At 36.9% G+C, this 127,742-nt stretch overlaps 3 protein-coding genes, 1 long non-coding RNA gene and 2 pseudogenes across 5 annotated transcripts; 2 read left to right on the top strand and 4 right to left on the bottom strand.

The window, feature by feature from the left end:
* Positions 1-6,595: 6,595 nt before the first annotated feature.
* LACTB2 (lactamase beta 2) lies at positions 6,596-41,127 on the bottom strand. Of its 2 annotated transcripts, none has more exons than XM_044245470.1 (7): positions 40,954-41,127; positions 35,208-35,371; positions 29,479-29,605; positions 22,250-22,428; positions 19,526-19,674; positions 16,722-16,803; positions 6,596-6,635 (listed from the first exon to the last, which is right to left on the bottom strand). In XM_044245470.1, coding segments are annotated over exons 1-7 (825 nt in total). In that variant the 5' UTR covers positions 41,076-41,127; the 3' UTR covers positions 6,596-6,633. The 2 variants fall into 2 exon arrangements, with proteins under 2 accessions (XP_044101405.1, XP_044101404.1); XM_044245469.1 differs by lacking the exon at positions 6,596-6,635 and adding an exon at positions 15,433-16,046.
* A 143-nt stretch (positions 41,128-41,270) lies between these two features.
* LOC122904527 lies at positions 41,271-48,974 on the top strand. The gene is made up of 3 exons (XR_006384219.1): positions 41,271-41,524; positions 43,843-43,923; positions 48,790-48,974. It is a non-coding gene; the product is annotated as an uncharacterized LOC122904527 (long non-coding RNA).
* Positions 47,068-47,395, bottom strand: LOC122904526 (annotated as a pseudogene).
* A 79-nt stretch (positions 48,975-49,053) lies between the features above and the next one.
* Positions 49,054-94,381, top strand: XKR9 (XK related 9). The gene is made up of 3 exons (XM_044245468.1): positions 49,054-49,325; positions 84,788-85,008; positions 93,685-94,381. The coding sequence occupies exons 1-3, from the start codon at positions 49,054-49,056 to the stop codon at positions 94,311-94,313; spliced, it is 1,122 nt and encodes a 373-aa protein (XP_044101403.1). The 3' UTR covers positions 94,314-94,381.
* LOC122904525 lies at positions 86,918-87,254 on the bottom strand (annotated as a pseudogene).
* Positions 94,382-102,847: 8,466 nt separating the features above from the next.
* Positions 102,848-103,332, bottom strand: LOC122905332 (peroxiredoxin-1-like). Its single transcript, XM_044246977.1, has one exon. The coding sequence runs from the start codon at positions 103,295-103,297 to the stop codon at positions 102,848-102,850; it is 450 nt and encodes a 149-aa protein (XP_044102912.1). The 5' UTR covers positions 103,298-103,332.
* Positions 103,333-127,742: the final 24,410 nt, after the last annotated feature.

The following is a 127,742-nucleotide window of genomic DNA, read 5'->3' as shown; positions in this document are numbered from 1 at the left end:
TCTGGAGGTTTGCTTCTGGAGGGTACCAAGGTGGAGAGTGTTTCAGTATATGGTGGAATTATTCTCATGGTCTTTTAGGGGAAAGCAGGGAATCTGTTCTAATTTCAACTTTCTTTTTAGAATTGGCCTCTTAAGCAGTTTGTAAGGAGCAGTGACCACCATTGAATCCTCTCAGAGTGGGTCATGGTAGTGGGGAACTTTGTCTTACCAAGGTCCTTGGGTTTCTGAAGGCTTGTTTCAAGCAGATTGGTTGCTCAGGTATGTTCCACTCTGGGACCGATAGAAGCGAGGATGAAGTGGGACTGTTGCATTTCCACCTCTCCTAGATGCCAGAAGGATGAAGGATGAGGAACTATTTGTTGCATGCCTACTACGTTACAGGTATTTTGCTTTCACATGGGTTAAAGCATTTAGTCTTCATGAAAACCCTATGAAATAGGTGTTATTATTTTAATTTTAATAGGGAAACTGAGGCTCAGAGAGGTTAAATAATTTGCCCCAAGTCACGGGGCTGGTAATCTGTTTGCCAAACCCTTTCTTGTTTCATGTAAGTGCTCCTCTAGAAGCTTCACTTAGCAGGAAAAGGTTGAACTTGTAGGGAGAAATGACTGTCAACCTTAATCATTCCAGAGGATAGTCCTGCCCTGATGGAAACACAGCACCTTTTTTTTTTTTTTTTAAAAGCAGGTCATTGAGGGGCGCCTGGGTGGCTCAGTGGGTTAAAGCCTCTGCCTTCGGCTCAGGTCATGATCCCAGAATCCTGGGATTGAGCCCCACATCGGGCTCTCTGCTTGGCGGGGAGCCTGCTTCCCCCTCTCTCTCTGCCTCCTTGTGATCTCCGTCTGTCAAATAAATAAATAAAATCTTTTAAAAAAAAAAAGCAGGTCATTGATCTGTTTACATGCCATTGTTATATGATTTACAGTAAATATTTAAAATATAAAGTTGCATTCAGATGTAAGGAAGAAATTATATTTCTATGAGGAAGCAAATGCACTCCATTAATAGTTGGAAATTATATATTTTCCTTGAGTATAATTTTTACTGCTGTGGAAATAATAAACAAAATGCATAATGCTGTGTTGTTATTAGTAGGAAAGATTGGCAGGAGATGACACATCATACTTGCAGGGGGTTGAGGGAGAGCTGGCTGGTAATGGTTATGAAAGTCTGTGAGCCATCTAAAGCACCCTGTGTCCCACTAGGGTTAAGACTGTAATCTTCTGCCTCTAGAAGCTTAAGGGGCCCAAGGTAGACTTTCTGACCTTTAACCTATAACTTATTTCACTTTATTTAATTTTGCCTTATTTAACACATCAGGGGCCTGAGTCAAAGCTTCTCTGGGAGAAGGCAGATCAGTTTCATAGAGTGGTGCAAAGTGAAGAAAGGGAAACAAGGGTGTACGTGCTTCCAAAAAGTTTAGCTTTGAAGAGGAAGAGAGAGCAAGGTATGTAACTCAAGAGGAATAAAGGATCCAGGTAGGTTTTGTGTTTGCTTTTTTTTTTTTTTTTAAGATTTTATTTATTTATTTGACAGAGAGAAATCACAAGTAGTCACAAGTAGGCAGAGAGGCAGAGAGAGAGAGAGAGAGGAGGAAGCAGGCTCCCTGCTGAGCAGAGAGCCCGATGTGGGACTCGATCCCAGGATCCCGAGATCATGACCTGAGCCGAAGGCAGCGGCTTAACCCACTAGGCCACCCAGGTGCCCCTTGTGTTTGCTTTTGAATGGTGTGGGAGTTACGCATGTTTAGATGACAAAAGGAGGGATGAAAGGGAGAGGTTGAAGACACTGGGGCAATGGGAAGAGGTGGGAAGGGACTGAGGTCTCTGTGGTTTGGGATCCACCAGAACATAGGTAGAGAATTACATTTATGTAGGAGGGAACAGCAGTTTTCACACTGAAAGGAAGGAGTAAAGGTCAGTAGAGACAAGGCAGTCATGGATCTGAGAGTGGAGGTTCTCCCACATGGGTGATGAGATCAGGAGAAGCAGTGCAAAGAAAACTGGGAGCCAGATTCCTTTTCTGAATGAATGAATGAATGAATGGGGAGACTAAAGGCAGTAAGTGTGGAGGGAAAGATAGCTGAAGAAGCAGGGTTTTTTTAGGAGTAGGGTGGCTCTGTAATTGAAGAGGAAGGTCCTAAGAGAGCTGAAGGAGATTGGTGGTTTGAGGAGAGGGCTATGATACAGTCAAAGCAACTGCTGAAGGGAATGTTTGGTCTAACAGGTGAAGATGAGGGGAGTTTATTTATAATGAGATGGTTTATATTAGTTATAATTCTTTTAGTTGTAAGTGACTGAAAATTAGATATATTGGGCTAAAAGTTAACAGACTGGAAAAAAATCTTCAGGAATTGGAGTGCATTGTGGATCTTAGAAACTAGAACCAGGAATTTGACTTCATCAGGACTCTCAACACATCTTCTTCTTTCTATCTTTTTTTCAGCTTGCTTCGTTCTTTCCCTGCTATAATTGGAATTTACTTACATGGCAGAGAACATGGTCACTTGGAAGTTCTGTCAAAATAATCCCAAGGAGATACCCAGACTAGTCTGGCTTAGTAGCATGATCATTTCTGGGTCAATTTTTGGTCACCCTGTGGCTAGGATGGGTGCGCTTATTACCGGAAGGTGTGGAGAAAGGGGTGTTGGGCAAAGAAGAACATGAACCACCACAGGTGCTCCAGAGAACATGATTCTGGAGGTCAAGGAACAGGAGGAAGTGGTTGGATCAGGGTGGAAAAATCCAGTAGCAGCATGAACATGAGTGAATGAAAGTAATAGAAGGGAGTGACTTGTACTTGAGGCAATGGCCAAGGACTATGGAGATGCACAGCAAGAAGATTTCTGAAATAATCTCAGCAGACACAGATAGAAGAGGGGGCCTGTAGTTGGAATTTGTTGTGCTTTCGAGAGGGTCCTAGTTCTCAGGAACAGACAGGAAGATGGTAGTAAGTGGTTCCTGGGGAGGGTAACACATGCAGAACACAGGAGTGGATGTGAGGGCCGCTTCATGAGATAATTGGGCCATTACATCTGCCAGAGAGGCTGCCCAGTAGATCACTTTCACCTGAGGAGAAGGAACTAAGGAAAGCATCTGTCTGTGCAAAGTGCTTTCCTAAATGGCTTCTAACATTAGAAGGCCTGATGCCTCAGGGAATTTGTGACTAGTTGAACTGAGTCGATATTTTGGAGTCATCAAAAACATATATGGCTCAGTGCCTAGTAGAATCAAGGTCCTAGGGTGGTGGCCAAGGATTCTTTGGCCCTGTTTCCTTGTTTTCATCAGCCTGTGTGCCCTAAGGCAAAGCCTATAGCACAGATGAAAACAACTAAAATGTATACAGACCGTTACAGCCTCCCAGGAGTTGTTGATGTACATTAGTTTTTTTTTTTTTTTAATTTTATTTATTTATTTGACAGACAAAGATCACAAGTAGGCAGAGAGGCAGGCAGAGAGAGAGAGGAGGAAGCAAGCTCCCCACCGAGCAGAGAGCCCGATGTGGGGCTCGATTCCAGGACCCTGGGATCATGACCTGAGCCGAAGGCAGAGGCTTTAACCCACTGAGCCACTCAGGTGCCCTGGTATGCATTGGTTTTAACCTCATATCAACCTGGAACCTAATGTTATTCCTATTTAAAGTAAGGAAACGGAGGCTCAGCAAAATAACTTAATAACCATCAGATTTTAATTCCCAAGATGAACAATGTGCATTTTATCTTATAAAAATCTCCCAATCTTCTGCAAGATTTTACCAAAGAGTAAATTAGGTGTTTTGTGGAGCTTAATTGGTATAAATCAAAGTGAAATAATCAATAATAGGTGAATATATTCTGTTAACAATAACAGGAAAAGTAATAGCAACTAATACTTATTGGGTACCAAGGACTCTGCTAAACACTATGGATATTTAACAATCATAATGACTCCTTGAGTTAGGTACTGTTATTCCCCTGTTACTCTCTGCAGAGGAGGAATTGACTGGAAAATACTACTACTAAACCATGATCAGTACCGCTACTACTGCAATGAATGGAAACAGGAGTAGGTCATATATGGGGAAATCCGTTAGTAGTTTATTTTGATTTGGGGCATGAGCACTAGGCTGGGGAAAAGAGAAAGGGCTCTGTCCCTGAGACTGTCTATGATGAATGTTTAGTTTTGTCCCTGTGAAACGAGGCACATTTATCCCTATTATTTATTGCTTCTCCTGAGCATCACTCATAACCACTGACATCTTCTTTGGTTTTCAGATTGCATCTACATCCTCAAATTAGGACACAAATACTGCTCTGCTAAGTGGAGTGGGGATTAAAAGAAATGAGTGACCAAGGACTAATTCAGCCTGGGTGTGGAGGAACAGTGATGGTGATGCTATTTACCCAAAGGGTGAGTTGGGAGAGGACGGTAATCAGGAATGTGAAATTGTGGATGGTAGTGAGTTTCTTCGCATTGATGCGTGGTCTTTGGGAGACAGCCAGGTGAAGAGTTTATGCAGTTAGCCAAGGATTTAGGCCTGGGGCTTTGGTGAATGACTCAAGCTCAAGCATACATCTGGAAATTGTTCAACATTATGGCAATGGTTAACACCACTAAAATGGATTAGATCCTTGAGGTGGTGAATGAAAAGAAAGAACAATGTTATATAGTCTTGGGAGTACCCATAGCAAAGGGGCTGAAAGGGGATCAGAAGCTTAATTATGTATATGGCTTTTAATAGCAATGATTTTCAGAGCATTTCTCAAACAATAATTTCCTGTGACGTCTCCATAAAATCTGAATGATGAAACTTTTCAGCCCACCAGATTTTTTCACTCTGTAATCCTAATAATTAATTTATTCTAGGCTTAAATGCTCTTGCAAGGAATGTGCTGGTCCAAAGGATAGTATTATTATAAATTATTTCCCCTGAAATTGAAATTCATTAAAAAATACTGAAACAGACAAATAATAAAATGGGGAAAGAAAAGGAGAATAATTATATTAAAGAACTGAATTCTGGGGTGCCTGGGTGGCTCAGTCAATGAAGCCTCTAGCTCCTGATTTCAGCTCAGATCATGATCTCAGGGTAATGGGATTAACCCCCCCCCCCAAGTTGGGCTCCACGCTCAGCAGGGAGCCTGCATGGGATTCTTGCTCTTCCTCTGCCCCTTCGCTCTCTCAAATAAATAAATAAATCTTAAAAAACAACAACAACAACTGAATTCCAAGAAAAAATTGTTTTAAGACTAGCTTCCAGGAAGTCAAAGCAAAAAGTGATCATTGTGAATTATCTACATACCATCCCATGTACAGTTTTTGAAACATGGTTAATTATTAGCATCACATGAATGGGTTTTACAAGGGGTCTGGGAAGCTGTGTATTTTTAAAAATTTCCCTGGGTGATTTTGATGATTAGCCAAATTTGACAAATACTAGTCTAATAAAAGAAACATATCAGTTCACAGGAGAGAAAACCTTTTATCTAGCTCTGGAATCAGAAAGGGATTTCATTCCATGGATACCAAAGAACATTGAATAATAAAATAGGCAATGTCCTCAATAGCTCTAAAACAAACAAAAAAACCAAAACAAAACAAAAAACCCCAAACAAACCCAGAGATTTTGTATGTATCTCACACTAACCTTTAACAAATAAAAACCAACAACACAATACTAAATTAGAATTCTCTTGATCTGGGAAAACAATCATCAGGGTTGATAGAAAAATTGTGTTCCTTAGTCCTCTTCAGAAATTCTGGTTCAGTAAATCTGCTTAGGGCCCAGAAATATGCATTTGAAATATTCAAGTGGGGGTGCCTGGGTGGCTCAGTGGGTTAAGCCGCTGCCTTTGGCTCAGGTCATGATCTCAGGGTCCTGGGATCGAGTCCCGCATCGGGCTCTCTGCTCAGCAGGGAGCCTGCTTCCCTCTCTCTCTCTATCTCTGCCTGCTTCTCTGCCTACTTGTGATTTCTCTCTGTCAAATAAATAAATAAAATCTTGAAATATTCAAGTGTCCCAGCTAATAGGGACACAAGTGGTCCAAGAGTACATTTTGTGCTGGGAGAATGGACTGCTGATAGTATTCCTGGAGGTTTCAGGTTTAGATGCAGAATTTTGAGATCTATCATTTGTGACAGACATTTTTACCATTTTTGAAAACTGATTTAGAGGAAGGAGGCTGGATTGGCTACTTCCACAAAGTATGCTGGGAAGACTTCCATGGTGCAAAACCAGAGAACTTCTGTTAGTGAAAATTTGTCTTCAACCCTGGGGAAAACATGAAAAAGCATAGGCTTTTCACGTTTCATGCTTCATTTGGCTCTAGTGTATCTTTCAGGCTCAACCTAAAGGGAGGAAGTAGATACTCAGTGGGTTAAAATCTTAGAGAATCACAGCAACAAACATGGGAAAAACGAATTGGCTGGTCTTTTGGTTGAGATGCACTTTCCTCCAAACACTTCAGTGCCAAAGATAGCATAGTATTAATATACTCACACACAGGGGTGGCCGGGTGGCTCTGTCGTTAAGCATTTGTCTTTGGCTCGGGTTATGATCCTGAAGTCTTGGGATCAAGCCCTGAGTCGGGCCACATACTCAGTGGGAAGCCTGCTTCTCCCGTTCCCACTCCCCGTTTCTGTTCCTTCTCTTGCTCTCTGTCAAGTAATAAATAAAATTGTTAAAAAAATATACTCATGCACAAAGTAAGGTCATATACATGTATATAGTATATACCTTACATAAATAAGGTCATATACATGTCCAGCTTGCTGCAGCCTAACTTATATTTGAAAGCCTATGGTTTGAAAAAAATACTGTTTTCTTCAGGAGAGTACTTTTTCGGGGTCATTAGCCACCCCGAGAGCATAAGTGAGGGAGTCTGTCATATCAGTATTAGCTTTCCTGCAAATTTTGTCATAAGAAACTTAACGGACAATATAGAGTGTTAGCTGAAGTCTCTGAGAGATAGAGGCAGAGTCTTTTCTTCTTTACATGGGCTAGTTACCGAATCCTAAATTCAGTTTAGATCTCAATAGGAGAAACTCGAACTATGATAGATCTTGAATACTGTACTATATTAGGGCTGGAATACAACGCTGGGATCTACCACACAGTTATAAATAGCACTCTGCTGGATTCCGGGTGACTTCAGGTCTAGTTATCTTTAGATGATTTTCATACTGCAGTGAAACTTTAAAGGTCACGGACGTCTATGATTCCAGTTCAACCTTAATTCTCCAGGTTCTCCAGGATACTAGGGGCAGGATCTCCTCTTAGGGAAAACTTTATGCTTGACATTTATATCCATTAAGGAATATGAACTTCAAGATTCTTATCCTTAGGGCTATGAGAACACTAAGTAAGCACGAATCTCTCATTATTTCCAACTGCTGATAATTTTTGCAGGAGAAAATTCTATGACAAAAGTGCTTGTTCCACTGGACTAAAAGAGTTGGAACTCACCCATTGCATAGTATCAGGATTTTGACATTAAAATGTTTAGTTTATATCAAACCATTTACTTAATTTAAAAATTAAATAGCACTAACAGGAAAACTATTTCCCAATCTCTTTCTGTTAGTAAAATGCTTATACTTCTATTTCCTGATTTGTTAATTTTAGACTTTATTGACTTTCTGTTATCTGAGCTGATGATTTAGCATTCTCAATCTCCCATTTCCTTTTTTCTATTACCCTAGACCATAATTTTTAGTCAGTGCTTACCTTATTATTGCCTTTGTAAAATTGCAGTGACAGATACTATTTCATAATTATTCCTTCCTTGCGTAGCTTTTGTTTTTTGGAATCCAATGATTGCCTCATGTTTTCCTCACCAGTGTAGTTTTCTATTAACTGGTCATTGTTTCAGTTGGTCAACTAGGGCTGTTGTATGACCACCCAAAGGCTCAAACATACCAGAGAACCTGTCAGTTTCATTTTCCCCTCTGGAAATCTCTTTCTGGAGCCCCCACTTCCTCCTGCTCCAATTTAGAGCAGGTTGTAGGCACACCTTTGTCTTAGAACTTATTTTTGATGTTTTCCTACGTTGGATTTACTATTTCAATTGTATACCTTTCTGTTTTTGTTCTTCTGGAGAACATTATCCAGTAGTTCCCTAAAGGGGCATACAGATAATACATTTTGAGTCCTTGCACTCACAACATAAATTGGTTGGTTATACACTTATCGGGCAAATAATTTCCTCCCTCAGATTTTTGAAGGCATTATGCCTTAATACACACTGTAAAAGGCAGTGCTGTTTTCATCAGGCTCTAAGTGATTCCACACCCCCAATCCTACCACCATACCCACAACCCAGAATCTCTTAAGATCTCCTCTTTATCCCCATGGTCTGACATTTTATAATGTTATGACTTAGTGTGGATTGTTTTAATAGACTCTCTCAGCTGAGACTCAGGTCCTTCAGTTCTAAGAAATTTTCGTATTTCTTTTTTGATAGTTTCTGACTATTTTGAGTTTTTTTCCGGAACCCCTAATACTTTAATATTATACCTCCTGGTTTCCTCCCAAAGTCTTCTATCTTTTCCCTTCTGTTTCCCATGTTTGTTTTGTTTTCTGTTTATTTCGGTTATATATATATTTATTTTATTTTTTTTTTAAAAGATTTTATTTATTTATTTATTTGACAGAGAGAGAGATCACAAGTAGGCAGAGGCAGGCAGAGAGAGAGAGAGGAGGAAGCAGGCTCCCTGCTGAGCAGAGAGCCCGATGCGGGACTCGATCCCAGGACCCCGAGATCATGACCTGAGCCGAAGGCAGCGGCTCAACCCACTGAGCCACCCAGGCGCCCTATTTAGGTTATATTTTTTTACTTTCCGAAGTTTTTTCATAGAACTGTTTTTCATAGTATCCTGTTGTTTCTTGTTTTACAAATTATAATACTTTTCCTCATCTAAGAATATTAATAATTAAATATATTTTCTTACACTGTCTTTTTCTCCCTATACTTGCTTATTTTGTTCTTTCATTTCTGATGTACTTTGGATTTCTGTTTATATTGAGAGATACTGACTGGAAACTGTATGTATGTGTGGGTAGGTAAATGGAAGCGTTTGTCAGACGGTAGGCTTCACTGTAGGGAGATGGGCCATTCTGTTGTAGAACCTATATATAAATGTATGTTAAGAATTTTTAGTCTGTACCATTCACTTTCCCTAGAGAGGAAATTCTCAATCTTCCACCTCGCAGCCATCTGCTTGGAAGCCACTGTTCTGAGGACAGGTAGGGAAAGGGGGATAGACGTTTACTGTTTTTTTCACTTTTTTTTTTTTCCTGCCTTTCACTTCCAAGAATAAATTTTGGTTTCTTTCCTGGGGTAGCAGTTGCCTGGCTGTGTAGCACTCAGGTATGTTGCACATAGAAGCTTTCAGCAATCCCACTTTTAGAACAGAGAACTGCCCCCATCTTCTGCAGCACCTGGTGCCTCTAGGCCCTAACCTTTCAAGGGGTTGTTACGGTGAACTGGCTTTCTTCCTTCCTACAGTAATTTTAGACTATCGTTGTATCACTGCCCTTGCTCTGTTTGCAGTCTTTCAAAATTTGGCTATATTCTGTGCAATCCCCTCTTGCACTCCATCTTCTCCGGTTTGTACCTTTTAGTGTGTGTTTTTTAAAAATCTATAACTCTGTACACTTAATATGTATTTTTTTATTGGCTCTTGGAAAGGAGTAGCAATAAACATGTGGTAAGTCTGCCATAAATAGTACTAAGTAGAATTACATTTTCAAAGAATAATGCTTAATGTTTTTTGAAACTGCCTATAATGTTAATGGATTTTAATGTGGATTTGTGGAGGAATCAGAATATTAACATTTATGAGCAATCTTTCAGGGTAAAATTGGTAATATGCAGTAACAATATAATAATATTTTTGAGAATTTAGTGTCATAAAATCCAATAACGAGTAAAATAAGCATAAACAGCACATAAAAAAAGTATTCCTTTAATACTATTGACCTTTTTTTTTTGGCTGCTAAAACACCTCTGTCCTAGTGATTATCCTATCCTTGATCAAGCTTTCTTATAGTTTTGGTATCTTTCCAGAGATACTTTCTGCATACACAAGTGAATACACTTATACCTATCCCTCCTCCATTTTCCATTTTAATTCCAAATGTCTCAGAAGGCCCAGCACCAAGGCAGCTGGAGCTAAGACTTTCACAATCAATATTTCAAATATTGAACTTTTATTTTTCAAAATAAAGTGTCCATTCAACACCCCCCCCCCCCCAGTGGACTGGGGGAAAAGCCTGATTATGGTACATTTTCCTGCTCCAACAATTCCTGGAAATTGGTAGGAAGTTTCATGCTGATCCATGCTCTGGTAAGCAAGGAGGGACTTACAAGGGAGGGGACACCAATGTATAGTACTGGCAGAATTAAGAAACATCTGCATTTGAATCTTTTCTCATTTTCTCTAGGATTTTAGCTTCCCTGCTACTAGCCAATTTTTGTGACTTTTTCTTGAAGTGACAATCTGGAGATATGAAAACACTCCCAGATAACTTAAAAACACACACAAAAAATCTCACAGAAACACACAGAAAAGATTCGGTTTGCATGGAGTTGGTCCAGTCATTCTGTGAGCTACTGCAGAGAACTGTTTTATATACATTGGAAGGAAAGGAAAGCTATTCAGTAAGGAATCAATATTGCTCCAGAATCTTCCTGTGACTCTTCTTTATCTGAGAACAGTTCTCACTCACTCTGGCCACAGGGGTAGACATGTCACCAAAGCTGGGCCAAATGTAGTATGGTCATGTTCTGTAGATCACAGAGACTGACCCAAGGACTGGATAATGAGCCAGTGTAAATCATTGAGTCCTTCCCCTAGGGTTTTCCAAACTGAAGCTGAAAGAACCAGTTTTGCCTACTGCTTATGGAGTGGTTAGGCTCTGAGTCCAGAGCTGCCTGTAGCCATGTTCTTTGCCATGTGATGAAGCCAATCTGTTCTGGGGTCTCTGACATGTGAAAAAGGAAATAGGAATGAGAGGTTTGGGTTGTATTGATGGGATCCAAATCTTCGTCCTTGTTCACAAGCCTGGCTCTACCCTTATCCTTCTTAGGTTGGTTACATGTGTCAGTGAACTTTGCTTAAGCTAGTTGAAAATAAGTTTCTGTCAGCTGCAGCAAAATATATTGTACCTATTAGCCCCAGCTCCATAGATCAAAGTGCCTTCTAGGTATCTACCTTTGGATGTTCATTGGTACTTCAAATTCATCTGCAGTAGAATGCAGCTTTCCTTCCTTACCCATTCTACCTACTCCATTTCCTTTATTATTATTATTTTTTATCTTTTTTTTTTTAAAAGATTTTATTTATTTATTTGACAGAGAGAGATCACAAGTAGGCAGAGAGGCAGGTAGAGAGAGAAGGAGGAGGAAGCAGGCTCCCCGCTGAGCAGAGAGCCCGATGCGGGACTCGATCCCAGGACCCCGAGATCATGACCTGAGCCGAAGGCAGTGGCTTAACCCACTGAGCCACCCAGGCGCCCCTATTATTTTTTATCTTGATCATCAGGTCAGCATCTACTCAGCTGTCCAAGCCAGAAACCAAAGCTCTACTAGACTTCTCCCTTTCTACTTGATCCCCATCCTTCAAGATCTCGTAGTTTCTAAGTGCTGTTCCTTTACATAAAATTTTTAAGATTTTTATTTATTTATTTGACAGAGAAATCACAAGTAGGCAGAAGTAGGCAGAGAGGCAGGCTGAGAGAGATGGAGAAGCAGGCTCCCTCCTGAGCAGAGAGCCTGATGTGGGGCTCCATCCCAGGACCCTGGGATCATGACCTGAGCCAAAGGCAGAGGCTTAACCCACTGAGCCACCCAGGCGCCCCCCCCTTTTCATAAATATTTCTCATATCTGTTACCCTGTTTTCTATTACTTTTGAGACTCCTTCTGCTGCTTTTTGGCTTCTCCCACTGACTGAAAAGGCCCAATCTCAGAATCCTTACCCCATCCACTGTTGAATGGGTTCCCTTTTAGTCCCAGATGATTGGTCTAGCATAGTTACCATAAAGGCTGGTCAATAATATAAGACACAATGTCAGGAAAGCTCTTTTAAACAGGGACAGTGAAGATTAATTACATCAAGCAGGTCCTTTTCTATGAGTCTGAGTCTGAGACCCATGGAGGGCTATTGAGTTGTTGCAAAACAGAAGTTGAAGATACACAGAGAGAAGGCAGAGGTGATGACAAGGAGAACGTAACTCTTGAGTAAACAGAAAATGTGCAAGCAGAAGCTGTGAGTAATCCAAAACTACAGGGTATACTGAATGGAGGATAAAGTAATTGGCTGATATGAGAGAAACAAAGAGATGAAATTATCATATTGGTTGGGGACAAACTCTTGCTTTTTTATTTATTTATTTATTTTTTTAAAAATTTTTTTAAAGATTTTATTTATTTATTTGACAGAGAGAAATCACAAGTAGGCAGAGAGGCAGGCAGAGAGAGAGAGAGGGAAGCAGGCTCCCTGCTGAGCAGAGAGCCCGATGCGGGGCTCGATCCCAAGACTCTGAGATCATGACCTGAGCCGAAGGCAGCGGCTTAACCCACTGAGCCACCCAGGCGCCCCCAAACTCTTGCTTTTGAGGAGGGAACAAAGTAAGACTAGAACTGCTCTGGACTGTGCTTAGCCTCTTAATTCCTTAATTATGCATGCTCCAGCCTTTGTGAAGCATGGCTGGATGACAGTACATTGATTCCTGTGAAATTTCTGTGTTCCTGAGCTGCTGCCTATTTCTAAGACCTCAAGCCACAAAAATGATCTACTCTAGCTATAGAACTTAGTTCCCCAACTGTGTGACACTGTGCCATCTCTCTGTTTATGTGCATATACTATTTCTTCTAACTGGAATAATTCTCATCTCCTAAATATCTCTAACTTCTTTACCTGGATCTGAATACCACTTTACTCATCTTTGAAGACTGAGCTCAGGCTTCTCTAAGCTTTCTATAACTCAACCAAATTTAATGGTATTCCATATTGTGACTGTGCATCTCCATGACTGCTTTTGAGGGTAAAGAATCTCTTTTGTTCCCCAATGTGTCCCCAGTGCCTGATCCAGTACCCAGCACAAAGCAGATACTCAGTGGATGCCATTGTTTTTGTTAAAGGTCAGTTGCCTAGACTCTTTCAAAAACCAGGAAATTTAAGGGCCTTCCATTATCATCCCTCATCCAGTAGCTCCAATTGCAGTTGTGCCATGGTTCCTTAAAAAGACAATGATTACATGGCTTTGTGCAGACTTCTTCAGTTCAGAATGTCCTTCTCTTCCCTGTCCCCTAACTCCTTGCAAGAACAGAAGTAGGGAGACCAGAGTTATGGAATTTTGCAGTTGTCAGTGAAAGAGAGGATGACTGACTGGGCTAAGAAGCATTGGTGGAATAAGAGGTAGAGACAAAATATTCTAGAGCTGGAACAGTCAAGAAGTACTTGAAGAATTGGATGAGATGAGGAATGGGGGGGGGCATGTCAAAAATAACTACTGGGTTTTTCTGGTTTGATCAACTGGTGTAGTCAGAGATAGGAAAGAATGGAGGAGATGCAGATTAAGAGGTATCTCAACATTTACATACATAATCAGATTTCTTATCTAAATTTTGCTGATATATACTATACTTAGGAAACGGGAATACTGATCTGTTTTTTTGGGTGGTATTGGGGAAAATACTTAGGTTTTTTTTTTATTTTTTAGATTTTATTTATTTATTTGACAGACAGAGACCACAAGTAGGCAGAGAGGCAGAGAGAGAGGGGGAAGCAGGCTTCCTGCTGAGCAGAGAGCCCAATGCGGGACTAGATCCCAGGACCCTGAGACCATGACATGACCTGAGCCGAAGGCAGAGGCTTAACCCATTGAACCACCCAGGCGCCCCTACTTAGTTATTTTTTAATTTATCGTTTTAACTATTTTAAAGTATACTTTTCAGTGGCATTAAGTACATTCACATTGTTTTTGTGGGTAATCATGAGTAGCATCCATTTCTAGAACTTTTTCATCTTCTCAAATTGCAGTTCCTTGTCCACTAAACACTAACTGCCCGTTTCTCCCTCTCTCCTAGTCCCTGGCATCCACCATTTTACTTTTTGTCTCTATGAATCTGACTACTCTAGGTACCTCAAATGAGAATATAGTATTTGTCTTTTTGTACTGGCTTATATCACTTAGAATAATGTCTTCAAGTTTCATCCATATTGCAGCACATGTCAGAATCTCCTTCCTTTTTAAGGCTGAATAATATTCCATTGTCTGTACAGACACCATTTTATTTATCCATTCATCCTTCAATGGACACTTGGGTTTCTTCCACCTTTGGCTATTGTGATTAACACTGCCATGAACCTGGGTGTGCAAATGTCTGTTCCAGTCCTTGTTTTCAATTCTTTTGGGTATATACCAGAAGTGGAATTGCTGGATCATATGTTTAATTTATGAGGAAGCACCATAATGTTTTCATTCAGCTATACGATTTTATATTCCCACCAGTAGTGCACAGGCATTCCATTTTCTCCAGATTGTCCCCAACACTTTTATTATTTTTTATTATAATAGCCAACCTAATAAGTGAGTGAAGTGGTATCTCATTGTGGTCTTAATTTGCATTTCCCTAATGATTCGTGACATTGAACATATTTTCATGTGCTTACTGGCCATCTGTATATATTATTTGGAGAAATGTCTATTTAAGTCCTTTGCCCATTTCAGAATGGAATTATTTTTGTTGTTGTTGTTGTGGAGTTCACAGTTATTTTGTAACATGAAATGGGTTTTAGGAATAAAACAGGTCTCTAAGGCATGAAAACAAGTGTTACATATAGTATGACAAAGCTAGGGATCTTGGGAAAAGGGGCAGAAAAAGGTGAGGATGTCAAAGAAAGTTTAAAAAAAATGTTAAAGTTTTAGCTTTAGTAAAGAATTAAAATAAAGGACATTCTCAGGATTCTGAGCTCACTTTAGTATAGTAGTTTGGCAACCTTATGGGTTAAATAAGCATTGCTGGCTACCCTGAGAACATAACCACTATATTTAAGAACACTACTTGTATAAAAAAAGCCCTTTCTTACAAATCTTCTAGTTAAAAAAAAACAACAACAAACTTTCGGTATATAATTCATATATATGATGACTGTCTATATACTAAAATCTAAACTTTTTTTTTTTTAAACTCTTTTTTTTTTTTAAAGATTTTATTTATTTATTTGACAGAGAGAAATCACAAGTAGGCAGAGAGGCAGAGAGAGAGAGAGGAGGAAGCAGGCTCCCTGCTGAGCAGAGAGCCGGATGCGGGACTCGATCCCAGGACCCCGAGATCATGACCTGAGCCGAAGGCAGCGGCTTAAACCACTGAGCCACCCAGGCGCCCTAAAATCTAAACTTGAGAACTAAGTTAGTTATACTAATGGGTTATAGAAATAACTATCATATAATGCTTTTAATTAGGAATTTAATATTTTTTAATTACCATAAGTTGATGTTTATGAATCATTTGTGAGATACATTATAAAATATACACAGGATACAGAGCTATAGAACTAAAGCCAAATCATAATACAATTGATAGAAACATGAAAACAAGGCTATTATCTACAGATAGAAATAAAGAAGGATTATATAGAAATCTGTTCTGTTAACTGAAGCAGCTGGATTAAACACTATTATTAGCCATTTGTAATAGATAACGAATCTCCAAGAATAATGCCCAGTTTAACCTAAATAAATTTTATGATTTTTAAAGCAACCATAAATCTGCTGAACTTGGATAAACTGTTGGATTCTGAGTTTTTGGTAAAATGTTATAAAACTTGGATTAGATAAATAACCTATATTATAAACGTAAAATGTAATATATATTTCAGAAGAAGTAACATATTATTATAAAGTATATCTAGGGTTATTTTCAATGTTCTATACTCTATATTCATTGTAAATAACTGTAGTTGAGAAAACACACCATTCTCTAAAAATAAAAACAAAAAGCTTTCATTAATCTGAAACTAAAGATTAGCTTTCCATTTCTTGTCAGGATCCGTGTTGCTAGCTGTGGAAAGAAAATTAGAGAGTAAAAATTTAACAAAAGATAAGCAATGGATTTTAAGTTATTTTGTGGCTAGAAATTCCTAAAATAATTTTGTTGCTTAATATAAAGGTGGTTTTTTTTGTACATATAAAAGCACTGCTGAAGCTTCTACAGAAAATTCAAGTTTCAAGCTTCTTGATTTTAAGGATTAAACTTCTATAAAGATTGTTAATTTGCTGAATTAATCTAACACTAGTAAACACTTATAGAATTACTGCTTTAATATTTTTGAGTTTATTACCTTTACTACTGCTAAAATGTTTGGCTGTTCCCAAATCTTCTGCATGTTAAATTCTTTGTGGTCTTGTGGTAGGGAGAAGAGAGGCTATCTTCCCGTTACATGCCTTTGATTGTAGTTGTGGTGGGTAAGAACTGCAACCCCTAAGCAAAATTCTAATTCCTGTGGGAGCTTTCGCTTCCAATTTGTGGTCCACTGGCCTTTCACTACTAACCCTTCATAGTGCTTTTTTCTCCTTACAGTGACATTCAAGGAAGGACTCTGGTGGGCGTTATTTTTCCTAAAAGCAAACTAGTTTGTAAAAAAAAAAAAATATATATATATATATATATATACATATACATATATATATTTTAAAAGCTGGTAATAAAATAATTGAAATTTGGAAGTATACTTACATATTTTTCCTTCTTTTTCTAATTTTTTCAAATGAAGTGAGACATTATGTTCAGCCATTTTATGTAAATGCTCAGGAATATTCTAAAAGAAAAAATAAGGGTGAAAGAAGACATTTCTTTTTTTAAAAAAGAATGAGTTAATCTTGTTGAAATTATTAAAACATGGAAGAAAAGGAAAACTTTAACTTAAATACATTTTTATATAGGAATAATCCAAGTGATTTCACTTTGTATATGTCTTCCTTTAGGCCACTCTATTTTTATCTATATACCTATACATAAAATAGACTGTAAGATCTATGAGGACAGTAACAGCATTGGTTTTGTTCATTACTATATACCCAGTGCTTAGCAATGCTTAGCACATAGTGGGAACTCCGTATTTTATGAATGAATAAATAAATAGCTGTAAAAATTATTCTAGAGTTTTGATGGTACTATGGACAACTGGCCCTATGGTTTACTTATTATGTTACATGATAATATCCTTGTACATTTCCCTTGGTTATCCTATCTCTGTCATCCTTTAGTTTTCATCTGGAAACTTCCTTAGACTTCTCTTAAACTTCATGTTTACAATATCCTTGTACATTTCCCTTGGTTATCCTATCTCTGTCATCCTTTAGTTTTCATCTGGAAACTTCCTTAGACTTCTCTTAAACTTCATGTTTCCTTACAGAGTTGTATTGTTGACTCACCTCTTACTCAACCAACTTAACACAGCAACATCACACATTATTGTTCCCCAAATATAAACTTCCAAAACCAAGCCCTCTCTTAAGCTCCATTACCATATACTATATCCATCACTGTGATCTTCTAGATCTAATTATGTGACTCCTCTGCCTAAGATCCTTCAGTGGTCAAGCCCAGGTTATTGGCTAATGCCCATATTTTTTAGGATGGCAGTCAAGGCTACCATGATCTGATCATGTCTGTCTGTCTTGCTTCATTTCCTGAGACTCCTTTCCTCCCCATCCACATGTGCATTCTGTGCTCCAGTCATATGCAATCTCTTTGTGGGTTTTCAAACATATAAAATATACATATATAATTCTCTTTTATTACTTGAAAGCATGTTTTTCCTTCTGTCTACAATGACTTCCTCCTGTACTCTGGCTTGGAAAATGCTTGGAAATGGCTTCTTCAAAACTGGTTAAATAACTAAGCATTTAAAGCTTTTCCAGACAAGCCTTGATACCCTGCATCTTCTATCAGATGAAATTTATTCCTCTTTTTTTTATGCTCTGATATACTGTGTAAAAGTCTTATAGGAAGCCTGGTATGATAGAAAAAACAAGACTTGAGTATCTGACATCTCACTTTTGAGTATGTGGTATCTGCTAGTTGTGTGCCTTTGGAAGTTACTTAGCTCACACTTTTTTAAAGTCTATTACATTGGAATAATTGTATCTTTATGTATTAAAAATTTGAGGCATATGAATTAAGGGCCTCAAATTACATTTGTAAGTGTAAACCAATGAGTACAGAGTCTACCACATAATAAGGTGCTCAAAAATGATTAAGTCGGTATTATAAGCATCTGTTGAACATATCTGTTTTCATTAAACTATGAGTCCTTTGGGGTAGGGATGTACGTCATCTTTGTGTCTCAGTACCTAGTCTACTGTGTGGCATACAAAAGGCATCCAGTAAATATTGAATGAATAAATCTCTCTAGAATACCTATGCCATTCTATACATAACAGGTATGTGACACATTTTTACAGTGAATACAGTGACTACACCTTTAAATGCAGAATCATCATTTTGAAGGGATGGACAATTGCTTGATGACTCATCTGGGAGGGTGATTCCAGAGTTCTGTTGTCTGTACTTAAGTTAGGAATAAAAATCCCAATGTACCAATGTATAGTCTAGTGTGGCTATATTCTATTATTATGAGGAAATGAGCTCTTTCACATAATTTAAATATTTATATTACCCTTTTGCCAATGGCATTTTTTTTATCTTTAGCCGTTTTAACCTAAGCACACTGAGCATATGATTGTTTTTTGATCACTCTCATGTATCTTATGGCTATACAGTTTGTAGTAGTGGGAGGTGTCGTTGTTGTTGTTGTTGTTTTTTTTTTAGTTTATTTATTTATTTTTTAGTAATCTCTGAAGCCAACATGGGGCTTGAACTCATGATCCTGAGATCAAGAGTCAGCACACTCTTCTTCCTGAGCCAGCCAGGTCCCCAGTAGTGGCAGTTTTTAAATCCAGGTAATCTTTGCTGAAAATGGAATTATACTAATCGATTGCCTCACAGTGCTGTTATATATGTAGTCAGAGGCCACTGAAGTGAGAGCACTTTTTTCTCTACATTGTAACTTATTCTAATCATGTTCTTTTATATGTACTTTCTCCTCCTTCTCTCTCGTTAGGCATTGCTACTACTTTCTACTGCTATTAACCTAGTATGTCACGAGCAGATCACCCTTCTCACTTGCTATGGGCTAGGACACCAATTATCAAGATGGCTACAATAATACATAAATCATTACAAAACTTAATCATTAGGGTGTTGGTAATAGTCTCTCCTACAAGATGAAGTATGTAAGGTTTAATGATAGCTTGGAATGTTTCTTTTGGGTTCTCCAGGTCCGTTTCTATTTGTTTAACTTCTGTGTTCTAGAAAGTTGAGATTGCTGATCTCGAATTTATACAAGCAGCACTACTTATAAAATTAATAGACTTATTCTGTTCTGGATTGTGTTAAGTTTACCATATCTATAGTTTATTATAAAGATTATTCTAATAAAACCATTGCTATGTACAAATAAGATAAATGAAAATTACCTTGTAAATGTTTTTTACAAGCTCCATTACTGTAAATGATTTTTCAAAATTGTCACGAAACAATGTAAGAATTTGCTGTTCTCGGATATTTCTGTGAGAAATGTATTCTAGAATTTTAGCTTCAGCATTACGGATTACTGGGCCATGTCCTGAATTAGAATTATAAAAATTATTTCAACCCAGATAAAAAATATCAAGTACAAATGAAGTTAATTTGTTCTATTTAACCATAATTCATATGATGTACTGAAAAAGCACACTAAGTATATTAACAAATAGGAATTACCTGGAAAACCATACAGATAGAAGATTTAAAAATTATACTCAATGCCAAAAAAACCCAGATAATTATATCAAAATCTGTATGGAATATTATTATATATATAAAAAATAAAAAATAAACATTTGACAATAAAAACAGCATCCACAAGAGTAATGATAGGTAACATTTATAGAGTGCTCATTATTTGCCAGGCACTTTTCGAAAGCTTTAATATATATTATTCTTAGAAGAGTCCGATGAGGTAGCAACTATTATTATCCCTTCTTTATATTTATAGCAGAAGCTGAGATATAGGGGGGGTGGCAGATAACTTGCACACAGTTACACATTGAAGAAGAGATGGAGCTGAAGGGCTGACTTGAGAGCTCTTAATCAATCACTCTATGCTCTTAACCACTGTGTCACACTTAATGTAAGAGATTGAAAAGGGGAATGTAAAAAGTAGCTTTATGTGACTAAGATCTATTAAAAATTCACAAGAACCGCAGTAGAACTTTAAGAATCTTACGTATAAGCTAGTAATTCAGAAATGTCGACAACCCATATTAAGTTATATTAAAATCTAGTTGCTCTTTAAGACAGTACAAATGAATTTATGACACGAGTTTGCAAGAGGGGTATTTAAAATTTTTGAGAACAAAATATTCAGAGGCGGACTCACCTGTTATCATGTAAAGAGCATGGGCTTTGGTTAGAATACTGACAATCATTTACTTGTATGGGGCCATGAGGGTCTGAATCCCTGAGCTTGTTTCTTCAGCTGGGCAGTAAAGTGAAGTAAAGCTACCTGCTTCACTGGGTTTTTGTTTTTTGTTTTGTTTTTAAAGATTTTTATGTATATATTTGATAGAGAGAGACACAGCGAGAGAGGGAACACAAGCAAGGGGAGCCGGAGAGGGAGAAGCAGCCTTCCCGCCAAGCAGGGAGCCCAGTGTGGGGTTTGATTCCAGGACCCTGGGGTCATGACCTGAGCCGAAGGCAGACACTAAATCAGCTGAGCCACCCAGGCACCCCGTCACTGGGTTTTTTGAAGACAACACAGTATAGGTCCCTGCACAGCACTGGCCAGGCTCTCATATATGGTGGCTATGGCTGCAGAACACAATTTACATATAAGCTCCTGCTGTGTCAGGAAGCTGGTTTAAGGATTCATTAAAGCAAACACTCTAAGAGCCATTACTAGGCAGCCTTCTCATTAGCTTTGCTTCATTCAGTGTGAGTGAAACACATACTCTCTTCTCTTTAAAAACAGCTGTCAGCTTCCATTCCTCTTGTGTCATAATACGAATTCAAATGCCCAGCTCCACTATGTTTCCGATTCTCTCGGCAAGAGAAACTCATGAGAGAATATAAGGGTACTGACGATACTCTATTTACAGATCTTTCTGTGACTCTGGTTAGGAACAAGTTAGAAGGACTTAAAAAATTAGGTAACCTAGTTTCTTCTTCCTTCTGGGCCCTCTTGTTGAGTCTTATTATCTTTCTCCACGTTTAGGATGGAAGGGAGATTCATGCTGCAGAGCAGTGCGCGACAGCTGAGACACTAAAACAGGTTTCTTTTTCTGGAGAAGTGAAATTAATATAGTTTTAGAGTTGACACAGAAGCTACAGATATTTCAGTAATGTGAGTTAAAGAAACTGAAGCTCAGAGTTCATGGCTAAAATGTGGCCTGCAACAGAAATCTAATAATTAACAAAAGGGAAGATACCAAAAGATAAATTTATTTCTTTTGTTTAACAGTTCTATTAATAGCTTTAAGGGTATTAAAAAATAAACCTTGTATCTTTATAAAGTAATTAATGGAACTCTCAGCCTTTTTAAAAAAGATTTTAGTTACTTAATTTACATAGAGAGGGAGCATGTGAGTGCAGGGGCTGGGGGAGGGATGGAGGTGGAAGGAGAGAATCTCAAGCCCATTCCCCACTGAGCCCAGAGCCCGATGGATGGCGGGATGCGGGGCTGGACTGCATGACCCTAAGATTATGACCTGAGCCATGAGCCGAAGACAAGAGTCAGTCACCCAATCGACTGAGCCACCCAGGTACCCCAACTCTCCAGCTTTTTTAATTGCATGGCTAGTTAAGACTTAGGGGCATACGCCTGGGTGGCTCAGTGGGTTAAGCCGCTGCCTTCGGCTCAGGTCATGATCTCAGGGTCCTGGGATCGAGTCCCGCATCGGGCTCTCTGCTCAGCAGGGAGCCTGCTTCCTCCTCTCTCTCTGCCTGCCTCTCTGCCTACTTGTGATCTGTCTCTGTCAAATAAATAAATAAAATCTTTAAAAAAAAAAAAAAAGACTTAGGGGCATAATAAAGCATAAAAAGAATTGCTTTATGGGTATCTCTTCTAACTCTGAAAACATATAAAACACACACACAGACAAATCAAAATGAACCTTCATCATTTCACACAAATGGTTTGCTAGATTTAAGCAACTACCCACCTGGATATATAATATTAGCTTTGATCTTTAATAGCTCTTTTAGGGAGTTCATATAATCATAGAGGTCTTCAAATACAGTTGTTCCTTCCCCTAGGATGCAATCTCCAGAAAAGATAGCATTCTCCTCTTCTAAAAGTAGAGCCATATGATCATCAGTGTGGCCAGGTGTGTGTATAACCCTGGTTAAAAAAAAACGAAGAAACAGCAGCAATTAGAAACTCTTAGGCTTACAAGAAATTATTCTCCAGCCTTATCTCTGGATAAGACACAAGTGGTGTCAAACTGGGTAAAAAGCTCCCTTTTCTCTTGTGGCCCACTGAAAATTATCATCAGAAAATTCTCTGCTTTAAATCAGATTTCCCACTCTGAAGTATAAATTTAATACTTTTCCCTTTTTAAAAAATTTTATAAATAATAAGCATGCACCAATTACAGCAAATGTCGAAAATAGAAAGGAAACTACTTAAAGGAGATAAGAAGTCACAATCATTCCACTACTCAGAGACAGTGCTTTTATTATTAAAAAACATTTTGTTTTTTTTTCAATTTCCTTTGCATAGATGTTTATTTTACAATATACTTTGTGGTGAGACTTTGAGAAAAAAGCACTTTTCTAAGTTGCTGTTGGGAGAGCAAAATGTATAGTATAACACATATGGAGGGGAATTTGGCATTTCTAGCAAAATTACATAACCCTTTGACCCACTGCTCCCACGGCTAGAAATTTACCCTGAGATTACACGTTCACAAATACAAAAAATATATACAAGTTATTCATTACATTATTTATAAAAACAAAATATTAGGAACAACCTAGATACCCAACCATTGGACAGACACTATGGACACATTGTGGTACAACCACATCATGGAATACAATGCAACAGTCATCAAAAAAAAAAAAAAAGGATGAAGATCTCTGTGAACTGATATGGAGTAATTTGCAGGATATATTGTCAAGAGTTAAAAAAAACTGTGCTTCTTTTCATGCCTCTGTTTTACTGCTGGAGCAAGCTGCAAGCTGTACCTATGTTGCAACCCAACTACCTACCCACTGACCTTAGTCCAGTGTTCCAGGCCACACAAGGCAGGCCTCAGGGCAGGGAGGTTGCTGTGGGTCCTGGAGCCTGGGGCTGTGTTTGGCCTGGGGTTCAGATCTCAGGTCCACAGGCCCCTGTGCTCTGCAGCCACCCTGAGGAGGCTGCATGGCCCTGGGCCAGTCCCTGACATCAGTTTTGCTTAATGTGCCACAAAGCAGATCCTTGATTCTGCCAGGGCTATAGACCCTTTGCAGTCAGGCAAGTTCTCCCGGTACCCCGCCTCTTTTTGGCCTTATCACCAACCACCTTTTAGCCACACAGCCATCCAGACTGAGAAGATCCGGAAACTTGGGGGCCACGTGAGCCACGGCTGCAGCCCCACTGGCCAGCATCTGTGGGGGTAATGCTGGTGGCATGTGTCACCACAGCATCAGTTTCAACACCCATCATCCAGGTTACTTTGGAAAAGCTGGTCTGAGACAGGACCACTTAAAGAGGAACCAGAGCCCAACCAGAGCCCAGCTGTCAACTTTGATAAACCGGGAACCTTGCCGGGTGAGGAGACTCAGGTAAATGCTACCAAAGACAAGATAGAAGCTGCTCCTGTCACTGATGTAGTGTGGTTCTGGAAAAGGGAAAGCTCCCCAACCAGCCTGTCACCCTGAAGACAGGAAAGCTGAGCTGAGCAGAAAATCCATGGGTGTGTGTAGAAGCTGGGTCCTCAAGCCATGGGGGAGGAGGTTCATAAATGCTAACCAGAGGGGTGCCTGGGTGGCCTCTGCCTTTGGCTCGGGTCATGGTCTCAGGGTCCTGGGATCGGGCCCCGCATAGGGCTCTCTGCTCGGTGGGGAGCCTACTTCCCCCCTCTCTCTGCCTGCCCCTCTGCCTTCTTGTGATCTCTCTCTCTCTGTCAAATAAATAAATAAATAAATAAAATCTTAAAAAAAAAAAAAATGCTAACCAGGGCTTTTCTCTTAAAAAATAAAGCATGAAAGAATGTTTACAGTTGCTCTTTTGTCCAAGAAAGGTTGGGGAAATAAAAAGGTATACGTATATATTTCCCTATTTTTGTAAAAAGAAACAGAAGATAGATAAAAAACTAATGAATTACAGCTGCCTATAGGGGCAGGCAGGTGGGTTGTAGGGAACAGATATGCAAGCAAGACTTATCTGACAGTAACTTTTTTTTATTAGTTTTAAATTCTGAGCTATGTAAATATATATTCTAAACATAAAATAAAACTATAAATATGAAAGAAATCAATCTTACCATATACTGGAAAGATAGCACAGTCATGCTACTATTAATTCAAATAATTCTGAAATACTAAGATTAATACATCTTAAATAGAATGTATCTTAAGGTTAAAAGAAATGGAAAGATATTTTGAATTTTACTTAATAGGTTTATTGTTGGCAGTGTTACTGGTTACTGTGTTTCTGAAACTGTTTTGTGTTTATGACAAAATAAACACATGACTGTATGACAATATAAATAATAAACTGATGTTGAAAAGCAAGGTTTTTACTGTGGGATAAAGAAAAAAAATACATAAATGAGGAAATTAAGGTTTTGGGGGTTGTTTCTCATCTGAATTGAGGAATCATTATGAATTCATCATTTCATTTTTTTCCTTAACTCTATAAAAAGCCCCGAAGTAATGACACTCCACTAGTCTTGAGCATGCCTGACACTTAGTTCTGGATGGAACTGAAATACCATTTCTCACTCAAAGAAACCAGGGCTTCTTGCAGACGTGGTTGGCTCCAGGTCTGGGACAGGGAAAGTAAACTGTGATATGGAGACTTTTTTTTTTTTTTTTTTGATTAAACCTATTGCAACCTATTGATGAAGGTATTCAATATTACATGAAAATAATTCCAAGAGGCATATTTCCACGACTATAAGAATATGTAAGCGTGGGTGTGCTTGTATCTTATGGACAATCTTATGAACAGACAATGCATTTACATACAATACAATACGTACAATGCGTTTACAAACAGACCCCAAATCTTTTTTAATCTACAGAAACTCACTTGGAGAACCACCCTTTTTCAGAGTCTGCAGACTGTCTTATTCTTTGGTGGGTTTGGAGTGCACCCTCTATTTGTCCCTCTACCCCCTACTCCAGAACTCAGTAATGGTTTTCTTTGATAACCAAGGCAACAGATTTCTTAAATTAGGGGATCAGAAATTCTAATTCTCCAGTCACCTGGGTAGCTAATGCTTTAATCTGCATAAAAACGGTGTTAAAATTCACTTCACATAGGCAGGAGGAAAAAAGGAGATGACATCAGAGGTGCTTTGCTAAAGATCAGAGGAACTGCAGCTGTGGCCTTCCCATTCATCAGGTGGCAATTGATCTAGTTCTGCCACTTCTGTGATAGAGAAGACTTGATAAAGATGGCTCTCTTAGGAGATTTACAACAGTCAACAAAAGCTGTCAGACTGGCTTTTCTTTGAGAAATGGAACTCAGGTCACTAGAAAATTCTTGAAGGTTATATTCAGAATCAAATCCTACTGAAAAACCTGCTTCCTACTTTTTAACCAAAGGGTGCTTAGTGGGTATTGTCCCCATCTCTAATGTATTTCCCCCCCCAAATTGGCAAGCAGACCAGATCAACTGGACATCAAATACTTGAAAACTTACGTAGATTTTACCTTCTGTTTATGGAACTTTTGCTTAATGATGAATCTTCTTGTTAATATTTAAAACAATTGGGTTTTACTTACTTGATAAAAATGGAAATAGGAAGCATCGTCGTCAGCAAACGAAATGTTTTATTCAGATTCTAGCATAATTATAATTTATTTTTGTGAAAACGTTATTTACTAAGTTATTTCTTAAAAGATTTATTTTAGAAAGACACACACACAGAAACAGAGACAGGGTGGGGAGGGGCAGAGGGAAGAGGAGAGCGAGCCTTAAGCAGACCCCACACTGAGTGCAGATCCTGAGGTAGGGCTCAAGCTCATGGCTCTGAGATCGTGACCTGAGCTGAAACTAAGAGTTGGATGCTTAACCAACTGAGACACCCAGGCACCCTTGTTGTTTCTTGATCTGAAAGCTGCTCATATGATTTGTTCAGTTTATAACAATATACCATGTTGCACATGGATGATATATACACTTTTCTTTTTGTATATGTTAATAAAAAGCTTAAAATAGGGGGCACCTAGATGGCTCAGTCGTTAAGCATCTGCCTTCAGCTCAGGTCATGATCCCAGAGTCCTGGGATCGAGCCCCACACTGGGTTCTCTACCCAGCGGGTAGCATGCTACTCCCTCTCCCACTCTCTCTGCTTATGTTCCCTCTCTCACCATCTCTCTCTCTGTCAAATAAATGAATGAAATCTTAAAAAAAAAAAAAAAAAAAAAGCTTAAAATAGGGGAGTTTGGGTGACTCAGTCAGTTAAGCATCTGTCTTTGGCTCAGGTCATGATCCCGGGATCCTGGGATCGAGCCTCACATTGGGATTCCTGCTTAGTGGGGAGACTACTTGTCCTTCTCCCTCTCTCTCTGCCTCTTTTCCCTGCTGTGTCTCTCTCTTAGAACCTTACAGTATATGGTCTGTTTATGGCAGATGGGTGGTAATTAACTACCAAGGGTCAAATGTTCTTAATCTGCAAATTAGGTATAGATCTAATATCCATGATTCTGTGATAATTAATAAACCAGTACTGTGATTCCCAAGCCTTTGAGATAGGTCTTTAATGTGTGGTGGGGGAAAATCAGTATTGTCAAGAATACTCTCTTGTAATGTAATGTTTATTATCTTTTGGTTATCATGAACAAATTACAGGAGACACTATCATATTTCCAACAAGAACATTTTAAGAAAATTGCCCCAAAATTAGTTGGGTTTATAAATTAAATTTACAAATCAAAGGCATATTAGAAAAAAGGGAACACTGGCTTGAAAGGGGGCATGGATACCCAGTTATTTTCTCTTTCTCATTCACTTACTTATACTTATCCACTGCCCTCTTTGTAGATATTTATTACCTGTTGGATAAATATTCAGTGTTTCCATATGCCAGGGACTGAGGATCTGAAGATGAATCTGGCTGCTGCTGTGTATCAGAGAATAGCTAGTTTATCATCAAACCTCCTTCCTCTTTCTCCTGGGCTTGAAGTTAAACCTTATTTCCCAGCTTCCCTACAGTCAGGAGTGGCTTATGACTGAATTTATAGCCAATGTAACAGAAGGTCTGGTCTGTGAAAGCCTCCCATGAAAGATCCCTTCCATGCTCCTTCTCTGCCACCCACTGGACTGACTGAGGTGAACAAAGCAACCTTGAAACCAACTCTTGAGGATGGTGGAATCACAAGATGGAAGGTGTCTGAAATATTCCTGCAGGGGGGTGTCGGGGACTGCCTCCGGCCGGGAAAGTCCCGGCCATTACAAGATGGTGCTTGGCTCACTGCCAGCAAAATACGCTGCAAGTAAACAACGAACGTTCTGGTGAAGCCCACCTAAAGGAAGACATAGTCATTGGCTGTTTCAAATTTAATCAGCATAGTAACAGGACACTCATTGGCTCTCCCCATTGCTTGGCCCCTTATTGGTCACCCTGCTCGCTGATTGGTCATGTAAACATATATAAGTGTGTAGACTTGCGGAAATAAAGAGAGAGAAGATACATCTGAACCGGGGCTTCTTGTCGTCCTTGTGGGTCGAGGGCGACAGGGGGGCCACTTGATAATCAGGAATCCTTCCTGGACGTTATATGACTGTGAAGAAAACTTATTTCATGTATGAACCATTATATATTTGGGGGTCGGTTTGCTACAGCGACTGGCATTAACTAATACTGTGAACCTAAGGGGTTGATGAACTTTTATGGAGATACCTACTTATACAAAAATTACAATAAAATTTAATAAGTGCTATGATAAAATAATGTAAGTTATATGAAAGTAAGAGGAGGAAAGGGGCGCCTGGGTGGCTCAGTTGGTTAAGCATCTGCCTTTGGCTCAGGTCATGATCCTGGGATCCTGGGATCAAGCCCTGCATCAGGCTCCCTGCTCACCAGGGAGTCTGCTTCTCCCTCCCCCTCTGCCTCTCCCCATGGCTTGTCCTCTCTCTCGCTCACTCGCTCTGTCTCTCAAAAAAAAAAAAAAAAAAAAGTCAGAGGAGGGAGCAGTTAATTCTGCCCTGAAATAAGTAACTTGTGAACTGAAGAATGAATAGTAAGTATTTATGAGGGAGACAAGTAGGGGGAAAGCCATGATGCATACCTGGTAAAGGGGAAGGCATGAGCAAAGGCATGAACATACATAATGTGTTCAGGTATCTGGATATGGTTAATTGTATTTGCAATGGCAGTGGTAGGAACTTAGACCAGAAAAGTGGTTTGGGGCTAGATAGTGACATGGTAAGGAGAATAAACATGATCTCATATGCACTAAGAATTACTCAAGGTTTCAAGTGACATTGGGTATGAAGGGTAGTTTGGAAAGGGGAGCCTGGAGACAGGAATACTAAGTAAGAAGTAGTGGCAGTGGACATGAAGAAAAAGGGACAGCATGGGCAAATATTTTTAAGGTAAAATCTAACACGATAAGATGTGGTGGGTGGGGAAAGGGGGAGTGATAAAGAGGAACTGGAGCCAGCTTCTGTCTTAGAAGAAAAAATAAAATCTTAAGTGCTGAGAGCAGTAGGTGTTCTGAAGTCAGAAAGCAAGTAGACTGTGGGGGACAGAGGAGAACCCTAAGTAGTTCAGTTTTAAAATTACTGAGTATGAAACAACTTTTTGACCTGATTTAGGTCATGGGGGATTATGGGGCTGACCTAAAATGTATTTACTTTAGGTATGGGTCATCTTTTGAAATCGAGAGCATGAGAAAGTCCTGAATTTAATTGATGAGTAGAGCCCTAAACCATTCCCAGCAGGAAATACTAATCTATTTCTTAATTTAAATTTTATTAAAAAACTGGTAATCATGTAACTGAAACAAATAACTTAAAAAGGGTGGATAGAATGAAAAGTCTTTTCTCCTATTTCTCAAGGAACCTGGTGTTTCTTCCCAGAGTAACCTAACAATGTTATCAGATCTTCTATATCCTTCCCGGGATATTCCTCACTCATATAAGCAAAAATTCAGAAATCTTCCTTTATTCCCTTTTTATAAGACACATACATAACCCTCCCCCTTCCCTGATTAAAGGACATTTACTGACCTGAGAGTGGCACCTTCAGTTTTTATCACATCTCCATCTCTCAGATAAACATACTGTTGCTTTCCATCTCCTATAATTTCTTCTCTCGGAGGATTCCGTGGGAGTTTTTTAATGCAATATGCATTGTCTAGCAACAAAACATATGAAATATATTAAGTCATACTCTAAATGATAATTTAGCCTTTTAAGAGATGAACTTTCTTTCCTAATGTTTTTCCTGTATTTGGTTTTTGCAGTAATTTCTTAAGCTCTTTCTCTACCCCATTAATTTATTTCAGCCATTTTTATTCTTTCTTGTTTCAAACTCCTTCCTTTTGTAACACTGTTGCTTAATTCATGATTTTGTTCTTCTCTAAGTCTGCAGTCTTCCTATTCGTTCAATTTTGCACTTTTGTCATTTCATGTTACATATCTGATTTCATTAAAAGTATGCTCTTTAAATTCTTCAATGAAAACAAAAAAAATAAGAGATCAACTTTTCATAGAGCTTACTGTGAATGATTGCAAAAAATATTAACATTAAGAGACAAGAGAAAATGGGATGGATTATAGCAGCCTATCTCTGGGATTTGAACAATTTTTTTCTACCTCAACAAAAGAGCTTTTTATTCTCTCATGCACTTCTAGGTCTACATAAAAGCCTTTGTGATTTTCTAATCACTCTTATTTTATATGAAAGTCTGAAAGTAGTTCTTCATAATCCTGGCTAGCTTTGATATCAAGATGGGTGTTGAAGAGGCAGCAATACAGAACCGAGGAATGTTTTTCTGTCTAGTCTTAGCATATAGCAAAAGAAGTCATGGCATCATGGCAGTACTTAGTAACAAAATGATGATAACATGGTGTTCTTTCTGTAATTGCTGAAAGAAAGCCCCAAACCCAGGACTGAGATATTATATCATTAAAATAAATTTAACCCATACTACCTCTCACTGACACAAAGAAAATCAATTAACCAATCAACAGCTGGGTGCCAAGTATACTATATATAGTGATTACAAGCACTGTGACATTGAAGTGCTTAAAAACTATCACAGTTGGGGAAATAAAACTTACAGATAAGAAATAATTAGAGAACTATACTCAGTACCATTTAATGAATGCTAAATGGGCAATTCAGCTAATAAAAGCAGTAGTTTAGAGAAAGGAAAACAATTAGGAAAAAATTCACAAATATGACAGAACTTGAAATGTGGCTTACAAGATCAATGATTTGGGAAAAGGTACAGAGAATGATTTATAGCAAGGGAAAAGTATTAGGAAAAGCATAGAAATGACAATGAGCATGGCAGATGTGCAACAATGTATGCTACCAACTTGTCTAATGCAAAACACTGGCTAAGACATGGAGATAAAGACATGGAGATTAGATGAGCTCAGATCATGGAAGGCCTTAAATTGCCTTTCACAGAAAAGAGGAATTTAAACTCTACCATATGTGTGCCACTGTACTCTCTTTAGAAAGAAAACCAAATAGTGTTAATTGTTCAATATGGCAGCTCTAGGTGGGACACTGGAGGGTGAGAGATCAGAAAGACTGGGGGGGATAACTTGTTAATAACCCAGCTGGAAGAATGTGAGTATTAGAACTAAGGTGACAGCAATGAAACTTGGGAGAAAAAGATATTCAGAGAAAAACTGGTAAGGCACAGAAGTCAGGCTAGTATAGGAGATAAAGAGATAGAAATATTGCAAATATAATAAAAACAAAACACACTGGGACTAGACCTACTCTCTCCAGCCCAAACTCTATTATTTTATATCTTAGAGGCTGAAGCAAAAAATAATATACTATTCTGGGAAATGGCATTACATAATAAGGCTGTCTTCATTCTGGAGTGAGATGGGGAGGTTTTTCGGTATGTGTTTATTTTTAATCCGTATAATTTTGTCTTTCAGGAAAGAAGGAGAGGTATTATGTTTCTAGTTATGTGAGATCTCTGGCACACAATCCTTCCAAAAAACTCACCATTATCTCTAAATTACAAAACAAATGTCATACTATGAAATAACTTTGTGTCAGTTTTTAAAGTTATGTACAAACATAAAAACACACACATCCTACTCACAACAATCTGTCTAGGCAGGATGGAGAAGGGCATGCTGAAAGCAATCATATAATAATTGTTATATTTAAGAAAAGCTTATGGAGATATAACTCAATATTATAAAATTCATCCTTTCAAAGAGTACAATTCAGTGTTTTTAAAATATATCCAAAGAGCTGTATAACTATCATCACTATCTAATTTTATAACATTTTCAAAATCCCTCAAAAAACCCCTTTACCCGACTGTAGTCACTCCCTATTCACTCCTCCTACCAGCCCCTGGCAATCACTTATCTACTTTCTGTCTCTATAATATGATTATTTTAACAGTAGAAAATCTTTCTTGTTAAAGGTTTGAATAATGGGTTATAACATCATTGTTAATGCTAATTATGGAAGCTGATGCAAACATGTGATATTGTAATACTTTCTAATGAAAACACAATCTAACTGAGAGGCATAGAAGCAAACATTTGACTCTTAAGGGATGGGAAATATATGGCAAAGACCCAACTTCAGCTGCAAAATAAATCACATATTTATCAGGTCACAAAATATATTTTATAAGATTTACTCAAAAAGAAGCCAAAACACTGGGGCAGCCTGGGGCTATATAGTTCTCATGTCTAGTAAAATTGTGGCTTCCTGCCAGCCACTGGGAGTTCTAGAATTATCCACTGATTGTATCTTAAATGTCTGAAAGCAAGGTTGCTGTATCTTTTCAAAGGAATCTTAGAAATGACATTTGTAATTTTGGTGTTGCCAGTAAAACCACAGGTTGTTAGCATCATAAAGCAGCTGACAAATTTCTGCCATACTAATAATTAACTGAAGTAGTAAAATGATATGGAGCAAAGAAAATAATAGAACAAAATGGAACAAGAATGTTAGCAATTAAAGGTTTAGAGAATGAAGAAATACATGGACTCTTGAGGGGAGATTCTGAAAGGTACCTCTGCACTGTTTCAGTGCTGGGCAACTCAAAGTCTACATCCAGCTGGTCTAGCTTCAATACAGTTCAGAATGAAAGTCGATGAGCTAGTTTTCAAAGTATTAAAATTTTAGTGGCTACGAGGAAAATCACCTTGATCCTCTTTAAATCATAATCTATTATGCAAATATTCATTATTTTGTATGGAGCAAAAAATGATTTAAAAATTTAAAAAAAGATTTTTTTTTATTTTTGAGAGAGAGACAGAGAGTGTGCATGTGCGTATGCACGTGCAGGGGGAGGGGCCGAAGGAGGAGGAGAGAATCTCAAGCAGATTCTTCACTGAGCATGGAGCCTAACACAGGGCTGGATCTCATGATCCTGAGATCATGACCTGAGCTGAAATCAAGAGTCAGATGCTTAACCAACTGAACTACTCATGTACTCCTAATTTTTAATTTAAAGATAATAGCTTAGGTGTCCATTAACAGATGAATGGATAAACAAATCCTGGTATAGTCCTCCCATGGATTACCACTTGGCAATAATGGAAAAATCTATTGATACTGAAACATAGGTGATCTCAAAAACATGATGCTGTGTGAAAGAAGCTAGAGAGTGATTCTGTATGCTTCCATTATGTGGCATTTTAGAATAGGCAAAATTAATCTATAGTGAAACAAAGCAGATTAGTGGTTGCTAGAGGGGGAATCATTGCAGACAGGCACGAGGGGGCCTCTTTTCGGGGTCATGAGAGTATTCTTTATGTTGACTAGATTGGTCACAAAGATGTTTATCAAACTATATTCTTAAAATGGCTAAATTTTATGTATACAAATTCAAGGTCAATAAAGTTGATTTAAGGGGGCACCTGGGTGGCTCAGTGGATTAAGCCGCTGCCTTCGGCTCAGGTCATGATCTCAGTGTCCTGGGATTGAGCCCCACATCGGGCTCTTTGCTTGGCGGGAGCCTGCTTCTCTCTCTCTCTCTCTGCCTGACTCTCCACCTGCTTGTGATCTCCCTCTCTGTCAAATAAATAAATAAAATCTTTAAAAAAAAAAAAAGTTGATTTAGGAAGGAGAAAAAGTAGGCCATAAACATTTAAAATGTTTAACATTAATATTTACTTTAACATTAAATTAAAACTCATGCTAAAAAATTTGGCCAAAGCTAGTCAAGAACCTTCAGCATAGTTTTTTTTTAATTTTTAATTTTTTATAAACATGTATTTTTATCCCCAGGGGTACAGGTCTGTGAATCGCCAGGTTTACACACTTCACAGCACTCACCATAGCACATACCCTCCACAATGTCCATAACCCCACCCCCTTCTCCCAACCCCCTCCCCCCAGCAACCCTCAGTTTGTTTTGTGAGATTAAGAGTCACTTACGGTTTGTCTCCCTCCCAATCCCATCTTGTTTCATTTATTCTTCTCCTACCCCCTTAACCCCCCATGTTGCACCTCCACTTCCTCATATCAGGGAGATCATATGATAGTTGTCTAGCATAGTTTTTTTTAATTCACAAAATGTAATGGGTAGATAGACAAGAGAAAGGTGAGGAGAAGTTAGACTGAAAGATGATTTCTTGTGGCATACAGTCCTCTAGGATTGTACGAAAGGAGGCTAGAGGATAACAAAGTGAGGTTAAAGCATTTTTTTTTAATGGGCAGCCTGGTGATCTGGGGTGCTTTGGTTGATAACACCTTGGTGTCCTAATTGTAGTCTCAAGTCTTAAAAAGAAGACATTTAAAAATATTTAAAAACACAAGATGAATGTGTATGTATGTCCCTTCTGTGAATGAATGTTCCTGACCCTCCTGTCCTTCATCTGCCCTGAACTTGCCAAGTATACCCCGATTCCAGTAGCTCTGCTCCTGCAATGTCTTCAGTCTGGCATAGGCTCCTCTCAGATACCTGTATAGCTTTCTCCCTCTCCCTAGCCACCTTAGATACAAGCTACTGCCTTCTGTCACTTTATTTTCTCTCCCCTTTTTCTTCACTTAGCTTTATTTTTCTTCATAGCACCTATCACCTCTGACCTATTATTTATTTACCATTTACCTTCCCTGCTAAAATGCAAGCTTTGGGAGAGCAGAGTCTTTGTTTTGTGCCCTGCCACATTCCTTGCACCAAGAACAGGGCCTGGACAAGAATGGTCACTTGAATTTGTTAAAGGAAGGAAGGAAGGAAGGAATTGATGTGTGTGATTGTGAGATGGGGGTAAAAGGACCAAGATGGTAAAGTGTCAGAACTTTCAGGGATGGAGAACTGTCAATACAATGATCTTTCCCCAGGATTTTCATGTATCATAGTAATTGCCTTAAAGTTATAGAAGACCTGAGATCATGTTTAGAGTGTGGACAGTAATAGAAGCTACCTCACAGACCCATGTAGTGTTTATCACAGTGCTTGGCACATAGTAAATGCTCAAGAGTGGTTAGTTATTATTAACTCTGAAGCAGCAACTGTCATTATTACTACTACATACAAAATCCACTAACCTTCTCCCCTGGGAAAAGGGGAAAATTAAGAGGGATTAGAGTTTTGAAACAGAAAATAGGACTTTTCCTTTCCTCTTTTGTTAAAATTGGGGGCAGTATCAAAAGTATATTAATTTCTAAAAGTACCATTAAGTATATGAGGTATTCAGTAAATGACTGACTGGCTTACTTAGTTCTGTAACAGAAATAAATTATTCTGAAAACATAGTTTTTTCAAAGAGCTTAATTAATGTTTTCTGTTTACCATTATCGATGCTTTTACAAATATCTCCTATCCCTCCAGTATGATCACGGTGCCAATGAGTCACTATGATTTCCTGGATTGTTGTGTTAAATTCAGTCAGAGCCTGCTTCAAACAGCTGATATATTCTGGAATTGCTGGTTCTCCAGTGTCAATGAGGATTCTCCTGAAAATTAAATGGACGGTAATCACACAATTGGAACACAGAATTAATAGAAGCATATTTCTCACACAGATAATTCCTATTACATTTAAGAAACTGCTTAAATTGCTGGCTTTCAACCTGCTTGAAAACCAGCTATATGATATTTTGCCCTAACTATTGTAATCTCACTGTAAGAAAAGTTCTCTGAAAAAATCTTAGAGCTCCATGTAAGTCTGAACTTGGCAAGTTCAAGACACAATAATATTGAATACTTAAATACCACTTAAATATGGCACTACTCCAAAGACCTTACATACTTTAACAATTGTGTTATTTATCACAACTATTTAAAGGAGGTATTTTATTATATAACTTGCCCAAGGTTACTCTGCAAATAAATGGCAAAGTGAGCATTCAAACCTGGGTATTCTGTCTCCAGAATATGTGCTTTTATCCACTCTGCCTTTGAGATCTTTTACAACATATTCAGACGTCTCATAGATATGAAAGAATTAGATTCAGAGGTATTCCTCAAGAAACCTAGTCTTCTGCACTACATGCAAAACTTATCATTAAAGTTTTACATTGGCTTCCTTCCACATGAAAATGAAAGGAATAGGGAAGCATGGGGAGATGTCTGAGTTGCTTTATTTTTTTACCTAAACAACCCTATCAGTTTTATTTTTCTGCTTGTGGTTCTGAACCTTCTTTATATTGTTTGCCCTTCCTCACCATTTCATGGGATGATGGTCTTTCTCTATAAAATTTTCCTGATTTTACACATATGTAAATAATATATATAAATATAACATATATGTGTATATATATATATATATATATATGCAGGACATCTTCCTCCTCAAGAACCAACTCATAAATTTTTAATTCATGATGCTTCACAATAGTACCTCCCTAATTCAGGTTGGGGGAGAGAAGGTTAGTCTTGATGAAAAGTCACAGTCATTCACTCATTAATACATTATTAACTATAAATTATCTACTATGTGCCATGCCTTTCTTGCAAGACAAAAAATCCTGTTTGCATTCTAGTGGAAAGTGGGAAGAGGAAGCTATGAGAACAAACAGTAACAGGGACAGATAAACAACATTCTGCAGAACATTCAAATGGGGTAAATATGACCTGAAGTATCTGAATGGCTATTTTATATTGGATGGTTTGTTTCCCTAACCCTGTTCCCTGAGATGCACAGCCAAAAAAACCAAACTCTCCTCCAATGGGGGAGGGGTCGGGGTGGAGGTGGGGATAATGGCCTTGTGATCCACAGGCTTTTATCTACACCTTAAGTTCCATAGAGCAATGGCTCTACTTTACAAGTACATAGAATTGTAACTGCCCCTTCTGGAGAAAGGGAAACTAGATGGATATACTGGGATATACTGGCCCACAAATACATTATGAGGTTCTGTAGGCAGTGGAAATATATGGAGGTGGTGGTTAAAAAACATTTAGGAGGCACAATCAACAGGATTTTTTTTTAAACAACTGGATCTGGAAGGAAAGGGAAAAAATGATTTTGAGGTTTCTAGGTAAGATGACTGGTGCGTGATTAATTAAGACTATAAACACTGGAGGGAGCAAATTTGAGATAAATATGGTTTGGGTTATGATGAATTTTGATGACGCTGCCAGCCATCTTTCCTTGCTTTTTCTTCATAGCACTTATTACCATGTGACATATTATATATTTACTTGTTTATTAATTTTGCCTATCTCCACACCTTCTCACAGCTTACAAATTTAAGTTCCATGAGGGGAGGAATCTGGTCTGATTTTGCCAGGATCTAGATGGTGGCATGTACTTGACAGTAAATGTTTGTTGGATGAATAAATAAGGTAGTGGCTTTCTTTCATTTTATTTAATCATCAAAACAATCCCAAAATTTTACTCTCATTGTACAGATGAGGAAACTGAGGACTTGACATGTCAGACATATATGTAATACCGTAACTTGCCTAGACTTATGAATTCCAGCACAGGATATATTTGAACCCACACCTTTCTAACTGCAATGCCCATTTTCTTTGGATATGGGGAATACTTCAGTAGGTTTGATGGACAACTTTAGGTAACGGGTTCTTAACCTTTTTGATGTTTTGGGCCCCTTTGGCAGTGTGGGCTATGGACTAGTCTCAGAATAATTTTTTTTGGAGTGTATAAAATAAAACATGTAAGATTACAAAATAAATCAATTCTATTGAAATAGTTATCAAAATTAAAAAACATTATGCTATAGTGTTAAATGTGCTTCTTTACTACCATATAAAGTAACAAGATCAGCATCAAAGCTTAGAATAATCATAACTTCTTTTCTTTTTTAAAAAGATTTTATTTATTGTTGAGAAAGAGAGAAGGAGTGTGTGTGCATGCACGCACAAGTAGGCAGAGCAGCAGGCAGAGGAAGAGGGAGAAATAGACTCCCCGCTGAGCTAAGCAGGGAGCCCAGCAGACGCTTAACCATTGAGCCACCCAGGTGCCCCAATGATCATAATTTCTAAATGGAGATGAATACACATGCAATTTTGAGATATCTATCATGACTATAATATGCAATGAAAATATTAGAGAAAAAAATCATAGGTACTGCTACTACTACTATGGTTTGTTGTCCATATTTATAATTGAATAAAGGCTAATTTTCGGTTTGAGGTATTTTAATAAGGGCATAATTCAGCTCCCTCCCACCCCGCCCCACTAAGGTGAGACTCCCTGAACTATATCGTTTTTAGGACCATAGAGTTCCGATTAAAAACCCTTGATTCTGGTAGAAGAGGAAGAGAAGAGATGATAAAATCAGGTCTGAGTTACTATGAATGAATTATTATTTGTTGATGTACCCTAGTAATCTAGAACAGTCCTGGCCACAAAGTAAGCACTCAATATACACATGCTGAATAAGTTTAGTTCAAATTCTAATGAATGATTACCATGTACAAGATACTGTGTTATGTACATTATAAGATGCAAATCATTAGGTATTTTCTGAGCACCTACCATGAACCTAGTGTTGTCTGGATGCTATGATGGAAGAAGTGATAATAGTAGCTAACATAATAGTATGCTTTCCATATGCTAGGATTTGTTAAGTGCTTTTGATTAGATTTTTCATTTAAATTTCACTGAATCTTCATAACATCCTTTGAGGTGGATGCTATTCAATTCTCAGTGTACAGATAAAGAACCTGAAGCTTAGAGAATCAACTGCCTTGTCTGAAGTCATAAGCTAGGGTTTGGATTTAGGTGACAAGATTACAGAGTCGTAACTCTAATTAGTACATTAGATTGCCTTTCCCTATTAAAAGATAAACTATTTGCCCTCCAGGGAGTTACAGTTTTGGTAATAAAGGTTAAAACTGCAGCTTTTAGAGTTTCTTGAGCAGAAGAGGAACATGGAAATACGCTTCAGAAGATCTATTATTTATCCATTCAAATGTTACTGAGTACCTATACACTAGGCATCACACTAGGTTTAGTAATGCTTTAGGGAAAATTCATTTGAAATCCAAATGAATTTCATTTGGAAATTCATTTGGTATTCCCTAAATTCATTTAGGGAAATTCATTTGACACGAAGGAAGTTGGTAAGATCACCTAGGTAGGGAATATAGATGAGAATAGGAGAGACTGAGATTACATCTTAAGGAACTCACACACTTAAAGATCTGGTAAAGAGGTGGATTCCATGAAGGAGATTGAGAAAGAACAGCCAGAGAGGTAAAAGGAAACCAGGAGAATGTGGCATTGGCAAATCAAGGAGGGAATGGTCAACAGTGTCAAAAGATACTGAAGTTCAAATAAAATGGGAATGGAAAAATGCCACTGGATTTGGTGATATAGGAGCCACCTGTGATCTTAGAACAGTTTTGTGCAGACAGGTGGATACCAATATCTGAACCTCTTACTTGAACCCAGTTAGTATTCATTGCTTGCCATCTGACTTCTACTTTATACAGTAGAGTAGCATTATCTACACACTAACTTATTCTAGCGTGACTATATGGATTCATCATGTATGTATCACATATGAGTGATTCCACTGGCCATTCCACCCCATGACTTTATGTGAGTAGTAGTGGAAGCAGTGTAAAGTGGGAGACCATGAATGTCTTCTCTCAGTTACTTTCAGGTTTTTTAATGTCTCTTTTTAGCGCAAGCACTTTGCTACACTGAATGTGGTTCTAGTGTTTAAAGATAACAGTATGTATTTTTCATACAACATGGCCCCTAAATGCAAGCCAACTTCTTCATCTGGTTTTCAAACAGAACCAGCCATCTGCTTTATTGCTGGAAGAAAAAGCAGGCTGCACCAAACTTCTTGTGATTGTACATGATCTCTAACACAGTGCCTCCTAAGAGACTTTTTAGGGCAATTTTGACTATAGTCAATTTTTTGAATAGGTACTGATGTTAGAACTAGTTTAACATGACACGCTGAAGAGAGAAGAGAATGCCTATGGACTTCTGGGGTGAGGGAGTCCCAGACAAGACAGACTCTACTCTAAAGTATTTTTTTCCGCTGAATTCTCTATCGTCCTAGATTCTGGAGGCTGCCTAAAGCTCCTGTACCTACTGGACCCTGCCTTGTTTCTTCTGAACCTAACTTCTGCCTGCCTGACTTCAGTACTTCTAGTTGCTTCATTCTGCTCCATCTAAAATTCTGATTTACTGGAAAAAGGCAAATCCAGCAGATACTTCAAGTGGAAACTCCAATTACTACTAAACTGTTTTTTAGAAATCAGTTATGTTAATTTTAACACATCTTGAAATATACAATTAAATTCTACGCTTAAGGGGAACTGTATTTTATTTTTATTTGATATTACCTAGGGTATACTAAAGACGAAGCATATAAAATTTTGTTCATGCACATTTGTGATGTATCTCACTCACCACTTAGGCAAAATTCCACTAAAACAATGCAGCTGAACTAGAGAAGAATCTTAGAAATACATATAGGTTATTCCATATGCAAAGTAACTTAAATGAGGCTACACAATACTAACGAAAACCAAAATTAGTCTGCTCCTCTTTCCCAAGAACTACGGGGCTCCTTGGTGCTTCAGACTCCAGCAATTTGGAAGCATGAAAATCCTGCCCTCTGCCGCTTAGTTAAGAAAACGGCCTCAGCACAAATAATCACTTTTGTAAAGGGCAAGTTAGACTCTTGAGCAAAACACTAGTGAAAAGTCAGAAGGTGAGCAAAGTAAGTGCTTTCTTGGATTTCTAACTCCAGGCGACCCTAATTTCTCAACAGCTTAAACACTCACAGTTTAAAACACTCAACAGCTTAAACATTTAACATTAGGCAAAGCCCATTGGGTTTCAAAAGCAGGTAGTTTTGATTTTTCTCACTATTTCACCTTCATTAGTCACTTCTGAGGTAGGTTACCAGCCGGTATTGCAGCGATTTGGGGGAGGCCTGGAATGGGGGCGTCGGAAGGTGGTCCTCGGTGCGGCTGCCTGGACCGGACTGGACACTGAGGTCCAGGTTGCAGGCCCGCCTTCGCCGAGCAGTCGTCCCAGCCCCGGCTCTGGGCGTCCCGCAGGCCGGGACGTTTGTTAGAGAGGAATAGGGACGTTTACCTGGTGCCGATCCCTACCAAGTAGGTGTTGGTGCCCTGCAGGGTCATGGGTCCCGGGTTACAGCCCAGGACGCGCACCACGCGGCTGGAGAGCCGCTCGATGCGCTGCAAAACAGCCGACATGACCGCTGCTGCAGCCCGCGGCGGCGCAACGACTTGAACACGGAAGCGGCGACTGGCGGATGCGGGGGAGGAGGTGGGGCGGGGCCAGCAGTCGCCTGACGAAGCGCGAGCAGGCGGAGAGGAAATCGCCTGCTGTGCGGGGGCGGGGCCAGAGGTCACCTGACGCCGCCCGGGCTCCGTAGGCGGAGGCGGGAGCGCAGTCCAGGGCGCGAGGCGTGAGGCGTCTCGAGGCGAGGTTGCGTTCTGCTGGCCGCGCGCCATTTCCTGTCACAACCGGGTGATTTCACAGCAATTTGTGGCGTTCATCTCAGTGGACGAGAGACATTTTAACCTGGGAAGTCTTGTGGAGTACAGGGCAGGCCGATTTGGGGTTCGTTGCGGAGCACTAAATTCTTGGAAGGAGGGCTTATTTTCAGGCAATGGCGATGTGTGTGTGTTTTGTGTGTGAGGTAAGAAACCTGTTTGCTTTTTATGATAAATAGGGGCAACTAGTATTTACTTAGTGCTCACTGCCATGCTAAGCCCTTTTTCTAAACACTATCTCATTTAATTCTCCTAAGGACACGAGGAGGAAGACACTTTTAAAGTTTGTTCTACAAATGAAACGGGGATTCGGAGACTTGGCGGGGTGTCAGCTGTGTGAACCCAGCTCAGGGTCTGAAGCCGTGTTCCTGGCTGTCTTGCCCCAACACTTGTCCCCCTCTCGTTAGATTCAGGGAGCTTGGGCCTCTCTTGTGCTGTGTTCCTGCCCAGAGACCTAGCTCGGCCTTGAGTTTCGTCCCATTTTCGCTAATGAGGAGCCCTTTTCTAATCTGCTAAGCTTGGACTATCCCAGTATTAACTACCCCTTCCTACTAAAAAAAATTGAGTTATGATTTGCCTAAAAGGAAATGCGCAGATTCTACAATCCATTTCATTGAGTAATGATGGTTGTACGTAAGCTACCGCAAAAGAGATACATACCTTTGTCCCATATCCACTGTCCCGACTTGTCTTTTTCAAAACACGTAGGAGAATGACACATTAGATGCTTTTGGTTATAAAATTTAGGAAACATATTTTAACACTTTTTTTTGCAGGTGTTTCTGAAGAAGAGACTACTATTTTACAGTATTTGTTTTACAAATCATTAGTTTAATATTCTGGATTTCTTGAAAGACACACCTGTTTTATGGGTGACAAATTTCTTTGCCTTGTGTCTCAAAGATGTACTTGTAATGGAAAAGGTTTCAAAAACCTTTGCTGAAAGGGCAATATGCCCTTAAAAAAAATGTTTGAAGAACCATCAAAATTCCCCACATCAGTTACTTTCAACTCCTCAGTTTTATTTATTTGTAGTCTCTTAATGGCTGTTCAGTCAAGAAGCTATCTCCATTTTCTCTTTTGAAAAACCTTGTGCTGGAAATACAGCAATTTCTGGGACTGGTGGGCAGTTCCATTTTTTTTTTTTTCCATCCCTTGGCTTTTTGTTTTAAAATAGAGTTTCCCTTGTGGCTTCCATCTCTGTTTCTTTTCATTGCCAAGGTCTTCCATCTGCCAAATGGACTTAACAAATAATTTAAACCTCTAGTGACCTCAGTTGAGTCATACAAGGAGCTACCAGCTGAAGAGGGGGAATAGAATTTGGGTAGTTAACTTGGTTTAGACAAATTAAAATTGGGATGATTGTGGGATATCCTGGTAAAGAAATCTGTAGACTGTTGGGTAAATATGGGTTGAACTTAGAAGAGAGTTCTAGGTTGCTACTACAAAATTGTCTTTGTGGATATGTTTAGTATGTGACTTGAAGTTTAAGCTCTTGTCCAAGAAATAAGAATGATTTTGGGCAACCTTCCTGGGTCCTTGCCCTCTTTGGGAGCATTGTACCCAATAAAATTCAATAAATTTGCTTTCCTGCCCACCAAAAAACAAAACAAAACAAAAAAACCCAAAGATCTTATATTCTGTTCAGTTACATTTATAATTACTTATCATCTACCTACAGTATGCATAGTATTATTATAGACATATGGGGTGGGTGTTAAAATTATATTTGGCTTTCTAGAGGCTTATTACCAGGAAGGAGACATACATTATCTTATTTTAAAGAATTGAGTAAATCCTAGAGAAGTATAGTTGAAGTGATAGGATTGCAAGGAGGAAGAGGGAGAGTCAAATTAATTGGGAAGATTGGGAAAGCTTAAAGGTGGTAGGGTTTTGAGCTGATCCTTAAAGGACTGATATAACCTCATCAGGTAGATGGAGGTAGGAAGGGCATTCTAGACAGTAAATAATCTTGAGAAAAGGCTTGGAAATAGCCTTTCTCAAGAAAGTAGTATTTATTTTGGGAAACTGTAGTATTTATTTTGGGAAACCAACAATCCTGTTTTGGGGACACAGGTTTTAAGGTGTACAGTTTGAAAAAGGTAAGACTAAGTTAAAAAATACTTTGTGAATTCTTTATCAGAGTACTTCAAATGCAAGAATCTCTCTCCTTCCTTTTCAAACACTTGTTGTCTACTTGGATATTCTGTGAGGTAAATTGTATTTTCTTAAAACTTAAATTTTGAATACAGTTAAACCTTGTAACCTAGTCAGCCTGTGAGAGGAGCCATGTTATTCCTTCTCCCAATGTGACGATTATAAAGGGGTGTACTGTAGTTGCAATGATACAAACTCTCTTATCACTAGATGAAAAAATCCCATATATGACTAACAGATGACTTCAGTTTCATTTTAGTATTCGTGCTGAAAGGTTTACACGCCCTTTAATGGTACTCGTTTTCAGTGAACAAGAAATAAAAGATTCCCATGATGAAGATTTTCCAGGAGAGACTTTGAGTTAAAGAAGGCTTTTTATACTTGACAAGTAAGTCTCCATTTTATATGTGTTGAATTTGGTTGACAAATGAAAGTTTGCTAGTTTTTTTTTTTTTTTTTTTTTTTTTATTTGACAGAGATCACAAGTAGGCAGAGAGGCAGGCAGAGAGAGAGGAGGAAGCAGGCTCCCTGCAGAGCAGAGAGCCCGATGCGGGCCTCGATCCCAGGACCCTGGGATCATGACCTGAGCCGAAAGCAGAGGCTTTAACCCACTGAGCCACCCAGGCGCCCGAAAATTTGCTAGTTTTTACTTCTTCAAGCATATGCCTTATGACAAAGATTATGTACAGTGAGCAAAGGTCATTTGGCTGGCCGCCGGTTAGCCACATAGCTGAGTTGACCTCTGAATGAAATTGGATTGAAACTGTCCTATTAAGTCAGCAAGTGTCATGAATTCTCTGTAAAGTCAAATTTTATAGGTGGTATTATTTCTCCTAAGGTAATAATTGGAAAAAGTGATTAACTGTAGGGATAGAGATGAACTAGCCTTCATACAAGTTAAGTCACTATGTGGTTATTGAAGGAGGTGTAGGCTTTCTTTATGAGAGCTGCTATATTTATTTTCTTGCTTTGTAGTTTTCTTTTTGGTTGGCATTATGTTCTGCCTGATTAAATTAGGAATAGAGACATTGCCATGTCACATTAGTCTGTTGAAAATGTTTTGCTAATAATGGAGTTTCTATGTTTCTTAGAAAGTATTTTTCTTGTCTTGTAAAATTTATTTCAAAACTGCTAGTATTTTCTATATCCATAGCCGGGTAAAGGAAATTCTCTTTGTGGGGAGAGTGGTTAAGAAATGTACATGTGGAGTGCTTAGGTATTAAAATCTGTAATGTTAAGGAAATTATCTACATTAAAATGATTTACTCATTAGAGATAACTTATCTAAATACCCAACATCTCTAAGTCTCAGTGTTTTGGCCAATAATACCCTTCCCAAAGAGATTTGTGAGTATTAAAGTAAATGTATGTAGAGTACTCCACACACTGAATAGATACTGAGCGATGATAGCTACTGTTATTACTATTTTTCCATTATATATGTGATGTTCTTTTCCTCCCTACATAGTGAAGCTTAAGAAGTTACATTTTTTAGAATATTAGAGCAGGACTGGATGCACATTAAACACATCCAGTATAACCATGGTAAGGAATTTGTCAATATTTTGTGGAACTTTTGTTTCTGGAGGATATATTTGAAGTCTGGTACATTAGATTTTCAAACTAGCTGTTCTTTCCACCTGGAACACTTTTCCACATGATATTCCCATGACCAATTTCACTACTTATATGCCATCTTCTCTGGGAGGCCTGTCCTGACCATTCAAGACCTGAGCTGAGATCAGGAGCCAGACACTTAACTGACTAATCCACCCAGGTACTCTCTGTCCTGACCATTCTAATTAAAATTGCAACTCATGATGAGCCCGTCTCTACTTCCAACACCAAGGTTTGTGTTTTTTCCATAGCACTTATCACCTTCCAATATAATATTCAATTAATTTATTTAATAAATAATAATATTATTTTTATTGTTAATTGGCTGTCTTTCTCTGTTCAGATGTAAATTACGCAAGGGCAGGGATTTTTATTTGTTTGTTTCTTTTGTCATTTGCTGTATCCCCAAAGCCTAGAACAGCACATGGTAGGTTCTAAGTAAGTATTTTCAGTTGAACAGAACCTTCGATTAAGTCTCATCCTTCTAAACTCCATACTTATGTCTTTCATTTTAAGATAAGAAACTTAACACATGGAAATTCATGGCCTGCTCGTTTGGGAAAACCCAGATTTTAAAATTACTGTTTTCCATCCCATTGGCCACAGCATTCTTGTCAGGGAAACTATGATAGTGAATTTTTTTTTTTTTTCATTATGAAGAGTGAAATACCTTTTAGTTTTATTTTGAAAACTTTAAACAAAAACTTGTAAGTGATAAATGACAAGAACACTAAGTATTAGCTGGTGTGTGTTTTCAGTAACATTTTCACCTCCTGGTTTTTAAAGTGATAAGCATGTAGGGTGTTAGTCTACTTGGGCTGCCGTAACAGAATAACTACAGACTTTGTGACTTAAACAACAGACATTTATTTTTTCACAGTTCTGGAGACTAGTAGTCCAGTATCAAGGTGCCAGCAGGGTTGGTTTCTAGTGAGGCCTCTCACTTTGAGTTGCAGATGATTGCATACTCATTTGGCCTTTCCTGTGTGGGTATGGGAGTGGAGTGTGTGTAGGGGGGAGGTCTCTGTTGTCTCTTCTTTTTATAAGGACATCAGCCCTATTGGATTAGGGCCCTGTCCTTATTACTCCTTTTAATCTCAATTACCTCCTTAGAGGCCCATCTCTAAGTCCAGTCACATTGGTGGTTAGTATTTTGTAAGAACTTTGGAGGGAAAACATTCAGTTCATATAGAAAAGAATAAGAGGAAAAAAATTCACTTATAATACTATTAATTCCCCAGGTAAAATTACTGTTAATATTTTTTTATTCCTCCAGTCATTTTTTTTTGTATTTTCAAAGCTTTGCAATCATGCCATAGTATTTTTTTTTTTTAACTTAACATTCTTTAATGTGAAGTCAAAGTTTGCAAACTTAGATGCTTATAGGGTTCAGGCAGGCAAGGTAATAATGGTAACCAACATTTACTGAGTTCTGTTTGCCAAGTACTTTCCTAGAAATTTATATGTATTATATATGTCCTCTTTCTTAGTCTTCACCGCAACCCTATGAACTATATGCCATTATTTTTTCCATATTTCAAGTGAAAGAAAATAAGGCATAGGGAGGTAAAAGAACATGTTTGAGGACACAGCTAGTAGGTAGCTTTATTGTTATTGAGACCCAGCTGCTGAAATGACTGAAAAGGGGTGGTGGGCTACTGTGGTGAACTTGAGAGAACATGCTCCATCTAGGGCATCCACAGCTCATGAGGAAAGGTCAGTCTATTGTAACAGATCTTTCAGTTTTTTGATAGCAGTGAAAAATCTGTATTTTACATGAAACATTGGCAATTAGGAAAGTTAAAAAAACATTGTTGAATAGAACTTTTTTTTTAGCTCTGAGACATTTTATTATAAAAAGCTAGTACTTCTAAACATAAACTAGTAAGAACTTAAAACTCATTGCACTTTTACTTCACTTTTTGTCTTGACCTTGTATTATATCTTTAGCTTCATTGATTTTTCCTGCTGTATAAGGAGGTCCTCCCTTGTTAGGGTGATTAAAAAGCACAGTTTGTAGAAAAGCATCTCTTTTCCATTATTGGTAGTAGAGCTTACACCTGGTGTTAATGCTGCCTCTTGTTTGGGCACTTTGTGTTCAAACCCACTTCTGTAATAGCTGCCACTGAAGGTAGATTTTGGTAGACTTTGAAAACTTGTTTTGCTTGAAGCTCTATATGCTTCATGGCTTGCAAAACATAACAGCCTGCAAATCCTGCAGCAGTAATGGTCAGTCCATTTGCTACTACTACACTACCCTTAGCTCTGGCTTGGTGCCCCTGCATCCACCAAGAGGTTTTTCCCAGCCCAGAGGCTGCAGCCATCAATTCCATGCCTCTACCAGAAAGCACCACTGGCAGGTACAAAGGGCCCAGACTCAAGTACCCCAGGAAGTATGGGAGCATCTGCCAAGTCAGACAGATCTTGTCTGTAGATTGCATTCAGCCCACAATTATAAAATAGGGGTCACAATAGTAATAATACCTGTCTCCAAATTTTGATGTAAGATTTAAGTGGGGGATTCTATATATAAGGTTTAGTTTAATATCTGGCACATAGGGCTAAGTAATTGTTAGCTAACATTTGTCCAGTCATTGGAATTCTTTAAAAGTATCATTTACTATTGTTTTTATTTTAAGAGATTATGTAAGTAATATATGGGTACATGTCTTTTATAAAAAATTCCAACAATATAAAAGAATAATTATAGGATTGAAGTTGCATTTGCTTTCCACTCCCAACTTCCTTCCTCTCTCTGTATAGAATTAAAAACCCATAAATGCTATATTTATCTTTCTGGCATTTTTTTTCCACTTTATATGTCTTGGGAGATCTTCTGAGGCCAGTTTATACAAAACTTCTTCATTCTTTTTAAAGGTTGTGTGGTGTATTCTTTACTCTGGTGTACCACAATTTATTGAACTAGATCTCATTTGTCATTTACACAGTTTTCAACCTTTGGCTATTATAAAGAAGGTTTTGCAAATAGTATATATATATTTGTGCACATTTGTGACATTTTCCCTAGGCTTGATTCTTAGATGGAATTGCTGAATCAAAAGCATATTAACTTAATATAGAGAACACACTGATGGTTACTGGAAGGAAGGTGGCTGGTGGGTGGGTAAAATAGGTAATGGGGATTGAGAAGTGCATTGTGATGAGCACTGGGTGTTGTATGGAGTTGCTGAATCACTATATTGTACACCTGAAACTAATTTCACACTGTATGTTAACTGGAATTAAAATTTAAAAACTATATTAAAAATTTTCACAGCTATTGCACCTTTGTTAAATATTTTTTAGTAGCTTTGTAGTATTCCATTTTGTGAATCTATCATTATTTACTGATTCTTATGTTGACACAGTTAGATTGTTTCTAATTTTTTGCCACTGTAGATGGACCTGTGATAAATATCTTTGTTAGTAGGTTATGGTTTTTAAAAGGTAAGTAGTCAGGAAATTTTCAACTAATAAGTATATTTCTGAGGCTTTTCTTTCCAAAAACTATTATAAGAAACATATTTAGTCATATTTTATTATTTCTAGGAAAATAGAGGTTTGATAAAATCATGGCCTAGGGTTTTTAATATTACAGTCAAGATCTTTAGAATCTTTTATATATGTTTCATTTTAGGTGTTGTCATCTGTAATGAAGATCACTGAAAAACAGAAGATTGAATAAAGCCTTGTAACATTGGACCTGGATAGGAGATTTAGAAAAGAAAATTACTCACTTTGGTTTTAGTGTTTCAATTTCATAATATTTATTCTTTTGAATAAATTTAAGGAGTAGAAATTAAAATTCAGTGCTATACTAACAGATGCACTAATATTATTATTATTATTATTTTTTGTATAAGAGAAGAAAATAGATAACCAAGAGCTCTAGTGATTCATAATGAAATACACTAAATTGCACTTTATGTTGTCAGTTCTTGGCATTATAATCTATATAACTGATTTAATTGTGGACATTTGGGTATCTGTCAGGTTTTTCTATGAAGGACGAAATGTTTTTGGTATTTTAACAGTAAGCTTTATGCTCTTTGGAACACTTGTGGTGCAGTGTTTTAGTTACTCCTGGTTCAAGGCTGATTTAAAGAAAGCAGGCCAAGAAAGTCAGCACTGTTTTCTTCTACTTCATTGCTTGCAAGGAGGAGTTTTTACAAGGTGAGCATACACTTTTGATCATTAACATTATTTTTCTTCTATGTAAAAAGAAACTGCCTTTCTGTGTTTGGGTAGTCAAATGTACAAAGTTCCCCTACTTGCATGTAGCACAAAGGTCACTTGCTCCTCACTATCAGTGGTTATATGAGTCATTGCTACTGTTAGAATTTTCTAGGTTCATTAATAGAATGTTTTAATTTACCTTGGGATACCTGGGTGTCTCAGTTGGTTAAGCATTCAGCTCTTGATTTCAGTTCCACTCATGATCTCAGTGTTGTGGGATCCAGTCCTGCATCAGGCTTGGTTCAGCATGGCGTCTGCTGCTCTCCCGTCTCCTTGCCGCCTTCCCCTGCTTGTGTTCGTGCACACATGAGCATGTGTGTGTGTGCACACACGTTTGTGTTCTCTCTCTCAAAATATTAAGGGATGTTTTCTTAAATTTCAATTCAATTAATATATAATGTATTATTAGTTTTCAGAGGTAGAGTTCAGTGATTCATCAGTCTTTTTTTTTTTTTCAGAAGCTTACTAATTTTATTTTCTCTTTTTTTTTTCCAATTTATTTATTTTCAGAAAAACAGTATTCATTATTTTTTCACCACACCCAGTGCTCCATGCAAGCTGTGCCCTCTATAATACCCACCACCTGGTACCCCAACCTCCCACCCCCCCACCACTTCAAACCCCTCAGATTGTTTTTCAGAGTCCATAGTCTCTCATGGTTCATCTCCCCTTCCAATTTACCCCAAAGCACATACCCTCCCCAATGTCCATAACCCTACCCCCCTTCTCCCAACCCCCCTCCCCCCAGCAACCCACAGTTTGTTTCGTGAGATTAAGAGTCACTTATGGTTTGTCTCCCTCCCTATCCCATCTTGTTTCATGGATTCTTCTCCTACCCACTTAAGCCCCCATGTTGCATCACCACTCCCTCATATTAGGGAGATCATATGATAGTTGTCTTTCTCCGCTTGACTTATTTCGCTAAGCATGATACGCTCTAGTTCCATCCATGTTGTCGCAAATGGCAAGATTTCGTTTCTTTTGATGGCTGCATAGTATTCCATTGTGTATATATACCACATCTTCTTGATCCATTCATCTGTTGATGGACATCTAGGTTCTTTCCATAGTTTGGCTATTGTGGACATTGCTGCTATAAACATTCGGGTGCACGTGCCCCTTTGGATCACTACGTTTGTATCTTTAGGGTAAATTCCCAGTAGTGCAATTGCTGGGTCATAGGGCAGTTCTATTTTCAACATTTTGAGGAACCTCCATGCTGTTTTCCAGAGTGGTTGCACCAGCTTGCATTCCCACCAACAGTGTAGGAGGGTTCCCCTTTCTCCGCATCCTCGCCAGCATCTGTCATTTCCTGACTTGTTGATTTTAGCCATTCTGACTGGTGTGAGGACATCCAGATGGCCAACAGACACATGAAAAAGTGCTCCATATCACTCGGCATCAGGGAAATACAAATCAAAACCACAATGATTCATCAGTCTTACATAATACCCAGTGCTCATTACATCATGTGTCCTTAATGTCCATCACCTTGTTACCTTATTCCCTCAGCCCCCTTCCCTCCAGCAACCCTCAGTTTGTTTCCTATGGTTAAGAGTCTCTTATGGTTTGTTTCCCTCTCTGACTTTGTTTTGTTTTATTCTTCCCTCCTTTACCCCCACAATCCCGTTTTTTTTTTTCTCTTAAATTTCAAATATGAGTGAGGTCATATGATTATTGTCTTTCTCTGATTGACTTATTTTGCTTGGCATAATATGGTCTGGTACCAGCCATGTTGCTGCAAATGGCAAGATTTAATTTTTTTGATGGCTGAGTAATATTAGTATATATCTATATCTGTATCTATCTATCTATACAGGTGTGTGTGTGTGTGTATACACACATACACACCACATCTTCTTTCTTTATTCATCTGTTGATGGACATTTGGGCTCTTTATATAGTTTGGCTATTGTGGACATTGCTGCTATAAACATTGGGGTGTATGTGCCCCTTCAAATTAAGTTACTTTTTCTGGTATGTACTCACTTTTTGTGGGGGGATGACTCCTGTCTGTGTCTTATGAATCTTTTATCTTCTATTTTGTATTCCAATCCTGATTATATAAATACAGTTTATCACATGCAACTGTGTTAGATCACTTAATTTTTTAAGTTTCTTTTACCACTGATTTCACAATATGAAATTTTTATTGTAATAATTGCAGTAGCCATATGGTTAGTTAGATACAGAATCATATGCAGAACTAAAAGTAACTTTAAGAATCATCTTGTTTGAGGACACCTGAATGGCTTAATTGTTAGGCATCTGCCTTCAGCTCAGTTTATGATCCCAGAGTCCTGGGATTGAGTCCCATGTCGGGCTCCTTGCTCAGCAGGGAGCCTGCTTCTCCCTCTGCTTGCTGCTCCCCCTGCTTGTGTTCTCTCTTTTTCTCCCTCTCTCTCTGACCGATAAATAAAATCTTAAAAAAAGAATCATCTTGTATTTTATAGTTAAATTAGGATTCTAAATAAGTCCTGAGAATTCTATGATTTTCCATATGTCTAATTTCATTTGACCTTTTCATTATTATCTTAAGGCATTTAATTCTGTTAAAAGCAATATATATATAATAAAGAGAAAAATAAAGACAAATATTAGATGGATAATATTTTTTTGTTACAATTAGATTTTGAATTTGGGCTATTTTAACTACCATCTTTCTTCAGAGATATTTTAGTGACTATAGAATTCTAATATGTAGTTATTTTGTCTCTGCATATAAGTCTCTTGGTTTCTGTTGTTGCGCTTCAGGAATTAGATATCAGTTTTACTGCTGTTCTTTTGTTTTTTAAAAAAATTAAAAAATTCTTTATTATTAGAGAGAGAGAGAGAGATCATGAGCAAGAGGGAAGGGTAGAGGGAGAAGAAGACTCCCTGCTGACGGGAGCTCAGTGTGGGACTTGGCCCCTGGATCCTGGGATCATGACCTGGACTGAAGGCAGATGCTTAACCAACTGAGTCACCCAGGTACCCACTGCTATTCTTTAAAAAGTATTTTATCTTTTGGGGTTTATACAGTTTCCAATATATCTAGGTATAGATTTTTTTTTCTTTTTTCTTTTTTTTTTTTTTTGCTTGGGATTTGCTGGCCTTCTTAATTCTGTGGATTATTATCTTCCATCAGTCTTGCACAATTCTCAGCCATTATCTTTTCTAATATTTTCTGTACTACATTTCCTTGTGGGACTCCAAGCAAATATAAGTTAGATCTCACATTATCTAATACGAGTGTTTCATGTTAGGTGTTTTGAATTTTTATTTTTGGACTCTGTGTGGTGTGTGGTACATTCTGTGAAAAATTTTCATAACTCTTTATATTTCACTAGTACTTTCATTGTGGCCAAAATGTTATTCCATCCAACCCCTGGGTTTTATTTTACTTTTTAATTTTAATTTAATTTTATTATTTTTTGATTTAAATTTAGATTGTTTAACAAATAATGTAGTATTGGTTACAGGAGTAGAAGTTAGTGATTCATCACTTATATGTAACATCTAGCGCCCATCACAGAATTGCCATCCTAATACCCATCACCCATATAACCCATTCCCTCACTCACTTCCCCTCCAGCAACCCTCAGTTTGTTCTCTATAGTTAGCAGTCATTTATAGTTTCCCTTCCTCTCTATTTTAATCTTATTTTTCCTTCCCTTCCCCATGTTCATCAGTTTGGTTTCTTAAATTCCAAATGTGAGTGAAATCATAAAATATTTGTCTTTCTCTGACTTACTTTGCTTTGCATAATAAATTCTAGTTCCATCCATGCACTGCAGATGGAAAGATTTCATTTTTTTTGATGACTTAGTAATAATCCTGTGTGTGTGTGTGTGTGTGTGTGTGTATGCATGTGCACGTTGCATCATCTTTATCCACTCATCAGTCAATGGACATTTGGGCTCTTTCCCTAACTTGGCTATTGTTGATAGTGCTGCTATAAACATTGGGGTGCGTGTGCCCCTTTGAATCAGCATTTTTGTATCCTTTGGGTAAATAACTAGTGGTGCAATTGGTGGGTTGTAGGGTAGTTCCATTTTTACCTTTTTTTTTCTTTCTTTTTTTTAATTTTAATTTTTTTAAATAAACATATAATGTATTATTAGCCCCAGAGCTACATGGCTGTGAATTGCCAGGTTTACACACTTCACAGCACTCACCATAGCACATACCCTCCCCAGTGTCCATAACCCCACCCCACTTCTCCCAACCCCCTCCCCCCAGCAACCTTCAGTTTGTTTTGTGAGATTGAGTCACTTATGGTTTGTCTCCCTCCCAATCCCATCTGGTTTCATTCATTCTTCTCCTACCCCCTTAACCCCCCATGTTGCATCTCCACTTCCTCATATCAGAGAGATCATATGATAGTTGTCTTTCTCTGATTGACTTATTTCGCTAAGCATGATACCCTCTAGTTCCATACACATCGTCGCAAATGGCAAGGTTTCATTTCTTTTGATGGCTGCATAGTATTCCATTGTGTGTATATACCACATCTTCTTTATCCATTCATCTGTTGATGGACATTTAGGTTCTTTTTATAGTTTGGCTATTGTGGACATTGCTGCTATAACCATTCAGGTGCCCATGCCCCTTCGGAGCACTACATTTGTATCTTTAGGGTAAATACCCAGTAGTGCAATTGCTGGGTCGTAAAGTAGCTCTATTTTGAGCTTTTTGAGGAACCTCCATGCTGTTTCCCAGAGTGGTTGCACTAGCTTGCATTCCCACCAGCAGTGTAGGAGGGTTCCCCTTTCTCTGCATCCTCGCCAGCATCTCTCATTTCCTGACTTGTTAATTTTAGCCATTCTGACTGGTGTGAGGTGGTATCTCATTGTGGTTTTGATTTGTATTTCCCTGATGCTGAGTGATGTGGAGCATTTTTTCATGTGTCTGTTGGCCATCTGGATGTCTTCTTTGCAGAAATGTCTGTTCATGTCCTCTGCCCATTTCTTGATTGGATTATTTGTTCTTTGGGTGTTGAGTTTGATAAGCTCTTTATAGATTTTGGATACCAGCCCTTTATCTGATATGTCGTTTGCAAATATCTTCTCCCATTCTGTCAGTTGTCTTTTAATTTTGCTAACCATTTCCATTGCTGTGCAAAAGCTTTTGATCTTGATGAAGTCCCAGTAGTTCATTTTTGCCCTCGCTTCCCTGGCCTTTGGCGATGTTCCTAGGAAGACGTTGTTGCGGCTGAGGTCAAAGAGGTTGTTGCCTGTGTTCTCCTCAAGGATTTTGACGGATTCCTTTCTCACATTGAGGTCCTTCATCCATTTTGAGTCTATTTTTGTGTGTGGTATAAGGAAATGATCCAATTTCATATTTCTGCATGTGGCTGTCCAATTTTCCCAACACCATTTATTGAAGAGGCTGTCTTTTTTCCATTGGACATTCTTTCCTGCTTTTTCAAAGATTAGTTGACCATAGAGTTGAGGGTCTATTTCTGGGCTCTCTATTATGTTCCCTTGATCTATGTGTCTGTTTTAGTGCCAGTACCATACTGTCTTGATGATGACAGCTTTGTAATAGAGCTTGAAGTCCGGAATTGTGATGCCACCAACTTTGGCTTTCTTTTTCAATATTCCTTTGGCTATTTGAGGTCTTTTCCAGTTCCATACAAATTTTAGGATTGTTTGTTCCATTTCTTTGAAAAAAATGTATGGGATTTTTAAAAAAATTTATTTATTTGATAGAGAGAGATCACAAGTAGGCAGAGAGGCAGGCAGAGAGAGAGAAGGGGGAAGCAGGCTCCCTACTGAGCAGAGAGCCCTATGTGGGGCTCGATCCCAGGACCCTGAGATCATGACCTGAGCTGAAGGCAGAGGCTTAAACCACTGAGCCACCCAGGCGCCCCAAATGTATGGGATTTTGATAGGGATTGCATTAAATGTGTAGATTGCTTTAGGTAGCATAGACGTTTTCACAATATTTGTTCTTCCAATCCAGGAACATGGAACATTTTTCCATTTCTTTGTGTCTTCCTCAATTTCTTTCATGAATATTTTATAGTTCTCTGAGTATAGATTGTTTGCCTCTTTGGTAAGGTTTATTCCTCAGTATCTTATGGTTTGGGTGCAATTATAAATGGGACTGACTCCTTAATTTCTCTTTCTTCTGTCTGGTTGTTGGTGTAAATAAATGCAACTGATTTCTGTGCATTGATTTTATATCCTGACACTTTACTGAATTTTTGTACAAGTTCTAGCAAATTTGGAGTATAGTCTTTTGGGTTTGCCACATGTAATATCATATCATCTGTGAAGAGTGATAGTTTGACTTCTTCTTTGCTGATTTGGATACATTTAATTTCTTTTTGTTGTCTGATTGCTGAGGCTAGGACTTCTAGTACTATAGCAGTGGTGATAATGGACATCCCTGCTGTGTTCCTGACATTAGTAGAAAAGCTCTCAGTTTTTCTCCATTGAGAATGATATTTGCGGTGGGTTTTTCATAGATGGCTTTGATAATATTGAGGTATGTGCCCTCTATCCCTACACTTTGAAGAGTTTTGATGAGGAAGGGATGCTGTACTTTGTCAAATGCTTTTTCAGCATCTATTGAGAGTATCATATGGGTCTTGTTCTTTCTTTTATTAATGTGTTGTATCACATTGATTGATTTGCGGATGTTGAACCAACCTTGCAGCCCTGGAATAAATCCCACTTGGTCGTTTTAATCCTTTTAATGTACTGTTAATGTACTGTTGGATCCTATTGGCTAGTATTTTGGTGAGAATTTTCGCATCTGTGTTCATCAAGGGTATTGGTCTGTAATTCTCTTTTTTGATGCGATCCTTGTCTGGTTTTGGGATCAAGGTGATGCTGGCCTCATAAAATGAGTTTGGAAGTTTTCCTTTCATTTCTATTTTTTGGAACAGTTTCAGGAGAATGGAATTGATTCTTCTTTAAATGTTTGGTAGAATTCCCCTGGGAAGCTGTCTGGTCCTGGGCTTTTGTTTGTTTGGAGATTTTTGATGACTGCTTCTATCTCCTTACTGGTTATGGTTCTTTTCAGGTTTTCTATTTCTTCCTGGTTCAGTTGTGGTAGTTTATATGTCTCTAGGAATGCATCCATTTCTTCCAGATTGTCAAATTTGTTGGTGTAGAGTGGCTCATAATATGTTCTTAAAATTGTTTGTATTTCTTTGGTGTTGGTTGTGATCTCTCCACTTTCATTCATGATTTTATTAATTTGGGTCCTTTCTCTTTTCTCTTTGATAAAGTCTGGCCAGGGGTTTATCAATCTTATTAATTCTTTCAAAGAACGAGCTCCTAGTTTCGTTGATTTGCTCTATTGTTTGTTTGTTTTTTTAAAATTTCTATTTCATTGATTTCTGCTCTGATCTTTATGATTTCTCTTCTTCTGCTGGGTTTAGGCTTCCTTTGTTGTTCTTTCTCCAGCTCCTTTAGGTGTAGGTTTAGGTTGTGTATTTGAGACCTTTCTTGTTTCTTGAGAAAGGCTTGTATCGCTATACATTTTCCTCTCAGGACTACCTTTGCTGGGTCCCACAGATTTTGAACCATTGTGTTTTCATTATCATTTGCTTCCATGAATTTTCTCAATTCTTCTTTAATTTTCTGGTTGACTCATTCATTCTTTAGAAGGATGCTGTTTAGTCTCCATGTATTTGGGTTCTTTCCAGATTTCCTCTTGTGATTGAGTTCTAGCTTTGGCGCATTGTGGTCTGACAATATGCAGGGAATTATCCCAGTGTTTTGGTACTGGTTGAGACCTGATTTGTGACCCAGGATGTGATCTATTCTGGAGAATGTTCCATGTGCCCTAGTGAAGAATGTGTATTTTATTGTTTTGGGATGGAATGTTCTGAATATATCTGTGATGTCCATCTGGTCCAGTATGTCATTTAAGGCCTTTATTTCCTTGTTGATCTTTTGCTTGGATGACCTGTCCATTTCAATGAGGGGAGTGTTAAATTCCCCTACTGTTATTTTATTATTGTAGATATGTTTCTTTGATCTTGTTATTAATTGGTTTATATAGTTGGCTGCTCCCATGTTAGGGGCATAGATATTTAAAATTGTTAGATCTTCTTGACAGACCCTTTGAGTATGATATAGTGTCCTTCCTCATCTCTTATTATAGTCTCTGGCTTAAAATCTAATTGATCTGATATAAGGATTGCCACCCCAGCTTTCTTGTGATGTCCATTAGCATGGTAAATTGTTTTCCACCCCCTTGCTTTAAATCTGGAGGTGTCTTGGAGTCTAAAATGAGTTTCTTGTAGGCAGCATATTGATGGATTTTGTTTTTTTACCCATACTGATACCCTGTGTCTTTTGATTGGGGCATTTAGCTTATTTACATTCAGCTAACGATGGAAAGGTATGAATTTAGTGCCATTGTATTGCCTGTAAGGTGGCAGTTACTGTATATTGTCTCTGTTCCTTTCTGATCTACTACTTTTAGGGTCTCTCTTTGCCTAGAGGACCCCTTTCAATATTTCCTGTAGAGCTGGTTTGGTGTTTGCAAATTCTTTTTCAGTTTTTGTTTGTCCTGGAAGCTTTTTATCTCTCCTTCTATTTTCAGTGACAGCCTAGCTGGATATGGTATTCTTGGTTGCATGTTTTCTCGTTTAGTGCTCTGAATATATCATGCCAGTTCTTTCTGGCCTGCCAGGTCTCTGTGGATAAGTCTGCTGCCAATCTAATATTTTTACCATTGTATGTTACAGACTTCTTATCCTGGGCTCTTCAGGATTTTCTCTTTGTCACTAAGGCTTGTAAATTTTACTATTAGGTGATGCGGTGTGGACCTAATCTTACTGATTTTGAGGGGGGTTCTCTGTACCTGTTGGATTTTGATACTTGTTCCCTTTGCTGTATTAGGGAAATTCTCTAAAATAATTCTCTCCATATACCTTCTGCTCCCCTCTCTCTTTCTTCTTCTTCTAGAATCCCAATTATTCTAATGTTGTTTTGTCTTATGGTATCACTTATCTCTCAAATTCTCCCCTCGTGGTCCAGTAGTTGTTTGTTTCTCTTTTGCTCAGCTTTTTTATTCTCTGTCATTTGGTCTTCTATATCACTAATTCTTTCTTCTGCCTTATTTATCCTAGCAGTGAGAGCCTCCATTTTTTATTGCACCTCATTAATAGCTTTTTTGATTTCAACTTGGTTAGATTTTAGTTCTTTTATTTCTCCAGAAGGGGCTTTTATTTCTCTGGATGGGGTTTCTTTATTATCTTCCATGTCTTTTTTGAGCCCGGCTAGAACCTTGAGAATCATCATTCTGAACTCTAGGTCTGACATATTACCAATGTCTGTATTGATTAAGTCCCTAGCATTCAGTACTGCCTCTTGTTCTTTTTTTTGTGGTGAGTTTTTCTGCCTTGTCATTTTGTCCAGATAAGAGTATATGAAGGAGCAAATAAAATACTAAAAGGGTGTCAAGGACCCCAGAAAATGTGCTTTAGCCAAATCAGAAGAGACCCCAAATTGTTGGGGGGAGAAAGGGAGTAAGAAGAAGTTCAGAAAAAAAAATTAAAAAAAGAAAAAAAATATATATAGTAGACTGGCGACTAGAACAGGGTCACCCTCTTAATTTTGGGAGTATTTTGGTCTCTTAGAAGAAACTATCTCCCAAGATTTTAAAGAATGAAAAACATATATAAGGATAAACACAATGAAGGGATAGAGTATGACTATAAAGATGAAAAAAATTTTTTTAAATTTCTAAAAAAGGAGTTCATAAGATAAGTTGGTTTGGAGAATAAAGAAAAAGAAAATGGGGAGAATTTGCTTGTGCTAGAGACTAGAACAAGTCCGGTGCTAGATTTAGGGTGTATTTTGATCTAGTAGAAGAAGTTGTACTTCAAATTTTTTAGAAGAAAAAACCCTGTGTATAAATAAAAGATAAAGTTAGATACAATGAAGGATAAAATATGACTATAATAATGAAGGTTTAAAAAAGATTTTTTTAATGAAAGGTATTAAGATATGCTAGTTAAAAAATGTTAAAAGAGGAAAGGGTAAAAGTTAAAAAAATTTAGCAGAAGAAAAAAATAAAATTAAAAAAATTAATTAACTTTGCAAGACTAAAAATTCATGGGGAGAGAGCCATGAATTCCATGCTTTGCTTCCTCCTCCTCTGGAATTCCGCTTTTCTCCTTGGTAAGTGAACTTGGTCTTGGCTGGATTTCTTGTTGATCTTCTGCAGGAAGGGCCTGTTGTAGTGATTCTCACTTGTCTTTGCCCCAGGCACAATTGCACCACCCTTACCAGGGGCAGGGGTAAGTAATCCGCTCAGGTTTGTTTTTTGGGAGCTTTTGTTCCCTGAGTGCTTTCCATAGAGTTCCGGAGGACGGGAATGAAAAGGGCGGCCTCCCAATATTTGGCCTGAAGGAGTCAAGAGCTCGGGCCCCACTCCTCAGTGCGCCCTCAGAGAAAAGTGCTCAGTCACTCTCATCTCCCTGGCCTCTGGCTGTGCTTCAAGCTCACCCAGCCTGTGACCAAGCGTCTCTGTCTCTGGCACACAGCTTCACCTGGAGTCTCCAAACCCTGCAGATCCCGGAGCTCTTCCTCGGAGGTCTTCCCGGATCTTGTGGGGACCCCACCCACAGAGCAGTGGCCTGTGCTACGGATTACGGTTCAAGGTAGCCCGGAGTTGAGAGCTAACTCCTTGGCTCTGTCTCTGTAGCCGGCTTCCCCACTCTAATACCTGCAAGCTCTGCGACACTCAGACACCCCTGATTTTTCTGTGACCCTGTGGGACCTGGGGATATGCTGTCCCTGCGTGGGCTTCACCCTGGTATGGCCTCTAGAGCGATGTCCCTCAGTGGAGTAGACTTTTAAAAGTCCTGATTCTGTGCTCCGTTGCTCCACCACTTGCTGGGAGCCGGCCCCTCCCACTGCAGTCTATCTTCCCATCGCTTTGGATTCACTTCTCCCCCAGTCCTACCTTTCAGAAAGTGGTCAATTTTCTGTTTCTAAAATTGCTGCTCTTCTTCTTTTCACTCTCCTGTTGGATTTGTAGGTATTTGGAATGGTTTGATAAGCTATCTAGCTGATCTCCTGCTACCTGATGTAGTCTCAGCCTGCTACTTCTCCGCCATCTTGACTCCTCCCATTTTTACCTTATTGAGGAACCTTCTGTTTTCCAGAGTAGCTGCAACAGTTTGCATGCCCACCAACAGTGCAGAAAGACTCTTTCCCTGCATCCTTGCCAACATCTGTTGTTTCCTGAGTTACTAATTTTAGCCTTTCTGACCAGTGTGAGATGGTATTGTCATTTTGATTTGTATTTCCCTACTGATAAGTGATGTTGAGCATTTTTTCATGTGTCTGTTGGGGATTTGTATGTCTTCTTTGGAGAAATGTTTGTTCATGTCTTCTGCCCATTTCTCAACTAGATTGTTTATTTTTTGGGTGTTGACTTTGATGAATTCTTCATATATTCTGGATGTTGGCCCATTGTCAGATAAGTCATTTGCAGATCTCTTCTCTCATTATGTTGATTTCCTTGTAGTTTTGTTGATTGTTTCCTTCATTGTGCAGACATTTTTTATCTTGATGAGGTCTCAATAGCTCATTTTTGCTTTTGTTTCCCTTGGCTCCAGAGATGTGCTAGTAAGAAGTTGCTGTAGTCAGGGTCATAGAGGTTGGTGCCTATGTTCTCCTCTAGGATTTTGATGGTTTCCTGTCTTATATTTAGGTCTTTCATCCATTTTGAATTTACTTTTGTATATGGTGTAAGGAAGTAGTCTGGTTTCTTTCTTCTGCATGTAGCTGTCCAGTTTTCCTAATACCATTTGTTGAAAAGACTGTCTTTTCTCCATTGGACATTTCTTTCCTGCTTTGTCGAAGATTAGTTGACCATAAAGTTGAGGGTCCATAAAGTTGACGCTCCAGAGTAGGTCTCTACTCTGTTCCATTGATCTATGTGTCTGTTTTTATGCCTGTACCATACCGTCTTGATGATCACAGTTTTGTAATATAGCTTGAGGTCTGGAATTGTGATGCCTCCTGCTTTGCTAGTAACATACTGTCTTGATGATTACAGCTTTGGAATATAGATGGAAGTCTGGAATTTTGATGCTTCCCACTTTGCTTTTCTTTTTCAATATTACTTTAGTGATATGCAGTCTTTTCTGGTTCCAAAGAAATTTAATTTTTGTTTCTTAAGGTTCTGTGAAAAGTGCTGGTGGTGTTATTTTGATCAGGATTACATTGAATATATAGATTGCTTTCAGTAGTAAAGACATTTTAACAATATTTGTTCTTCCATTTCAGGAGCATAGAATGTTTTTCCATTTGTTTGTGTCTTCACTTTTTTTCATAAGTATTCTGTAGTTATCAGCATACATATCTTTTAATCTTTTGGTTAGGGTTATTCCTAGCTATCTTCTGGTTTTTGGCGCAATTATAATTGGGATTGATTCTTTGATTTCTCTTTCTGTTGATTCATTATTGGTGTATGGAAATGTAACAGACTTTTGTACATTGGTTTTATATCCTGCAACTTTGCTGAATTCCTATATCGGTTCTAGCAATTTTTTGTTGGATTCTTTTGGGTCTTCTGTGTAGAGTATCACATCATCTGCAGAGTGAAAGTTTTATTGCACTTCCAGTGCAATATTGAACAACAGTGGTGAGAGTGGACATTCCTGTCATGTTCCTGACCTTAGGAGAAAAGCTCTTAAGTTTTTCCTCATTGAGAATGGTATTAGCTGTGGGTCTTTCTTTCTTTTTCCCTTTCTTCCTTCCTTTCCTCCTTTTCTTTTTTTTTTTTTTTAAAGATTTTATTTATTTATTTGACAGAGAGAGATCACAAGTAGGCATAGAGGCAGGCAGAGAGAGAGAGAGGAGGAAGCAGGCTCCCTGCTGAGCAGAGTGCCCGATGCGGGACTCGATCCCAGGACTCGAGATCATGACCTGAGCCGAAGGCAGCGGCTTAACCCACTGAGCCACCCAGGTGCCCCTCCTTTTCTTTTTTCTTAAAAATATTTTATTTATCTATTTGAGAGAGAGAGAGAGAATGAAAGAGAAAGAGCATGAGCCAGGGGGAAGGGCTGAGGGAGAAGCAGACTCCCTGCTGAGCCAGGAGCCCCATGTGGGACTCAGTTCTCAGACCTCAGGATCATGACCTGAGCTGAAGGCATACACCCAGCTGAGTGAACCACCCAGGCACCCATACCTGTGGGTCTTTCATGTATAGCTTTAAGGATGTTGAGCTATGTTCCTTCTATCCCTACTTTTTTGAGGGTTTTTATCAAGAAAGGACGCTGTATTTTTGTCAGATGTTTTTTCTGAGTCTATTGAGAGAGGATCAGTGGTTCTTATCCTTTCTTTTATTAATGAGGTGTGATATGTCAATTGATTTGTGGATATTGAACCACCCCTGCAGCCCAGGAATAAATCCCCCTTGATCATGATCATAATCCTTTTAATGTACTGTTTGATTCAATTAGCTAGTATCTTGTTGAGAGTTTTTGGATCCATGTTCATCCAGGATATTGGTCTGTAATTCTCCTTTTTAGTGGAGTCTTTGTCTGGTCTTGGAATCAAGATAGTGCTGGCCTCAGAGGATGAATTTGGAAGTTTTCCTTCCACTTTTATCTTTTGGAACAGCTTGAGAAGAGTAGGCATTAATTCTTAAATGTATGGTAGAATTCCCCTGGAAAGCCATCCAGCCCTGGACTCTTGTTTTTTGGGGAAGTTTTTGATTGCTGATTCAATTTCTTTGCTTGTTATGGGTCTATTCAAATTTTCTATTTTTTCCTGTTTCAGTTTTGGTAGTTTATGTGTTTCTAGGAATTTATCTATTTCTTCCAGATTGCCCAGTTTTTTAGCATATAATTGCTCATAAAATTCCCTTATGTATTTCTGTGATGTTGGTTGTGATCTCTACTCTTTCATTTGTGATTTTATTTCTTTAGATCATTTACCTTTTCTTTTTGGTAAGTCTGGCTATGCATTCATCAATTTTGTTAATTCTTTCAAAGAACCAACTTCTGGTTGCATTGATCTGTTCTATTGTTTTGTGTGTGTGTGTGTGTGTGTGTGAGTGTGTTTTAAATTGTGGTACCTCCAACTTTGTTTTTTCTTAAGAATGCTTTGGCTCTTCAGGAGCCTTGGTGGTTTCCATACAAATTTTAAGATTATTTGTTTTAGTTCTGTGAAAAATATTGTTGGTATTTTGATAGGGTTTGCATTTAATCCTTAGATTGCTTGGGTAATGTGGACATTTTAACAATATTTGTTCTTCCAGTCCAAAAGCATGGAGTATCTTTCCATTGTGTTTTCTTCAATATCTTACAGTTTTTAGAGTACAGGTTAAGTTAATCTCTTTGGCTAAATTTTATTAAGGTATTTTATTCTGTTTGATATGATTTTAAATGGGATTTTTGAAAATTACTCTTCCTGCTAGTTTGTTGTTAGTGTGTAGAAATGCAACACATTTCTGTATGTTGATTTTGTATGCTGCAACTTTACTGAATTCATTGGTTCTAAAATATTTTGGTGGAGTTTTAGGGTTTTGTATATAATGTCATGTCATCTGCAAATAGTGACAGTTTTACTTTTTTTATTTTTAACCAATCTTGATGACCTTTATTTCTTTTTTCTTGTCTGATTGCTGTAGCTAGGACTTCTAATAATATGTTGAATAAAAGTGAATGAGAGTAGTTATCTTGTCTTGTTCCTGATCTTAGAGGAAAAGCTCTCAGTTTTTTACTGTTGAGTGTGATGTTAGCTTTGGGTTTGTCATACATAGTTTTCATTATGTTGAGGTGTGTTCCCTCTATGCCCACTTTGTTAGAGTTTTTATCATGAATGGATGTTGTACTTTGTCACATGCTTTTTCTGCACCTTTTGAAATGATCATGACTTTTGTTCTTTATACTTGTTTTTTATATTGATTTTATCCTATGACTTTGATAAGTTCACTTACTAATTCTAGTAGCTTTTTTGTAGAACTTACTAGTTCTAGTAGCTTTTTTGTAGACTCCTTAGGATTTTTTTTTTTTTACATAGATAAGCCTGTCATTTTGAAGAAAGAAACCATGCTGCCTTGATTACTGTAGCTTTATAATACTCTTGGAAGTCATGTATGCTTTTTTCCTCTTTCAAGTAGACTTTATTTTTTAGAGCAGTTTTAGGTTCACAGAAGAATTGAGCAGAAAATACGGTTCTCATATATCCTTAACTGTCCTCCCACTACCAACAGCTTTCCATACTAGCAGCATTTCTCACAGGAATGGTACATTTGTTACAATTGATGAACTTATATTGACACATCATCATCACCCAAAGACAATAGTTTACATTAGTTGATTGTTGGAGTTGTACATTTTGGGGGTTTTGACAAATGTACAATGACATATATCTACCATACAATATCATATATAATAGTTTCACTGCCCTAAAAATCCTTTGGGCTTTGTATCTTCATCCCTACTGACCCTAACCCCTGGCAACTACTGATCTTTTTATTGTCTTTGTAGTTGTTTTTTCCCAGAACACAATACAGTTAGAATCATAGCCTATGTAGCCTTTTCAGATTGGCTTCTGTCACTTAATAGCAAGCCTTTAACATTCTTCTGTGTCCTTTCATGGCATGATAGCTTATTTCTTTTAGCACTAAATAATATTCCTTTGTGTGGACGTATTACAAGTTACTTATCCATTCACCACCTACTGAAGGATATCTTAGTTGTTTCCAAGTTTTGGGATTATGAATAAAGTTACTGTGAATATCCATGTGTAGGCTTTATGTGGACATAAATCTTCACTAATATGATAAATACAAAGAAGTGTGGTTGCTGAATCCTGAATCATATGTTAGAGTGTGAAAATGCCAAACTGTCTCCCAAAGTGGTTGTACCGTTTTACACTCCCATCAGCAGTGATTGAGAATTCATATTGCTCCACATCCTTGTCAGCATTTGTCGTAGTATTCTGGTTTTTAGCCATTCTTATAGGTGTATAGTGGTATCTCATTTTAATTTGCATTTCCCTAATGACATATGATGTGGAGCATCTTTTTTTATACTTGCTTGCTATGTGTATATTTTCTTAGGTGAAGTGTATGTTCAGGTCTTTTGCCTGTTTATTTCATCAGGTCATTCTTTTTTTTTTACTGTTGAGTTGAAGTGTTCTTTATATATTTTGGATAACAGTCATTTATCACATGTCTTTTACAAATATTTTCTCCCAGTCTGTACATGTCTTCTCATTCTCTTGACATATCTTTACTTTCAATCTGTATGTATCTTTTTTTTAAAAAAGATTTAATGTATTTATTTGACAGCGATAGACAGCAGGAGAGAGAATACAAATGGGGAGTGGGAGAGGGACAAGGAGGCTTCCCACTGAGCAGGGAGCCTGAAGTGGGGCTCCATCTCAGGACCCTGGGATCATGACTTGAGCTGAAGGCAGACACTTAATGACTAAGCCACCCAGGTGCCTCTGTATGTATTTTTAAATTGAAACTGGATTTCTTCTAGGCAACGTAGACTTGGGTCTTGAATTCATGTATTATGTTCTTTTTCAAAATTGTTTTGGCTATATTAGGGTCTTTGTATTTCCACATGAAGTTTGAATCAGTTTTCCAGCTACTGTAATTGATAATGTCTTTATAATTTCATTTTTTTCAATTATTTCTAATCATTGAGTAGAAATACAGTTGATTTTTTCCTTGACTCTTGAGACCTTGCTAAACTCAGTCTATTAGTGTTTTGTTTTCTGGTATTTTTTGTTGTTCATCATGTCATTCAGATAGGATTAGTTTGATTTCCTTTTTAAAAATATTTATTCCTTTTATTTTTTTGTCTTGTGTCATTCTCTCTGTCTGGTTCTTCCCATAAATTGTTGAATAGATGTGATGACAGTGATATTTTTGGTTTGTTCCTGATATCAGGGATAAAATGTTGAATGTTTTACCGCTAAGTTCGATGGTGTCCTCTAGGGTTTCTGTAGCTGCCCTTTATCAGATTAAAGAGATTTCATTCTCTTTTAATATTCTTAAGGGTTTTTTAAAAAAATATATTGATGTTTAATTTTGTCAGATATTTTTCTTGTATCTATTGAGATGATTGTATGGTATTTCATTAATTCACTTTTCATTGATTGACTTAAGACTATTATACCAATTGCATTCCTGGTACAGACTCTAACTGATCATGATTTTTTTAAAATACATTGCTGAATTCCTATTTGCAAATATTTTTTTAAAAGATTTTATTTATTTATTTGATAGAGTTCACAAGTAGGCAGAGAGGCAGGCAGAGAGAGAGGAGGAAGCAGGCTCCCTGCTGAGCAGAGAACCCAATGCAGGGCTCGATCCCAGGACCCTGGGATCATGACCTGAGCTGAAGGCAGAGGCTTAAACCACTGAGCCACCCAGGTGCCCCTGCAAATATTTTTTTAAGAAACTTGGTGTCCATGCTCAAAGGGATATTATTTTACAATTTTCTATTAATAGTGTCGGCAGGTTTTAGATTATTTTTTTGCTAGCTTCAAAACAGGTTGAAAAGTATTCCTTCTTTATTTTCTGAAGGAGTTTGTATAAGGCTAGTATTATTTCTTCCACAATTGTTTGAAAAAATGTGTTAGATGGAGTTACTGTGTGTAGATTTTTGAGAACAAATTAGACATCATTGATACAGATCCATTCAGATTTTCTATTTGATTTTTTTGTCAGTATTAGTAAGTTGTATATTTCAGGAAATTTTTTCATTTCATTAGAGTTGTTCAGTTTATTGGTATAAAGTTGTTTCTGATAGTCCCTTATTGTAGTTTTGATCTCTATAGGATCTTTAGTGATGTAACCTTTTCTATTCCTGATATTGACATTTTGTGTTCTCTAACCCTCTTTCTCCTCCCTGCTCTTCAGAAGTCTTGTTTGAGCTTTTATCAATTGATGTCTTTTCAGAGAACCAAATTTTGGCTTTGTTATTTTTTTTTGATTCCTTGTCTCTTATTTATTTCATTGATTTTTGCTTTTGTCTTTATTATTTTCTTCTTTCTATACACTGAGAGCTTACTTTGTTTTTTTCTCTCTCTAGTTCATTTCTATGAAAACCTATTTCTATTAACCCTTTCTTCTTACCTAATAAAAGCATTTAAGTTATAAAAATTTTCCAAATCTTTGAATTAGCTATATTCCAGACACTTTGATATGTTATGTAAAAACACATATGACATTATCTATCTGTTCGAAATACGGTTTTTTGCTTTTCTTGTGATTTCTTCTTATACCCAAATGTTAGGCTGTATTTAAAAAAAAATTTTAAGGTCTTCATGTCTTTTTATAGATATTTTAATATTGATTTCTAATTAAGTCTGTTATGACAGCTAATATACTTTTAACATTTCAATTTCAATCTCTTGTAATTTATTTTGGTTTGTCTTATACCTCAACATATGGTCCATCTTTATAATTTCATATATACTTGAAATATATGTGTTCTTTGGTTGATTGTTGTAGTATTCTATAAATGAAGTTTAGTAAATGTAGTTGGTAGTGTCTTATAGAGATTCTACATTCTTAATGATTTTTTGCTCTGTAAGTTAGTTCTGTTGGAACAACTGGGTAGCAATTTTGGGGAAAAAAAGCCTGTGTAAATTATAATTGGATCTTCATGTGAAAGTCAGGCTAAGCACATACCCTAGCATAGCACATGATCTTGAAAAGGGTTAAGCCTATTCTGTGATGAAGGTGAAATCTTTAGTAGTAGCTTGATAGAAACATAGAGTTGGGTATTGGGAAAACTTTAAAATGTTGCAGTTTTTGTCTTCAGCCTCCCAGTCTTAACGTGAAAAAGTATGTGTTCTGATTGCTTCTAGACAGAACATCTGAAAGGATAAATTGGAAGACTTTTGTTTCCAGAGTAGCCCTACTCCCTCACTCCTTTAAATCCAAACCACAAGAATAAGAAAAGAATTTTTTGTCTGTATGCCATATAAAGACCACAGATTGTAGAAATACACCAGCATGGAAGTAAGCGGAAATAATAGCAAGTATATGTAACATAAGAATAGTAAAGTTTTGATTAACTTTAGAGTTGGGCTAATTTAAGATTGCACTTTATGGATTATACTTCCAGGTAAGATACCAGACACTAAAATAAGTTCAACTGAATAAATATTTAATACGATAAAACAAAAGTACTATAAGAAAACATGGGGGAATTCCTGTATAACCATGGAATCAGGAAAGAGTTTCTAACCATAACTCAAAACCCATAAACTATAAAAATTATAGATTTGACCTATAAAAATGCATGTCAATAAACAAAAGCAGAAATTCCCCAAGTAAACAAAAACAAAAGCAAAACAAAAAGCAAAACAACCTTAACAGAGACATTTGCAACTTATACCCAACAAAGGCTAGTCTAATATTTAAAGAGCTTCTGAAGTCAAAAGTAAAAGAAACATATTAGAAATAGAATAAAAAAATGGGAATTTTCAATAGAAAAGTGGGAAGAGAATAAAGTAGTGCATAAAGGAAATACAAGTGGTTCTTAAATTGTGTGAAAGAAACTAAGCCTTGTTCATAATTTTTAAAAAATACTAATTAAAATTTTACTGATGTATTATCACTTGCCAGACTGACAAAAATCCAGGTGATAATATACTCTTTTGGAAAGGCATTGGAAAGCAGGTCTCTCATGCTTTGTTGATGGTAGTATAGATTGGTACAATCCCCGGGGAAGGTAGTTTGATTATATGTCAAATGCATATATTTTCAGATCAGAGGTTCCTCTTCTGGGAATTTATCATACTTGCATATATGTAAAATAACATATGTACACAGTTTTTCAGTTATGGCTTTTTTTTTTTTTTGTAAAAGTGAGAAAATGGAAACAGTTTAAATGTCTGCTCATAGAGTTTATGGTACATCCAAGGCAATAGCATATATACAGCTATTACAAAGAATGTTAAGCACTTTATGTACTGAAATGGAAAGATCTCTGAGATGTATTTTTTTTTCTGTCCAAGTTTTTATTTAAATTTCAGCTAGTTAACATATGATGTAATATTAGTTTCAGGTGTAGAATTTAATGATTCATCATTTATATACAACACCCAGTGCTCATCACAAGTGCACTCCTTAATACCCATCACCTGTTTAACCCATCCTCTCCTTGACCACCTCTCCTCCAGTAACCATCAGTTTGTTCTCTATAGTTAAGTGTATCTTTCTTGGTTTGCTCTCTTTTTTTCCTCTGTACATTCATTTGTTTTGTTCCTTAAACTCCACAGGTGAGTGAAACCATAAGGTATTTGTCTTCCATTGACTGACTTATTTCACTTAGCATAATACTCTAGCTCTATCCATGTTGTTGCAAATGACAAGATTTCATTTTTTTGATGACTAATATTCCACTGTGTGTGGGGGCATGCTCTCATGCCACATCTTTATCCATTCTTCAGTTGTTGGGAATTTGAGCTCTTTCCCTAATTTGGCTATTGTTGATAGTGCTCCTGTAGACATCGGGGTGCATGTGTCCCTTTGAATCAGTGTTTCTGTAAACAGAACACTTTGGGTAAATACCTAATAGTGCAATTGCAGGGTTGTAATAAGTTCCATTTTTACCTTTTTGAGGAACCTCCATATTGTTTTCCAGAGTGGCTGCACCAGTTTGCATTCCCACCAACAGTGTAAGAGGGTTTCTCTTTCTCCATCCTCATCAACACCTGTTTCATGTGTTATTAATTTTAGCTATTCTTACTTGTGTGATACAATGAGGTGATACCTCATTGTAGTTTTGATTTCCCTGATGGTAAGTGAGGTTGAGCATCTTTTCATGTGTCTGTTAGACATGGATGTCTTCTTTGCAAAAATGTCTGTTCATGTCTTTTGCCCATTTTTAAACTGTATGATTTGTTTTTTGTTGAATTTGGTATTTTGTTGAATTTGAATTGAATGTTGAATTTGGTAAGTTCCTTATATATTTTGGATACTAACCCTTTATCAGATATGTTATTTGTAAATATCTTCTCCCATTTCATAGTTTTAGTTTTAGTTGCTAGTTTTCTTCGCTGTGCAGAAACTTTTTCTATTGATGAAGTCCGAATAGTCTATTTTTGCTTTTGTTTCCCTTACCTCTGGAGACATCTGGAAAGAGGTTGCTCTGGCTGATGTCAAAGCAGTTACTGCTTGTGTTTTCCTCCAGAATTTTGATAGATTCCTGTCTCACATTTATATCTTTAATCCATTTTGAATTTGTTTTTGTGTATGGTGTGAGAAGGTGGTCTGTTTTCATTCTTTTGCATGTTGCTATTCAGTTATCCCAACACCATTTGTTGAAGAAACTAAGAAGTATTTTTAGGTGAAAAGAAAAGGTACAGACAGAAGGTATGATATGCTGCAATCTGTGTAAAAGAAGGTGGTGAGAAGTTTATATTCTTGTTTATAGCCTTACTTGCATATGCATAAACTAACTCTAGAGGGGCACTTGAAACTACTAACAGTGAATTCTTGTGATCACAGGGGAGGATGATAACTAGGTAGTTGGGTCAGAAGAGTGGGATGAAATTTTTCAATGAATAACTTTTTGATTTTTGAATCATGTGACTATTTTGCCTGTTCAAATAATTAGACAAAAGGAAGAAGAGAAAATTGAATTAGGTTTGCTAATAGTGAAAAATGTCAGGTAGATAAATAAAGACACTCCCTTCTTTTTTGTCTTTCCTTTTCTTTATCTTTGTAAGTTTAGGAAGTGGCAGAATACTGAGACAAATACTGAGAAAGAAGCAAAACTTAAAACAGTAGAAATGGGCCAAATTATTGCAGGGGTTGTGCAGACTAAGTATAGAAATCTTGAGAAATTATGGATTCATTTCCCTATAGGATAGCTAAATTGAGTTTCTGTTGGTAGATGAAAGACAAGGAATATCAACATGAATTATTTATTAGATATAAGTGCCTGTTGTTACTAAGTATGCTGTTACTGCTCAGGGGTCTGTGGAGAAGAACGTTTCTTTTTCCAGAATATAAATTAGATGACACTTTTGCATTTCCATTTTATGTATGATTTGTGATAAAACCTTTTTCTTTGCCAAAGGAAACTTTCCTTTTGATGGGTATATGAAAGGTATTTGAATTATTTAAAATATAGATGTTATTTTTGCTCTTTTACATTGTAAAAAAAGTTCAAATTGTATAAAATAGATTATAATGGGAATGAGTCTCCTTCTCCCACAGATCCCTACTTTCTTCTTTGTAGAGTTTCTTAAATGGACATTAAACAGTTGAACCCTCTTTCTTACCTGTTTTCTATCTGAAACTCTTTAGAGAGAGGTCTTTTAGTAATGTTCAAATTTCTTAGGTTGCAGTATTGATGAAATTTTAGGGTCTGGACCTTTTACTGCAAATTCTAAATATTTGGGGATTTTCATAGATATCTAATTGTTGATGATCTCTCATTTAATTTTGTTTTGGTCAGAGAACATACTTTTTATGATTACATCCTTCTTAAATTTATTGAGATTTGTAAATTTATTGAGATTAAATTTACTGAGATTTGTCCAGCATATAGTCTAACTTGGTGAATATTCCATGTGCATTTGAAAAGAATTTATAATTTGCCATTGTTCAATGTAGTGTTCTATACATGTAAATTAGGATGATTAAAATATAGTGTTATTAAAATCTTCTATAGCCTTGTATATTTTTTGGCCTTGTTTTTCTTTCAGTTACTGAGAGATAAGTGTTAAGAACCTCAACTAACTAAGATTTGTCTTTTTCTCCATTTTATTTATTAATTTATTTACTTACTTATATAAGAGTTTATTTATTTATATAAGAGAGAGAGACCAAGAAGAGGGAGAAGCAGACTTCCAGCTGAGCAGGAAGCCTGATTGGGACTCGATCCGGGGTTTCCAGGATCATGATCTGAGCTGAAGGCAGTCGCCCAGCCAACTGAGCCACTCAGGCGTCCCTCTCCTTTTATTTTGAACAAATTTTGCTTAATTATCTTAAAGCTCCATTATTAGGTACATGCAGATGTCTTCATGAAGAATCGATTCTTAACATCGTTATGACATGACCCTCCTTAACCCTGGTAATATTTCTTGATTTGAAGTCTCTTTTGTCTGAGATATTACTATAACTATACCAACTATTTTTTTGTAATTCCCTTTCAAACTGTTTGAAATTTGATCAAAAACAGTTTAAAGAGAGATCTTGCAAAGCACGAAAAGTTTATCTTGATTTTCTTATCCAATTTGACAATCTAGTTCAGTTAATGTGTTGAATCAATTCATTTACATTCTGTGTGACTACTGATATAGTTATCTTCTGGCTTTTGTTGTTTCTTATGAGAAGTCAGTTAACATTCTTTTTGTTTCCCAGGATGGAGTTTATCTTTTTTCTCTGTTTTTGAGATTTTCTTTTTATACTCGATATTCAACAATTTGAGTATGATGGGCCTATGTATGGTTTTGTTTATATTTTTACTGTTTGGGTTCTTTGAACCTTTTGGATCTATATGTTGTTTTTGCTCAAATTTAGAAAATATTTTTGGCTAGTATTTTGTCGAGTAATTTTTTTTTTTTTTGCTCCATCATCCCTTTCTTTTGGGACTTGTGTACATCTTTGTTACCAAGATTCTGTGAATTTTTTTCCCCAGTTTTTTTTCCCTCTGTGCTTTAGTTTTCTAATTTCAACATCTGCGTCATCTGTTGTATGCTTCTATTAACTAATTGTTAACTGATTTTCCTCTGTATAAGTCACATTTCCCTGTTTATTTGCTTGTCAAATTATTTTTTATTGTGTAGTGGACATTGTGATTGAGACTTTGTAGAGACTGTTTTCTGTTATCTTCCATTGAAGAAAAAGCAGATGTTAAATTATTGGCAAATTACCTTGTTGTGTTACAGAGGCTTGGTTTAGGTTTTGTTAGGGAAGGTGTATTTTGATTTTGTCCTCAGTTTAAGAAAAATCTCTGAAACATGAAATATGGTCTTTACTCCTAAAGCATGTCTCTTTTGGGGTTTCAGTGGAATGCCTGAAGTATCTACCAAACCCCTCTAATTTGGTGGAACTCAAACTCTAGACTCTTCATTGTGATAGACAGCTGCTGAAATCTTTGCTTGGTTCTTTCTGGCCATTTTTCATCAGTTCTTGGAGTCTCATCTCACACAGACATAGTAAGGGGTCAACCATGTATCCGAGGAGAGTATAGGCAGATTTGGGGGTTCTCTACTGTGTGGCTTCCTCTTTCCAGAGAGTTTCCCCCGCTTTTAATTTCTAAACATTCTGGAAGATTCAAACCCAGTCCTTTGATTCTTTGGGCCAGTAATATTTTTATTTTCTGCTTGAGCTGTATCTGCTTTGTGCCCTTTGGGCTATGGGATATTTTCAGAGGAAAAGACAGATAAATGTGTATCTTATACAGTATGATGCCCTTTTCTTAAGGAAATGTGTATCTTATACAGTATGATGCCCTTTTCTTAAGAGGAACTTTTGGTTCCTCTTCTGTGCTTTGTTTTCTTATATGTTTTGTTTAGAATTTATCACTGTCATCAGTAGGAGGATTAGCCTGATATAAAGTAATCCATTAATAGTGGAAGAAGCTGGTGCTTTTTTAAAAATCTCAAATAAAAGAATATGTTGTGACAAAATATAAAAATGCTCCCTTTGTTTTTTTCCTTTGGCTTCTTAATCATTTGTTCCATAAAACTGAAACAATATCTTATTGACTAAACAATTATATTCATACTCCCCTTTCCCATGAAGTTATCCTTTAGATAAGCAGAACTTTGTATAGATTTTCCATTAATTGCTGCAGAATTGGAAAAATTACTCCCTAAAGTTACTGGAAATGTTGATGTGAACATCTATAAACAGCTCTATCTGTTTTTTTGTTTTAACAGTCATCTGTATGATACTTAACATGTACCAGTTACTGGTCTAAGCATTTTACATGTATTAACTTTCCTCACTGCAATTCATTGAGGTGGATATGATGAATGCTTCCATTTTTCAGATGAGGACACTCAGAAGCAGAGAGGTTAAGCTAGGAAGTGATGGAGCTGAGGTTTGAACTCAGGCATTCTGGCTTTATTAGAATTTGTACTCCTAGCCACTGTGCTTTGTTACTTCTCTCACTCTGTGCTGTGGGTATGTACCTGTTAATATTTGTGAAAGGTTTATAATCTACTTTAGGAAGAGAAACCTCGTATTGTATTATGTAATAGTATTATATAATATATATGTATAATATATATGTGGGAGCTGCCTGTTTTGCCTGATACTCAGAAAAGACTCAAACAAAACTTTCCCTGTAAATCTCAGGTATAAGTCCTAGGGAGTGTTCATCATTTGTCTCTTCTGTACTTTTACAACACAGTATTTATATTTCTATTTAGTTATTTCTTCTGCCTTGTGTTGCCGCTGATAGTTTACAGGCTTGACTTTCCTATTAGGCTGTAAGGTCATTGAAGTGGAGATAACAACTTCATCATTTTTGTAGACTTTCTGCCTTGGCATCTAACCCACAATAAATATAATAGACCATGTTATTTAAAACTGTGATAAAAATCTACTTCTTAAAAAATTTATTTAAATTCAATTTATTTAGATTCAATTTAAACATATGCTATAGGAGCACCTGGGTGGCTCAGTGGGTTAAAGCCTCTGCCTTTGGCTCCGGTCATGATCCCAGGGTCCTGGGATCGAGCCCCACATCGGGCTCTCTGCTTGGTGGGGAGCCTGCCTACCCCCAACCCCCACCAACTGCCTCTCTGCCTACTTGTGATCTCTGTCTGTCCAATAAATAAAAATAACATCTTTAAACATATACTGTATTATTAGTTCCAGGGGTAGAATTTAGTGATTCATCAGTTGCATACAACATCCAGTGCTCATTTTATTATGTGCCCTCCTTAATACCCAGTTAATCACCCAGTTACCCCATTCCCCTGCCCACTTACCCTAAAAATGTACTTGTTTGCTACATGATGAATCTTCGTATATCTATATATGTGTATCTTGTTTATAATAGGAGTATCTTATATTTGTGTTTTACTTCCAACTTTTCAAAGTTCTTTTCTATATACTGTCTCTTTATGGAAGAAGTATGAGCTTTCCTTTACTAATTCATTCAGTAATATTTTTTTGAGAACCTACTATGTACCAGCTATTGTTCTAGTTGATTAGAATATAACAATGAACAAAACAAATTCCCTGCTTTCACGTAGATTTCATTTTTGTAAGGAGGTAAAGATAAATATGTCAAGTGGAGATTAAAAAAAAACACAGGATAAAGAGAATATGATGGAGAGTAGTACTACTTTAGGTGGTGTGATCTGGAAAGACTTCTGTGAGAAAGTGGCATTTGAGTAGAGACCTGAATGAAGTTAAGAAGTAAATTTATAAATTTTCTGTTTTAAATTTTCTATTTTTTTTTAAAGATTACCCATTTATTTGAGAGAGAGCAAGAGAGACCATGCATATACCAGTTGGGGGGCGGTGAGGATGGAGAGGGACAAGTAGACACTGTGCTGATCGTGGAGCCCCATGTAGACTCTGAGATCATGACCTGGCTTAAATCAAGAGTTAGATGCTCAACTGACAGATGCCCCTTAAATTTTCATTTTTAAAAGAAACTGTTTAATTTCTGTCAGCCTTATTTCCATTTTGTTTAAGAGTTTGTGGAAGAGCAGCTTAACACCACTCAGTGGTTGTTCCTACCCATTCAGTGGCCTGAGCTTTGGGAGCTGCAGACCAGTCTTCAGTGGCTGGCTGGGCATTTCAGTCTTCAGTAGGGAACTGCTAAATTGGCACCAAGGGCATCTGCATGCCTTTAGACCAGTCAGCTACTTCAGGATGAGTGATGGTGAACTCAGGAGCTGAAGCAGTCCATTCACCCTGAAATTCCTCCTTGGTTACAGCTTTTTTAGCAGCAGCCTGTTCTTTTTCTTTCAGTTTCTTCAGAACCTCTGTAGTAGTAGAGATCAGGCATGATGTCCCATGGGTGTTCATGGGAGATGGTACCATGCATGTGCAGAACTTCCTGGATTGGCATCTACCACATCAGACCCAGAAGAGTTCCAGGCAGAGGGAGTAGCAAAGACAAAAGCCTTTAAGTTGGGGAAAAACAGCAAGAAGGGTATATTGGAAGTGTGAGAAAAATAGGATGGAAAGGTAGTGGGGGTAAGGTGTGTGCGAGGCAGATTATGAAGGGCCTTTTAAAATATGGTAAGGGGGAGCCTGGGTGGCTCAGTGGGTTAAAGCCTCTGCCTTTGGCTCAGGGCATGATCCTGGGGTCCTGGGATCAAGCCGCGCATCGGGCTCTCCGCTTGGCGGGGAGCCTGCTTCCCCCCTCTTTGCCTGCCTCTCTGCCTACTTGTGATCTCTGTCAAATAAATAAATAAAATCTTAAAAAAATATGGTAAGGACTTTGGGTTTTATTCTAAGTTTTATGGTATTCAAATGTGACGTTTGAATTATGTTTAACAGGTTCAGTCTAGATGCTATGTACAGAATAGGAAGCATAAGGAGCAGGAGTAAAATCAGAGACCAGTTATAAAGCTATTGAAGTAACCTAGACCAGAGATTGTTGGCTGCTTAAATTAGGATTGAGGCAGTGGAGGTGATGATATATAATGTGTTCATATTTGGATGTACATGTATGTATGTGTGTATGTGTGTGTGTGTGTGTATTTTTTATTAACGTACAACGTATTGTACAACGTGTGTGTGTGTGTGTGTATTTTTTATTAACGTACAACGTATTATTTGTTTCAGGGGTACAGCTCTCTATTCTGTTCCATTGATCTATGTGTCTGTTTTTGTGCTAGAACCATATTGCCTTGTTGATTACTGCTTTGTAATAGAGCTTTAAGTCTGGAATTGTGATGCCGGCAGCTTTGCTTTTCTTCTTCAACATTACTCTGGCTATTTGGGGTCTTTTCTTGTTACAAATTTTAGGATTATTTGTTCCATTTCTTTGAAAAAATTGATGGTATTTTGATAGGTATTGCACTAAATGTGCAGATTACTCTAGGTAGTGTAGACATATTCACAATATTTTTTTTTTCTACTCCATGAGCCTGGAACGTTTTTTCGATTTCTGTGTCCTCCTCAATTTTTTTCATGAGTATTCTACAGTTTTCTGAGCACAGGTTCTTTGCCTCTTTGGTTAGATTTATTCCTAGATATCTTATGGTTTTGGATGCAGTTGTAAATGGGATCCACTCCTTAGTTTCTCTTCTTCTGTCTTGTTGGTGGTGTGTAGAAATGCAACTGATTTCTGTGCATTGATTTTATATCTTAACACATTACTGAATTCCTGTATGAGTTCTAGCAGATATGGAGTGGAGTCTTTTGGGTTTTCCACATAAGGTATCATATCATCTGCAAAGAGTGAGAGTTTGACTTCTTTGCCGATTCAGATGCCTTTTATTTCTTTTTGTTGTCTGATTGCTGAGACTAGGACTTCTAGTTCTATGTTGAATAGCAGTGGTGACAGTGGACAGCCCTGCTGTGTTCCTGACCTTTGGGGGAAAGCTCTCAGTTTTTCCCTATTAAGAATGATATTCACTGTGGGTTTTTCATAGATAGCTTTTATGATATTGAGGTATGTACCCTCTATCCTTACACTGTGGAGAGTTTTAATCAAGAGAAGATACTGTACTTTGTCAAATGCTTTTTCTGGATCTGTTGAGAGTATCATATGGTTCTTGTTCTTTCTTTTATTAATGTACTGTAGCACTTTGATTTATAGATGTTGATCCAACCTTGCAGTGCAGGGATAAATCCCACCTGGTCATGGTGAATAATTTTTTTTTTTAAGATTTTATTTATTTGACAGAGAGATCACAAATAGGCAGAGAAGCAGGCTCCTCACTGAGCAGCGAGCCCAATGTGGGGCTCGATTCCAGGACCCTGAGATCATAACCTGAGCCGAAGGCAGAGGCTTCACCCACTGAGCCACCCATGCACCCCTCATGGTGAATAATTCTTTTAATGTACTGTTGGATGCATTGGCTAGTGTTTTGGTGAGAATTTTTGCATCCATGTTCACCAGGGATATTTGTCTGTAATTCTCCTTTTTGATGGGGTCTTCATCTGGTTTTGGGATCAAGGCAATGCTGGCCTCATAAAATGAGTTTGGAAGTTTTCCTTCCATTTCTATTTTTTGGAACAATTTCAGGAAGATAGGTAATTCTTCTTTAAATGTTTGGTAGAATTTTATGGGAAACCATCTGGCCCTGCGCTCTAGTTTGTTGGGGGTTTTTGATAACTGCTTCAATTTCCTTGCTGATTATGGATCTATTCAGGTTTTTAATTTCTTCCTGGTTCAGTTTTGGTAGTTTATACATCTCTAGGGATGCATCCATTTCTTCCAGATTGTTTAATTTGTTGGCATATAGTTGCTCATAGTATGTTCTTATAATTGTATTTCTTCGGTGTTGGTTGTGATCTCTCCTCTTTCATTTATGATTTTATTAATTTGGGTCCTCTCTCATTTCTTTTTGATAAGTCTGGCCAGGGATTTATCAATCTTATTAATTCTTTCAAGAATGAGCTCCCTCGTTGATCTGTTCTACTGTTCTTTTGGTTTCTATTTCATTGATTTCTGCTCTGATCTTTACTATTTCTCTTCACCTGCTGGATTTAGGCTGTATTTGCTGTTATTTCTCTAGTTCCTTTAGTTGTAGGGTTACATTGTGTGTTTGAGACCTTTCTTGTTTCTTTAGAAAGGCTTTCATTACTCTGTACTTTCTTCTTAGGACTGCCTTTGCTGCATCCCAATGATTTTGAAGAGTTGTGTTTTCATTTTCATTTCTTTCCATGAATTTTTAAAATTCTTTAATTTCCTGGTTGACCCATTCATTCTTTAGTAGGATTCTCTTTAGCCTCCATGCATTTGAGTTCTTTCCAACTTTCCTCTTGTGATTGGGTTCTAGTTTCAAAGCATTGTATGAAAATATGCAGGGAATGATTCCTGTCTTTGGATACTGGTTGGGACCTGATTTGTGACCCAAGGTGTGATCTGTTCTGCAGAATATTCCATGTGCACTAGAGAAGAACATGTATTCTCTTACTTTGGGGTGGAATGTTCTGAATATATCTGTGAGGTCCATCTGCTTCAGTGTGTAATTTAAGGCCCTTATTTCCTTGTTGATCTTTTGCTTAGCTAATCTGTCTATCAGTGAGGGGGGGAGGTGTTAACATTCCCTACTATTTCCGTATTATTGTCAATGTATTTCTTTGATTTTGTTATTATTGAGTTATATTATTGGCTGCTCCCATGTTAGGGGCATAAATATTTAAAATTGTTAGATCTTGACTGGAAGAGATTATGCTGAGTGAAATAAGTCAAGCAGAGAGAGTCAATTATCATATGGTTTTGCTTATTTTTGGAGCACAAGGAATTACACGGAGGACATGGGGAGATGGAGAGGGGAAGGGAGTTGGGGGAAATTGGAGGGGGAGATGAACCACGAGAGACTATGGACTCTGAAAAACAATCTGAGGGTTTTGAAGGGGTGGGGGATGGGAGGTTTGGTGAGCCTTGTGGTGGGTATTATGGAGGACACGTATTGCATGGAGCACTGGGTGTGGTGCATAAGCAATGAATTTTGGAACACTGAAAAGAAATTAAAAAAAAATAGGGCACCTGGGTGGCTCAGTGGGTTAGGCCTCTGCCTTCAGCTCGGGTCATGGTCTTAGCGTCCTGGGATTGAAGCCCACATCAGGCTCTCTGCTCGCCAGGGAGCCTGCTTCCCAGTCCCCCTCTGCCTGCCTCTCTGCCTACTTGTGATCTCTCTCTGTCAAATAAATAAATAAAATCTTAAAAAAAAATTAAAAAAATTGTTAGATCTTGTTGGATAGACCCTTTAAGTCTGATATAGTGTCCTTCCTAATCTCTTATTATAGTCTTTGGTTTAAAATCTAATTTGTCTGATAAAAGGATTACTACCCTGGCTTTATTTTGATGTCCTTAGTAAATGGTTTTCCATCCCTTCACTTAAAATCTGGAGGTGTCTTTGGATCTAAAATAAATCCCTTGTAGACAACATATTGATGGGTGTTATTTTTTTAAGTTCAATTTGATAACCTGTGTCTTTTGATTGGGGCACTTAGCCCATTTACATTCAGGGTAACTATGGAAAGATATGAATTTAGTGCCATCATATTGCCTGTAAGGTGGCTGTTACTGTATATTGTCTATGTTACTTTTAGACATAGACAATGGTCTGTGTTACTTTTAGACTCTCTTTGCTTAGAGGACCCCCTTCAATATTTCTTCTAGGCCTGTTTGGTGATAGCAAATTCTTTTCATTTTTGTTTTTCCTGGAAGCTTTTTATCTCTCCTTCTATTTTAATGACAGCTTAGCTGGATGTAGTATTCTTGGTTTCATATCTTTCTCATTTAGTGCCGTGAATATATCATGCCAGTCCTTTCTGGCCTTCCAGGTCTCTCTGGACAGGTCTGCTGCTAATCTAATGTTTCTGCCATTGTAGGTTACAGATCCCTTGTCCCAAGCTGCTTTTAGGATTTTCTCTTTGTCTCTGAAATTTGTAAGTTTTACTGTTAGAGGTTGGGATGTCGACCTATTTTTATTGATTTTTGGGGGGGGGGGTTCTCTGTGCATCCTGGATTTTGATGCCTGTTTCCTTCCCCAAATTAGGGAAGTTCTCCACCATAATTTGTTCCAATATACCTTATGCCCCTCTCTCTTTCTTCTTCTGGGATCCCATTTCTAATATTGTTTTGTCTTATGGTATCACTTACTCTTGAATTCTCCCCTTGTGGTCCACTAGTTGTTTGTCTCTCTTTTTCTCAGTTTCTTTATTCTCCATCATTTGGTCTTTTATATTACTGATTCTCTCTTCTACTTCATTTATCCTAGCAATTAGAGCCTCCATTTTTTATTGGACCTCATTAATAGCCTTTTTGGTTTCGACTTGGTTAGATTTATGCAGAAAGGGATTCTCTAGTGTCATGTATGCTTTTATCAAGTCCAGCTAGTATCTTTATAATTGTCATTCCGAACTCTAATTCCATCATCTTACTAGTGTCTGTATTGATTCGGTCCCTGGCAGTTGGTACTGCCTCTTGTTCTCTTTTTTTTTTTTGAGGTGAATTTTTCCATTTTGTCATTTTGTCCAGAAAAAAATAGGTGAATGAGAGAACAAAATGCTAAAAGAGTAACAACAACCCCAGGAAAAAATAATGATACACTAACCAAATCAGAAGAGACCAGAAAGGAAAGAAAAAAAAATAAAAAGAATATGATCAGGCTCTTGAATAGAACAGAGCTACACACTAGATTTTTGGGTTTACTTTGGTCTGTGAGAAGAAACTGCATCCCAAAATTTTCAAGGAAAACATATATATGTTTGTATATGTATATGTTATATATATGTAAATACATACACACACACAAAGTTAAATACAATGAGAGAATAGAATTTGACTGCAAAAATGATAATTTAAAAATATTTTAAAAAAGAAATTGATAAGATGTTGGTTGAAAAAGAAAAGAAAAAAAATTAAAAAAAAAAAGAATAAAATAAAATAAAAAAAATTAACTTTGGGGGTGCCTGGGTGGCTCAGTGGGTTGAGCCACTGCCTTCGGCTCGGGTCATGGTCTCAGGGTCCTGGGATCGAGTCCCGCATTGGGCTCTCTGCTCAGCCGGGAGCCTGCTTCCCCCTCTCTCTCTCTGCCTGCCTCTCTGCCTGCTTGTGGTCTCTGTCAAATAAACAAATAAAATCTTAAAAAAAAATTAACTTTGAAAGACTAACGAATCATGGGGAAAAAAGCCATGAAATCTATGTGTTGTATTCCTCTAGTGCTGGAGTTTTGCAGTTCTCATTGATCAGTACACTTGGTCTTGGCTGGATGTTCTTGCTGATCTTTTGGAGGAGGGGCCTGTTGCAGTGATTCTCAAATGTCTTTGCCCCAGGGGGAATGACACCACCCTTGCCAGGGGCCAGCCTAAGTAATCTGCTTGGGTTTGCCTTAGTCGTTTTTTTCCCCCCTGAGAGCTCTCTGTACAGCTTATGGGACAAGAATGAAAATGGTGGCCTCCCAGTCTCTGTCTCCAGAAGAGCTGAAAGCTCAGGGCCCCACTCCTCAGAGAGCCCTCAGAGAAAAGTAGTCAGCCAATCTTGTCTCCCTGGTCTCTGGCATACTCTGTGCTTATCTGGCCTGTGACTGAGAATTTCTGTCTCTGGCACATGACCCCATTTGGAGTCTCCAAACCCAGCAGATTCCTGTGGTGCCCTCCCATGCCACTCCTCCTGGGAAAGAAAGGGGAGTCTGACTGGATCTGCCACTTGTTGGGTCTCTGCCTGAAGAGCAGTGGCCTGACTGTGCTGTGGATCATGATTTATGGCAATGCCGAGCTGAGAACCCACTTCTTGGCTCAGTCTTTGCAGCCAGCTTCCCTGCTCAGTCATCTGGGAGCTCTTCTGCACTCAGGCACCCTCAGGCTTTCTGTAACCCAGAAGTCCTGACACCACACTGTCCTTGCAAGGATTCCAATCCCCCCACTTAGCCACTAGAGCAACATCCCTCAGCAGAGCAGACTTCTAAAAGTTCTGGTTTTGTGCTCCCACAGCTCTATCATTTGCTGGAAGCCAGCTGACAGAGGCTCCTCCACCCCCCTCAGCAGTCTGGCTTCCTGTATATCATCTCAGATTCACTTCTCCACACATCCCACCTTCCAGAAAGTGTTTGCTTTTCTGTCCATAAAATTACTGCTATTCTTTGATCTCCTGTTGTGTTCCGAGGCATTCAGAATGGTTTGATAATTATCTAGCTGAATTTCTGGGACCAGATGAAATTTAGGTCTCCTACTCCTCCTCCATTTTGCTCCTCTCATCAACACATCTCAGATTTGAATATATTTGAAGGTAGAATCAGAACCAAGAGAACCTACTGAGGAATTGTTTTTTAGGGTATGAGAAAAAAAAAGTTGTAAATTTTTTCCATGTTTTGGTCTGAGCAAAATGTTAGTACCATTTAACGAAATGGGAAACAGTGACAGAAGGGGCCAACTGAAACAAGATATATATGACTGCCATTATTTTATAGATGAGGAAACCGAGGAGTAAAGAGTTTCAGTAAACTTTGGGCTAGAAGCCTGTTTACCTTTTTTGCTAGACCCAAATTTCTTAAATATCTCAATATGTTTTATTAATAGTTTTACTTGTATGATCTTAAGTCATGTTCATTTTAAAATTCTTTAAAAAAAAAAGAGCCTGAGTAAGGGTGTTTTAAAAGCCTTTGAGAAATTACATATTTTCTAGGATGGTAATGGTCAAAGAGCCTAGCACTTTGCAGATATCGGGTAATTGTTTGCTAGGTTCAGTCTCATCTTCAACTTTTGACATTTTTAAGAGCATGTATCTGTCTTGTAGTTAAGATAAATTGCGTGAATTGGGGACAGCTGGGTGGCTCAGTGGGTTAAAGCCTCTGCCTTCTGCTGAGGTCATTATCCCAGGGTCTTGGGTTTGAGCCCCGCATCAGACTCTGCTCGGCAGGGAGCCTGCTTCTCCCTACTCTCTGCCTCCTTCTCTGCCTACTTGTGATCTCTGTGAAGTACATTAAAAAAAAAATTCATGAATTGAAAATTGCTGTTTGTCTTTCAGAAAGTAGTGGTTAAGACTAGGAATCATAGGATCAGGTTTGGAGTCTTGGTCTGATCTTTACTTTTAGCTAATCACTCTACCATTCTCATTCTTAGTTTTCTCATCTGTGAAATTGGAATAATACTTATTCTTCTCACATAATTACTATGAATATGAATTGAAATCATGTATGCTCAACAGTGTTAGCATACAATGCCTATCAAATATGCAATTAAAGTTTATGGTTTTTTTGGTTAAGTTTTCTTTTTAATTCATTTGAGAGGGAAAGCACATGCATGAGCAGGGAGGAGGATCAGAGGAAGAGGGAGAGGGAGAAGCAGACTGTGCTGAGCAGGGTGCTTAAGGTGGGGCTTGATCTCAGGACCCCAGCATCATGACCCGAGCCAAAGGCAGCCACTGAACCAATGGAGCAACCCATGTGCCCCAAAGTTTATGGAGTTTGAATTGCAATAAAGCCATCATGAGATACTCAGAGTTGAAAGAAATTTATAGTGGAGAAAGTTTGTGGGAAAATTCTGTACTATTTTAAAAATAATTTTATTTTCTTATTACAGAAACCACCCGATGTGGGTGCATGAGTGGGGGGGAGGGGCAGAGGGACAAGCAGATTCCCCTCTGAGTGAGGAGCCTGCTGTGGGGTTTGATCCCAGGACCCTAAGATCATGACCGGAGTTGAATGAAGTCAGGCACTTAACCAACTGAGCCATCCATGCGCCCCAGAATATTCTGTACTTAAATACATTACTTTTTCCAGAATTATTATATATATTAACATACATGTTATAATGAATATTTTACTGAAGGTGAATATTTGTGTTTACAGGTATTGGTTTGCCTTGAAAAAGGGTTATCACGTGGCTTTCAAAAATATCAGCAAAACTGATAACTTTATAGAAGAACAAATTGATCCACACAAAGAAGTTATAGATAGAATGACTGATTTGAGCATGCTCAGACTATTTGAGACCTACCTGGAAGGCTGCCCACAATTTGTTTTGCAGCTCTACATCTTTCTGGAACATGGTCAAGCAAATTTCAGTCAGTGTAAGTCTTTCCTAACACCCCATGTTAAATGGATCCTCTCAGGATTTTTTTTTTTTAAATTTTTGTGTGGGGCGGGGGTGGAAAGGGAGAGGGAGAAAGAGAACCTTTAAGCAGGCTCCATGCTCAGCACAAAGCCCAATGTGGGGCTCGATCTTAAAACCCTGAGATTCTGACCTGAGTTGAAATCAAGAGTTAGATGCTTAAGTGACTGAGCTACCCAGGCACCCCTCAACTACATAACTCTTTGAGAGGTTTTAGAAGTTTTCTTATAGTTTCTTTAAGAATTATTCATTTTTTTGAAAAAAGTATACTGTGGAAATATCAAAAAGTTTATGAAGATATATTGTCTCCTTCTCCCTTCTTCCCATTACTTCTTTTGTCTGCCAAGAAAGGAAATTATTATTGTTAGTTTTTTGATGCTTCTTTCAGAAAAATTTTTAAAAAGCCTATATTCTTTTTTCCTCTTTTTTCTTTTACAGAAATGGTAACATAAAAGTTGTGTTTGCTTTTTGCACTTAATGGTATGTCTTCAAGATCTATCCGTATCAGTCCAGAAGGAACTCCCTCATTCATTTTTATTATCTGCATAGTATTACAAATTATGGATGATTTATTTAATAAGCCCAATATTTATATTAATTTAGGTTGTTTCTAATATTTTGCTATTGTAAAAAAATGCTGCAGTGAGTCATCTTATTCAGGAATCATTTTACATGTGTGAAGTATATCCATAGGGTAAATTCCCAGAATTGGAATCACTGGGTGAAAGTCCAAGTGCCACAAAACAATGAAAATTTTGTAAGTAGTCAATATATTGCTCTTCTATAGCAGATTTCCTCATTAGGGTAAAATGTTCATTTTTTTAAAGGACAATTAATGTTTTCTTTAAACCTTTTTACGTATCTAATTTGAGATGTTAAAAAAAAAACCCACTTGCTAAATAGCCCCAGTTTTCATTAATGACTCTGGTTCTATATACACTTGGATTCAGCTCAGCGGAACAGATTATCATTTTCCCTGGAGTTCCTTCTATGCTAGAGTCACCTGTGAGATCAGTTCATTCCCTCAGTCTTTCTATTTCTCATTTCCCATAAAACTTTAGTCCCTTCTAATATTTTTACCTTTACTTTGATTGTTAGTCATATATCAAAGAGAACCTACTTATGGGATGTTTTTTCCTTGTGATTCAAGGAATTTGTGGGTTTAGACTTAAAAGTCCTATATCATACAGTTCCTAAGCTAGAAGTTCAATATTTAGAACTACAGCCTATATTATGTTATATTTTCTGATGATTTCAAGTAGTATATAGCATCCAGACCAGCAGTGGGATCCAGTAACAGCTGTAGTTATGTTAAGGTTCTGTCCTTGTCCTTTAGTTTCTTCTTGAAGTAAGAAGTTGAGGTGCTAGTTAAAAATAGCAAAAAATGTGTGGTGCAAAAACAATGAATACTGTTACGCTAAAATAAATTTTAAAAAAATAGCAAAAAATGAGAAATCGAATTATAGACTGTTAGTATAAAAATGATGTAGCCATTAGAAATAGCATTTATAGGGCTCCTGGGTGGCTCAGTGGGTTAAGCCGCTGCCTTCGGCTCAGGTCATGATCTCAGGGTCCTGGGATCAAGTCCCACATCGGGCTCTCTGCTCAGCATGGAGCCTGCTTCCCTCTCTCTCTCTCTCTCTGCCTGCCTCTCTGTCTACTTGTAATCTCTCTCTGTCCAAAAAATAAATAAAATCTTTAAAAAAAAAGAAATAGCATTTATAGATAACTTTTAATATCATAGGAAAGTAATTCTAAAATAAAGTTGAGGCAAAAAGTTTATGAAATTTTCTATTATACTTTTTTTTTTCCTTAAAAAAAACTTTGGTCAGTTTTATTAAAGAAAAATTTTGCATAATTTACTACTACTATGTCTTTTCTGGCATGCTTCTAATGATATCAGAATCACCTAGGTCAGTGATAGCTAGTGTCAGACCCTATAGTATTTCCACATGCTGTGCACAATTCAGTATTATTGCCACGGTAGTATTGGACAACAGTTGTGGACAACATGGAGTAGTATTCTATTTTAGATTTCCTCAAGGCTGGGCAGTTGTTGGTGAGGATGACCAGTTTCGCTTTGCCATGTCTGATCATTTTCAGAGTCCACTTGTACCCCAGCATGTACTCTCCACTTTTCATAGTGAGTTGGAATGTAGAGTTGATTGATTCCAGCAACTTTTTCATCTTCTTTGCAGCCGCCATCTTTTTGCCTTAGATGCAGGACAGCCCCATCCAAAGCAGTTGCCAAAATGGCCAGGAGAGAGAAAGGAAAGAGTTCCCACAATGCAAAGCTCTTCATTGCCAAATTTTCTATCCTACTTTTAAGGATACAGAGAAATTATTATATAAAGAATCTGGAAGAAAATATGCAAAAATGTCAACTGTGGCTGCTTCTGGGTAATAGGATTAGGAAAGGTTTTATTTCATCTTCTTTAAACTTTTCTAAATTAAAAAATTCTCTGCTACTCATATATTGTTTTGATAATCAAGAAGAGTAAAATGTGAAAAAAATCAGGTTATATATAGAAGTACTTCAAAAGACTGAACTTATTCTTTTATCTTTGCACTCTCCTGAAATTATACTAAAAAGGAGAGTAAAGGAGTAAAGATGGTATAAACCCATAGGGACAAAGAGAATGTAGAATAGAATAGCAATTAGAGTATCAACAAATGTTTAGAAGATGGAAAACAGATTATTTAAATAAACTCTACCACTGAAAGCCTAAATTATTTGAATTAATCCTCTCTCTGAAAATATGTAAAACAATTGGATATTTTCAGATGTCTTCATACACATGAAAGTGGGAACACAGCAGGATTAAGTAAGACTTTGAAGGCATTTAAACCTGGAGGTGTTTTGTTTTGTTTTGTTTTGTTTTTTACCAGAACTGTAAGTAGCAGATTCAGTTTTGATAGCTTCCAGTGTGTGGACTGAAGACAAAGCTCAGTCCTCATAAGGGAGGGACATCTGATAAAAAGATCTAATCTGTAAAACTGGTACTCCAAAAGGCACCCTCCTCAGGGCAAAGGTGTGAAGTTACCTACCTCATTATCTACTTTCAAGACACAGCAAGAAATATTGCCTTGCTTTTGAGCAGCACAGGGAAACTTAACAGTATAACAATTTTGCAATCAAAATTCTCATTTTTAGTCCCCCAAACAAAACAAAACTGAAAACAAACTAATGAAAGCTAAGGTATGAATATAATTTAGAGTGGTCCCAGACTGACAGTGACCCTAGCCATCTTGCACAAATAAGTATAAATCCTCCCTGGAGGAATTCATTTTCTCTCAGGCCTCAAATAATTTTCACAGATAGTTTTCAAGGAAAATGAATGGTTTACAGTAATTTATAGCACACACACACACACACACACACACACACACAAAAGCATCATGAGTAATAACAGCAGAAAAAAAAGCTTATTAAGTCCTTAGATATTGGAATTTAACAGTTACAAAGTATTTGCATCATATGTCAAAAGAGGCAAGTGATGAACTTAAAAATATGGAATAGGAAACTATAAAAAATGATTTGTGTATTTGAAAAACAAGAGTACAATTTATGAGAATGATAAAATTTAAGAATTGAAATTTACTTAGCAGATAAGACATAGCTGTATAGACAGTGATTCAATGCTAAATCAGAAGAAATTTTCAGATTATACTATATAGAGACAAAGAGATGGAATATATGAAAAAGATATTAAGAAACATGGAAGGTGGGATGCAAGGTCTAATATACATGTGAGCAGAGTCTGTGAAGGAGAGGAGAGGAGGGAAAAAATGGAACAGCAGTAATATTGAGAAGTTAATGGCTGAAAAAAATTTCGAAATGATGAGAGTCAACTACCCACAGATTGAGGAAGCCCTTCATCTTACAAGCAACTAAGTAGAAAGAAATCCATGTCTTAGCATATCACTACTAAAGGAAATTCCAAAGAATGTACTTCATATAGAACAGAGGTGTTCCAAAATGCAAGAAAGAATAAAGAAGAAAGAAAATAGTAAATATGTGGGTAAATCTAAATGAAGATTGACTGTAAAATAAAATATCATATGGTTAAGAAAAAGATAGAAGGAAAGTATAACATAGTGATAACATGTAAGTCTGGAAGAAGATAATGGAGTTAAAGTGTTTTGAATTCCTTGTATAGTCCAGAAAAAAAGGTAAAGCAAAGGTGGATCTGGTTTTTTTGAAGTATAAAACTTAAACATTTAGAGAGACCTTATTTAAGAAAAAGAATATAATATAAAAAATTAGGTATTGTGTTAGTCTGTGTAGACTGCCATAACAGAATTCTACAGCATAACCATTAGAAATAGATTTTCTTAAAGTTCTGGAGATTGGAAGTCTAAGATCAAGGTGTCAGCAGAGTTGGTTTTTGGTGAGGGCTCTCTCTTTGGGTTGCACATGGCCACCTTATTGCTGTTTGCGTACATGTTCTTTTCCCTGTGTATGGAGAACGATCTCTGGTGTCTCCTCCTCTTCTTATAAGGATACCAGTCCTATCATACTTGGGCCCTGCCCTTTTGACCTTACTTAACCTTAATTACCTCTTTAAGGCACTATTTCAAAATGGAGTCACATTGGGGTTTAGGGCTTCATCATATGCATTTTGGGGGAATACATTTCAGTCCATAAAAGGTATGAAAGTAAACATTTCAAAAAATAAATTACAATAAATTACATATATAAAAAAGCTGACAAATTTCACAAGAGGAAGAAAAGTAATATATCTTTATTGTTTTGATAATTCTGATTTTTTTGGTTGCATACTGATTGACTTTTGATAATTTTATAATACAATTTTTTTAGAGGGAATAGAAAAATTCTGTTTTCTAGCATATTTGATTAAAAGTTTTTTATTTTAACTTGGAAAAGCTTCTTTTAGCTTCACAAATTTTATTAATCACATCATGTATATTTTTTGGATTGTTAAGTTTGGAAAAACACTGGCAGTTTCATTAGTAATGTGGTATAAGTTCAGAATATATCACATTTTTTTGATGAAATAACTAATTTTCAATACTGTTTGAAGTGACAGTACTAGTTTATTATTGATGTCTTGTTTAGTAAATATTGGTAGTCTTAGGTTTTCTTCACTGGTGTCAGTAATGTCAAATTCAGAAAGAAAATACTAATCTGTATATGTATAATTTGACAAGGTCATTTCAGACTGAGAGTAATACATAAACAAAGATACGGTTTGGTAAAGACAAGGAATTCAGTTTGTATAGAGTGTGACTTAATGTTAGGTTAGCTAAATGATCAGAAAAATATAGTAGAGCAGGTAGATTAGTAAGAAATGGGAAATAGTGTCAAACTAATAGTGTCAACTGGATAAGGCTAGATAGACCATTATACCTTAATGTTAAGTAATCAAAGGCCCATTGGTGGCAATATAGTCAAGTGTTAATATCAGGCAAACTGCCTGAGAATCTTAGCTCTGTCACTTAGTAAGATCTTAATTATTTAACAGATCTTATAAACATATCCTTCTAATCTAAACTAAATGTATTCTCAACTCAATTTCCCTTAGATTTCCTAAATGACCACACTTCAATACACCAAAAGAAAATATAAGAGAAAGTAGGAGTAGAGACCGGGCATCTAATCAACTACAGTTAAAAATGCCTTATTTTCCCAAATCTTATAAAAATATATGACAGAGTGAATACATTGCTAGGTCTTCCCTAGGCTTGGAAGGAACCTGGGTAAGTGTGAGTCCCTGAAATTTAAACCTCATTACTTTTGTTATAAATCTTTCTATGAAGTAAAGCATTAATATTAAACTTTGATATACTAAATATGCATATTGTGATTTCTAGCAAAACCACCAAAGAATAAACCACAGTGACTGAAGGATGTGTGTTATTAGATTGAAAGGGTAAATAAAAATGGCCATACTGAGCACATCATTATAACATCCAGAGAAGCAAGGATAAAGATAACATTCTATAAGATGTGAGAGAAACTGGTTGGCATTGAAATTCTTAACTGTAATACTTGAAAGTAAGAGCTTATAGGTAGAGCAACAACTTCAAAGTTTCAATGGAAAACATTTTTAAAGAATTTTTAAAGATTTTTACTTATTAGAGAGTGCATGAATGGGGAGTAGAAGGGTAGAGGGAGCGGAAAGGGAGAAGCTATGCACTCACTCTCCTTGCTGAGCAGGGATGCTGATGTGGAGCTTGATCCCAGAACCCCTGACCCAAGTGGAAGGCAAATATTCAACTGACTGAGCCACCCAGGCACCCCGAAACCAATTTTTAACCTTTTTTTTTTTTTTAAAGATTTTATCTGTCTTCTATCTATCTATCTATCTATTTGAGAGGGAGAGAAGAGAGAGAGCACATTGGGGGAGGAGCAGAGGGAGAAGGACAAGCAGACTCCAGGCTGAGCACAGAGCCTGATTGAGGGCTTGATCCCAGGACCCTGAGATCTTGACCTGAACTGAAATCAAGAGTCAGATATGACTGAGCCACCCAGGTGCTCCACATTTTTAAACTTTCAATTCTGTTTCTAGCAAGACTATGTATCAAATGTGAGGGTAGAATAAAAACATTTTGAGACATATGGTCTCAAAAATTTTTCCTTAGGTGTAACTTCTCTCGGGAATATCTGGAGAATGCTTGATCAAAACATGAGAATAAAGCAAGGAAGACTTGAGAACAGGAAACAGGAATTTAACACCAAAGAGAAGTGAACAGAAGTTCTGGGAAGGCAGGAAGCAAGCCTTGAGAACAGCTACCTTAGATCAATAGGTTGCTATTCTTAAAAAAAAAAAAAAAAAAAGAAAAGAAAGAAAAGGAACAAACTAATAAATGTGTATATAGGGGAGTTTTACTAATTAATTAATTTGAAGATTTTCCTAAGAAATATAAGCTTAGGAAAAACCTAGTAAAAGAAAAGTGAACAGTTTTAAAAGAAAGGAAATATATCAGTGTAATACTTGGCTGAGTAGTAAAACAAACAAACCAGTGCGTATGTAGTTGTAATAAGATAAACACCAAATACTGACTTTTACCAAAAATTGTGATGTTACTCTGTTAGGCAGGTGGAGGGAGAGGAAAATGCAAGAAAGGTGTGTACTTACGTATGTGCTAAATTTTCTTCTTTCCAAAGAGGAAATCAAGAAGTAGTGTGTAAAGCAGATAAAGTATTTTTCTTTATTTTTGTTTTGTTTTAAAGTATTTGTTTTATTTACAAATACAACAGTAAATGTCAGAAGAAAAACTAGAAGAGTTTTAGCAATTTCTTCTGGGGGTTATGACAGAGAGGTGAAGAGAAATGGAGCTTAGTGACTTTTAAATTTTATATATGTAATAATTTGTTTTTGTTTATTCAGTTACGTATTTATGTGTTAGTTTGGTAAAGTGAAAAACTAATTAGAAAAAAGGCATAGGAAAAAAAAGAAAAAAGGCATAGGACAATTTAGCAGAAAGCAGAGCTTTAATTAAAATATATTTGAATTAGGGGTGCCTGGGTGGCTCAGTGGGTTAAGCACTCTGCCTTCAGCTCAGCTCATGATCTCAGGGGCCTGGGATTGAGCCCCACATCGGACTCTCTGCTCAGCAGGGGGCCTGCTTCCCCCTTTCTCTGCCTGCTGCTCTGCCTACTTGTGATCTCTCTCTCTGTCAAATAAATAAAAAAAATTTTTTTTAAATCTTAAAAAATTTAAAAAAATATTTGAATTAAAGAAGAAAGAAAAAAGTCCAGCTAATTGTATAGTCCAGAGTGGGATATGCTAAAACCAGGAGAGTAGACAAAGGCATTTAAAATCATCATAAACTTTTTCAGTGGGTCAATTTCTTAAAGTCTGCCTTTTTATCCCAAGATATAGACCTCCAATGAGACTAAATGGGAAGGAATAGTATTCTGTGTTCTGCTTTAAATTCTTTTTAATCCTCTAATGCCTTTGCTTTCAGTTTTATAAAAGTTCCCAGCTCTGACAGTGGGGCTAGTGTCATCCTTTTCAAAGCAGTAATGAACTTCTGTTATTTGTTGGGGAAAAGAAGGGGTAAAGATGTCAAGTCTATAGAAATTTGTAAGTTTTAGAATATATTTATTTATTTGATTCATCATCTAAAAAATGGGAAATTATACTTTCATGAAAATTTTCTATTTAACCTCCCTCCCTTCTCCCTTCCTTCTTATTGCTGCCCATTATGCTGTCTCTTGGTGAATTAAATATATGTTCAAGGTCAAAGCCAAAGAGACTGGCAAAGCTCAGACTGTAAATGTAGTCTCTTAGAGGACTTCCAGAGTGTGCAGTTTCCATTATACCAGTTGCTCAATAAAATTTGTACAGTGAATTTATTTAAAATCTTACAAAGCAGTCTAATATAGCATTTAAGTACACCAACTTTGTACATTATTACAAATCTCAGCTTTCTGCAACTTGCTGGTTGTATGACTTAAGTAATATGTGTATTTTCTAAGCATCATTTCTTTCAAATGTAATATGGGAATATTAATATCTATTTCAAAGGAGTAGATGAGATCAGGATATAAAGTACCTGATGTGTTTGTGGGTGTTCAGATAAAGCATGTATGGCATACAGTAATTTAATTTTGCTATTATTATTCCTATAACAGTATATCTATTTTTTATTTTTTGTTTTGTAGATGCAGCCATTATGGTCTCTTGCTGTGCTATTTCTTGGTCAACTCTTGATTATCAAGTAGCTTTAAGAAAATCCTTGTCTGATAAAAATCTTCTTAAAGGATCCTGTCCCAAATTCACTTACCTCTTTTACAAGTTATTTACATTATTATCTTGGATGCTGAGTATTGTACTTCTTTTATTCTTAAATGTTAAGATTGCATTATTTCTATTGTTATTTCTGTGGTTTTTAGGGTTATTGTGGGCATTTAAAAAGCAAACTCAGTTTTGTGCTTCTGTAAGTATGGAATTTTTATATAGAGTTGTTGTTGGATTCATTCTTATTTTTACTTTTTTTAATATTAAGGGACAGAATACCAGATGTCCAATGTTTTGCTACTATATTGTAAGGGTACTGGCCACAGTGGGGATATTGGTTGTGTTCTGGGTTTCCCCAGTCTCTGTTTTTAATTCAGACTATTTTATGCCTATCAGTATCACTATAGTTCTTAGTCTTGTCCTTGGAATTATTTTTCTTATTGTTTATTACGGGACTTTGCACCCAAACAGAAAAGAAGAAACAAAACCTGATGAAATTGATGGAAAAATGGCTCAAGGAGATTGTAGAATGAAGTATTTTATAATGGACTAGCTATTAATTTGTGAGATATGTTTTCTTACTTCTTTGTTTCATTAGTTAATAAAGAAAATGTTATTGTATGTGTTATTTTTGCCCATTTATTTTTTATTTTATTTTTAATTTGAGATCATTTTCAATACATTAACTATGACTGTGAGAGAACATTGTAGTATTTTATTATTTAAATTAATTTCTCATTTGGTTTTAAAGATCTTGGGTACTCAAATACATTTCCATCTTACCTAGTAGAGTTGCCAGCTTGAGCCTGAATTGGAAGAAATGTTCTTGTTCCCCCAAATTAGAAGCCTAGAATTGAGCTTCCCTTCAACTTTTCCCTCATTGTTTCTTTCTTTTTTTATTTTTTTAATGTTCAGTTAGCCAGCATATATTACATTATAAGTTTTTTAGTGTTCAGCAATTTATTAGTTGCGTATAATACTCAGTGCTCATTCCAATTCATGCCCTTCTACATTCCCTCATTGTTTCTGAACTAAAACTAATGCTTGTTGTGGAGAACTGTGATGGGAGAAGAGCAGAACGCTCATTTTTCTCTCCTCTATTTTGTTGATTCAGTGCATATATTTTGAGTTGGGGGCAGATTGAGTAAAGAAAAGGGAAAAGAAGGAAAGGGGGAAAAAAGCAAAACATCAAGTTTACTATATTTGGGGAAGGTAAAGATTTTATTTATTTGTCAGAGAGCAGCAGGCAGAGGGAGAAGCAGACTCCCTGTTGAGCAGTGAGCTTGATGTGGGACTCCATTCTGGGATCCTGGGATCGTGACCTTAGCTGAAGGCAGACATTTAACTGACTGGTTAAGTTTACCATTTTTAAGTGTACTGTTACAGCATTAACTAGCATTTACCTTGTGCATCTCTATAACTTTTTCATCTTGCAAAACTGAGACTCTATTCCTACTGTATAACTTTCTGTTTCCTCCTCTCTAGCCTCTGGGAACCACAGTTCTGTTTCTGTTTCTATAAATTTGATTACTTTACATAACTCATGTAAGGGGAATCATAGAATATTTGTTTTTCATGACTGACTAATTTCACTTAGCATATTGCCCTCAGGGATAATCATTTTGTGGCACATGACAGGATTTCCTTCTTTTTTTAAAGCCTGAGCAATACTCTATTGTATATATTTGCCACATTTTTATCCATCACTGAATTGCTTCCACCTCCTGGCTATTGTGAATAATGCCATTGTGAACATGGGTTTGCAAATATTTCTCTGAGATCCTGCTTTCCTCTCTTTTGGTGGTATACTCAAAATGAGGATTGCCGAATCATATAGTAAATTATTTTTAATCTTTTGAGGAAACTCCATACTGTTTTTGATAGTGGCTGCACCATTTTACAATACCACTAATAGTACACAAGTGTTCCAGTTTCTCCACATCCTCACCAAAACTTTCTATATTTTGTATTTTTGATAAAGGCTGTCCTAATGGGTGTGAGGTTATATTTCATGGTATTTTTAATTTGCATTTCTCTATTAGTGATGTTAAGCATCACTAGTGATGGTAATGATGTTAGCCATTTGTATATCTTCTTTGAGGAAATGTCTATATCTGATAAGGGGTTATTATCCAGAACACAGAAAGAATTATAACTTAACAATAACAAAACTAAAATAACCTGATTGAAAAATAGGGAAAGGACTTTAGGTACCTAAATAATATATTAATGGTTTTCTGCATTATTCCTTATGCTAAGTAGTAAATTTCGGTCCTAGAGTAATAGGACAAGTGGATTAGGCTGAATTCCTGGAAATGATGAAGTTTTTCCATCAAATTTGCATTTTTTTTCAGTTTCTTACCCTTTTTTCCCCTTTGGTAGTGTCTTAATGAGTCCTCAAACGATAGCTTTCTCTAAACCAGGAGGAAACAATTCCATTTCTATATTTAAGCTTATAACTTAATGTAAAACTGCTATGTAGCTTTTAATGTGAAGGATAAACTTATACAATGCATTTCAACTATCAATGCTATTTGAAAACAATAAGTAAATGTTAGGCTCTAACTCTGCTCAGCTCTCTGCTAGGTACTGTTGTGGGTACAAAACAAGTGTATAATAGAGTTCTGTTCCTTGAAAAGTTTACATACTGAAGCATTTATAGAAACTCACCATCTATCAGAATGTTTACTGTTTGTGATTTTCATTTTATAGTAAATGAAACAAATTATTGGATAACAGAAGGGTTATATTTATAGAATATATAAACTGAATAAGATATCTTTTGTGCTACTCTTTGAGAAAGTTAGGCAGCACTAAAAAACCTTGCAGGAACTAGGGAATCTGCAGTTTACTTTGGGCAACAGATCCTTGTAGTGTGGCCCCCTTATTACATATCTCTCTGTCTCTGCAGGTTTGGTGGTATATATATATATATACATATATATATATATATATATGGTTGAGAGAGTGAAGATGGGAAAAGAAGTTAGGCTCACTTAGTAGCACTTCAGTCATAATCTTTGAGTTATAAAGGACAAAATGAAAGTCTTAAAATGAAAGTGCTTTCATTCCATTCTGAAGATTTAAATGTTTATGTGTTACCACTTCCCTTTGGCATAGAAAATCTTTCTTAGCATTTTCTGTAGTTTAGGTTTGTTGATGAGGTTTTTTTCTTTTATCTGAACATGTCTTTATTTTTTACTCTTATAAGATATTTTTTTAACAGTATTTTGCTGCTTTTATTTTATTTTTTTCCCAATTTATTTATTTTCAGAAAAACAGTATTCATTATTTTTTCACCACACCCAGTGCTCCATGCAAGCTGTGCCCTCTATAATACCCACCACCTGGTACCCCAACCTCCCACCCCCCCGCCACTTCAAACCCCTCAGACTGTTTTTCAGAGTCCATAGTCTCTCATGGTTCACCTCCCCTTCCAATTTACCCAAATTCCCTACTCCTCTCTAATGCCCCTTGTCCTCCATGCTATTGGTTATGCTCCACAAATGAGTGAAACCATATGATAATTGACTCTCTCTGCTTGACTGATTTTTGCTGAATATAAAGTTCTGGGTTGACTGTTTTTTCCCCCTTTATGCATTTTAAAGATCATCCCACTAATTTCTGGCCTCCATTGTTTCTGATGAGAAGTTAGTGATCATTGAAGTCATTATCCCTTGTTTGTAATTTGTTATTTTTCTCTGGCTGTTTTTAGATTTTTACCTTCACTGTTTTATTTGCAATAGTTTGACTACTATGTTTATGTTTGTAGTTTCTCTTTGTATTTTCCTAATTAGGGTTCTCTGATCTTCTTGAACATATAAATTTTAGTCTTTCACCATTTTTAGAGAGTTTTCAGCTATTATTCTTCACATATTCTTGCTATCATTTTACCTCTCTTCTTGGACTCCATTAACATATATGTTAGACTTATTGATGTTATCCCATACATCTCTGAGGAGCGCATTCATTTTTTTTCCAATTTATTTTTTTTGTTCTTCAATAATTATTGGATTTGTCTTCAAGTTCACTGACTTTTTCCTTCATCTTCAATCTACTGTTAAGCTCATCTAATGGCTTTTTAAAAATTCCAGAGATCTTATGTTTATGTTCTAGAATTTCCATGTTTTTTTTTAATAGTTTTTATTTCTCAGTTAAGATTTGTATCCTTTTTATTCATTATGAGCATATTTTCCTTTATATCCTTTATCGTAATAGCAATAAGTATTTTAATAATAATTTAATACATTTAAATAAATAAGTAATTTAATAAGTGTTTAAAAATCCTTGTGTGTTAATTTCAATATCTGCATCATCTCAAGTTTGATCTCCTTTGATTGCCTTTTCTCTTGAACAGAGGCCACATTTTCCTGTTTCATCATATGTCTTTTAATTTTCTTATTTCCAGGAAGTTATGAAAGGTGTATTTAGACCTCTCTTGATCCTGTTTGTTATTGAGAAGAATATATATTTTTTTCTTTTAACAGACTGCTAACTTGAACTTTGAACTTTGAAAAGGCTTTATTTGCTCAGCCTTCAGTGTGCTGCTTGGATTCTGCCTCTTGGTGTCGGTCAGAGAATTAGGAATACTTAATATGGAATAAGGCTTGCTCTCTTTTGTCTCTCTCTCCTCAGATTTTCACCCTCACTTTTCACCTGCTGTGGCCACTCCATACTCTGTTTTCTGGGCCTTAACCACTAAGATTGTAGGTTTTCTGTGTTTTTGTACCCAGTATGTTGATTGGGGTCTATCCTCACTCAGTACCATTCTTTCTTAAAAATGTTGACCTCTTCAATGTCTGCCTGCTTTTTCCCTCTCAAGTGCTTTCAGATATTTTCTTCCTATATTTTGTCCAGAGTTTAGAGTGGTTATTTGTAAGGGCTTTGTACTTTTTTCATCAATAACAGTTTCAGTACTCTGTAATATACACCATTCTTTCTGGGTATTTGCTTAAACATGATGTGTGAATTTCTTTTATTTAGCATTTAATCTTCCCTTATTCTTACTTTCTTGACCCTCACAAAACCCCAGCAATATAGATCTTATTTTTTTCCACTACTCTTTAGTTGGTTAAACCATGCATTTGGCAAGTTACTTGCCAAAAGATCAAATCTCATGTTTTCTGACCTCAAGTCTAGTTTACTTTCTGTAGAATCATGCTGAAGATCAGATTAAGTGACCATCAGCAGCCTAGAGCTGATGCTAAATTATACATGATTTAAAAATTATTATGAATTACCCAAAACACAATTTTTTAAAAAATCTGGCTTAAGTAGTTTTTGGTCTTAGCTCAGGATGTGGCTAAGGTTCTGTCACTGAGAGTTTGAATAATTTTTATACACATACACACACACACACACACACACACACGCATATGTATATATATGTATATAAAATGGGAAGTAGCAATTTATGTAATGGAAAAATGGGTAGAAAATAATGCACATTTATTGAAGAACTTAAGTATTAAGTTCCCCACACCTGGATTGAACATTTATTCACTGAACAAACATTTCCCCACTGTTTTTACAGATAAGGAACCAATAAATGGATACTGGTAGGATGTTTTGGTTAGTCAGCAAGCTTTTAAAATGAACTTCATATTTAGTGAATTTACTTTTATTCATTTTATTCTTTGGTTTTCTGTATCATTCAGTCATGGCTTTATAGCAATTTTAAGTCTCTCCGAATAAATGTAAGCTTTTCTTAGAGTATTTGGTGCATATAAGTGCTTTTGGTGCTTTTGAAATTTGGAAAAAGTGTAAGAATAATTATGAGCAATACTCATAAAAGAATACTCACATATACTGTATTAGGGTTCTTATACATCTAAGAGGGGATTTATTATAGGAATTGGCTCATGTGGTTATGGAGGTTGAAAAGTCCTGTGATGTGCTGTCATAAGCCAGAGAACCATTAACACCCGCAGTGTAATTCAGTCCAAGTCTGAAGGCCTGAGAACTTGGTGGCTAATGTAATTACTGATCTGAATTTGAAAGCTTAAAATCAGAGGTGCCAATGTCTAAGGGTAAGAAAAGATGGATGTCTTAGCTCAAGTAGAAAAAACAAATTTGCCCTTACTCTGCGTTTTTATTCTATTAGGCCCAATAGATTGGATGATACTCACCGGCATTGGGGAGGGCATTTGCTTTACTCAGTTCACCAATGCAAAATCTAATCTCGTCAAGAAACATCCTCATAAACACACCAAGAAATAATTTTTTTAAAAAGATTTTATTATTTGCCAGAGAGAGAGAGAGAGAGAGCGAGCGAGCACAGGCAGGCAGGCAGAGTGGCAGCAGAGGCAGAGGGAGAAACAGGCTCCCCGCCAAGCAAGGAGCCCGATGTGGGACTCCATCCCAGGACGCTGGGATCATGACCTGAGCCGAAGGCAGCCGCTTAACCAACTGAGCCACCCAGGCGTCCCAAGAAATAATGTCTTAATAGCTATCTTGATATGCCTTCATTCAGTCAAGTTGACACACAAAATTAATCATCACTTGCACCTATCTGCATTCACGTTTGCTTCAGATATGAATAAAATGCTTCCCTTAGACTAGTGGTTCTCAAACTTACCGCGCATCCAGAATCACCTGCAGGATGATTAAAACGGATTTCTGGGCACCATCTACAGTTTTTTGAACTAGAACTTAGGTGGGGCTTGAAATCTGTACAAATAATTTACCAAATGTTGCAGATGATGTTAGTCTGCCTACAGGCTTTGAGAAGCACTTGCTGACTTTGAAGGCTTAGTGCTGTTAATAACTAGTTTCAAAACAGCCACTAGAGGGCAGTGGAACCACGGACAAACTGGGTGTGCTGCTTAATAGGTTCCCTGGTTTATGCTATCAGCTACAATATTCCTACAAGCCATGAGAATACCAAAGCCAAACATTAATTTCCTGTACAATATCTTGAGACTCATTCTCAATTGTAATATAAACCAAAGCTTGTCCTTATGATTGTGGGGGTTGGACATGTAAAATGCAGCGCTAAAGCCCATTTCGTGATCATGGTAATTTAAATTTGAACTTCTCTAAGTGGGCATTTGTGCATATACCTAGTAGTCTTTGAGGTTAACAGGAACCGTTTGTGGTTTCCCAAAGAGACTACATTTTGATAATAGGTTTAGTTTGTTATGGAGATAGTTCTACACTTAAGTGTTATTTATTGTTTTAAGACACAACTTTTATTTTATGAAATTAAGACCTAAGTACTTTTTTTTTTCCCAATTTATTTATTTTCAGAAAAACAGTATTCGTTATTTTTTCACCACACCCAGCGCTCCATGCAAGCTGTGCCCTCTATAAGACCTAAGTACTTTTAAAAAATATTATAAACTTAGTAGATTAAGTTTATACTCAACCTCAGTTGGTAGAGCATAAAGATCCACATGGTATAGGGGACTTGTAGTTTTTTTCTTCTAGATGTGTTGCTTTGATGGTAGACAAGGATTAGAGGAAAATCAAAAGATGTAGTCTGCAGTGTTGTACATTTTCTGTGTGCCTGACCTAGTACAGAACTTGAAAGCTGCCTTTATTGTGGCTGTTATTACTTTTAAAAAATTAATTTTGATAATAGCTATAGAATCATAGACATCTTTCTGAGTATCTTGACATCTTGGCTTGAATCAGCAATTGATTTTCATTGTATTGCAGAAATTTTGATTTGAAAGCCCAAAGACTTGAGTTTGATTCCTTGCCTTGACATTATTACCTATGTGACTCTGATAAATCATTTAATCTCTGTAAGTCTCAGTTTCTGCATATGTAGAATGAGAATTTATGCAATAACAACTATCTTCCTGGGCTATTTTGAAAAATCAGTGAAATACTATATATGATGATGTTTTATAGGTTGTAACCATTCTTGAAATTTTCTGTTTTTGACATTCTTCTACCAGTATATAGTATATTTTGAACTTGGTTTTGATGTCATTATATCTTTGTAAAATTGCTTCCACATGTTCAAAATAGGAATACTCACATTAAAAAACCTGGAATTATATCACAAAAAAATTTAACTCTTTTGCATATAACATCTTAGTTTTTCATTACTTTTTTCTTGTGTGGTATGTATGGTTCCTCATATGTAGATAATATGATCTATAGATATGGCTAAATACAACTAGTTATTAATGAGATCAGGATTAAGGCTTAAATTGCAAATCACTATTTGGCCTTTGGGAATATGCATAATATGTTCATGTACTGTGTATACATATGAACATGCATTTTTTTTTAATGGAAGAAGGAGTAAAAGGTCTTTACTGGAAAGAAGAAACTTTACATTCTGAGTAAGTTAGTGCACATGTTCAGTGGGCCAACTTGTGGGGCATCAGCTTGTGATGGGTTCCACAACTAAGGCATTGCTAGATCTCACCTTTGTGCAGCCACAAGCAGATAGATGATGGCACTGTGTACTCTTTGTGGATGCAGCCCATTTATTTGGTGATAGATGGGACTAAATTAGGGACTTCCTTGGTGCCTGAAGCTGCCTTTGGGTCTAGCAAATTATATGGGTCCAGTCCCTGCTGTTCAGCCTTCCTTTCCAGTCCTTTCACCTGCTTGCCATCAGTAGGAGCACCATTTCCAGATGCCACGGTCTGCAGGGACTGCATTGAGACCATGGGTCCTGACGGCCTGTGTGGCCAGCACTCCAAACTCCGTGATGTAACCTTGAAGCCATCATGCCTATCACAATACATTTATATGAATGGTAGGATTTCATTAAATAACTGTGGGTAAGTACTATTTCTCTTAATTGTTTTATGGACCACAGAATCTCTTAGCTATGGTTGTTTTAAGATTAAACATTAGTTTTCCTTATAGTTTTTGTTTCTTGTCTAGTAGTATGTCTTGCTAAGTAGACTATAAATTTACATAGATTAGGGATTATATTTCTGTGACCTTCAGAGGACTTTGCATAGAGTTTACAATAGCAGTGTAGTATGTTACTTTTTCTGATAGCGTGAAAACAGGAATAGAGTGTATTTCATTCCACAGAGCACTAGGAAAATCCTCTGATTCCTTTGGAGGGCAATGAATCAAACTATCAGGGTTTACTTCTCAGCGCTGTATATGTGTTTAGCACTGTGCTAAATTTACAGTGATCTGCCTAAGGATGCCTTTATCATCAATGATAAAGAGGCCCCTGAGCGAGATGCCTTCATCAGCCTTTAAGACTCCATAGTCCTGAGTAATGGTACGCTTGGGGTCTGATACCAAGGGAATGTTCATGGGTCCCAGTCCTCCTTGTTTCTTGGGTGTGTTGATCCATGCCAGGTGACAGAAATGAGAATCCACAGAAGCACCAATCACTTGACAGTTGAGTTTCTTAAATTCTTCTGCCCTGTCACTGAAAGCAATGATCTCCGTGGGACACACAAAGGTGAAGTCAAGAGGGTAAAAGAAGAACACAACGTATTTTCCTTTGTAGTCAGATAGGCTGAGGTCTTTGAACTGGCCATCTGGCATAACAGCCATGGCTTTGAAGTTAGGGGCAGGATGCCCAATTTTGGCATTTCCTGAAGACATCTTGCTATTGGCCGCTCTACGAACAAAAACGCCGAAGTCAAGGCAGGAAGAAGACGCCTTTTTTTCACTTTCTTGATGCTGTTCTTTGAAGCACAAGAGTTTTAATTTTGATGATGCATAATTTATTAATTTTTATTTTGCTATTCATATTTTTGGCAAAATAAGAATCTTTTGTGAAATCCAAGGTCATGAATATTTGCCCCTATGTTTCCTCCCAAGAGCTTCATAGTTTTTGTTCCTACATTTAGGTCTTTAATCCATTATGAATTAGTTCTTGTATATAGTGGGAAGAATGTAGCTTCATGCTTTTGCATCCAGTTGTCCCAGCACTGTTTTTTGAAAAGACTATTCTTTCCCCATTGACTGGTCTTGGCACCCTTGTTGAAAATCAGTTGGCCACAGAAATATGGGGTTATTCCTGGACTGTCAGCTCTTTTCTCTTGGTCTATATGTCTGTCCTTGTGCCAGGCCCACACTGTGATGATTACTGTTACTTTGTAGTAAGTTTTGAAATTGGGAGTGTGTTTTGAAATTGAGAAGTGTGAGTCCTTTCCTGTGAGAGAAAAAGTCCTTTCTTCTTTTTAAGGATTGTTTTGACTATTCTGGATCTTTAGCAATTTCATATAAATTTTAGAATCAGTTTGTTAATTTATACAAAGAAGTTGGCTGGGATTCTGATAGGGATTATGTTGAATCTATAGATTATTTAGGAGAGTAATATTATTATTATTTTTTTTTTCTGGGAGTAATACTATCTTAACAGTGTTAAGTCTTTCAGTCCATGAATGTGGAATGTTTTCCCATTTACTTCGATCTTCCTTAATTTCTTTCAACAGTGTTTTATAGTTTTTAGAGTATGAATTTTACACTGTTTTTGTTAGATTTATTCCTAAGTGTTTTATTTTTCTTGATACTGTTTTGAATGAAATTGTTTTGGTTTCATTTTCAGATTTTTTTATTGCCAGTGTATAGAAATACAACTAATTTTTGTGTATTGATCTTGTATCTTACAAACTTGTTATGCTCACTTACTAGTTCTACTAGTTTTCAGTGGTACCTTAGGATTTTCTATATATAAGGTCATATCATCCGCAAGTAGAGATTATTTTACCTATTTCCTTCCAATATGGATATCTTTTATTTCTTTTTCATATTTAATTCTCTTGGCTAAAACTTACAGTACAATGTTGAATTAGAAGTGATGAGAACAGACATCTTTGTTTTGTTCTTCATCTTAGGGTGAAAGCTTTCAGTCTTTTACCATAAATTATGATGTTAGCTGTGGGTTTTCATAGATGATCTTATCAAGTTGAAGAAATCCCCTTCTATGCCTGGTTTGTTTAATTTTTTTTTATCATGAACGGAAGGTGGATTTTTTTTTCAAATTCTTTTGAGATGATTTTGTGATTGAAATGATTATTGGTGACTTGTTTTTTGTTCTGTTGATATGGTGTTTTACATTAATTGAGTTTCAGATGCTAAACCAACCTTGAATTCCTGGGATAAATCCACTTGTATGGATCTTTTCTTTCTTTTCTCCTGATACTGTCTTTGTGTGCATATTGTTGTATTTAATGGTGTCTCATCTTTCTCTGAGGCTGTTTATTTTTCTGCATTCTTTTTCCTCTGTGTTCTTGTTTACATAATATCCATCAATCTGTCTTCAAGTTTGCCAATTTTTTCTTCTGCCAGTTCAAAACTATTGTTGATGCCCTTCTAGTAAATTTTTTATTTCAGTTATTGCATTAACTCCAGAATTTCCATTTGGGTCTTTTAAAAAACAATTTCTATCTCTTTTTTGATTTTTCTATTTGGTACCACAGTGTCACTATATCTTCCTTTACTTCTTTAAACACGGGTTCTTTATTTCTGTGGACATATTTATAATGACTACTTTGAAATATTTTTCTGTTAAATCACACCTCTTGTTGCTGTCACACGAAGTTTCTGTTGCCCGCTTTTATTTTTTTGGGAGTATGTGTCATACTTTTCTCTTTTCATGCTTCTTAATTTTTGATTACTGTTAGAATAATTAAGATAGTAAGATTATTCTTATTCAAGGATAATTTAATATTATTATTCATAATAATATTATTATTCTTATTTTGGTTATTATCTTTAATTATCAATATGGTAATTTTAATGGACAATTTACATAATATATTTTAGTAACTCTGGGCATTGGTACCCTTATTCTGGGGCTTGTTATTGATACCTGCTTGTATATTTGTTTAGTGATTGCCTGGATCATTTTAGTGCAATCTATTCCCTGCTTCCCCCACCCTCCTCCCTCCCACCAAGGTTAAGAATCTGATGTTGCTCCTCAGGGAGGCACAACTTTTAGGTGAGCCCACAGTCACTTTGGGTTGATAGCAGCAGCGGTAGGGCCCTTTACCACTCTTTGCCTGACCATATTCAGCTGTTAAAACTCCAGTAATTGCTGCCTGGTTGTCTTGTTTTTCTCAAAAAATGTCCTAGGGCATAAATTCCTCTACAAATGAATCCAATCAAGCTGTGGCTCTCTGGACAGAAGAGTTTCTGAGATCAGTATGATATTTGTTCTGACCCCAGGAGGGCTCCTCCCAGCTGTCTTATTCTCCAGTTCTCTAAACTGCTGACCAGCCCACAGTCCAAGCTGTTTCTTTATTACATATACAAATCTCCTTCCAATTGCCTTTTACTACAACCTCCACAATTCTTGAGAGAGTGCTCTTAGGTTAAACTTCTCCAAGCTCTGCTACAAATGAAATCAATTTCTTTGTGGAGAGATCAGGAGCTATCTGTTTTATGGTTGCTTCTTCCTTAGGCAAAATCTCTGGGCTACAACTCTGAAGCTAGAAGTGGGAACAATGGCAAACTTTTCTATTGGTGACTCCCCGCTGTAGGAGTCTCAGTTCCACAAGTGGAAGTTTGGTGGAAGAAGGGAGCTCTCACCTCTTGACCACACTTACCTGGACTTTATCTCCAGCTATAGGCAGCTGGGGATAAGATGAGAAACACTGAAATCTTGTTAGCTTCTAGAACAAAGTTCCTCCCTCTGGGAGAAAACTGGGGAAAGAAGGAACCATGTGTTCCTAGCTGCAGCAGTCTTGAGTGGAGTGTGTGCCTCACTGTTGCCTGGATCATTTTAGTGCAATCTATTCCCTGCTTCCCCCACCCTCCTCCCTCCCACCAAGGTTAAGAATCTGATGTTGCTCCTCAGGGAGGCACAACTTTTAGGTGTGCCCACAGTCACTTTGGGTTGATAGCAGCAGCGGTAGGGCCCTTTGGGTGTGGGGTGGAAGAAATGGTCTTGATTCAAAACCACAGACTCTCACTTATAGGCAGTTTCTTAGGTTTGTTGAATATATGTTTCTTCATTTTCTTTTTACACATAGGGCCATTTCCAGAGGCTTTAGTTGCTTGCTTTTTAGTAATTCTGTCCAGTTTGACTGGGAGTGAGTTAGTGGAGCTCTTTGTGCTGTTATGCACTTTCATAGCAGTCTGTTGCTCTTGACAACTGTCCACTAACCTGATATTATGAAGATTCATTCAACTCAAGCCAATACGAAAGTCTCTTAATTCATTATGGGAATTCAGGGCTGTTCAGGCACCCACTTAAATAGAACTCTTTTTTATAAGAAGCTGTCCAGATAACTTCAAATCTGGGATGCTTAGAGGCTCAGCTCCCAGTTTAGTTTTTTCTAAACATTTTTCCTATGATATAATTTTTTAAAAAGATTTTTTATTTATTTATTTGACAGACAGAGATCACAAGTAGGCAGAGAGGCAGGCAGAGAGAAAGGAGGAAGCAGGCTCCCTGCTGAGCAGAGAGCCTGATGTGGGGCTTGATCCCAGGACCCTGGGATCATGACCCAAGCCGAAGGCAGAGGCTTTAACCCACTGAGCCACCCAGGCGCCCCCCTATGATATAATTTTTATATCATTATCATTTGTAGCATTTTTTGTCTTTCAACAAAGTAGTTGTATTTAAACATTGACCTTTTTAAGTCAGTCTAGGTGACATGGTTTCTTGGGTTTAAGTTTGGAGTAGCTTAACGGCTAGCATTTTAAGTTGTCACTCGCCTCCTTGTTTATATTATTAGCAATAGTCAAGCTGGCAGGCTTGGGCAGTGCAGTTGTAGAGTAAAATAGAGTTCTGCATTTGTGGTCTTATTCAATTGGTACTTCATGTGGAGTTGTCTGGCTGGTCTAGAGGCAAATCTCTGATGTGCTGGCCTGGATTACTTACTTGTAATTATTTGGGACAGGCAGAGACCCTTTATTTTGTACTGCTAAGTAGTAATGTGTAAACCAAGAGCAGAAGCCCTTTTTATAGCTCTATTGTATGGGAAAGCATAACATTTCCCTTTTTTTATTTAAGATTTTATTTACTTATTTGAGAGAGAGAGCACAAGCAGGGGGAGGCGCCAAGAGAGAGGGAGAAGAGATTCCCTGCTGAACAGTGAGCCCGATGCCGTACTTGATCTCAAGACCCTGGGACTGTGAACTGAGATGAAGGCAGATGACACCTAACCGATTGAGCCACCCAGGTAGTCCAAAGAAAGCATAAAATTTCTATTTCTATCCCAGAAAATACTCAGTTATCTTTTTATTATATATATCATTCTCTCTATAAAGGAAGAAATACTTTACCTACATAGAAAGCAAATTTGAGTCATTAAGAGACAAGGCAAGATTTAAGACGCTTAGAGAGAAGTATAACAAATTTGTGATATTAAGAGAATTCTTATGTTTTATTTTATTTATCATGCTAGTGACTCTGATCAGACTTTTTGGCATCCTTCACTAGGTATAGACAATCTAATGTCAATAAAATGTCTTACTCTTGGTTATAATATACAAATGTGTGTTGTCGTTATATACCTTATTCCCTTCCCTGTTCACGGTTGGTAAATTTGGCCTATATAGGGACGTTGAGAAATCTTTAGAGTTAAAAGTCTCTTAAATTTTCAGTTGAAATGAGTTGGTGCTTTTGTCAGAATTGTTTTGCCAACTGTTTTCTTTTTAACTATGAAGAATGTAAACTTTTATCATGGAATTTTTCATACAGCTTAGGTCCATGCATTATATAGCTGAATTGTGCTATCTTGGCCAATGTATAGTGGGCCTTTTTAATAGGAATCACTTCTTCAGGAAATAACACGTGTTTAAAAGAGGGATGGAAGACAAGGAAGGGAAGGAAAAGAAGAAAAAAAAGCAATTCTACTATGGACATAGTTTAGACATGGGATACATGGATGAATTTTTTCCCTTTTTTCTAGTGAAGAATTTTGAAAATCAACTGACAGATCATGTATCATTCTAGATCTTGTCATTTTATCTACGTATCTATCTATCTGTTTATTTATAGAGAGGGAGAGAGGTGGGGAGGGGCAAAAGGAGAGGGAGAGAGAAAATCTTAAGCAGTTTTCATGCCCCCACACCCGGTGAAGAGCCCAATATGGGGCTTATCTCACAACCCTGAGACCAGGACCTGAGCCAAAATGAAGAGTCAGATGTTTAACTGACTTGGCCATCCAGGCACCCTTTGACCTTGTCATTTTAATCTAGAAGTAAATAGAAAACAAATGTGGTTTTTTTTTTTCCCTTTAAGGTATGGTCATGACATCTTGAAAAAGCATTTTCAGTAAATTAAAAATAATAAGCGATTGCTCCCTCTGTTTTGACTACTGTCATTGTGCGGAAGGACAGCATTCCATGGAGTTATTTTAATTACCCTGTTGGTATGCACCATGACATCTGGTGGCATTGGTGAGCTCACCTGATGGACCACAAAGAACCCTGATTTATGAACCTATAACTGGGTTTCCAATAAACATTTGTCAAAATAATGTATTAGTTCAAACCAAAGCCTTCTTTATTTATTCATATAAAAGAGCACTTAACTTTCAACAAAGAATTGCCTATCATCAAAAACACTCTATAAATGAATCAAATTTATGAAGACATGGTTCTAGAGGGTGACCGTTCACAGACTACAGCTTATTTTAACTCTTTAGAGTATTTAGTGTTCTGGCTTGCTTGTTTTCATCATATTATTTCACATCTTTACTTTCAAGTAATGTGTATTTTAATATTCACTTGTTAAGGTGCTTGTTACAGAGTGAATACAGTGAGTTTTAAAAAAAATCCTTATTCAGTTGTGAAACTAGTATATCTATAGCAAGTATCATTCTATAACTATTTCAAATTCTGTTAGAATAATGTATTTTTATCTGTTCTTATTCAATGTACTTCTTTTTTTTTTGTACTTCTAAGTAAGAACAAAATGTATACTGCCCTCAAACTAGTTTGTAAATTGCTAAGGCTTCTGATGAGGAAATTGTTACTGATCTTTATTTTAAAAATTTTAACTGTTTTACTTTTTTACTCATTAACAGTTTAGCCTGTTTCTGTTGAAAATTCTTATTGATAAGTAGGATATGTAATTTATACAGCATGTATTCCTTGGAGACTTCACTTTGTAGAGTACATTGTTACAAAGCACCATATGAAGCATTATTTTAATGTTTAATAGTTACTATTTTCTTTTTTATTATAGTATATAATATCCATAACATAAAATTTACCATTTTGACCAGTTTTTTATTTTAATTCTAGTTAGTTAACATGTGGTGTTATATTAGTTTCAGGTGTGAAACTAATGTAGTGATTTAACGATTCCATACATCACCCAGTGCTCAAGTGCACTCCTTAATCCCCTCACCTATTTAACCCATCCCTCCACCCACCTCCCCTCTGGTAACCATCAGTTTATTCTCTGGGGTAACAGTGTTTCTTGATTTACCTCTCTCTCTTATTTTCCCCTCTGCTTGTTTGTTTTATTTTTTTAATTCCACATATGAGTGAAGATCATGTGGTGTCTTTTTCTGACTTATTTCACTTAGCATTATACTCTCTAGCTCTATCCATGCATTACAAATTGCAAGATTTCATTCTTTTTTTATGACATTCTTTTTTATGATATTCGATTGCATATGTGTGTGTGTGTATGTGTGTGTATATATATATATACATATATTACATCTTCCTTAGCCATTCATATGTTGATGGATGTGTGGGCTGCTTCCATAATTTGGCTATTGAAAATAATGTTACAGTAAGTATAAGGATGCATGTATCCCTTTGAATTAGTGTTTTTGTAAGTTTTGGTGGTGTGATTACTGGATCTTGGGGTAGTTCTATTTTTATCTATTTAAGGAATCTCTGTACTGTTTTCCTCAGTGACTGTACCAGTTTGCATTCCCAACAATAGTGCAAGAGTTCCTTTTACTCCACATCTTCACCAATACTTGTTGTTTCTTGTGGCTTTGATTTTAGCCATTCAGACAAATGTGAGATGATAGCTCATTATGTTTTTGATTTATGTTTTCCCAATGATGTGTGATGTTGAGTATCTTCTCACGTGTCTATTGGCCATTTGTATGTCTTTGGAGAAATGTCTGTTTATGTCTTCTGGCCATTTCTTTTTTAAAGATTTTATTTATTTATTTGATAGACAGCGATCTCAAGTAGGCAGAGAGGCAGGCAGAGAGAGAGAGAGGGAAGCAGGCTCCCTGTTGAGCAGAGAGCCCAATGCGGGACTCAATCCCAGAACCCTGAGATTATGACGTGAGCCGAAGACAGTGGCCTAACCCACTGAGCCACCCAGGAGCCATTAAAAATCTGACCATTTTTAATTGGGTTGTTTTTTGGGTATTGAGTTGTATAAGTTCTTTATACATTTTAGACACTAAATAATGGGTATGTCATTTGCAAATGTTTGCTCCCATTCAGTAGGTTGCTTTGGGTTTTCTTGTTTCCTTCACTGTATGGAAGTTTTTTATTTTGATGTAGTTTATTTTTGCTTTTATTTCCCTTGCCTCAGGAGACATAGCTAGAGAAATGTTGCTACAGCTGGTGTCAGAGATTATTGTCTGTACCCTCTTCTAAGATTGTTACGATTTCAGGTCACATATTTATGTCTTTAATCCATTTTGAGTTTACTTTTGTGTATGGTGTAAGAAAGTAGTCTGGTTTCATTCTTTGGCATGTAGCTGTCCACTTTTCCCAACACCATTTGTTGAAGAGACTATCTTTTTCCCATTGCATATTCTTTCCTCTTTGTTGAAGATTAATTGACCTTATACTTGTGGGCTTATTTATGGGTTTTCTATTGTGTTTTATTTATCTATGTGTCTGTCTTTATGCCAGTGCCAAACTGTTTTGATTACCACAGCTTTCTAGTATATCTTGATGTCTGGAATTGTGATACCTCTAGGTTTTATTTTTCTTTTTCAAGATTGCTTTGACTATTTGGGTCTTTTGTGGTTCCATATAAATTTTAGGATTGTTTGTCTAGTCTATGAACTAGAATGTTGTTGGTATTTTGATAGGGATTGCATTCAATCTGTAGATTGTTTTGAGTAGTGTAGACATGTTAATCATATTTGTTCATCCAATTTATTAGCATGTCTTTCCATTTCTTTGAATTGTCTTGAATTTCTTTAATCAATATTTTATAGTTTTCAGAGTATAAGTCTTTCATTTCTTTGGTTAGTTTATTGAGTTAGTTTATTCCATTTTGCTTTTTGGTGCAATTGTAAATAGGATTGTTTTCTTAATTTCACTTTCTGCTGCTTCAATAATAGTGCCATAGATTTCTGTACTTTGATTTTCTATCCTGCAACTTTACTGAATTCATTGATTAGTTCTAATAGTTTTTTTGGTTGACTCTTTAGGTTTTCTACATATAGTTTCATGTCACTTGCTGATAGTGAAACGTTTACTTCTTCTTACTGATTTGGGTGTCTTTTATTTCTTTTTGTTGTCTAATTGCTGTGGCTGGGACTTTCAGTACTATGTTGAATAAAAGTGGTGAGAGTGGATGGACATCTTTTCTAGAAAAATCTGTGATCAAGTCAGTCAGATCTGTGTCTTCATTTGTTACACAGGGACATAAAGGAATTTAGGAAATCCTTTTCTCTCATACAAAGCCTTACTTTCAGGACTATTTCTTATCCTCATTGACTTGAAAATTCTATTTTGTGGTCCAAGTGATTACTAAATTTTATTTCTATTTTAATGTTGTAACAATCTTAGTACCACCCCAATTTTCAAGAAAGGTAGATGATTTAGGATATCTTTATGGTAACTGAAAGAGGAAAGTTGCTGATATACTTCAAAAAATATTCTTGCTAGGGGCGCCTTGGTGGCTCAGTGGGTTAAGCCGCTGCCTTCGGCTCAGGTCATGATCTCAGGGTCCTGGGATCGAGTCCCGCATCGGGCTCTCTGCTCAGCAGGAGGCCTGCTTCCCTTCCTCTCTCTGCCTGCCTCTCTGCCTACTTGTGATCTCTCTCTGTCAAATAAATAAATAAAATCTTAAAAAAAATATTCTTGCTATATGTAGATCAAGTGACTGTTTTAGTTAATCTGGTTTCTGTATGAGATTAGTCTATAAATGAAGAAGGTTAGATGACCTCAAAAGAAAATGTGGCCTATGGCTATTAATAGTAAGCTAGTAGTATCTAAAATGTTCCTTGGTTGTGTCCACTAATGGTATCCTGTGTGTAGACCTTCAGAGAACCCACTCAAACTTATCAAGCCCTATTTTTCTGAGATTTGGGTAAAGCAGAGGGTCCAATCCTGCTGTAGCGTGAAACTTTTATACCTGGCAAAAAAGTAATTTTGGATATTGACAGATTTTTGCAAGACCTTTTATTTTTTTATTTTTAAATATTTTATTTATTTATTTGAGAGAGAGAGAATGAGAGAACGAAAGAATGAGAGAGAGAGAGAAAAAGAGAGTATGAGATCAGGGAGGGTCAGAGGGAGAAGAGACACCCACCCGGCTGAGAAGGACTTGATCCTGGGACTCCAGAATCATGACCTGAGCTGAAGGCTGTCTCTCAATCAACTGAGCCACCTAGGCGCCCCTCTCTGTTAGACTATAAGCAACTTGAGACCAGGACTGTGTTTTAATAGCTTTTGTATTTATAGAGTTTAGCATGATAACTGGAACTTCGTAAATACTTAAGGCATGTTTGCTGTCTGTGTAGATTTTGCTAATATCGAACAAAAGAGTTGTGAAAGAGAACACAAAGGAAATGATGTTAATCTCTTTTTGCTTGGGATAATACCCCATGATAAAGGAACCTAATGATGCAGATTTCAACTTGTGTTGACCCTGAAAGGATTTTGAATGGCCCAGTTTAATAATAAGCAGGGATAGTGGGGAGAAGCAGATTTCTTGGCAATCTGATGTAGCATAAAATACCATGAAGTGTTTAAGCGAACAAGCCAGGAACCCTATAACATTTACGACACTGAAAAGAGTTTAAAAACATATGCTGTGTAAGGTTTCATTTGATGTACGGCAAATATTCTGAATTGTGATATCTTCTGGACATAACATCATACTGAAATACCATGGCCACTCTTTTTTTATTCATACAAATATTTAAAAAATAAAAAAGATCTTGTGAGAAGGTGAACAGAACAATTAGTCCTTTGATTTCTAATTTATGAATTATAAGCCTTAACTTTTTAAGACTTGAAAAATTTTTCAATTTTTTCCATTTATAACCAGGTTATAAGGGGGATAGTTTCGTATGAAAGTTTAAAGAATTTTAAAGAATTGTTGGTTCCAGTTAAATAATAGTTTTGAGAATTGATAGTATTTTCTTAATGCTATATCCATAGGTTTGATAGGAAATTAATAGATCATGGTAATATTAAAGTAAAGGTTATTTATGCATGTAAGATAATTTTTTTTTAAAGATTTTATTTATTTGAGAGAGAGCCTGCATGCAAGCATGAAGGTGGGGAGCAGAGCCAGGGGCAGGCAGGGGCAGAAGGAGAAGAAACTGATTCCTCACTGAGCAGGGAGCCCAACTCAGGGCTCTTTCCCAGGACCTTGGGATCATGACCTGAGCTGAAGGCGGAAGCTTAACTGAATGAGCCACCCAGGTGCCCCAAGGGAAATGTATTTTTGTGATAAACCTACATAGTAATTACTATAAGAGAGGTCTTGTTACTTTGTTGAAGGCCCCAGTATTGTGATTACTGAGTGCTCAAAAATGTTCCCTAAGGTTATAAACAAATCTAGCCAATAGATATGGTGAGGCAAGCAGTTTATAATGTCTTTGAGGGGTTTTAATTTGGGTTGTCCAACTGAAAAAGGAGTATTATTTGGCATGTCTACAGATACAATGGTATGCAGGGCAACAGGGCTATGGCCTAATTCAGCCAGAAAACATGCATTAACAAATTGGCTCTGTCTATGATGAATTATGCCTGAAAGAAGTTTTTTTTTTTTTTTAAAGACTCCATTTATTTATCAGAGAGAGAGGGGAGAGAGCGAGCACAGGCAGACAGAATGGCAGGCAGAGGCAGAGGGAGAAGCAGGCTTCCTGCTGAGCAAGGAGCCCAATGTGGGACTCGATCCCAGGACGCTGGGATCATGACCTGAGCCGAAGGCAGCTGATTAACCAACTGAGCCACTTAGGCGTTCGTGAAAGAAGTTAACTGAGTGCAATCTACTGGCTATGGCCATAGAGCAACACAGCTTTTTTTCTTCTTCCCTCCAGGCTGAGTTTTCTTTTAGCGCAGCACTTAACAAACACCACGTGCAAAATTGGATGATCCTGATTGTTGTAAAATGGACTCAATTTGTACATTTTGGGAAAAAGAAGAAATACTTGGATTACATCTTGTATGTTAATTTTTTGGAGTGTATGTGGATCAGACTCTGGGAAGGAAATTGATAGCTTCATGGTGAAATGTTGGCATACCATTTCTAACTTCCATTTCTCAGTTAAAAAGAGGAAGAATTCAGAGTTAAAACACTGACTTATTTCCTACATACAAAGACAATGAATGGACAAAATGAGTGTGTCATTGTAATATTTGGAATCAAAGTCCAGCATGAAGTCAAGCTGTTTAATTAGACCTTAAACCAGTTGGTTGCAATGGACTCATCATTTCTTTGTTAGGTTTAGTAAGAAAGCAGAGCTTGGCTGTTAGTACAGAGTCATCTTTATGTAGAATAGAAGTATGGAGATTTAAAATCTAGAGTAGTGGTGTATTAGAAATTATTTCATACCTTTCTCTTGGCATCTTTGAATAATAACTTTCTAATTATTTTTCTTTGCCCAAAGAATAGACACAAGTCACCTTTAACAGCACATTTGTTTATTGAGGTCATACCTCCAATTTCATGCTTGATTGAAGTTCTCAATTGATAATTTGCCAGTTTTCTAGATTAAACATTCCAATAAGACCTTACATTTCTAAGAAAACTAGCATATGAACTGTGTTTCCAAAACATTTATTATAGACTGGGCTAGGGTATTCTTCAGTAGCAAAGAATGCCCAAATTATCAGTGGCTTAACATAGCAAAGATTTAAGTCTCATTCATGTTACATGTCCACAAAGGATCTCTGCATAAGTTGACAGAGATTACATTTTGACAGATGCTTTCATGATTACATGGAAAAGGAACACGTTATATCATACCCTGACACTTAAATCTGCCACTTCATATCCATTCACATTTTATTGACCGAAGCAAGTCAATATTTTCCTATCCCAAAGTCTCAAAGATTTCTCCTGTGTTTTCTTCTAGAAGCTCTATAATTTTCATATTAAGTCTATGAGCCATTTCAGGTAATTTTTGTGTGTAGTATGAGGTAAGAATTGATTTTCATTTTTTTTCCCGTATGGCTTTCCAGTTGTTCCAGCACAATTTGTTTCATTGTTCTGGATCTTTTAATGTTCCATGTAAATATTATAATTAACCTGTCAGCCTTTACAAAAAGGCCCCCTTTACAAAGAAGCCTCCTAGGATTTTAATTAAGATTGCATTGGATCTTTTGGATCAGTTTAGGAAGAGATGATTTATATCTTAACCCTATTGAGTTTCCTAATATTTCCTCATCTGTATAGGTCTGCGGTTTTTCTCAGCAATATTTTATAAATTCAGTCTACACATTTTATTAAATTTATCCTTAAATATTTAATTTTCATGCTAATCAAGTGGTATTATTTTCTCAATTTCTCTAATTGTTCATGCTAAGATATATAAGTACAACCGATTTTTAAACATTGATCATGTATCCTAGAAACTTACTAAATTCACTTGTTAATTCGAATGGCTTTTTCTTCATTGATTTCTTAGCATTTTTATGTCCACAATAATTTATTTTGCAAATTAAGGTATTTCACCTTTTCCTTTTCAAACTGTATGCCTTTTGTATCTTTTTTTTTTTTTTGGTATTATTTCATTAGTAACACTTCAAACTGAATGTTGAATAGAAGTTGTTAGAGCCAATATCTTTGCATTGTTCCTGATCTTCAGAGGGAAAATACTGTCATCATTAAATACGATGGTAGAGGCAGATTTAGTAGATACCTTTTATCAAGTTGAGGAAGTTTCCTTCTCATCCCAGTTTTCTGAGATTTGAAAATTATGAATGGTTATTGAAGTTTGTAAAATGCATTTTCTATATTTATTGAGATGCTCAGATGTCTTTTCTCCTTTATTCTGTTAATACGTGAATTTCATTGATTTTTTTCACATGTTATACCAACTTTGTATTCTTGGGAAAATCCCACTTGGTCATAATGTATTATATTTTTTGGGTATCACTGGATTTTATTTGCTTATATTTTATTAAGATTTCTGCCTCTATGTACATGAAAGATATTAGTCTTAAATTTTCTTTTCTTATAATGTCATTGCCTCTCAGAACTGTCTCATAAAATCAGTTGAAAAGAGGTCTTTCCTCCTTTATTTTCCAAGTTCTTTCTAAAGAACTGATATTATTTGTCTCTTAAATATTTGAAATAATAATAATTCCCTTGAATAAGTGAAGCCATCTGGGCCTGAAATTTTATTTGTGAGAATGGTTTAATTCTAAATTAATTGATATGGCATCTATTTAGAATATCTGTTTCTTCTATAACCAATTTTGGCAACTTGTCTAAATTTTGACTGAATTTCTTTTATAGTAGTCTCTTATTCTCTTTTAAGTGTCTGTAGAATCTTCATGATTTTCCTTCTTTTGATACTAATTGAGTTTTTTCTTTAAACTGGAATTTCTTTTAAACTTTATCAGAATTTTCAAAGAACTGGTTTATATTTCATTGACTTTCCTCTTTTGTTTGTCTTGCTTTTGTTGTGATCCACTCTTAATTATTTGTTTTCTCTTACTTACTTGAGGTTTAATTTTCTTTTCTTTTCTTTTAAAAGATTTTATTTATTTATTTGACAGAGAGAGATCACAAGTAGGCAGAGAGGCAGGCAGAGAGAGAGAGAGGAGGAAGCAGGCTCCCTGCTGAGCAGAGAGCCCGATGTGGGACTCGATCCCGGAACCCTGAGATCATGACCTGAGCCGAAGGCAGCGGCTTAACCCACTGAGCCACCCAGGCGCCCCTCTTTTCTTTTTTTGATAATGGTTTCTTTTGTGTACAAAAGCTTTTTGGTTTGATGTAATTCCATTTGTTTATTTTTGCTTTTGTTTCCCTGGCTTTGGAATCAGATTCATGAAAATATCACTAAAACCAATGTCAAGGAGCTTACTGCTTGTCTTTTATTCTGGTTTATGGTTTCAGGTCTTATATTTAAGTCTTTAACCCATTTTGAGTTTTTTTTTTTAAATGTATGATGTAAGATAGTTTAGTTTCATTCTTTTGCATGTTGCTGTGCAGTTTTCCGACACCATTTATTAGAGAGACTGTCCATTCTCCATTTTATGTTCTTGGTTTCTTGGTGGTAAAATAATTATCCTGTATGTGTTGGTTTGATTCTGAGCTCTCTATTTTGTTTCATTGATGTGTGTTTGTTTTTATGCCAATGTCATACTGTTTTGATAACTATGGCTTTGTAGTATAGTTCAAAATCAACAAGTACAATACTTTTGGCTTTGTTCTTTCTCAAGATTGCTTTAGTTATTTTTGATCTTTTGTGGTTCCATATAAATTTTAGAATTATTTGTTCTAATTCTGTGGAAAAGCCATTGGGATATTGATACAGATTGCTTTGAAACTGGCCTGCTTTGGGTAGTATGGACACTTGAACATATTACTTTTTCTATTCCAAAAGCATAGAATATCTTTCCATTTACTTGTGTCATCAATGTTTTTCATTACTGTCTTATAGTTTTTAGTGTATAGGTCTTTTATATCATTGGTTAAATTAATTCCTAGGTAGTTTATTCTTTTTGATTTCTTAATTTATCTTTCTGATAATTCATAGATATTAGTGGAATATTTTGTGAAATTTTGTGATTTCTTTACTTGTTATATGTGAATTCAGATTTTTCATTTCTTCTTGAGTTAGTTTTGGTGGTTTGGGTCTTTCTAGGAATTTTTCCATTTTATTTTTCTAATTTGTTGGTATTCATTATATTCTCCAATAATCCTTTATATCTCTATGTGGTTAGTAGGAATGTTTCTCATTTTATTCATAATTGTAGTATTTTGAGTCTTTTCTATTTTTCCCCTTTGTTAAAAGTCTGCCAATATTATTTATCTTTTCTTTTCTTTTCTCTTTTTAAGATTTTATTTATTTATTTGACAGACAGATCACAAGTAGGCAGAGAGGCAGGCAGAGAGAGAGGAGGAAGCAGGCTCCCTGCTGAGCAGAGAGCCCGATGCGGGGCTTGATCCCAGGAACCTGGGACCATGACCTGAGCCGAAAGCAGAGGCTTTAACCCACTGAGCCACCGAGTTGCCCCTATTATTTATCTTTTCATAGACCCAATTTTAGGTTTCATTGATTTTCTCTATTTTTCTTGTCTCTATTTTATTATTTTAGCTATAACTTTTATTATTAGATTATTGGATGAAATTTTTAAAAATAGGCATGTATAGCTATAAAGTTACTCCTGAATACTGCTATTGGTGCATTCCATATATTTTGGCATGTTGCATATTCATTTACTTTCATATCAAACTGTATTTAAAATTCCCTTATGATATCTTTCTTAATTCATTGGTTAAAAGTACACTGAAGACATTAGGAGAAGGAAGGGAAAAATGAAGGGGGCTGGTGGAATCAGAGAGGAAGAGGAGCCTTAGAGACTATGGACTCAGGGAAACAAACTGAGGGTTTCAGATAGGAGGGGATGGAGGGAGGGATTAGCCTGGTGATGGGTATTAAGGAGGGCATGAATTTCAATGAGCACTGGTAATCAGACAATGAATCATGGAACACTACATTAAAAACTAATGAAGTACTGTATTGTGACTAACATAACATAATAATAATAAAAAAAGTACACCATTTAGTTCCCACATATTGTAAATTTCTCAAATTTTCTTCTCTGGATTTTTCCTCAGACTATTGTTGGAGAGTATGCTTTGTTTGATTTCAGTCTTTTAAAATTTATTGAGACTTGTTATATGGCCCAACATATTATCTATATTGAAGAATGTCCCATGTACATTGGAGAATGTGTATTCTGCTGTTTTATAGATGCTTGTTAGGTCTAGTTGGTTTATATTGCTCAACTTGTGATTTCTTTGCTGATTTTCTATGTAGTTCTATCCATTTTTGGAAGTGGGATATTGAGGTCTCCAACTCTTATTAAATTGTCTATTTCTTTTTTCAATGCTGGCAGTTTTATTTCATGTAATTTGGGATGGCTATTGGGTGCATACGTATGCATATATATTTATAATTGCTGTATCTTCTTGATGGATTCATGCTTTTATCATTATAAATGTCTTTCTTTGACTTAAGTAACAATACTTGTGTTAAAGTCTAATTTGTCTTATATTAGTGTAGGTGCTCTAGTTCTCTTTTGCTGACAATTTGCATTGTATATATTTTTCCATCATTTTACTTCTAGCATATTTTTGTCTTTGGAATTGAAGTGTCATGTAGTCACTATATAGTTAGATTCTTTCTTTCTTTCTTTGTTTTTAGAGAGGGAGAGGGAGGGGTGAGAGGCAGAAGGAGAGGGAAAGAATCTTTTTTTTTTTTTTTTTTTGTAAAACAGATTTTTTAAAAATTATTTTTATTAACATATAATGTATTCTTTGCCCCAGGGGTACTGGTCTGTGAATCATCAGGCTTACACATTTCACGGTAATCACCATAGCACATACCCTCCCCAAAGTCCATAACCCAACCACCCTATCCCTACCCCTCCCCACCCCCCAGCAAACTTCGGTTTGTTTTGTGAGATTAAGAGGCTTTCCCTCCTGATCCCATCTTGTTTAATGTTTTCCTTCCCTACCCCCAACACCTCCCCGCTGTGCCTCTCAAATTCCTCATATCAGAGAGACCATATGATAATTGTTGGAAAGCGAGAATCTTAAGCAGGCTCTATACCCACTGTGGAGACTGACTTGGGGCTCAGTCCCACAATCCTGAGATCATTACTTAAGCTGAAATCAAGATTTAGACACTTAAATGACTGAACCACCCAGGTGCCCCTAGGTCATGTTTTTAAGATCAAGTCTGCCAATTTCTGACTTTTAAAGGCAACGCTTCATCTATTTACATATAATATAATTGTTGTTAAGGTTAAAATTTATACTTTCCACTTTACTGTTTGTTTTTTATATTTCTTTCCCCCCTCAGTTCCTTCATTAATGCTGTCTTTTGTGTAAAATAGTTAATTTCTAACATATTTTAATTTCCTTATAATTCTTTTGGTATATATACCTATAATCTTTTTTAATTTGACTATACTTGACACACAATGTTACATTAGTTTTAAGTGTACAGTACAGTTATTCAACATTTCTAGGTGTTATGCGGCTCCCTTCTGTTATCATTCATTGCTGCTACAGTATCAATGACTATATTCCCTATGCTGTACCTGTTATTACCATGACTTATTCATTCTGTAACTGGGAGCCTATATCTCCTACACCACTTCCCTTTTGCTCATCCTCCCTTTCCCTCTGGCAACCATCAGTTTGTTCTCTTTATTTATAGGTCTGATTCAGCTTTCTGGTCTTTTTTATTCATTTGTTTTGTTTTTTAGATTCCACATATGAGTGAAATTATATGGTATTTGCCTTTCTTAGTCTGACTTATATTACTTTGAATAATACCCTCTAGGTCTATTCATTTTGTCTCAAATGGCCTGATTCCATCCTTTTTTTTTTTTTAGGCTGTGTATTTATTCCTTGTGTATATGCACACACACACACACACACACACACACACATACACACCTCACATTCATTTATTGATAAACAATTAGATTGCTGAAGTATCTTGCATAATGTTGCAATAAACATAGGAGTGTACATACTTTTTTGGATTAGCATCTTCATTTTCTTTGGGTAAATATCCAATAGTGGGATTATTACATTCTATTTTATTTTTTTGAGGAAACTCCATACTGTTTTCCGCAGTGGCTGTACCAATTTACATTCCCACCAACAGGGCACAAGGGTTCCTTTTTCTACATATTTCTTGCCAACACATGTTATTTCTTTTTTATTTTAACTATTCTAACAGGAGTAAGGTGATATTTCTTGATGGACAAATTCAAGTGAGATCAAATACATGCAAGCATTTTCAGTGGAGTCTTCCAGGGAACCACCACACAGATAAAATATTAGTTCTTGAGAATGAATTTTGTTCTATTCCTTCTGTAACTGGGAATGTGAGCTGTGAGTTTTTTCAAGACTAACTGGACTGGGGTATGGGACTAGTCCAAATTAAAACAAAGCTCAATTTCTTACTGAGATTTAGCTGTTTTTCTTGATTAGATGCTTCCCAGATTGCTATAAGCCTTTTACAAATTTCCAGAGTTCTGAAAAAGTTAATTTTGACAGGTTTTGGGCTCATTTTTGGTTGCTTTTATGGAGGGCCAAACTTATGGAGGTCCTTACTCTGCCAATTTTGTGGTCGTCACTCTGCAATCAGTTTTGATCTTAGGAAACACTAATGTTGACATCCGATTAAGTGAAGTATTATCCCCTCACCCCAGATTCTATTATTTATTCTATCCTTATTCATATCCATATTATAGACCAGTACTACAAAAAATTGCCCTCAGTTATCATGGTTATATTTTGAATTTCTTCAAAAAATTTGTGGAAATTTGTTTTCTTTCTTGCTATATAAGGAGCTATACAATATTTTCATTTTTCCCCTCTTGGTCCAAAGCTTAAAATATTTACTATTTGGCCCTTTACAGAAAAAGTTTGCTGACCTCTGTTCTAATTCTAGGTCCAGGGATTTCCTTCTATGTTTCTTCTATAAGTTTTATAGTTCCTGGTTTTCCATTTAGATCTATGATCCATTTTGAGTTAATTTTTTTATTGAAGATATGGATCCACATTCTTTTTTTTTTTTTTTTCTGTATGGATATGCAGTTGTTCCATCACACTTTGTTGAAATAACTGCTTTTCTCCACTATATTGTCTTTGTACCTTTGTCACAAATCAGTTTGTCTATATGTGGGTTTATTTCTGGGACTGTACTCTTTTCCTTTGATCTATTCATCTTATATTTATGCCAGTACCATGCTGTTTTGAGTACTACAGCTTCCTAATAATTTTTGAAATAGGTAGTGTAAGTTCAACTTTATTATCACTTTTTCCCGCAGAATTGTTTGGCTATTGTAGGTCTAGCATTTCTTTAGGTCTTTAACATTGTTATATGCAATTTAGAATTTGTAAATTTCTGTAAGAAAGACTTGCTGAGATTTTTATCGGGATTGTGTTGAATATATAGATCAATTTGAGAAGAGTTTACGTCTTTTTTTTTTTTTTTTAAAGATTTTATTTATTTATTTGAGAGAGGGAGAGATAGTGAGCAAGAGTTGGGGGGGAGATTAGCAGAGGGAGAAGGAAAGGCAGGCTTCCCACAAACAGGGAACTTGATGGGATCATGACCTGAGCGGAAGGCAGATGCTTCAACTGAACCACCCAGGCAACATGAGGAGAGTTTACATTTTAACAATATTGAGTCTTTAGACCTGTGAACAAGGCATAGCTCTTCATCTGTTTTTCTCTCAGTAGTATATTATTTCTAACTCCAGGGTCTTGGAGGACTACACATACTATAGTACTAAACATAAGCATGGGAGACCTGATTTTTGATCTAGGTTGTCTGGTTTTAAATTTCAGCTTCACTATTGAGTACACTGTAGCTCTGTGCATTTCCCTGAAAATGGCAAGATTTCATTCTTTTTTTGATAGCTGAGTAATATTCCGGTGTGTGTGTGTTTGTGTGTGTGTGTGTGTGTGTGTATCACATCTTGTTTATCCATTTATTATGTCGATGGACATTTGAGCTCCTTCCGTAATTTGACTGTTGTTGATAATGCTGCTATAATATTGTGTATGTACCCCTTCAAATATGTATTTTTGTATCCTTTGGGTAAATACCTGTTAGTGCAATTGCTGGGTTGTAGGGTTGTTCTTTTTACCTTTTTGAGGAATCTCCATACTTTTTTCCAGAATGGCTGCACCAGTTGGTATTCCCACCAACAGTGCAAGAGGGTTCCCTTTTCCCTGAGTCCTCACTAACACCTGTTTCCTGTGTTGTTAATTTTAGTCCTTCTGACAGGTGTGAGGTGGTATCTCATCATGGTTTTGATTTGTATTTCCCTGCTGATGAGTAATGTTGAACATTTTTTCATGTATCTGTTGGCCATCTGGATGTCTTTTTTGGAAAAGTGCCTATTCATGTCTACTGCCCATTTCTTAACTGGTTTCTTTGTTTTTTGGGTGTTGAGTTTCATAGTTTCTTTATAATTAAAAGTTTTATTTGCTGTTCCTTTTCTAGCTCCTTTAGGTGCAAGGTTAGGTTGTGTATATGAGACTTTTCTTGCTTCTTGAGGTAGGCCTGTATTGCAACATATTTCCCTGTTAGGACTGCATTTGTTGAACCAAAATGGGATGATTGTTAAATGAAATTAAATGATATTGTGTATGTAAAGGTCTTAGCATACACCTGGTATATTGCTGTTGTTATTAAATGAAAATTGGGAGACAATTAGGAAAATATAAGGTATAGTAAAGTCGTGGTAGATATGTTACCCATGGATAACAAACAAGGACAAAAAATTATAAAATATATTCCTTTCTCTAAAAATAATAGTTTTTTTTTTTTTTTTTAAAGATTTTATTTATTTATTTGACAGAGAGAAATCACAAGTAGCTGGAGAGGCAGGCAGAGAGAGAGAGGGAAGCAGGCTCCCTGCTGAGCAAAGAGCCCGATGCGGGACTCGATCCCAGGACTCTGAGATCATGACCTGAGCCGAAGGCAGCGGCTTAACCCACTGAGCCACCCAGGCGCCCCTAAAAATAATAGTTTTTATAAGAGTTTTTATATGGTAGCCAAATCTAGTATATGTAATTGCCAAAATATATCTTGAATCTGTTTACATTTCTCCATCTCTGCTGCCCTTTTCTTAGACCACTATCATTTCTCACATAAATGACATCATCATTTCTTGCATAAACAACAATCCAGCTGGTGTTTTTTTGGTTTTATCTCTTTTCAATCGATTTCCACATCCTAATGACAACAAATGGTTTCAGAAATGTAAATAGTACCAGGTGTGGTATGGAAGTATCAAAATCATTATATCATATGCCTGAAGCTAATATTACACTGTATGTTAACCAACTGGAACGTAAATAAAAACTTTAAAATGCAAAAAAAAAAAAGAAAAAAAAAAGAAATGTAAATAGGTTTATGTTCTTAGCTTAAAACACTTGACTAGTTTTCCTTTGTATTTATAAATAAAATCAAAACTTTGTGTTATGGACTACAGGTCTTACATATTCTATCCTATGATAACTTACCTTTCTAATTTCAATGTTATTTTTCCTTATTAAACTGTATCCACTATACCCTCCTCTCAGGTTTTAGGTGTCATAGTCTTTTATGCTTTTTATTCAGGTCATCTGCTTGTGATGAGGGATAGAAGCAGAAAACTGTACACCTTTAGCCCAGAAGGATGACCTATATAGCCTGAGTAATTTTAATAAGGATCAGATGCATGCTAGTTTCTACATTCTTTAAGGGTCTCATGACTGCCTGTACATCTCACTGATAGTTAATATCAGGCTGAATGATATACATCAGAAAAATCTTGCAAAAGTTGTTTTATGAATAGAAATTCAAGGAGAACATTTATTATCTATTACTCCCTGCACATCCCCTCCCCTTTGAGCACTAAGCATATAACCACCAACTTTGTACAGAAAAAGTGCAACTTTTTCTGTTCATGGGTCCTATTCTTATGCTACTTAAATAAACTTACTAGACCACACCATAAAACATCTCAAGAATTCTTTGTTGACCATTGAGCTCAACAATTCCACAATATTTTTAGTGGCTCAGACAGGGACAATGGAGTGAATCCAAGAGAATCAGTGCAATTTGGCAAGTCTTCTTTACTACCAGTCTTTTTTACCTGTTCTTTCTCTTTTTTTCAGAGATGTCCTGAATAGTACAACCCTTCAAGATTTGTCTTGCCCAAGTGCTCAGGAAAGAATGTCTTTCTTGGGGCTACAATATGGAGAAGGACAAATTCCTGCCACCCAGGCAGATAGCAGCACCTTGGCTGTAATGGTGTTAGTTCAGAAATCAGGATCTCCCCCTTTTTACTTGTTCTTTTAATATTTGTATTCTTCTAAGGTAATGGGTGGCCAGATATGTCATTAGGACAATCGCCTATCTTAAAACTCCTATGTAAGTCTTCCTCCTGAAAAGCCCAGTGTGATATCTTGCTGAGCATAAAATCTAAGATATGTCTGACCTTGTGCTTCCCAAAAGGACCAGTTGGAGCTTTTACCCAGTTGGGGTACTCATCCAACTGGGGACCACTCCTTTGAGACTGGATCATTGATAAAGCTCATAGGAAAGTTGTCTGGATTAGGTAGAGTTCCATACTTCAAGATTTTTCGTGTCTCTCATTTGCCCTTACCCATGGCCTATTTAGTGTTTTTGGTCCTGCTTTCAGATGGAAAGGACTTCTAACTTAGATATGTGATAGTTAATATGATATAAAATAGCTGCCTGTTCTTAACAAAGGCCAGTACTCTACCCCATTAATACTAGATAAAGAGGCTTACAAAGGATATTATTTTTGGTCACCAAACCTATCAACAACCCCAAAATGTAATACCCCAATCTTTGGGCCAGTCCATTCACTGGCACCTATTGTAGTCTAGAATGCAGTGGGGGAACTGAAGGGACATAGCACAAAGTGTCAGAGTGGTTAGGAAAGAGGGATGCCTCTTGCCACTCTGAATCTCAGGAACTTTCAGCAATATTCCTGATGGGACACCGTTTAGAAGCAGAGGAGAATTTTGGTAATGAACTCCTAGTTAGTTAACATGCTGTCCTCATTTTATAAGAATTAACTGTGGGATCAGCTTTCTTGATCTCAAAGGATTCCTTTTCAGGCTATCTCCTAGCACACTGGAGTCAATTTGGATTTAGAGAAAAAGCAGCCCAAGTTGTTGGGCTATAAAAGATAGAACCTCCCCGTCCCCCCAGGGTGTCCAACTCTCTTGTAAACAGGTTGCTGTAAAGATCCTGTACCCGCCTCCTGCTATTTTTGCTGAGTCATGTGTCCTCTGTTTGCTCCTTCTTTTGTGTGTTTGATCTGGAATATATCTAGAGAGTACTGGATGAATGTTGCTTGACTTTTGTCATATGGGATTTTCTCCCTCATTCATTTCCTGGTTAAAGGCTATAATAATTGGAGCCAATTGTCTGGTCAGTTCTACCTTGGAATGGGGACTTGAAGGAGAATGAATTCCAAAGCATCTGCCAAAATTCCTTTTGTTTTGGGAAGGTTCTCTGTCTTTTCTGCCCTGACATGGACTGCCTATTTTTACTTTTTGTTGGTGGGAAGAAAATGGATCTCTTCATCTGTTTGACCTGACAAATTTTAGGGCTGGGAGTCTTCTTTCTTTGCCCTCTGGCTTTTATTTGCCCCCAGCCTTGATGGCAGCATATCAACTCTTCTGCCTCCTGTTCTCCTTCCTCCTATTTCTGCATTACCATAGGTACAGCTTGCATAACTGGCTCCTATACCATCCTCCATGCCTCTGGCACTGGTGACTCCTATTCCTACTACCATCACTATCACAGAGCAAAGGGCACCCCAAACTGTTGGGTCACCTCCTTATGAGGTTCAAGCTGGAGCATCTCCTGAATCAATATGAAAGTGTCCAATGCTTCCCTTGGCTTAAACTTCCCACTTCATTTCCTCACAGGTGCCTCTGGTAAAAATTGACAGTGTGGAACAAATTGATTGACTTTTAGTGTACAAGGTGCAACATATTCAGTATTTAAACTAATTTAAGATTGCTAGTTTAATTAAGATATACATGTCTTTAGATTTATCAGCATTTACTGTAAAACTTTCATTCTTCTAAAGTTTACTAAAGATCAGTCAAATAATTTCCTATTATCTCTGTTTCAATTTGTCAGCAAAAAGAAGACTTAAATTATAGTTAATTTGT

The sequence above is a fragment of the Neovison vison genome, chromosome 4 (genome assembly GCF_020171115.1).
Source record: "Neovison vison isolate M4711 chromosome 4, ASM_NN_V1, whole genome shotgun sequence".
NCBI lineage: Eukaryota > Metazoa > Chordata > Mammalia > Carnivora > Mustelidae > Neogale > Neogale vison.
The sequence above is the reverse complement of the archived record's forward strand: the minus strand, read 5'-3'. Positions and strand labels throughout refer to the sequence as shown.

What these genes read in the sequence shown, in the direction of transcription:
- LOC122905332 (XM_044246977.1), bottom strand. Translation starts at nt 103,297, where the DNA reads ATGTCTTCAGGAAATGCCAAAATTGGGCATCCTGCCCCTAACTTCAAA.
- XKR9 (XM_044245468.1), top strand. Translation starts at nt 49,054, where the DNA reads ATGAAATACACTAAATTGCACTTTATGTTGTCAGTTCTTGGCATTATA. An exon ending in CAAGGAGGAGTTTTTACAAG is followed by an intron (nt 49,326 to 84,787) that starts GTGAGCATACAC and finishes TTGTGTTTACAG; the next exon opens with GTATTGGTTTGCCTTGAAAA. An exon ending in TCAAGCAAATTTCAGTCAGT is followed by an intron (nt 85,009 to 93,684) that starts GTAAGTCTTTCC and finishes TTTGTTTTGTAG; the next exon opens with ATGCAGCCATTATGGTCTCT.
- LACTB2 (XM_044245469.1), bottom strand. Translation starts at nt 41,075, where the DNA reads ATGTCGGCTGTTTTGCAGCGCATCGAGCGGCTCTCCAGCCGCGTGGTG. An exon ending in TTGGTAGGGATCGGCACCAG is followed by an intron (nt 35,372 to 40,953) that starts GTAAACGTCCCT and finishes TTTAATTTTCAG; the next exon opens with GAGAATCCTCATTGACACTG. An exon ending in ACTGAAGGTGCCACTCTCAG is followed by an intron (nt 22,429 to 29,478) that starts GTCAGTAAATGT and finishes TTTTTTAACCAG; the next exon opens with GGTTATACACACACCTGGCC.